The 120,661-nt window shown below is 34.0% G+C and overlaps 12 protein-coding genes and 1 long non-coding RNA gene across 22 annotated transcripts in view; 7 read left to right on the forward strand and 6 right to left on the reverse strand.

Moving 5' to 3' along the window:
• Window positions 1-1,347: 1,347 nt before the first annotated feature.
• Window positions 1,348-14,968, forward strand: LOC122720739 (delta-1-pyrroline-5-carboxylate synthase). Of its 3 annotated transcripts, none has more exons than XM_043947652.1 (6): window positions 1,349-1,983; window positions 6,200-6,533; window positions 9,871-10,518; window positions 12,268-13,085; window positions 13,338-13,628; window positions 14,427-14,968. In XM_043947652.1, the coding sequence occupies exons 1-6, from the start codon at window positions 1,885-1,887 to the stop codon at window positions 14,589-14,591; spliced, it is 2,355 nt and encodes a 784-aa protein (XP_043803587.1). In that variant the 5' UTR covers window positions 1,349-1,884; the 3' UTR covers window positions 14,592-14,968. The 3 variants fall into 3 exon arrangements, with proteins under 3 accessions (XP_043803589.1, XP_043803587.1, XP_043803588.1); XM_043947653.1 differs by having other exon boundaries at window positions 1,354-1,983; window positions 6,230-6,533; XM_043947654.1 differs by lacking the exon at window positions 6,200-6,533 and having other exon boundaries at window positions 1,348-1,983.
• Window positions 14,969-15,606: 638 nt separating this feature from the next.
• On the reverse strand, window positions 15,607-18,209 carry LOC122720740 (U4/U6 small nuclear ribonucleoprotein Prp4). Of its 2 annotated transcripts, none has more exons than XM_043947656.1 (5): window positions 18,044-18,209; window positions 17,006-17,560; window positions 16,542-16,919; window positions 16,256-16,469; window positions 15,607-16,185 (listed from the first exon to the last, which is right to left on the reverse strand). In XM_043947656.1, exons 2-5 carry the CDS (start codon window positions 17,529-17,531, stop codon window positions 15,726-15,728), a joined length of 1,578 nt encoding a protein of 525 aa, XP_043803591.1. In that variant the 5' UTR covers window positions 17,532-17,560; window positions 18,044-18,209; the 3' UTR covers window positions 15,607-15,725. The 2 variants fall into 2 exon arrangements, with proteins under 2 accessions (XP_043803591.1, XP_043803590.1); XM_043947655.1 differs by lacking the exon at window positions 18,044-18,209 and adding an exon at window positions 17,649-17,801.
• Window positions 18,210-18,987: 778 nt separating this feature from the next.
• LOC122720798 (histone H4) lies at window positions 18,988-19,299 on the reverse strand. The gene has a single exon (XM_043947773.1). The coding sequence runs from the start codon at window positions 19,297-19,299 to the stop codon at window positions 18,988-18,990; it is 312 nt and encodes a 103-aa protein (XP_043803708.1).
• A 163-nt stretch (window positions 19,300-19,462) lies between these two features.
• Window positions 19,463-20,072, forward strand: LOC122720742 (histone H3). The gene has a single exon (XM_043947658.1). The coding sequence runs from the start codon at window positions 19,544-19,546 to the stop codon at window positions 19,952-19,954; it is 411 nt and encodes a 136-aa protein (XP_043803593.1). The 5' UTR covers window positions 19,463-19,543; the 3' UTR covers window positions 19,955-20,072.
• Window positions 20,073-21,793: 1,721 nt separating this feature from the next.
• On the reverse strand, window positions 21,794-22,297 carry LOC122720744 (histone H2A-like). The gene has a single exon (XM_043947661.1). It carries the CDS (start codon window positions 22,278-22,280, stop codon window positions 21,906-21,908), a length of 375 nt encoding a protein of 124 aa, XP_043803596.1. The 5' UTR covers window positions 22,281-22,297; the 3' UTR covers window positions 21,794-21,905.
• Window positions 22,298-22,509: 212 nt separating this feature from the next.
• On the forward strand, window positions 22,510-23,071 carry LOC122720745 (histone H2B-like). The gene has a single exon (XM_043947662.1). The coding sequence runs from the start codon at window positions 22,546-22,548 to the stop codon at window positions 22,915-22,917; it is 372 nt and encodes a 123-aa protein (XP_043803597.1). The 5' UTR covers window positions 22,510-22,545; the 3' UTR covers window positions 22,918-23,071.
• Window positions 23,072-25,843: 2,772 nt separating this feature from the next.
• LOC122720741 (histone H1-like) lies at window positions 25,844-27,056 on the forward strand. Its single transcript, XM_043947657.1, has one exon. The coding sequence runs from the start codon at window positions 25,895-25,897 to the stop codon at window positions 26,567-26,569; it is 675 nt and encodes a 224-aa protein (XP_043803592.1). The 5' UTR covers window positions 25,844-25,894; the 3' UTR covers window positions 26,570-27,056.
• A 2,583-nt stretch (window positions 27,057-29,639) lies between these two features.
• Window positions 29,640-30,174, reverse strand: LOC122720743 (histone H3). The gene has a single exon (XM_043947659.1). It carries the CDS (start codon window positions 30,168-30,170, stop codon window positions 29,760-29,762), a length of 411 nt encoding a protein of 136 aa, XP_043803594.1. The 5' UTR covers window positions 30,171-30,174; the 3' UTR covers window positions 29,640-29,759.
• A 1,812-nt stretch (window positions 30,175-31,986) lies between these two features.
• LOC122720644 (histone H2A) lies at window positions 31,987-32,446 on the forward strand. The gene has a single exon (XM_043947446.1). The coding sequence runs from the start codon at window positions 31,997-31,999 to the stop codon at window positions 32,369-32,371; it is 375 nt and encodes a 124-aa protein (XP_043803381.1). The 5' UTR covers window positions 31,987-31,996; the 3' UTR covers window positions 32,372-32,446.
• Window positions 32,447-34,610: 2,164 nt separating this feature from the next.
• LOC122720771 (protein quiver) lies at window positions 34,611-47,662 on the forward strand. 2 transcript variants are annotated; one of them, XM_043947734.1, is made up of 6 exons: window positions 34,611-35,069; window positions 37,355-37,629; window positions 39,505-39,657; window positions 41,960-42,007; window positions 42,375-42,521; window positions 42,954-47,662. In XM_043947734.1, exons 3-6 carry the CDS (start codon window positions 39,633-39,635, stop codon window positions 43,208-43,210), a joined length of 477 nt encoding a protein of 158 aa, XP_043803669.1. In that variant the 5' UTR covers window positions 34,611-35,069; window positions 37,355-37,629; window positions 39,505-39,632; the 3' UTR covers window positions 43,211-47,662. The 2 variants fall into 2 exon arrangements, with proteins under 2 accessions (XP_043803669.1, XP_043803670.1); XM_043947735.1 differs by lacking the exon at window positions 37,355-37,629 and having other exon boundaries at window positions 34,612-35,069.
• A 2,052-nt stretch (window positions 47,663-49,714) lies between these two features.
• On the reverse strand, window positions 49,715-61,578 carry LOC122720769 (histidine decarboxylase). 5 transcript variants are annotated; one of them, XM_043947730.1, is made up of 17 exons: window positions 61,466-61,578; window positions 58,144-58,176; window positions 55,595-55,881; window positions 54,739-54,996; window positions 54,313-54,456; window positions 53,673-53,739; window positions 53,395-53,557; window positions 52,272-52,342; window positions 52,172-52,191; window positions 51,969-52,067; window positions 51,552-51,772; window positions 51,354-51,463; window positions 50,980-50,988; window positions 50,655-50,825; window positions 50,511-50,587; window positions 50,274-50,385; window positions 49,715-50,200 (listed from the first exon to the last, which is right to left on the reverse strand). In XM_043947730.1, exons 2-17 carry the CDS (start codon window positions 58,169-58,171, stop codon window positions 49,866-49,868), a joined length of 2,172 nt encoding a protein of 723 aa, XP_043803665.1. In that variant the 5' UTR covers window positions 58,172-58,176; window positions 61,466-61,578; the 3' UTR covers window positions 49,715-49,865. The 5 variants fall into 5 exon arrangements, with proteins under 5 accessions (XP_043803665.1, XP_043803664.1, XP_043803667.1 ...); XM_043947729.1 differs by lacking the exon at window positions 61,466-61,578 and adding an exon at window positions 58,571-58,738; XM_043947732.1 differs by lacking the exon at window positions 61,466-61,578 and adding an exon at window positions 58,571-58,738 and having other exon boundaries at window positions 58,144-58,284.
• Window positions 61,579-83,209: 21,631 nt separating this feature from the next.
• Window positions 83,210-86,053, reverse strand: LOC122720810. 2 transcript variants are annotated; one of them, XR_006347821.1, is made up of 3 exons: window positions 85,487-86,053; window positions 85,289-85,427; window positions 83,210-83,485 (listed from the first exon to the last, which is right to left on the reverse strand). It is a non-coding gene; the product is annotated as an uncharacterized LOC122720810 (long non-coding RNA). The 2 variants fall into 2 exon arrangements; XR_006347820.1 differs by having other exon boundaries at window positions 85,289-85,438.
• A 5,018-nt stretch (window positions 86,054-91,071) lies between these two features.
• Window positions 91,072-120,661, forward strand: part of LOC122720809 (probable nuclear hormone receptor HR3) — a 105,313-nt gene continuing 75,723 nt past the window's right edge. Inside the window, exon 1 of the mRNA XM_043947800.1 lies at window positions 91,072-92,360. Coding sequence (XP_043803735.1) covers window positions 92,201-92,360 — 160 coding nt within the window. The 5' untranslated portion in view covers window positions 91,072-92,200. The remainder of the gene's footprint in view (window positions 92,361-120,661) is intronic.

Genomic DNA, 120,661 nt, shown 5'->3' on the forward strand with positions numbered 1-120,661 from the left:
ATAAGAATAGAACGATATTGATACAACAAACATAAAATAAGATAAAAATTTTAAAGAGATAAAGCTTTCTTACGTTCCTATAGTACCACGCAATCATTCGTGACACACATTTTTAATACAATATAATTCTATTTTTTATTTCCTGAATTACTAAATAAGTATCCTTATTCTATGATCCTTTAGTTATCTTATGATTTCTGTAATCTTTCAAATTAAATTATTGCTATCCTAATTTTTTTCGAAAACTTAAAAACCTACAAATATTTTCGAAAACAAGAATTTTTCTTTTTCCAATCTAATTCTTTGTAATCGTATCATAAAATCTGTCAACATGTAACTTTAAAATAAAATCATTTTAAAACAGTATAGCTAATTTCATAGCTAATTTCATAATTTTATAATCTTTTTTTTACAATCTTTTCACTTTTTTCCATGCAATTATTCGCGATTATATATTATTCGATTCTCATAATTATGTCTATGTTGCCTTATATCTTATTTATAATATCAATTTTCTTCTGTCATGGAGGAAGAGGCAGCAACGACTATCTTTCATATCTAGCAGCGATATTTTTCATACGCATTTTCCAGAAAACGAACAACTTGACGTTTCATCCACTATTTAACGATACTGCGAAGCATACTTGAAAAATATTTTCTTATCTTCGTCTCTTCGTATTCCATCACGAAGATGTGCGCGAATATGAACATCCTGCATAATTGAAAAGGTGGATCAAGAACTTTTTCATACATCGGCCAACGTTTCTTTTGAATGACGCGATATTTTATCGTGAAAACACGATATCATTCATCTTAAAAGAACCAACTCTAATTTCTATAAATATATATAAATAATAATAATAAAATCGGTGGACGCGATGATAGCAGTATAACCTCAACGAGCCACGAGTTTCTATCAAATAGCGAATGCAAATAGACTATTTACCAAGGCCACGAAAACAAACGTCCAACTCGTGATCGATCTCTCTCCTTTCACACACGTGCACACAACAGATTCCCAATATTCATTTGTGGTAGAAATTACCGTATATACGAATCTATCGCACGCATACATAACGGAGCACAACGGACGGCCGAGTGGTGAAAAGAATGAGTCAAACGCAAGTTAGATAGCAATTCTGTTTGCTCAATTCACGGGTCAAAGTGCACCGATTCATGCTGCCAATGCTACTGCCATTGCTGTATATTACGCGATTTCTTTATGTATCTTAAAGAACACACAAAGAAATTGGATTCTGTGGCGTGACGTCGGTTGCACGAGGTTTTGGGGAATCGCATTTGAAATTGTCGCGATTTCCGGGGAAGGAAACATCTCCTCCCACTTTACGCTCGAATCACATTTTTGAGTGAGGATAGGCCTCTTAATCTTCGCTCTCGTGATAACGTCGACATCGTTTTCTGCCGCGATTTCGACTAGCAGCGAGTAGTAGTGCGTCGTTGACCATCGTGGCGACCGCTCTACCTCGCTACCGAGGTCTATGCTCGAATCCAATCCTCTTCTCCACTTCCTTCTCCGGCCTTCTTTCTTCTTTTCTCATCATCATCATCATCATCTCGAGATCCCTCCATAAAGAGAGGAGGTTAACGCTAAAAGAATTTCATCCAGGATCTTCTCTCTTCGCCTCCTCTCGATAGAATTTCCATCCCAAGATACCAATCTCTCGATCGATAATTAAATCCACGCTTCTCCTTCATTCTTCTTCCTATCTCGCTCTCTTCCCGTCCCTCTCCCCCAATTCCCTTCTTTGTCGAGAAAAGGACGCACGAGTAGTGATCGCGTGACGTTCGTTCGATTAGGAAATCGTAATAGTGTCGTGCTTGTGCAAAACGTAAGCAAGGAGGAAGGAAGTTCAAGAGGCAGCCATGTACGCGAGGTTGTTACTATTGAGATCCAGTAAACTTGGATGTTTTCCAAGGAGATTGGCTTCGTCCTCCTCGGGGCCGAGGGTGCCCGAACAAGCAGTACGTGCAATTTTTCTTATTTTTCGCCTTTCATTTCTTCCCAGAACCGATCGATCGATTTGACCTGGACCAGGCGATCCAGACGATTGGTTAACTCGTGCATCGCCGATTCAATTTTTAACACCCTCGGCCGTGCGTGTTTTTCAATTTCAACATTGTCCTCGATGGAGAAAAATTTTTGTCGAATATAATGTGTAATTATAACGAAACGATCAAATCTCGAAGAGTTGTTTGACGTGAATGAAACTTGAAGGCAGGAGATGTTTCTTCTGAAATTTTTTGTTTTTCTTTCTCTTTAAATTCTTGAGAGGAAAAAATATATAACAATGTTTGTGCAATTAAAACGATATGAAACAGACCTTGGACAAAATTTCAAAGAATAATTTAAAAACAATTTTTTCGAACAACATATTTACAGATACAGTTAATCATTATTTGATAAGTATTTCAATTGATGTTGACTTCATTTATTTGATCAAATAAAGAGAGAGAGAAAGAGAAAGACAGAGAGAGAAAAAGATAATATTTGGGAAAATAATAAATTGAAGACTTTATTATTTGAGGAAATAACGTTTATTTCTTAAATGAAAATTTGTTGTTGAAATAAATATTAAATTGTAATAATAATCGTATTAAAATATATAACAAACAATTATTTTTATCAAAATCAAATAAGAAATAAGACTGAATGATAAATAAATCATTTAATTTAATTGCTAATGCTTCTCGCGCGCGTGTATAATGAATTTCATAAAATATTTTAGAAATAGATCACTTCTCAATTAAGTTTAAAAACTTTAAAATAATATAATTTTAAAATAATACGAAATGTTTAAGTCTAATATAAATATAGTTTTGTAAAAGAATATAGTTTTCTAAACTGCTTCGTTATTTATATAATTTTCTCGTTAAATAACGTCAAGTAACAAAACTTTCCACTGCGTTATGTCACTCGACAATGATTTTCAGAACGAGATAATAACGAAAATTATTTATCGCATATAGATTTGAAACATGAACATAAATAATATCGCGTAGATGTCGCGTAACATGCATATATGTTGCTTCCGGCCGCATTTCGATAATTTTCTAACAACAAACAGCAACGAAAAGCGCGTTAAACGGGCTTTTAAATGCAAAATGCATCGTTCGATTTCAAAGATCGCCAGTTTAATTGGCTGTACCGTCATAAATGTAACAACAGCGTTATCACGAATACATAATACAAGTGATATCTCGCTTATACACATGCACAACACGCAATCACCGAATTATAAATATCGTTTATATTTGCACTCGTTGTATACGTTCGATCATCCCGTTCTTCCGTGCAACGTTTAGTCACGGCTGGAGAAAATAGATTCTTTTTATTATTCATTCGAATAGAAAAAATAGATATTTATATTTTTTTTTCTTCAAATAATAAAGAATTTTGCTAATAAATTTTTCTTTGAAGCAAATGTTATATATTAAAGAAATAAATTTCAAATAAATTTTAAATTATATTCAATTATAGAAATATGATTTGAAATAACTTTGATATTGTCATAATAAATTGAAAATTAGTATTATTGTACATAAAGTACTGAACTGAATAGAATACTCTTAGATACAAATAGTATTTGCTCATGATTTAAACATCAAGGCATCACAAGAATAATATCTTCAAATAATATCTGCTTATGAAAATATTTTGATTTTCTACATTTTAATATTTGTTAACAACTTATTTCAAAATTTGCTCATTATCTGTTTATACAATGGTATAATTACACAAATCGATCATAGAATAAATATTTTCTTGTCTCCGTGTTAAAATTTCTATTGATCGATTTATCGATTAATCGAAAAAAAGATTAAACAATTATCTCATATCTCGAGAATTGAAACAAAGAAAAGATTAAAAAAAAAACAATGTCAAGATCGATATTAAAACATTATTCTGAATCCATTCTAAAAAAAAATCACATCACTTCATTCTCTCACGACGAGCATCCAAGAGACGATGATAAGAATCAGACGTTTTATCAATCGTCATTTAATCACGATCCAGTCACGATACGAGCACCACGGTGACGAGAAATGATCATCGATAATTCGCATGATGTACGAATATTTCTGCATTATGGATAATATCGATCCCCACATCCTTTTATCTCGCATTCTTAGAATCGATGTATTTCTAGGTAGATCAACAGGTCAGATCACAAAATGATTCGAGAAAATTGTTACGTAGTTCTATCGATAAAAAAGAAAAAAGAAAAGAAAAGCAATAATTTCATTAGATCATCAAGACATCGTAATATCCAATTTTTAATCCATTCTATTCAACGATAGGATTAAAAATTGATCGTAGCTGCGAAACAAACTGCGAAACTTGGAAAGTAAAGATAAGAGAGACGGTACGGTATGATTTATAATACTTAATCAGCGATCCACAGCTTACGAAACCTACGATAGAATCTAGAACGGAATCGATAATGTGTCATTGAAAAATGATTCCCCGCAAGATCTTAAAGGGAGAGGAATTGCATAGCTTTAGGAGACGAGCGGAAATTGGGTCTAGGAACGAGGAAGACAGGAGAATGCACAGAGGACTAAAAATATAATGAAACGTGGCAAATTGCTGTCGCTGACAGATCAATTGTTTTTTCGAATGAATAATTCATTCGTCGCAATTCCGTCAATGATTAATGAAAAACAGGCATTAAACAGGAAACAAAATTGCACACTCATCTAAAATCGATTTTTAATTTTTCTTTTTTATTTTTTTTCCCCTCCCTCTTCTCTTTCTTTGTCTCTTATCGTTTCTTTCGTGTGCCATTGTGCTTCCAATAATTTTTTTGAATTCTTACAAAAATTCCCTTAACATTGAACTCGTAATAAACAGATCTGTTTTCTTTTTTTTTTCTTCTTCTTTTTTTTTCTATAATTGATAGATCTGGAAGTGGAAGTGGTTACACGTGTACGCATGAAAGTATGTCGAGTGGCAATCGAATAGAAATTGGCGGCCGGGAATTTTTCGATTCTCGATTAAAGTGTTATACATAAAGATAACATCCGAGAATTCGAACGATCGTAAAACACACACGATCATAGATATTACACTGATAATTCAATAAAAGCGATCAAAGGATCATCGAGTGATCTTTATGAGTTTCGCTCGATTGCATGTGGTAAAAAGCTAAGAATAAAATTAGTTTGACGCAACGATGAATTACATAAAGTGCACGTAAATTAACTTACCTTGAAAAGCTTAAAAGCGAAACATTCCGACCGGTTGTCGCCACGAACGTGGGAAAAAGTATAGAAATCGTTTCGAGACTTTTCATTTGCAAATGGAAAGATCCCTGTGCTTTACATTTTAATGACTGTCCTTGATGAATAACGTGTGTCTTGCGATACACAAATGTAATCCACGTATGTTTCAAAAAACGATACCCTCAAACAATTAATCCTTTCAAATTTTTCAGAGGCTGTGGAAAAAATTCTTTTTTATCAATCATTAATAATGAAGAAATATTTTTTTAAGATGTTTTTATAAAGGGGACATATTGCATTGAAATTTAATAATTTAATATAATAATCTAAATATATTTATTTAACCTATAAAGAGTCGTTTAAGAATCTATTATTCTTAAGTCGAATAAGAATCTATTATTCTTGATTCTTGGCAAGAGATTTAATAAGAATTATTATAACAAGTATATATACTATTTATATACATATTATATAAATATGCGTCGTATATACAAAGTTCCACTTAAATCAATCTATCTAAATATTTTGAATTGACTATATCGAAAATTAATCTCAATATCAAAACTTAGAAAAAGTCTCTTACATCAAATTTCCTTATTATTGTTTATTTCTTATTTTCAATATTTAGATAAATCGATTTAAATGGAATATTTGACATGCATGTACGTAAGTACCAATTTTTCGAATGAATAATTATGATTTACTCATTATCTCACTTATCTCTAAAGATTAACAATTAATTAAGTAATTATATCGTATACCCAACATGATTTAACATGAAAAGCTAAATTTTAAAACTTCGCACGTCTTCTTACGATACACAGAACTAAAATCAAATAAAAAATATAACACCAAACGTTATTAATTTAGAAAATTGAAGGAATTATTTCAAAAATTTCCCTATTCGCGCTTATCCCGTTTCGATCGAAACGATTTAATCGGTTAATTTTTGAAGAGTAGAGTGGACTCACGTAGAGAATTGCAGACGACAGAAGGGCCTCGAAAGGCAACGATGTTCAACGACCGCAGCCAGTTGAATTACACCAGACGTTTGGTGGTGAAATTGGGCAGCGCCGTTATCACGAGGGAGGACGAACACGGACTGGCACTGGGTCGGTTGGCGTCCATAGTCGAACAGGTAGCCGAGTGCCAAAACGGAGGTCGTGAATGTATTATGGTAACTAGCGGAGCGGTCGCATTCGGCAAACAGAAACTCGCCCAGGAACTGTTGATGTCCTTATCAATGAGGGAAACGCTGAGTCCTGGCGGCCACATGAGAAAACGCTCGGGTATAATTCCAAATATACACGTTAATTGTTTTTCCTTAGAGACGAAGCACTCGAAACCTTTGAAATCTCGAAACCAAAAATTTTCGAAAAATACTCCATAGTTTTCTTTTATTTTTAAAACTTTTGAAATCTAAACAAGTAGTAATTTAGAAAAATGTTGTGATATGGATTTACTTTTATTTAATATTAATAATAATCCTATTGAATTTGTTTTTATATTTTAAGCTGATTTTAATTAATATAAATTTATTATAATAGTTAATATATGGAAAAAAAATTGTTATTATTATGACTATAAATTTATAAAATAATTTTGAAGAATTTTTGAAATGAAAATTTGTTAAGATTTTTTTTTATTGACAAAATCTTTAGATGTATACCTATCAATTTTTAATATATACAGCTTAAAAAAATAAATAAATATTCTAAACGTTTCGAATTTCGAGAGTTTCAAAAATTTCGAAATCTTATAAAAATTCAGATTCAATTTTCACGAATCATATCTAATTTCGATCTATCTTTATTTTTTCTCATTCACATATATACTTATATACCTATATTATGAATTAATTATTACTTTCAAAAATAATAAAATTTGATATGAATTTCACACAAAATCAACTCGTTCACATTCAAAGTTTCCTCCGAATTTAATTAAAATAAATCTAGAAATTTATATAAATATATATAATAAAATAAGTCTGGAAATTTTTGAATTATAGAAAGAATCAAAGAACTTTACACATAATTCTCATTACAATAGCGAATAACAAATATTACGACGACAATGTTATCTACACTATGACCCGGATATCCGACAGTAATTCGACCCAAGACTCAATCCACCACGAATTTCATTGTTATCAGTGAAATATAAATTAGAATACACGATCCCCTCCGGTTATACTTTTTTTCACTCGTAATCCCGGTTCCTTTATACTTGGCGCGCTAATGAGTCTCGAGTAGGTACATATAACGAAAACGTATTCGAATTTACACGAACTTCGGAAGTCGTTCCCTTTGTATTTACATTTCTATATAATATTCTTCCCCCCATTAATTAATTATAATTACTGGAGCCGCCTGTAATGGTGATACGAAACGATGAGAAAAATAATTTCTCATTTTTGTTTTAATTGACTGCGGTGAATCGATCGACCGAATAATCCCAGCAAGTTATGACGATTAAATTGCCCGAGTATAAATCCTTTCCTCCGATGGAAAACGTACAATTTGCTTGATTGGTGAGAATCGCGGTTTTTACGGATGAACACGCTTGAATCATTTAATAAAAAAAAGAATTGTATAGTGAAATGAGTGAAATATTCTTATACTATTATTCAAAAATATTTGGATATTTATCTTGGGATACATTTTAATTTTAATGCAGAATATGTAATAGAATGATTATGATGATTTATCTTTCATGATTGGAAAATATATCATGTTTTTTTTTGTTTAAGGAATTGTATTTTTTCAAATTGTTCAATTTAGGTATAATTATTATTAATTATAAATTTATATAACAAGTATTATTTATAATATTTACAATATTTAATTAATAAATAAAAAAGATTTTTTTAAAATTGCATTCCTCATATGAATTTTTCGCTATTATTACATTACATTATTATGGTAATTGTTTACAAAAGATTGTTTACACTTTATCAATGACCTTGAAATATGTTGTCAACATTCTAAATAACTTTTTTTTATTAAGTATGTACATATAATCGTCGCTCGAACTTAGATATTTGCAAAAATATATTCGATATTGTATCTCTAATATTTAGAATATAAATTGGATGGATTCCATCAATCCTTCGAATCTATTTCGAAAATATTTCTCTATAGATTATACATCGAATAAAACAACATATAAAAATTTTTATATCTACGTATATTTCTATTGATATGAGATGATTAAAATTTAGTAACATTAAATCTCTCATTCATAAATATAAAAATAGATAAATCATATATTTAATTCTAATGTATACTTGTCTAATCTTCAATTTGTATGTCCTTTCGTAAAATTCCAATTATCTATTATCATCAATATATCCAAATATTTATGAACGATAGTGTACCTGTGAATTACACGAAACATTTTTCTAGGAAATTAAAAAAAAAAAAAACTAAGAAAAATTTTAAAAACCAATTAAACCATACCGCACAATTATTGTACGAAAGAACTTTGCGAATAAAAGGATGGTAAATAATCTACATTACCCTGGAGCAATCTTATTTTCTTTGTAGAGAACAAACGACTTGCAATATCTACCATAAGCAAGAAAATTCCGGTTACGTTAACCACGTACTAGTATACCACATAGAGGTATTTCCTTTTTCACGGGCATTCATATAGCATCGTTTGAAAGAGAAATCGATACAGGGACTCGTAAATTTCGTAGTACATACGAAATGTTAGACCTTCACGATAGAGGACGCGTCATAACGTTCCAGAAGTACTTCCGGTTATCCGGGGACTGCTCGGCAAGTTGACAATGTCCGGTTCTTCTATATGTAGGTTAAACTAACAACCGCAACCCGCCCAATTCTTTTACCGGCAATTCCTTCGAGATTCTATTTGCTCAGGAAAACATTCGTGGTAATTCTTGCTTTCGAGGAAAACAACAATCGAACGCGATAGACAGAAATTGCTGGGAAAATATAACCGTCTTTTTTTTCATGATTCCTTCATGAATTTGAACATTTGCGTCGATGTTTTTCTACCATTTCTTGTTGCCTAATACGTGAAGAATATATAGAAATTTTTGGTAAAGGAAACACATTATGGAATCGCAAAAATATAATAAATAAATACTTGAGTTGATGTGGTTAAGTTACATTTTGTTTTAATCATCTAATTATTCTAATGATTTGATTTTAATTGTTTCAATTATTCCTTCGCTTCGTTTTATTATTCTAATAATTTAATTTTAATTATTCTAACTATTGTAAATTGTAATTTTATAATAATAGAGGATTAAGATACTATTTTTATTTTTTGATGTAGAAATATTTATAATAATAAATAAAAGAATCAAACGAATGACTTTAGAAAATTTCTTCTTCTCTATTATTCGTAGTTGGTTCAAAATCAACTAACCGTTCTGTCATAAAAAATTACTAAAAACTTTTATCATTCATCTTCTTCCTTTATGTACATCAGTCCTTCAAAGAGAAAAATTGCTACTAACTTGAAACACGTTATCGATGAGCGCGGTCAATTGAATTTGGACGAGCTCCAAAAGGCCATAAGCAAAAACCATTCACTTAAAAATGCTGTTTGTTGTACACGATCAACAGTAATTTCGATCTAATGTTCACACAGGCACTCCTTTGGAACCTAGAGCAGCAGCTGCGGTGGGACAATCGGGTCTGATGTCGCTGTACGACGCCATGTTCGCCCAATATGGTGTGAAACTGGCCCAAGTGTTGGTCACCAAACCGGATTTCTACAACGAGGAGACCCGTAATAACTTGTTCAGCACCCTGAGCGAGTTGCTCAGCTTGAACATAGTCCCTATAATCAATACCAACGACGCGGTATCACCTCCGCCACACGTTGACGAGGAAGTCGCTGGAAGCGGCGGAAGAAGAGGAATTTCCATCAAGGACAATGATTCCTTGGCCGCCATGTTGGCCGCCGAGATTCAAGCGGACTTATTAATTTTGATGAGCGATGTAGATGGCATTTACAATCTTCCTCCTTGGCAAGATGGCGCCAAAATGCTGCATACGTTTAGCATGGATCTTAGAGACACGATCAAATTTGGGCAAAAATCGAAGGTCGGTACCGGTGGCATGGATGCGAAAGTTAATGCGGCGCTTTGGGCCCTTGATCGAGGTGTCTCCGTAGTAATTTGCAATGGAACTCAAGAAAAAGCTATAAAGAATATTTTATCTGGGAGAAAGATAGGTACTTTCTTTACACAGACGACCGAAATTTCCACGCCTGTAGAAGTTGTCGCCGAAGAAGGTAAGAAGGATTTTTATATTATAGCAAAACTTTCTTAAGTGTCTTAAATGTTTTAAGTGGATGGGTCTTTTAAATAGTGGGTTTCGACTTGTACATTGCAAATTCACAAGAGGATTACGAAGTTTTTCAGAGAATCGCTATTGTCATTTTTAATAAGTTTTGACACTCGTTTATTTTAATATTATTGCATTTCTGCATATTTTAAAGCGTTTAATTAATATATTGCTATTCCGCATTTTCTTTACCTTGTATCGGTAAAGGAGGGAAATCGACTGATTCAAATTATTTGAATATTAAAAAAGATTTAAAAAATATCCATTTGTGGAGTAAAAATAATAAGAAGTTATTTGAAAATATTCTATAAATATCGAATATAAAATTGCTTAAATAGTTTTATTTTCAATCCATGAGCCAATCTATGAGATCGATCTTTTTTTGTTTTTATTTAAAAAAAAAAAGTCGATCGAGATTATTGCGTTTGCACGCGGTAGTTTTTTTCGTAAAGGTATCGGTCAGTAGCGTCATTTTGTTCTACCGACCATAGCAATATAGGTCATCGATTATCGAAGGCAGAAATGAAACGGCTTACCGGCTGCTGTATCGTGGCCATTGTACAATTATCCGCGACACATACCGCGCTCTTCTAAGATATAGAAAAATGTCACGTTGTTCGTGTAAAGTATATTCAGTTAGAACAACTTTTGGTCAACATGGTTGGCCATTGAAAAAGTAAGTGAAAAGAAAAATAGTTAAATATTCTTTTAGGAGCTTCTTTGAATGAAAATATATTTCCATTCTCGTTACTACTTCGAGTAATTTTTATCAGAATCAGATTCCATTAAAACTTATTTGATATGTTCTTTACAGTTCGAAAGAAATCGATTGAATAGCCGATGCGTTACCAAGATTGTATTTCTTTCAAGAATAATTATATGTATCTAACAACCGTAATTTTTATTGCTTTATTGCATTGCAATAAAAGCTGTTTAAAAATAAATCTCAGAAAATATTAGTAGCAATATTTTTGATTTATTTATTTACTACTTATGATTTTAAATTCAAGTGTTCAGAATATAATTCAGATTTGATATTTAGAATTCAGGTATAAAAAATAATTAATATCCTAATAAATGACATTGGACACTTCGTTTCCAGGTCAAAACCTTTTAAGGTATAATTAATTCTAAATAATAGATACCGTTATAACGGTACCCTTTCTATTACCCTTCTTACCTAGAATAATTCTTTGCTCGGTTACAACCCTATTTTATGGTTGTACCTCTATTTATACAGTAACGGTATCTTACGGTATTTAACGGTATCTAGTTTTCTTAATAATATTACTCATTACTCAGCGAAAAATATTTCAAATAAAAGTTGAATAACGGTACATATAACAAATGGTATATATATTTATGTTATTAATTCTTTCAAATGTGTAAAAAATATATATTCCATTTAAAAAATTAAAGTTGAAATTCACGAAAGAATTAATAATACTTTTCTCAACGTTTATTTAATAAAAATTTTTTATGAAACATTTTTCATTGCGAGTAATGTTCAAAATACTCAAAATCAAAAGATATCTAATCTATAGATGTTACCTTCTACAATGATCTATCAATGATATCAATAATATTTTGTGACTGACTGATCGATTATTACGTGAGAAATATATTTGTAATATTCATAAAATCATCCTTTATAAAATACAAACTTGAATACATACATATAATTATATATTTTCAGCTCGAACTGGAAGTCGAATATTGCAAGCTCTTCGACCAGAGGAACGAGCAACCTGTATCAACGCGTTAGCTGATCTTCTCGAATCACGGCAAAAAGAAATATTGGAAGCTAACAGAAAGGATCTCGAGGCTGCGGAGAAAACTGGTCTGGCGAAAGCTTTACTTTCTCGTCTCTCGTTAACACCCGCCAAACTGAAATCTTTGAGCTCTGGTTTACGACAAATTGCCAATGATTCCTTAACGAACGTGGGTCGCGTGCTCAGAAGGACAAAATTGGCCGAGGGTCTGGAATTGAGACAAATAACTGTACCCATCGGTGTATTGTTAGTGATTTTTGAATCACGGCCCGATAGTTTACCTCAGGTAGCCGCATTAGCCATGTCCAGTGCCAATGGCCTCCTTCTAAAAGGAGGCAAAGAAGCGACAAACAGCAATAAATATTTAATGGAGTTGGTGAAGGAAGCGCTGGGCCCGGTTGGTGCTGCCAACGCGATATCTTTAATTTCGACCAGGGAGGACGTCGGTGATTTACTGTCGATGGGAAAACACATAGATCTCGTAATTCCTCGAGGTAGTTCAGACCTTGTTCGCAGCATTCAGGAACAATCGAAACACATTCCCGTATTGGGACACGCGGAAGGTATCTGTCACGTGTATGTGGATAGAGATGCGGATCTTGTTAAAGCTCTAAAGATCATCAGAGACTCGAAATGCGATTATCCTGCTGCTTGCAACGCTATGGAGACATTGCTTATTCACGAAAGTCATATGAAGAGTAGCTTTTTCAACGATGTGTGCAGTATGCTGCAAAAGGAAGGAGTGAGAAAATTAATGATGAGATATCGTTCCAGAGGCACGAATGTATAAATTCGATAATTTATATAGAAATGATCAAAGATCAAGAGTTAATATTTAATAATCATTTTATCATTGCAGTTTTAAATTAAGAATAAAAAAATAACATTCATTTCATTATTCGATAAGAGAATTTGACATTCGTATCTTTGATATAAAGGAAATAATAATTGGTATTGGAATGAATTGTTATTATTGTGTGTAATCATATTTTAGGTAAAAGTTAATTCCGGACCGAAACTGAGAAAACAATTAACATTCGGACCACCTGCTGCGAAAAGTATGAAGACCGAGTACGGCGCTCTTGAGTGTGCAATCGAGGTCGTATCAGACATCGAGGATGCAATAAATCATATTCACAAATATGGCAGTGGACATACGGATTGCATTGTTACCGAGAATAAAGAAAAAGCTACCTATTTCCAGAGAGAAGTGGACAGTGCGTGCGTTTTTCACAATGCCAGTACTCGATTCTCCGATGGTTATAGATTCGGTCTTGGTGCCGAGGTGAGTTAAAATTAGAAATGGATTGAGACACAAATTTTTCATTTCAGAAAACTCAAATCCAAAATTATCGAAACTCGAAATTCTTGAAACGTTTAATTTTTTTTTCTATCTATCTATTCTACACATATATATATATTCTATATCTATATATCTATATTCTATATCTATCAAGAATTAAAATGTTAATAAATTTTAATAAATTTTAATAAATAATAAGAAGTTTCAAGATTTGAGAAATCGAAATCTTTAGAAAGAATTTTAAAAAATTTTGATTTTACAAATTTTTTACTCGCAGAGAAAGAAATCGAAGAAGAGACTGAAATATTGCATACAAGATGGTTGACGCGTTGATATAATTAAGCCATAAATAATAAAAGTAAATTGTATTTATAAACGAGAGCATGTCATTATTGGAAGAACGAGGTTTTTTTATTTGAAAACAATTTTTACTTTAACACTTCTTGATAAGCAAGATAAGAATATTATTCCCGATAAGTTCAAGAAATGATAAATTATATTATAAAATGAGAAGACTCTAAAATGTCTAAATGTATGCACAGTAAAAAATATTTTTTCATTATGATGAAAAAATTTCCATGATCATTTTATGATATTTTTTATGATTTTAATTGATCTATAGCTGATGATATCTATACTCTTCTTGATGTCTTATTAAATAAAAAATAGCATTAATTATCAAACGAATTATAAATTCAAAGATCAATCAAAATATTTTCGAATACAGTTTTTCAATAAAAAAAATATAAATTTTTATATTATAATTTCTAATTACAACAGGTTGGAATTTCCACCGCACGAATTCACGCACGCGGTCCAGTGGGAGTGGATGGATTGTTGACTACAAAATGGGTATTGCAAGGTAATGGTCATGCAGCTGCAGATTTTGGAGAGGGTGGTGAGGTTTGGCTTCATCAATCTTTACCTCTCAATGAATCTGAATGAATTAAGTCGAAACAATCTATAGATATTGGAATCTTCGCTTTCGTGATTCGGAAGATTTTACATCGAGGAGAATCATCAAAAAAAAATCGTTCTATTTTCGATTGGATCGCAAAACGATTAAGATTATAGATCACAAATATCTTTTTCTTAACTTTTAATCACTCACCGTTCAAATACTTAAAAATAATTAGAAATTTAACTAAATAGAAATGCAAATGTGTAAGATTCCACAAAAAATAATGACATTTATCTTTCGCGAAGATTCTTTAATTCGATAAAAGAATCACACACGCGCACACAAATCATTATTAGTTTAATAATGTTTAATGTTATTAAATTAATTGAAACGAATAAAAATATGTCAATTATTTGTAGGATATAAATATTACATTTATTATGTGATTCTAGTTTTGTTTATAGAGTATTATTTGAAAAGGTACTGCCAGAAATGAAATTTTAGAAAAATATGTTCTACTATTCATCAAAACATAATTCTTTCCTATTTTTTAATAAACCAAAGAATGTTCTAAAACTTCAAGATAAATAAAAACAAAGTAATATGTATGATTAATTTAAAATTATACAAATATATCGTCGATAAATTTGTATTTGTATTCTAAATTTTATTGCATTGTAGTTTTTCTTTTTGATTATAAAAATATGAATAAAACCGTTCTTAAAGATTTGTTATAAATACAAGATGAGGTCTTATCGAAAGAAGAAACATTTAAATACTTGATTATTATGAAAATTTATCATCAAGTTTGTTAATAAAGTAAAAGTATAATTATGCTTATCACCAATGACGCAAAACTGCAATCGGACAGCAAACTTTTGAGTACAGAGTCCGATCACAATATTTACAAGAATAATTTCATGAATAGTTAAAGAATTCTCTTTCTTTGTTATTGTATAGTAAATATTTCTTATCGGAAACGATTAAATATATTATGGTAAAGCAATGTACAGTTTAAAAAAAAAGAGAAAAAGAAAGTCAATAAGATGAGTCACCTAATTAAAAGGAATATATGTTTATTATTATTTATATGTTTACTTTTCCTATAGTACAAAAATGCCTTCTTGAAATACATTTTTCTTTAATTAAAATTATATTTTTTATTCAATGAAGTCTTTTTACATATTTTCGGGTGCCCATAATTTAAATGTTCGATCGTATGAACTAGTCCCAATGAATCTATGATCGGGAGAAATATCGACAGACATAACTTTACCATCGTGACCTGGTAATGTTTTAAGTGGTTGCCAGGTCTTGTTCGACCATATTTTAGCAGTATTGTCATAAGATGCTGTGACTAGGTATTGTCCTTCTATCCTTTGATATTTTACATCTGATAAAAGGTTTGTATGTGCCGGTATTGTGTACACACAAGATCTTTTTCGTAAATCCCATATTTTACAAGTATTGTCTTCACTTGCTGTTGCTATATGAAATCCGTTTGGAGAAAAATCAATGCCAAAAATAGATTTTAAGTGGCCTTCCATAAACATAATGCACCGTCCTGTACGAAGATCCCATACTCGACCAAAAGAATCGTGACCACCTGTGGCACTTACACTGCCATCACCTTGAAAACTAGAAATCAACAAAAAATTGAACAATTGTCTTTCGTAAATATAATATATTATGATTTTAAATATTTTACCTAATACAATGTACAGCTCTAGCATGACCTTCCTGATGTAAGACTTCTGCTTGTTGTTCCAAATCCCAAAGTCTCCAAGATGCATCATAACAACATGTTCCAAGAAATCTACCAGATGGATGAAATGCTAATCTTGAAACTCTGTGTGGTTCATGTCCTTCAACTTCAGCTAGAGGTTCCTCTCCAAATCCACCACTCCATAATTTTACAGTTCCTATATATATTAAAAAAGAATTCTATTGTATTTCGTATTATAATTTTTTATGTAATAAGAAAGTCTACGTACCATCTGAAGCACAGGATGCCAATACACAAGTCTGTCCAGTTCTTTCTCCTACCACTTCTTCAATAATAGTAGCTTTTGGATGAAAAACAATGCAGCCAACATTACAAGTATGTCCTTTAAGTGTTCTTAACAAAGTACAGTCAGGTACAGACCATAATTTACATAAGCCTGACCATGAAGCTGTAGCAAGCACTTTGGAATTTGGACTGAATTGACAAAAAGAAATTGGTCTAGTATCTCCAATTTGAGAACAATAAATTGTTAATGCTTGCAATTTTTTCAAAAGTTCTTGACGACGTGCTGTACGTGTGGCTGTTGGCAATTCTAAATCCTGCCTTGCTTTGTCCAATCTAGCTTTTGCTCTAGGCAATGAATATGCTATCAAATAAATAAAAATATTACACATATATAAAATAAGATATGAAAAAAAATTTTAATATATTATAACAATATCTTATATTTACTAGCTATCCAAGAACGTGCTATTTGAAGAGATTCTGGTCCTTCATGATACCACGTTGTTTCTGTATCCCTTTCAATTGGATGAGAAGGTTTTTCCTCTTCTTCATGTTTTTTCTTAATTGCATCTTCACCTAAATTAGCTAATAATTCTCTTAATCTTGTCCTCCTATCTGCAGGACCTTCACCAAATAAGCAAATAGGCTCTCCTAATTGTCTTAAATTTCTTTTTACTTCTGAATCATCAGTAGATACATTGATTTGACGAGCTTTCTTTCTACGTTCAAATTCTTCTAAGAGAGCTTGTCTATCTTTGGACATTTCATCTTCCAATTCCATATATTCATTTGATATATGAATATTTGCCAATGTAACAACAGTGTTGACATTGTCTCCCAAAGTCGTGGTATCTTTTTCTTCTTCAGAGGATTCCGCCACAGCGGCCAATCTAGCACGCTCTGCTTCTTCAAGCGATCCATAATGAACAGTTTTTTGTTTCTTAACATAAACTAAATCTTCGTCATCTGACATTGTAAGCAATTATTTATTGTAACGATATGCTAAAAAAAAGAATATAGTATTAAAATATAATTTCTTAATCTTTTTAAATCAATTTTGAATATAATATCAAATTTGAACATAACCTACATCATAAAGAAAATATGTTTAACTCTGACAGTACAAATCGAGTTTATACAATATAAATCAGAAAAAAATTACATATAATAATAAATGCAAGGATTGTTGGAACTTATTAAATTAATTTCATTCATAAAGACTAATTTCATTTATTCATTATGATAAAACTATTTAACGTTATTACAAGTATTAGCTGTCAAATAAAGAACACTATTATTCAAATATTCAATAATCGATAATATTTTTCTTAATTTAAATCGACTTTTCTCGAGATATTGTTTAAATGATTAGAATTTATTCTATATTTTTAAATAAAAATATAAAAAATGATATACAAAATTATACAAATTTATATAAAATTCTAATGAATAAATTTATATATATTTAAAAATGTTCAACCTAACCTAAAATTTAGTTATATATGTTCTGATTGGTTAAAATTACAATCTATGAAAACTTTAGAAATAGTTATTTTAGGATAGTTATTTTATTAATCTTCAGCTTTCAATACTATCTACATCAATTCTAATTAATGTTTAATATGTAATAACAATAAATTAATATATGTAATAAATAACGACTATTCATTATAGCCACACCCAATACTACATAATAGAGATAAAAATATAACAAGATTATGTATCATAAAAAAATCATATATTATTGATAACATTCTTAGAAAACAAGATTACAGTTATTGTGTATATTAATTTTATGTAATAAAAAAAAATATTAATTGTAACTAACAATAATTCATTCATAAACAAAAAATGGCTAAATTATAAATGCTTTTATAATAAATTAAAAAAAACAAAATATAAAATAATTTTATATAAAATATATAAAATAATTTTATTCCAAAAATATAAAATATTTTAAGATGTATATTATACAAAGTAAAGATAATTTTATAAAAATGCTTTCATATAGTTCAGATCAATGTTTTAAATTCTCTTGTCTATTCATTTTTTATCATTTTATAAATCGTAATTCATACGATATTTAATATTTGGAATGCATTATGCGTCATTATTCTAAGAATAAGTTTATAAACCGAAATAATATTTAATATAATATATATTATTTATTAATGTTTAAACAAAAAAGATATATAAAAAAATATAGAATATAAGAATAATATTTATTGGTATCTTTGAATATAAGAAAAATATGAACATTGAAATAATAAAATTCATTCAAGTAAACCGACTTCATCGATTCACAAAAGATTATAATAATAAAGATGTAATAATAAACAATTTGAAATAGAGAGAATTCCATACATTTGAGAAATTTGATGGCCCTGAAAAGGGCCGTTTGTTCTGTAAATGCAGCGATGGAGCACCAATTAACCACCAAAACCGTAAAGGGTTCTTCCTTGACGCTTCAAAGCGTAAACTACATCCATGGCAGTTACAGTCTTCCTTTTGGCATGCTCAGTGTAAGTGACGGCATCTCGGATAACATTTTCCAAGAATACCTTCAGTACACCTCGTGTTTCTTCGTAGATCAATCCAGAAATACGCTTCACACCACCACGACGAGCAAGACGACGAATGGCTGGTTTGGTAATACCTTGGATGTTATCACGCAAAACCTTTCTATGACGCTTTGCTCCTCCCTTTCCCAAACCCTTTCCACCCTTTCCACGGCCAGTCATAATGAAACTTGATCAGTATAGCTCGATGAACAACAACTCAATGTCTGCCGAATGCTCGCTTGCACGCGCTTTTATGCCGACAGCAGAACAGTTTCCCCACCACTCGACGTTCGACCAATCAGAAGGTACGAACTGAGAATCGTACTCAATAAAAGGGGAAGCGTTCTATTGCTCGAACGCATTTTGTGTTTTATCTTCGTATCGAACGCATCTATGCAAGTTTTTAGTTTCGTTTAAAGAAATAATGGCTCGTACCAAACAAACCGCTCGTAAATCAACTGGTGGAAAGGCGCCACGTAAACAATTGGCTACTAAAGCTGCTCGTAAGAGTGCTCCTGCTACCGGTGGAGTGAAAAAACCTCATCGTTACAGGCCTGGAACTGTAGCGCTCCGTGAAATTCGACGATATCAAAAAAGCACCGAACTTCTAATTCGAAAATTACCATTCCAACGTTTGGTTCGTGAAATTGCTCAAGATTTCAAGACAGATTTAAGATTCCAGAGTTCTGCTGTCATGGCTCTTCAAGAAGCCAGCGAAGCTTATCTCGTTGGTTTATTTGAAGATACTAACCTGTGTGCAATTCACGCTAAACGTGTTACAATCATGCCGAAGGACATTCAGTTGGCTCGTCGTATTCGTGGAGAAAGAGCCTAATTGTAGCTTTTTAAAAACAAATCGGCCCTTTTTAGGGCCAAAATTTTTTCTAATGTGGCAACTCGATGTTCATTTTTTTATAGAAATGTATATATTTTATTTATTAAAAAAATTTCCTATATTATATAATCGATATATTTATATTAATTAATAAGTTTCAAATATTATTATTATTATTATTATTAAATATATAGAATCGAGAGTTAATAATCTTCGATTTTTATTTTTCATTGCAACAATTTTCTATAGGAAAACTTAGAATTCATGATTAGAGTTATGTATTATTCAAATACTTAGTGGTAGCTATAGACCTTCATTCCTGACAGAGAATATTTACGTGAGTTTTTTTTAGATACGATATTGAAGTCTTTGCTCTTACTCAATATTTAATGTTTATTTTCTTGTTATTTTTATTATATTTTAAAATTTTTTTTTACAGTTTTGTTATTTATCATAATAATTTTTTATAATATTAAAATTGTTGTAGTGAATTAGTATATTACTCAAATCTTCTGCAATTTTAGATACGTAACGTTCGTTCCCCCTACAAAGAAAAGAACATCTGTGTCGAACATCTGCTCCATGTTCTTTTATATACGAAACCAGACCTTCCATTGAATATTATATCCTATCCCTTCTTTTATTTTTATTCCTAGCTATCATAAAGTTCTTGAATTGTTAAATTGAACGTATAATTTTTAAAGTATAATTCTTATAAATCTTTAATAATGTTCATTAATGCAATAAAAGATTTTCAAAAATAAAAATAAAATTAAAATTTTAGAAAATATTTTATTCAATTTTTCTATTTCCTATAATCATCTATATTATCATGTTTAATATATTTATATTATATATAATTTATAATTTATTTTTATAAATTATAGTATATATTTTTTATAATCCTAAATTCTCTTACTGAAACAATACTGAAACAAAATGAATGAATTTATTTTTCAAAAAGTAAATGAAATAAATTTTAAAGATATATAGAACAATTAAATTTAAAACGAAAATTTATTAAAATAGTATAGAAATAAAAAATTATGAAATTATTTATGAAAAAGCAGCTATTGAATATTATAAATATTAAAATTTTTCAAAAAAATCATCGGTATTATGATCGGTATATGAAAGCGAGGATCATTTTTTATGAAATAATGATCAACGCGTAAAAAATAATAAAAATATTTAATATTATTTTATATTGCAATTTATGAATCTAATATTTTTTAGATATAAAAAACTAGTTTTAGATATAAAAGAAATTGCAAATATTATTTAATAAATTAGACAAAAAAGAAAGATGATAATATATTATATTATATACATATACATTATAATTATAATGTAAATATATGTATAATATAATATAAATATTACATTATATAACATATATTATATAATATATAATTATACATTGTAATACTTCTATATAAATATCATGTTATCGGATTTTATTTTGATAATTTATGATTGCTATGATTATATTAACTAAAATTTATAAAATGACTTATAATATAAAACATTATCAATTATATTTAATTTGACAAAAAATTTGTTTAACTAAACATAAATCGAAATATGGAATCAACGTTTTGTATTAGAAACTATTATATTCACAAAAAAATTTGGATAAGATTTTTTAAAAATATGATATGTATGATTTAAATTGTAGTCAATAATATAAAAATATAGACATGGCTTTTATTATATTAAAAATGATTTTATGAAACTTTCTATATCAGATCTTAATTTTTTGTTTTCGATAATTATCTTAAATATGTTCCTCTCTTTGAATAATATATCTTTAGATTATTTATAGTTCTCTATTCTTTATTTTTTTAGTATATAAGAATGTATTCTATTTAATTATGAATCAGATGAGAAATTCCTTTGTTTTAAAAAATTGTGGCCCTAAAAAGGGCCATTTATATCGATGTTTATATGGTTAAGCTTTTTTTTCAGTTTTCTTTGGCAATAAAACTGCTTGAATATTTGGTAAAACACCACCTTGAGCAATAGTTACTCCAGAAAGTAATTTATTTAATTCTTCATCATTACGGATAGCAAGTTGAAGATGACGAGGTATAATTCTGGTTTTTTTATTATCACGAGCAGCATTTCCCGCCAATTCCAACACTTCAGCAGCCAAATATTCCATAACGGCTGCTAAATACACTGGTGCTCCTGCACCGACACGTTCTGCGTAATTTCCTTTGCGAAGAAGTCTATGAATACGACCAACAGGGAATTGCAAACCAGCTCTGTTGGAACGAGATTTCGCCTTTCCCTTAGCTTTACCACCTTTACCTCGGCCAGACATGTTTTGCGTGAACTTAGAGTAAGAAGTACCACAAATGCACTCGAACAGACGTGAGAGAAATATGCCGCTTACAGGAAAAACGTATTCTTTATAAGCCAGCCGTTACGAACTCAAACCGACCAATGGCGCGCCAGCTCGCACGTGATTGGTGCGCTGCTGGTGCCACGTTTCAAGCTAAATAGCGCGCCTCCACTGCGTTCCGACATTCAGTCTTGAATTCTCACAACAGTCGAGTGCATTTCAAGTCTACGATCAAGTTGCGAAGATGCCACCTAAAGCAAGCGGAAAAGCTGTGAAGAAAGCTGGTAAAGCTCAGAAGAATATTAGCAAGTCTGATAAGAAAAAGAAGAGGAGGAGGAAGGAAAGTTATGCTATCTACATCTACAAGGTGTTGAAGCAAGTTCATCCTGATACTGGAATTTCCAGTAAAGCCATGAGCATCATGAACAGCTTTGTAAATGATGTTTTTGAGCGTATTGCGGCTGAAGCTTCACGTTTAGCACATTACAACAAGAGATCTACCATCACTTCTCGGGAAATCCAAACTGCTGTCAGACTTCTGTTGCCTGGTGAATTGGCTAAACACGCTGTTTCTGAGGGTACTAAAGCCGTCACCAAGTACACCAGTTCAAAATAAACGCTGCAGCGTCTTATAAATCATCGGCCCTTCTCAGGGCCAACAATATTCTCATAACGTTAAACAACTTGGTTATAACTCATTATTGAATATTTTTTAACCCGAATATTTTCCATTGAATCCTAAATAATAATGATAAAATGTGTTGAATAATTGAAAAATTATACTCTTATATGTATTGAAAATATCATTCGTAGAATATTTCAAAATTTAAATAGAATTATTTCATTCTAAAATAGTAGAGTACTTTATCATTTTGTAAATATAATAAAAATTAATAGAAAATATCTAAATCATTTTTCTAATTGTTTTCCGCGGTGTTTTGCAGTGCTTTGACTTGCGCAGTTCATATGAGGAACATTCGATGTCACGATCAATGATGTAAATTCGCTAAATACTTTAATTTCTAATATTTCATATATTTTTTACAAAGAATTCATAGAAATTACAAAAATAGATGAATAATCATTGAAAAACTTATAGAATAGTTGCCAAAAACATAAAAGCATTATATTTATTACAATTAATATAAATTTGATAATAATTCTTAGTATAACCTCCATTCCATCAAGTAAAATTTCAGGTTAGAATGCTAGATTTCGATTTATAATTAAAAAAAGAAAATTAAAAATTACTAGAAATATTAACTTTCTGTAAGTAGAATTTTATTTACTTACGAAAGAAAAGATTAGAATTGATTCTAAATTAATTGATTTAATTTAAAATCTATGAACTAATAACTCTATAATATTATTCATAAGTCATTTAATTATCCTCATATTAGTAATTGATGAAATACATAGCACAATGATAAATAGACAAAATAAAATTTTTCAAAATATATGTTACTTTTAAGTTATACAATATTACTTAGGGTTAATTTCACTATGATTTTGTATAAAAAAATTGTAATACATTTCTAGTTCATAAAAAATATTATTTATTAAAAAAATATATGTAATTTAAATTTGTTAGTTAATGTATGAAGTTTATTTAATATTGATACTTATTTTGAAATCCTATCATTGATGAACCATTATAATAATGGCTTCTGTATAGATGGTTCCACTGTCGTTTCTCAACATGAAATTTGATTGGTAGACAAGATTAAAGTTTATTCGTATACAATAAATATAACAATAAAAAATTATTAAATGATACAAGTTGTTTAAAAAATTATAAAATAAATTTATAATAACTTTTTAGTTATATTATTATTTATATTTTAAATTTTTAGCATTAAAAGTAGAAATTTCTTACGCCAGATGTCAGAACCTACGACTTTAGCGTGCCCTCCATGCTTAAATTTTTTGATGAACTAACAAATTGATATACAAAGAAAATTGTATAGAAAAATAATTCATAAATAAAAAAAAATAGCAAAAATATAAATATTTACATATTATACATGCTATTTAATGCTTAAATGAAATATTCAACTTAGAAATTGTATTATCTTTTTCTGAAGCACAGAATATAGAAGATTCTCTTCCTAATTCAACAAGCGAATCAATGATGACGTGTCCTGTAGTTTATACAACTCCCTCAAGTTCGGACTCTGATCGCAAACTTTTTTATCATGTTTTATAAATTGAATATTTATGAAAATTTGTCATTGTTCTAAATTATTTACTGTAGTATAATATTATTTTTTGAATTATATGTGTATATATTATCAAAACGCATTAATATTTTTTTTCAATTTTATATTACAATATTTCAATTTTATATTACAATATAAATAAATTTAAAAAAAGATCATTACATTTCAATATAAAATAATTACATGAAAGAAATTATACACTTTTTTGACTAAATTATTAACAATAAAAAATTATGTAGCTTCTTTATAATTTTAAGACTTATATTCTATATCATTAAATATAATATCTTATGATAGAAAAATAAAATTAAATGAAAAATATACTTTAACAAACTATTAATTAATATTATTAATTAATACTATTGTATAAGAATTAATATTTTTATAATAGAAGTGTTATAAAACACATACATATGATATAAAATTACCTACAAGTACTATTCTGAAAGGAAATATCATTCCCTGTTTATATAAAACTGTTATATTTTTATATAAAATTATAATTAAATTTTTCAATTCAAATTTAAATTATGATAATATGAATTAAAACATAAAATAAGCAATTTTATAAGAATATTTTTAAATTAGTACTTATAAGTGATATTCTGAATCACAGATTCCTTGTACATACTATCACGATCTCCATCAGAAAAAGAACAGCAAATAAAAACAATTAAATAAAAGTAAATGTCATCAAATCTCATTTGAGAATACTAAAAATATGAAAGATGTAATAAAAATTAATTCTAGATACATAAATGGAATATTTCACACATCCATGGGAATTGATATTAATCCAACGATAGAACATTCGTGGTTCATATTATACATCACTAAGCGATCGAATATCAAGTAAGTTTTTTAAGTATCCGTTGTAAGTTGAATACAAATGATTGAATATAAATTAGCAGCAGTCCTTTTTTTACAATTTTCTATATAAGTATCATGTCAATTTTCGCGTAAATGTTTAGATTTTTAACTTTTTCTACACGATGTTCTATCGCTTCGAAAAGACGGACTTCGTTGAACGGCGCAATATTTTGCTTTAACAGATAAATATACATAAAAATCAATAAGTATATAAAAGTGCACACACGTAGCTATATTTTTGCACAACGATTACTTATTAACACGTATGTAATTTAGAAAAACAAAGCACAAAAGTAAAGGTATATTTACCGCTTCTTCGCTGTCATGGAATCGCGGCATCCGACATATTGGGTAGGACTCTCTCCATGGTCCGCGCTTAAGAAAGAACACCGCTCACAGCCAAAGCTAACTACCATTAAAGCAAGAGCATCATTGTTGGTCTAGCTACCTCCAGGCACTTTGTATAAACTTTTTATCCGTTATTGTTGAAGTAATTCCACAAAAATGGAAGACAAAGCAAATTCTGGCAGTACTGCAGTCGAAGCTGCTGAAAATCCAACGGCTCCGGCGAAGAAACCATCAAAGAGCAAATCGAAGGCACAACGTGAGAAGGCATCTCATCCTCCAACCTCTGAGATGGTTAACGCTGCTATCAAGGAGTTAAAGGATCGCAAAGGATCGTCTTTGCAGGCGATAAAAAAATATATCGCCTCCACTTATAAAGTCGATGGGGAAAAATTTGCCCCGTTCATCAAAAGATATTTGAAATCCGCCGTGACATCTGGCACTGTGGTTCAAACAAAAGGCAAAGGAGCATCTGGATCTTTTAAGCTTTCTACCGGAAAGAATTCTGAGAGTTCGAAGACCAAGAAAGTTCCGCATCCAACAAAGAAATCTGTACCGAAAAAGACACAGTGGGTCGAAAAAAAGACTGTTTCTAAGAAAACTGCTCCCGCTAAGAAGCCAGCAACACCAAAGAAAGCTGCTGTCGAAAAGAAACCAGCACCAGCAAAAAAGAGCGCATCGAAGGTAGCTGCAGCAAAACCTAAAGCTGCTTCTGAGGCCAAAAGCATGTCGAAAGCTAAAAAGACTGCTAAGGCACCAGCAGCTAAAACCAGGACTCCTAAACCGAAGAAAGCTGCGGCACCAAAAACAGTCAAGTCACCAGCAAAAAAATAATTATTTTTAAATACTATCCACTACATCCAAATGGCCCTTTTCAGGGCCACTAAATCTTTTCATACGAGGAACAATCTCTATTTTTTATTTATTACGAACAAATTAATTATCACGAACTATTTTATACGAGAGTAACTTACTTCAGTTGGATTTAGTTTTAATTTGATTAACTTATTTATTTGAATATGATAAAGACACATCTAATTGAATGTGTTGATTATAATATAGTTTTGGAAAAATATTGTGTATATACATAAATTTTATTTTGCATTGCATGTTTATAAGATATATATTTCAAGTTACATTTAGAGTTTTATATAGAACTAGAAAAAAGTGGTGAATTTTAAACTACAATGTTTCTAGCCATGCTGTACATTGGAGATAGTGCTAGGGAATCTAACGGAGGAGTGCTGCACAACTGCTCCCCTACCTTAAGCTATCGACCGATTCCCGCCAAAATAGCAGATGTTGCATGGTTCACAGTACACATATGAAAAGAAAATATAAAGATAATTATTTTTTATATTAAAAATATTTTAATATTAATGTTATTTTCAAAATTTAATTAAAATTAAATATATAATTATATTAAAAATATTATGTTAAATTTTATTATGTTAAAAAATATTAATTTTTTATTTATAAATGAAAAATTTTTAATAATTGATAATTGAATGTTCTTAGAATTTTAATAATAATGATTAAATTTTATTGAATAATTTTTTTAAATAATTATCTCATTAGTAGATAATTATTTTTATAAAATATAAAAAGGCTTTTATATTTTATCTTTTATATTTGTCAGATTATATGATGAATGAAAAAATCAAAATGAAAGAAATCTAATACACTCTTTGAAATGTATTGTCTTTTCTAGTGCATATCATATCTAGGATTGGAAAGATTTATTACAGATATATATTTGAATTTGTCTATTATGATACATCATTTAAAAAAAAATATATATATATATATTATTAATATGGAATATATTTTGCACATTTATATAAACTTTTTGTTTGAATAATTTTATTCTTCGCTGTATTTTAATAAAATATAAAAATTCCATAAATTTTTTACATTTTAGGTAGGTAAATATTCATTAAAAATATAAATTTTTAAATAGTGATGTTTATATACAAAATAATAGACAGTTTTGTTATTTTCATATTTTTTATAAAAATGTAATATATTATATAAATTTGATATAAAAATATAATAAAAAATCAGCTTGTAATCTTATAAACAATAATTATGTATATAATATCATCAATATATTTATTCTTTTTATTTTCAGTGGTTGGTTGTTATAATAAGAGTAAAAAATGCCACAAAATGGATCGGGAACTCTTAAAAAATTAACGGTAAGTGAAGGAATCTTTCCTTCTATTATAGACATATAATGATATTATCTATATATTACAAAATATTTACTGCATTCATTGTTCAATAATTCATATCATTCGGAACTGTATTATGTTATATATGAAGTTATTTAGTTCGATTCTTTCATTAATTATTATAAATTTCTTTTGGTAATGAAATAAGAATCATATATTTTAAATCATTTACGTTCTCTAATATAGAATTGACTTTGAATGGAATGTGTATTGCTTTTATTACTATTACTAGCATGTATGTGTAGATTGATTCAATAAGCCCAGTATTAGGTTATAGTATGTTTTGAAGTTTGTAGTTTTGATGTATCAAGAATACTGTTACTATTTCTCTTTATACTTTGTCTTATTTTGTTTGTTTAGGTTAATTCAATGGTTTCCTTTTAATGTTTCCAAATATGAAAGTTTGTTGTGAATGATTTTTTTTTCTTATTTCAATGTCTTGAAAATTGTGAATGACTTGAAATAAAATGTATACTATATGATTAATATTATTAATCAGTAGTTGAATGTTTTATCAAATGTTGAATATTAAATGTTTAATGAAATATTTTTTCTTTGATTTCTTTTTTAAATGTTTTCATATAATATATTAAGAAATTTTTTTTAATATGAATTATATGTTATAATGTATAATATTTTAGAAATTAAATGTTAATAAAGCTTTATGAATTTTAAATTTAATGAATTTTTTGGGATTAGTAGAAAAAATTCCTATTGAATACTGTGGAAATTATATATACGAGTTTAATATATTATATTTATTATATTTATAGATCGTTTATTTTTTTATTATTATAATAATTTAATATATATACTAAATATATAATTTAAAATATATATTGAATTTATAATTTATTTTGAATGTATTTTTTATGAATTTTTGTTTTCCAATTGTTTGAATATAATATTTCTTTATATGTCTGAAGGAATTTTCAAATATCCTAAATTGTTTAACATCGATTATATTACTGTTGTAATTATCTATGTCATATAAGTGAAGATTGCTTTATTTTCCTGTATGTATTCAAACTTCTTTCCTATTATTATATTGTTTAGTAAATTGAAATGTGGTGATTCATTTAACCTCAAATTGTATAAAGAAAATATGCGACCATTCTCACTTCAAATATTTAAATGCTTAAAACTTTGTAATTTAATATGATTATTTAAAATACTTTGTTTAATATCGAACCAAGATAAAAAAAATATTTATATCATACAAAAACATCAATTTTTCAAAAATAAAAAAATGTTCATAATTCTGTCACTACAATAAATAAAATATTCTAAATTTCATATTTTATAATATTAAGAAGAAAAATTAACTTCTTTTTTGTATAATCTTTTCTTAGAAAATAAAGAATATTCTCGATTTATATCAATAATATATACAAATGTTTTGTGCAACAGGAAAAGATTTCGTATCTGAAAACATATACGAATATATTCTCTATCAAAAACCTATAAATATTATTATCTATATGAATTCTAAATCTTTTAATATTTTAAATCAGTAAAGCATTGTTTTTGCTATGAACAAAAATTGAAAATCGAATCGTAAAGATCGAATTATTCAAGTTGATCGTCTAATATTTATGTATTTATTCCTATTATTTCTATTTTATATATACTATATTTTATATTATATTATTTAAAGTATGGAATAGAAAAACAGAAAAATTTTAATACATCGATCAATTTTTAAGTATAAATAAGAACATAGAGTTGCCACATTAAATAAAATTTTGGCCCTAAAAAGGGCCGATTGTTTTTTTTCAAAAAATTGCAATTTAAGCTCTTTCTCCACGAATACGGCGAGCCAACTGAATATCTTTCGGCATGATCGTAACACGTTTGGCGTGAATTGCACACAGGTTGGTATCTTCAAATAAACCAACGAGATAAGCTTCGCTGGCTTCTTGAAGAGCCATGACAGCAGAGCTTTGGAATCTTAAATCTGTCTTGAAATCTTGAGCAATTTCACGAACCAAACGTTGGAATGGCAATTTTCGGATTAAAAGTTCGGTGCTTTTTTGATATCGTCGAATTTCACGAAGCGCTACAGTTCCAGGTCTATAACGATGAGGTTTCTTCACTCCACCGGTAGCAGGAGCACTCTTACGAGCAGCTTTAGTGGCCAATTGTTTACGTGGTGCCTTTCCACCAGTTGATTTACGAGCAGTTTGTTTGGTACGAGCCATTGTTTCTAATCGAAACTTCCAACGACGCGTTCAACGTAATTGTAAAACGTAAAATGCGCTCCAGCGCTCCTGTCTTCCACTTTTTATGCTATGCGATTCTCGGTTGGAAACTCCTGATTGGTTGAGTATATACTGGAGGGGGAAGAGTGTTACTGTTGATATGCAGAAATATAATATTGAAATCATGACTTTTTGATATAATTCAATGAATATTATTAAATAAATTTTATAATATAGAAATTATAATTGATCAATTTAAATAATTATTTATATTTATTTTGTATTAGCAATAATTTTAATAACAAGAAATATTTTATAATTAATTTTCAGAAGTTTTAAATTATTCAATTATTTTTTTTAATATAAAATTATAATTATCTAATATTATTAATTATTGTATATAGTATTATATAAGAAAATACGAAAAAATATTTAGTTGTTGCCAACATATAGAGAGGGGGAAGGGTGTACATCCGACTATTTGAATGTATTTGTGTTGTACTTTGCGACATCTATCGAGGAATCTTAGAAAGTTTCAAGTACGTTAAATTTATTGGATTGAAAAATTAAAATTTGATTTTCATATGTATATAAAGAAGAACTTTAATATCAAAAAGAATTATTTGAATTTTTTGAAAAATGATGAGGATTTTGTGTAAGTTTTCTACTAATTAATGCTATAATAACTCAAAATTTTTAAATTAAAATTTTTTTTTATTTTTCTTATTGAGTATATTAATTAAAATTAAGTAAAATTAAATATTTTATGAAAAAACAAAGAACTGAAGTCCTAATTTTCGAATTGGTTCTATTGACACTTAAATGGTTCATTTGACATTTAAAATTTGACACTCAAATTGGTTCATTTGACACTTAAAATAGCGAATATTGCAAAAAAAATTGTAGAAGTGACAATTATGAGATTTATTTTAAAAATAGATCTCTGCAAAAAAGCATATAAATAAAAAAATTGTACATATGACCAAAGAAACAGTCGAAAAAATTGAATATAATTTTTTGTATCATGTTCATTTTGAATATAATTATATTCACATTTTCAATGTCATTTTTTTATATTATTTTTTTATATTTTATATTTATTTCCAATATAATTTAAATAATTTAAATAATATATATAATTTAATGATTTTTATTTATATTAAATAATATGGATAATTTGAATAAATTATTATGAATTTTGATTATTTAAATTATTGATTATTACTATTATCTATTTATAAATTTGATTCTTTCAGCTCGATTATCGAAAAAAACGCTTATTTCAATATTTCTTTTCTTTTCTCAATTTGTCATTAAGTTTCTTTATTTTTATATCTATTCTAAGTTTGTTTTTTGATCGTAAGAACAAATATAAGAGCGAATAATTTTTGTAAGAAGAGATATGTCATATATTATGTTTTTAATTCTAAAAGCGAAAATGAATCTTATATCCAAAATATTTAATTTTCTTTTTTTATGATAAAAACTATTGTTTTCATTTCATAGATTGATTCAAATTTTCCAAAAGGAAATTTAAGTAAATTTTATAGACAGGTAGAAAGCTTACTGATGCTTCCAAGACATGTTATTATTAACTACCGAAATACGATTTATGTCGTGTCATAGCAGCAACAGTGAGTGTGTAGCAGCAGTGCACCAATCAGAGGCTGCTAACTGTAACGTGGCTCGTGATAGGTCGAGCGCTGCCCGCGTATAATACGTAAAAGGGAACGCATTGTGGCCTGTGCCATCACTTTTGGTTTGCAATTGAAAGGAGTATTTTCGTTGATTTTATAATATCGTTCAAATAATTTTGAGAAGCAAATATGTCTGGACGTGGAAAAGGTGGAAAAATTAAAGGAAAAGCAAAATCTCGATCGAATAGAGCGGGTTTGCAATTTCCTGTTGGCCGAATACATAGATTACTTCGTAAAGGCAACTACGCAGAACGTGTTGGTGCTGGTGCACCTGTTTACTTGGCAGCTGTTATGGAATATTTGGCTGCCGAAGTTTTAGAATTGGCTGGAAATGCAGCCAGAGATAATAAAAAGACTAGGATTATTCCACGGCATTTACAACTTGCTATCAGGAATGACGAGGAGCTGAATAAACTCTTATCTGGAGTTACAATTGCACAAGGTGGTGTTCTGCCTAATATTCAAGCAGTCTTATTGCCTAAAAAAACTGAGAAGAAAGCATAATTTTGCTTTTCATTCATTTAAAAATAACAAATCGGTCCTTCTCAGGACCATCAATTTTTATAACAAAGAACAATCTCGATAGAAACTATTATATACTGTATTTAGAAGGTATATACTGTATTGGTTAATTTAGATAACATAATCAGAACATCAGGAGGGTTAGGTGTAAGGTAAGTATAAGGTTAAGTATATATATTCATGACAATAATTGCAGATGAATTTCACAAATTGAGAAATAATTTTTATGATATATAAATATTAATTAATATATATAAATATAAATTAATATATAAATAATAATCGATATTATATACAATAATATGACAAATTAATATTTTGATACGTAGCATTATAAATCAGAATATATTACGTTTTGTAAAGTTATTACAAAGACAAAAATATAATTTTTTATATTTTTTATATTAAAAATTAAGATATATTATAATTTCGAAGTAAAAATCATAAAAATATGTTCAATTGATATGCTATATGATCATTTGTCAAGAACAAGAATGGATAAGAAGAGTAAATAGCCTGACAGATATAGAATAATTGACTGCCAACACCATCTCTTGAATGTTAAAAACATTTCTTTAAAGAAATTGATTCAATAGCTACGTGATTAAACAAAGTTATCAACAAAATTAAAAGAAAATAAGGATTTTCGAAAATACAGTTGGAATATACAAGTTAAGAATTATTATGAATTATTGTGAAAATTATTATTCAGATAAAATCGGTATAGACAAATTCACATACTAGATATATAGATAAGATAAGAATAGACCAATTAGATCTTATATTTAGTAATGACATACAAAACAGATTTTTTATTGCATAGAATATATTCATGTTGTGAAATACCATTCGTATAAAAAAATCAGACGTTTTGATATGCCCTCTAAGATTTAAAGTGATGAATTCAAGAATTCATTGATAGAATCGGATATATTTTAGAAATCTAAAGCTTGAAATTTTGTGAAAAACTTTATTTTATATAAAAAAAATATTTAAAGGGATTCGAATGTTAAGATCAAAATTTTGCGATAAATGTTTTATCGATGAGTAGTACAGAATTTATTATCTAATATATTTTTGTGCTTTATAATTCACATAGTTTAGGATTCTAGAGAATCTCATTATAAATTATACATTCACTTTTACCATTTTAAAGAATAAATTCAATTTATATAAGTACTTTTTATATATTCTATTTATCACTATCAATGATTATTATTATAATTGCCTATAGTACACTATTAGAATTTCGTTGTGTAGTAAAGCAGAATAAGTTAAGAATTGATAATTAACGCCATCTCTTGAATTTTAAAAGTAAGACAAATTAAAAATTTATAAACAACGCCATCTATCGAGTTTCAGAAGTACGATAAATTAAAAATTTATACCTAACGCCATCTCTCGAGTTTCAGAAGTACGACAAATTAAGAATTTATACCTAACGCCATCTCTCGAGTTTCAGAAGTACAATAAATTAAGAATTTATATCTAACGCCATCTCTCGAGTTTCAGAAGAACCATACATTAAGAATTTATAACTAGCGCCATCTCTCGAGTTTCAGAAGTATGATAAATTACGAATTTATCATACTAGCGCCATCTCTTGAGTTTTAGAAAAAAGATAAATTAAGAATTGATGATAATCAGCGTCATATCTTGATTGCTTTAGTTCATTTTTAAAAAAAACTTTAAAAAGATGTTATTGTCACTCACAAGATATCATTGAAGATCAATTCTTACTATCTCTATCTTTTTCTTAACTATCTTTGTTTATTGTGATTTATTTGCGGCATTCTGAAGATGGTGCTAATTTCAATATTTTTATCCTATCTTTGTCCTTCTCCCATTCTTTGCTTTCTCTATACTTGCTTTACAATTTATGCTCAAAAGATGGATTAACTGTATAAATTTATAATTAATCAATACATTACACTAGCAAATATTTGAATTATATCGGTAATATAAATATTCGTAGATAGATAGATTACAGCTAAATACTATATTCAATGAGGATTTTTAAAATATGTATAAATTTTCTAACTTTAATTAAAAATTAAAAGATATATTTAAAAGTAAAATACGAAGCTATAAAAACATATAAGATTCTATCTTCTCTTATTCGTATGTAATTTCGATATTTCGTGCACGTGCATGTTTCTTTAATGAAAATGAAAAACACTCGATGTTATTTTCCACAGCGCAAACGTGAAATGTCTCCTTCTCCTCCCCAACTTTTCTCCCTGTTTTCCACCGTCTCCGTGTATTTCTCATAGTACGTCCAACATACTCTTGCCGCAATGTAAGCATGAGGCAACGACTGCTGACCCGTCATATTGATCGACCTGGATCCGCACTTCGCCTCTATCCGATTGCGCGTTTCGGGTGGCGCTTCACAGACTGCGCCGCGACGCCTCGCGACGCTTAAACACGCTAGCATAGTCGCAACCACTGCACTTGTTTTTACACCGCATCGTCCTTCTTTACATGGAATCGTCCTCCGCCATGCTGGTGTTGCAGTGATCACATAAATCAACGAGAGTACGCATATTTATCGACGATAGTGACGGGTGGATCTGGTCGAAGGGAACCAGACCTTGGAAATTAGTGTTCCTCTAATCTTCGTCAAGTTTCCGGTTTCATTGAACGATTGAGTATTCCGGATTTTCTTCTCACGAATTGTGTACGTATTGATGAAAATTTAAAAACGATCTTATTGTTTATTCCATATTTTTATCAATGAATCGTTTCTCGATTCGTTTTCGTGATTGTTCATTAAAGGGGTTGATTCTGCTGTGTGGATATGTTTCAAGGATAGCTAATAATTTTAATGTGTGTATTGGAATTTTTATAATATCTGGAACATGTAGCGTTAAATTTGTGTAAGAATGTATAATATTAAAATCGTGAACATGCTAATTGTAACTTAATGATATTCTGATTTTTATCTGATCTTAAATTAATCTACTTGTTTTAAATAGTATTTCTGTTCTTTGTTCGTTTTATGCTCTGGCTCTTTTTTTTTTTTTTTTCATTGTTCGAGAAGGATTATAGAACTAATTGTTGCATCTCGAAATGGTATATTGCAATTTCGCACTTTATCATTCAGATTTTCTTAATTTTTATTCGAGAATAACGTGTTGATTTTTGTATTATTGTTGAGAAAATCTTTCATGTAATATTTTAATATAATTAGAAATATTATTTGATCACTAAAGTCTATTGAAATTAATAATAATCCGTTACTTTCACATTGCATAAACGTAGTAATGAATAAAATTGCTCGTGAAATAGGAAAATTTTATTTGTATTTATATTATATTATGATTTGTTATTAGTATCTTACCAAGAATTTATATTTTATATCTTATCTCGTAATTTTTATATTTAGTTTTTTCTTTAGTGTCATAAGTCAGATTTGTGAACTACGATAATTGATACCAAGAATTTCATTCATTAATATAGAGCAAATAATTTAATTACTTAATCAGTTGATTAATTGAATCTAGGAAAATATTTATGTAGAAAAAATGTTTATTTTATTATAAATAATAATTTTACTTTAATATAATGATATTTTCACTGTATTGTAGACATTAAAATCATTCAAAGAGAATAAAAACCTATAAAAATACAAGTTAAAGTCAGATTCAAAATTGTATTAGTAGAATTACCAGGAAACATTATCGTGATCTTTTTACTGCCAATATAAACATCTTTCTGAATTATTAATTTTTATTACAAAATTTGCGCGTAACAAAAATTCTAAATTCTCTTTGACTAATTAAAAAGTAAATTTCAAACAAATTATAATTTATTTACTAAAAAAAAAAAAAAAAAAAAATATTTAATTTTTTACTTAAATGCAGCATTTCTTTTATAAAATATCAATATTGAAAAATTAATAGAATTCGCACGTTATCTTGAGCAACAGGTGTCTAAATCTTGATCATTATTAATATCTTAATTCTTGTAAAAATAAAGTAATATTTATTCATATGTAAAATTATTTGATTTTTAAAGACTAATATAAGTTCGTAAAATTGAATTTAACATATATAAAACACGTTTAATTCATTCCATCAGCATCTTTTTTTGCATGAAATATTTATTGCGCGCTATGACGTATGTATGTATACATTTCTCACGAGAATTTTCCATTATGCATCTCATACATCAAGTGGCTATTTCATCTGTTATTACACAAACGTGTATTGCTTGATAGCAAGCCGTTTAACCAATCGTTATATATATATTTGTACTGCCTTCTGATTGATTAATTGTTTTATCACATATTCTCAGATTCGAAGTTTTATATAAAATTATATACCATCGTATGAAGTGTAAATTTATTTAGATTTATTGATACGTTTTTGAAAAAAGATTTTTTATTAGAATATTATATAAATATATTATTAATATAATATTATAAATATTATATTTTTATATTTTTATATTTTTCATTCAATTGAAAAAAGAATTAGAATTATTTTTCAATATTCCTCGAGAAATAATATAAATACATTTTATACATTTGATCGTTAAACTTAACTTTTTTATAAAAAAATTTCACATGAAAAAATTATGTTAACGAACGAATAAGAAAAAAATATTAAAAAAAAAAATATTAAACTTTTAAAATATTAAACTTCATCGAGGTAAATTAATTGTTAAAAATATTGAAACAATTCCTGGAAAAAGATCTATCAAACATAAATTATAAAAGATCTGTCCAACAAACGCGTATTTTAAACGTTTCGTTAAATTTGACATTCACATTGCATTTTCTTCATATCGTGTTCAATTAAAACAAATTGAATACTTCCGACTTGCAAAGTCATTTTCCTCCCTGTTAAATAATTACTACGTTTCCTGAAAACGAAAAACGAAGCCAGTTACGCGGCATGTGATTTAAGCCTCGATTTTTTCATTGAAGTCGAATCTTTTTTTCGTTTCAAATTATTTCAGGATTTTTTGCCCTGCTCGAATCCATCGCGGTGACACAAGGCGTTGCTCGAATGTGCCTGACAGGAAGATGAAACCGCGACATTGTGACGGAACACACGATCCAAACTGGGACGATCGTCCGTTCTCATAGCAGTCCGTCAATATCACAAATTCGAAATCACAATTCTCAGAATTTCTGAGAATTCTTCTCTTCTCTCTTAACCCCTTCGAAAATTTATCTTTTACACGATTACAAAGGACCAAAAAAAATCTACGATCGACGTATTATAACGAAGGTAAATCATCTTGCCGTAAATAAAAAAACCTTTCGTAGATTGCACGCACACGAATTATTCGCATTTTACTTTTCGTTGGAAAGATTTAGCTTCAATAATGATATAAATGAAGAATTTCTTGAGATTGTATGATAGAATATGTTGAAAAGCATGCATGGTAAATTAGAGGATGAGAATTTTTAACAGAGATAGATTTTATTAAATTTATTCTTAGTAGCTTTAGTAGCTTAATATTTTTCACATTCTTTATCGTAGAAAGATTATCGTTATTATTGTAAATTTTTATGCATTGAGAATTGAAATAATTATCCATAGATAATAGAACACGTTAAATTTACAATGATCTTTGCAAATAGAGAATAAAGAAATTCTTGAAATAAATAATTGGCGGGAAACCCTAACGTAGGATGAAAATAATTTTTTAATAGATTAGTCGCTTAATATAACTTTTATCGCATGATCGAATAACATAGTTGGCTTGCCAAATCGACATTAAAGAAAAGATGATGCACAAAGTATTTATTTTTGTTCTGGAACTGTTGATATTTGCAGATTTTTTAGAAAATCATATTATTATCTAGTTATTTATATAGAGATGTGCAAAATTTATTATTCAACAAACTATGTGCAAAGTACAAATTACAATCAGATATTTTACAGATCGTCTAAATTTCATAATGAAATTCAAACTATAATGATATTATTTATATATATATATATTAAAATAATAGAGTTAATTATGTTAAGTTAAATGCTTATTACGTATGCTATTCTCTTATTAATTTTTAAATTTGACAGATTTTAAATAATATCAAAAATAAGTAAAAAATAGGTAAGCTTATATACATTTATAAAACGAGAATATGTGATATTTTGTTGGCTCGATTATGTGCTGCAGTGTTATTTGCCGCAAGATTGCATGAAAGCCAGAATGTATTGACCCGAATATTACTTGTAATTAACAGCATGTGCCAAAAAGCATTTACATCCCCAATTTTTTGAATCGTTTGTTAAATTTGTTAAAATAATGAAATTTTGATAAATTAATATCATTTAAATTTATCAAAAATTATTTCTTCCTTACAAAAAAAAAACAGTATAAATAATAAATAATTACCATAATATTACTATTCCATAGCGTGTACGATCTTTTTTAGAAAATTTGATTCAATTTCTCATGCTTTTCCCTACCTAGTCATTTATTTCTACCACTAGTAATATTCAAAAGAGAAAATTCGAATTAAATCGGGACGTATTATTATTTTTTAAAACGATCATAAATTTTTGGGGTCGTTGTAGCGACATACTGTGCATATCATCAAAGACGATTATTAAATTTAAATCGTCTTGCTTTGAAACTTAATTTTCGATAATTTAATAAACTTCAATATTTTTGATAGCGTTCAATATAAATTTTTTATAAATGTATAATTTCAATCTAATATAATTTCCTATATCATTATTGATAATTCACGATATTTGCAAAATTGTATCCTCAGCTAAAACCAGAAATAAAATCGAGTATATAATTGATTATTATTTAATAATGAAAAATTTATTTCAACTTCACTTGCAATTTTTGTAATCAATAAATTTTTGTAATCAATAAATATCAAATTTATGAAATATTATCCTTAACTTAATTCCTCATCTATTTCTCATTATAAATTCAAATCACTTAAAGCCTTCATAAATTTACAGGGAAAATCTTAAACACATCCGACATATCGATTTTCTAAAATTGGCGATTCTATTACGCTTTCTTCTTTCCAATTATGCTACGTAATTAGAAGCAGTCAACCGATGTCAAACCGATAAATAAAACGAATAATAAAAAGTTTTTTCTCATTTTATCCTTTTTTTTTTCATTTTCAGTCGATCGCCTGACAGGCGAATGCAACTCCTTGAATTGTATCAAAAGCGAATTCTACCGTAGGGGTAAGATCGTGACACGGCATGAGGTTGTACAGGAAATAAGTGGGAGACTAAGTCACATTGGAAACATGTTGCCGAATTACTTGATAGGGGGTGAGTTTTCCTCAGAATTTTTTTTTTCTTCCCTATTTCTATACACCGATTTTTGTTTACCAATTGAAAAGAAACATCACACGTATCTCTTTCTTTGAATCGTATTCATTATTTATTGTTTCGCCGTGAAAAGAATCTCTCAGGCATATGTAATGGATATACATAAGCACGAATTATACAGAAACTACACGCACGAATTTAAGTGAAGATTTTGCATTACACAAGTTTTTCACACCGTTTTGTAATTAATGATTGTTAAATGTGTTTTTGAAAATTTATATATTTATTTATTGTGATAGATTAATACTTTGTTGTAGTTTATTGATTTCGTAAAAAGAAATCTTTTTTTTTTTCTGTTTCATCCGTTGAATATATTCATATTTTTGATTGATATTCGAAACTATGGAAAATATGGATATCCAAATAGTATATAATCTTATAATTGTATATCTATTAAATTGTAATAGAGCTATGTATACTTATTGTATTTATTATATTTATGCTAGTAAATTTAATCTTCGTTTAATTAACGCAGCATTTAATCGTAATCGCTTACTTCATTGGTATATTTATCGAATATTTTGAATACCTGGTAATTAATGTATATATGCGAAATATTTTTATCTCTTTATCTTACGGTTCAACTTAGAAATCTTTCCAATTTTTTTTTATTCGTAATTTTCCAATATAAGTAAATTAATAAAAAAGAAAAATATTTTAATATATTACGGTTTAATGAATTGGAATAAAAAAAGAAAAGGAAGGACGAAAAACGAAAGAAAGGAGAATATACAATAAAATTATTTGTCGCTTTATCCGGAAAATTCTGATCTGCTAGAATTTTCTTCTCAAAACAATATCAATGCCTGAATAGTTAGATACGAATGGAACGTGCTTTATCGATTGTTTTGGAGGCGATCAAGCGCACTACTCGGGGTGAGTGTGCAAACGACAAAAACAGAAGGAAACAAAAAATGTAGCGATAAAAAATAAAGCATAAATAAGGATGGACAGATACATTGTTGCGTATAAAAGTTTCACCCTCAAATTAAATTAAATTAAAATGTTACGAAATATTTGAGAAGCCTTAAAGTGTGAAATGTAAATCGTTAGAAATTAATTGAAATGAGATTTGAAATGAGAATGTAAAAAGTTTTCAGCTAAAATTTAAGGATTTTTGTTGAATTTAAAATTATTTTCTTTGAAGATTACTTTTATCCTCAACAATGTTAAAATAACTTCATGTTGTTCTCATAGATTATGTATATATATATAATATTATATTTTATATATATGTATATTATATTTATATACAGATTTATTTTTTTCTTCTTTTTTTAAAAAAACGATATTTTAGAATTAATTATATTAGTATTCACGCGTACGATCGCTGCCCCTGTGCACGAGGTACGTACCAGTTAGTTTCTAAAATTGATAAAAAAATGGTATAAGTTTCGATGAATGGTCATCGTTATTAATTACATACAATTTGATTAAACAAATTCTTACTCATAATTGAAATCAGAATACTGTTCTATTAGTAATAAAATGTGCATGAGAAAAATATTGTTAAATATTGTGTCATTAATAATTTATAATATGGAGAACCAAGAAAGTACGACACGTAAGTCGTAAGTTATTGACTTATTCCACTTTCGTATACGAGCGATGGTCGAATGTATTATATGTTTCAAAAATTAATGACCATTCTTTCTACATCGAAGCCTATCTTATAGTCCTTACATTTGACAGAAAATCAGATTTACTCGAAGAGCAGCATCGACTGATAATATGTACTACGTATTATAATTAACTAGTCAACTATTAGAATTCTTATTACTATTTCAGTTAAAATTTCGAGTATCGAGATATCTAGATATTTTAGCGAGATTTAAAACATCACACGATTAAAATCAAAACTTCAAAAGTGATTTTATAATTTCGAATAGAAATTTTTCTTCTTTTTTTTGTCACTTTCATATCAAACGATTAATTAATTATGAATATCAATAGAGATTCTACTATTTTAAGTCGTTCTACCGATCGATAAAATATTTAGATATCAAGATATTTAAGTGTCTGTAGTCACTACGTAAAATTTTTTTTTAGATGCAACCATAACGATGAATAGTCGTTGCAAATAGCGAAGATAGTAGCAAAAATAGGAAAAATAGCGGGTAGTTCTAGCAGTGTGCACTCTTCTTCTTTTTTTTTTCTTGTTCATGATTATCATTTCGTAGATATTTGCAGCCAAATACCATCGTTGTCATCGTCTAAAGCAGTGGCCAATGTTTCGTTTCAGCGGCAATTGTACTTGCGGTTGCCACCGTCTGTCGCGCGGAGTGCCAGAGTGAGTGATCAAACTCAATCAACTTCACTTCAGTGTTCTTGTTATTTGTCAATGTTGTTTCACCCAAGCTTGTTGTTGCTCTCAAGATTCGTTCACATCATTAATTTTTTCCTCTTTATTTTTTATTCATTTTTTTTTTAACAATTTAATTACGTATAAATTAATTTTCTGCTATTCATATTCGAGACAATTTTTTTCTGTCTTCTTTTTCTATGATTAAGAGAACGTAGTAGTTTCGAGAAAATTAATTTTATCATAGGATAATTAATTGATGCTCGAATATTTTTCCTATCTTTATCCCATTCGTAAATTTAAAAACTTAGTTTAAAAGATGAGCATAGCGTTTCATTGCGATTGTGTTTTACAGCTCGTTCTATTTATTGCTACGAATGCGACTCGTGGACGGATTTGAGATGCAAGGATCCTTTCAATTACACCGCACTTCCGAGGGATCAACCGCCTCTTATGACTTGCAATGGATGTTGCGTAAAAATGGTTCGCAACGCAAAGTCACGTAAGTGATTTTTCATACCATTATTTCTTGTAAGAAATAATTATTTTTCCATTTGAACAAATACGGCTAATATCAACTGTATATATTATATCTACGAGCTGACATCTCGAATTAAACGCATAGGTATAGAGGGAATGCAAAAATTAAAAAAAAATTGATTTAAAAATGCAATTCTTATAATTATTACATAGTATTCTCTTCATTATTTTTTTTTTTAATTTTATACATCTTATTGTTATTATTCAATTGCCCAACTAATTTAGAAATTTAGTTTAAAATTCAATCATTACTTTATTAATTCTCTCATCATCCTTTTTCTTAACTTTCAATTTAATTATTCATATATATATATATATATATATCACAGTTGTTACTTGCGTTAAAAATTTTTAACTGGAATAATTACTGACAATCCCTCGTCTCTGTTCGCAGCGTATGAGAGCGTGAGGCGGACCTGCACTTCGCAGCTACAGATAAACTTATTCATGGTGGATCACGTGTGCATGATGGAAAGTACCGGCACTGGTCACATGTGCTTCTGTGAGGAGGATATGTGCAATCGTGTCTCCTCGATCTCGTGTTCGAATCCCGCACTCCTGCTGATCCTGTCGACCATCCTTGTACTACGCTCGGTCATCTTAGGGGCCCCAGCTTGCTTTGTAGAACGTTGCAATGGTCACGTCGTATAACACTAATTTAACTCGATTCACCCGCCAGTGATTCCGATCATATCCTCCGTAGAATTTTAGTTTTAGCAGGCGACTAAAAACTCTGTTCGGGACGAGCGATAGATGTCCCTTTTCACATTCCTCGTCGTCCAAACGAAAATTCGTGTTTTTTTTTTCGTAGAAAGGAAGAGGATCTTGTCGTATCGTGATATTTGAACGATTCGACGTGACTTGAGGATCCTCTTCTTTTTTTTCTTCTTTTTCCTTTTCTTTTCGAAGATTATTTGCACCGTGCATCGCTCGTCCCGATTCCTTCTTCGGTGTAAACAGTAGCGAAAAATCTTGACCGTGTAGATAAATCATTCGTCGTTGTTCTCTCTGTCATTGTCACGATTTTACGCCTCCTCTTTTTTTTTTTTTTGGCTCCTTTTTAACGAGTAGAAAAAGTATTCGGTGAACGAGTATACGAAATCTATCATAGTGTTTTTTAGTATCGTCAAAAGATTGAAATTATCGACACGTAACGATGTAAATTATCATTGAATGATTCTTTTTAAATTCATTCACGGTAGAATGAAACAAAGATAGAGATGAAATTCTAACTGCCAAGAAGAAAATCGTGCATTATAGAGCCGCGTAAAAAAAAAAAAAAAAAGAAAAAAATTCTGACGCGTTTCTTTAAATCGTGATGCATTTTCCCCGCGACGATTTATTGATTATGAATTATTTTTCGACGAAGGTTTGCTGCATGTCCATTTAAGTATAATTATTTACGTTTACCTTCACTATTCGTTGATTGTTTTTATCCCTTCAAGTGAATCTGATGCATCTTAGATTAGAATTGAAAACTCTTCCCTTCTTCACTCCCTCAACTTCATTTATTCTTAAAAGTTTCGTTTCCTATGTTAGATCACAACAAACATCTTGACGATCGAATCGAGCTGCTCCTGATATGTGCGATAAAAATAGTTATAGTTCGTCGTGATATTTTTGGAATGTTTTTCATTTCAAAGTTCTCTCGCTGGCTTGCCGTTCTGTTCAATGTATCTGTTTCCATGTATCCGCAGATTCGTCACTTTCGATTTCGAGCGAGTGTGAAGAAAAAAAAAAGATACAGTAGGTACAGTGTTTGCAGCGTTGTTCGATCATTGCAAGATCATAGGAGTTTATTGTGTATATCAAATAGCTATATTTATCTCACACGTTTTACCGCTTCCCCATTGTGAGCACACCTTGCACTGGGAATGATGGACTTTTTCCAGACAGAATTGTTCAAGTGGCGAAGAATGAAACGAATTGTGACGCGGAGGGAAAGAAACAGACGCGATGAACGTCCGTATTTGCGAACAGACGTCGACGATGTTGGAGAATATTAAACTTTGGAAGGGAGGTTTCAAACGCGTTTCAAAAATTTAAAAAATTCCAAAATTTTGATAAGAAGAGTACGACAAATTGGAGATCCTTTTGTACAAGATTTCGATTCTCTTTTAAAGAGATGAGATGATGCTCTTTTAAAGAGTTTCTCTTTTAAACAGCTTTAATCATTCATTCAAATTTCTGGTACAAGTATGATCAACATTTTCGACGTTGTTTCTTATCATCACGTGTCACAATAATTCCTGCATTAAGGTTCTTCGTCACTGATTGCCCCTTTATGTGTTTATCCATTTGCCATTTCTTTTACGAGACATTGATGTTTTGCGCGCCGTGCATAAAAAATTAGCGAAACGGGAATGGCCCATGGAGCTTATAAGTAGATCACCACGATCTGGCCGCATGCCCATCTGAGAACAACATCGTGAGAAAAGCAACGACTGGAGCCGGCGAGGATCGACACCAGCAGATTTTTCGAGTTGTTCTACGTTTTTCCAGTTGTTGGAATCGAGCGCGTGTAACTTTCTCGATCAATACGTTTCTCGATCAAGTTTCGATTCAACATCTGTTCATTTTAACTATTCGAATATTTTTCATCTCGTCTCAACAATCTTTAATAAGTATTGCAATTATTATATCTACTTCTTATTTCGATATCTTAAAATCTCAACAAAGAATTGATATATTTTAATTTGATAACAGTTAAAGAAATCAAGATCGATTAATAATTGACTCAAGTGTTTTAATTCAATAATGACGAATTGATCGTGGAACGGCACACGCGCACGGTACGACACGGTAGTATTAGTGAGTTCTGCAACTACATATCTAACAAAAGCGTTTCCACACGTAGAAGGAAGAGAAGTTCGAGCATGGAACTGTAGCACTTTTCAGTAACAGTGTGGTTTGAAAGTCACGGCAGAGGAAACTTAAACGACAACCCCTCCCCATGGACGTGAAACCTTTGCTCAATCGAAATTGTCCAGACCTATCGTCGTCATGTATCGCCCCTCGCCCCTTATTTTCCTCTGTCCCGCGACTTTCGTGTCGCAACGCAGTAAAACACCTTGCATGACACTTGCATGAATCTGTTATTAGTGATTCTGCGAAAAATCTGGGTATCCCGTAGTCGTTGCTTCCAATAGGAAACAGACATTTCCAAACTCTCTTTCATTTTCGAGAAAATAATCATGAAAAATTAACAACGATATATATATATATATATATATAAATATATATGTCGAATATCAGAGATATATCAGAGATATCAGATTTGTCTGTATCCCCGACGAGGCCCGGCTCCGAAACAGAACAACCCTCTGTAACACAAAAACCTTCCACCCCGACGAATGCAACGCGAGGCAGATCGAACTAACGGAAAAAGCACAACGTGGGCCTTCAGCTTCGATCGTGCCACGCCATCGTTTTAATCGAATAAGCGGAAGTGAGGGGCGGCGCGCTTTCAGGCTTTCCGGAAGTCGGGTTGTAAAGGGTCCTTGTATCGCGCCATGACTCCATTATTATGCAGCGCACGCAGCGAAGAGCTCGATCGACGAAAAGAAAGACGACCAAGGACTCGTTCGATTTTTTCGAATCGAGATCAGCTTTAAGACCCACGCCAATCGTCCGAAAGGCGATTACGGTTACATATCTTGCTGTTTCCAGGATATGGCTGGCACGGCCAAGTTGAACGCGCATGTCCTCACAGAGAGGCTTCCTGTGTGTGAAGCCTCTTGCCAAACAAGCTTCGGTGCTTGCTTGAGTTAAAAGCGAGCTAACCGGTGTTTCTCTGGCAAGCCATGCGGCTCGTGTCGCGTCATTTGTTCATTGTCGCACGCGCGGCTGCGAGGCTACCTTCTCTACTCTCTATTATTCTCTATTCTCTACAATTTTTAATTTCACTTATGCGTTTCTCTTCTATCCGTCTGCCCCTTTTTATTTCCAGTTTGTCATTGCGCGACCGATCCACTAGCATCTTCTATGGATTGGAGCGAATATGGAAGATCGAAGATGATTGTGTTGAGAATGTGTAAGAATCTGGTAAGGGAGGTATTGGTCTGGTTGAAACGCAGAGAACCGTACCGATATATATTTTTCTTTCTTTCTGTGCGTAAAGAGAATTTCTTTTCTTTTCTCCTCCAATTTGAAACGAATTCTTTCCCCCTCTTCCCCAATCCGATTTTCTAATTTGATTTTCGTATTATCAAGATTAAAAAAAAAAAAAATGCGAAAGCATGATGAAGTAGAAAAGAATGCGACAGGCAGGAGAGGGGAGCAGCAATGACAACACTGACGTCAGCATGTGACACGAGTGAATCTCCATTTTTAAGTTTGGCCTCGCAGCTGGAAAGTATCCACGTAACGCTACCGATACAACTATATATACTACCATGCGAAGTAATGGCGGATGCGCTGAGCCGAATCTTAAACAGCTCGATCGAACTTGAACTGGATTCTAAATAATTAGAATTCTATTTTATTTAGACGAATGAAATAAATTTCTTTTCTTTTTTTTTTTTTTTCGTACAGTTTTTCTTTGTAACTTCTAACAATGAATACTTTTAACAATGTTTCAGAACGTCAGGCATCAGAGTTCCGTTCACCTCGATCGAGACTGTTTCAGTTTTCGGCAATGAGAACAAAAAAATGACACAATGGGATCGATACTTTTTTTTTTACCCGCCTGTTTACACGAAAAGCTAATAATCCAAGTGCTTGCATAAGAATCGAGGTGATATCATTTTATTCGATGTACACACACAAAAATTTGTCTCTGTTCAAAGATCGATGTGTTACGATTGCGCCAAGATAAGATGCCAATCTTATATATCACATACGCTCTGAAACACTTTTTATCTCGATGTTTTGATGATGAACATTGGCCATAAATTGAATGACGTATGATCAATATATATATATTTTACGATGCAAGTGTCAACAATCCTCCCTTATGTCTCTCCACGTGTATCGATGTGTATCGATTTTGTGATGATCGTTGCCCCGAAATGTTTATTTATTTTTTATTTTTTTCTTTATCACTTGTTGGCTCTTCGTTCATGTATCAGTTCAGTTGATTTTATTAAAAAAAAAAAGATTTGATATTATCTATTATTATTATTATTATTATTATTATTATTATATACGATGGCATGAAATGATGTTTCGATGGTAAAGTAGCGTTTTTCGATTATACTTTTTGGCACGTGATTTCGTTGTTCCCTAGTTAGCTCCATACGGACACGATATTTTTCGTTTCAAGCTCGTCGATTGTTGCCTTAACGCATATGAGTTTCTTATATTATTGTTGTTTCGAATGATAATAATAATGTTTATAAAGAGTGAAGAGATGAATATCTAGTTCATAAGTGAAATGGAATATTCGTTTATTTTTGTTGCTTGTATAACCTTTATATATATATATATATATATATTTTAATCGTGACGAGGATTGATTAATTAAGTTAGACATTATTAATATTGTTTTTAAACAAACGTAGATAATTAAGCGGATGATAAGCTTGTTTCGTTTGTTACATTTTCACAATGTGACAAAAGATTAACGTTCTTTTCTTTTTACAGAATAAAATGTACATTTAGAATTATCGTGAATTATCATCTTCTTAACGGGAAGATAGGAATCAGAAATCGCAGGTGATAGAGTGATACAATAAATTTTCTCGATGCACATATCGTTGCCCTTACGGAGTAATAGTAATATAATTTCTCGATGAATGAATAATTAAGAGAATTTAATCGAGAGTTGATTTTGATATAGCGTACATATATTTTAAACAATGTCAGTATTAGTAAAAAATTTTAACGATACGAAATACATCGAGCTTAGCAAAGAAGCTCATCATCTCATTTTCTCACTTTAAACGAGAGCGAAAATTAAATTACTTGCCCTAGCGTTTGTTAATTTTTTTACCAAATTTACGATAGCGGTTATCATGGGATAGCGTTAAGCAACGCTTAGCTATAAAACAATATGAGCCGCATTCGAGTCAGTATTTTCGAGCACGTAGTATTAAGTATTAAGAGATCCGTCTAATGGAAAGAAAATGATTAATGATGATTCTCGTAAAATCGAAATTAAGAGGGAAATTCAAATTGGAAAATAAAAAAAAAAAGAATTGGACTCATCATCATCGATTGTTTTTTAAACAGAAATATATTCCAATACGGGATATATTATAAATTTTCGCGTGATTCAAAAAAATGTGAAAAAAATTATATAGAGACGCGTAATGATATAGATATTTTTTTGAATATTTTAGAACAAAATGTTATTTATCCATGCGAGCTTTTTGAAACGCTGAACGAGTTAATCGAGAATGATGCGATATAGTAGATTGTTCCAGTTGTAGTTAAAGATTAATGAACAGTATATGGATCGTTACAAACGCCATAGAAGAAACGTGTTCAGAAATTAGAGGTGATAGAAAGTTGTAAGGGCATATTGTAATTTAACAATTGTTGATACGATTAAAAATGGTATATATATATGAGTCGCGATTTAATTGTTAAATGCGAGATATAATGCGAATATCAGATATCAAAACAAGCGATACTTTGTTGACGTGTCTCAATGAAGGAAAATATATATCTATGTGTATATATAAGCTTTTCTTTTCTCTTTATATTGTTTTATAGATAAGAAGAAAATTATTGATGTATTATATCAAAATGATATATTTTCCTCACGTGAATTAATTATTAAACGATGAAAGAATTTTTGCGAAGGGAAGGAATTGTTAAAAAAAAAAAAAAAAAAAAAAAAAGAATTAGACCGAGTTGCGCTCGTGATACGTTTTTCCAAAGATTGGAAATGAAAGTAAACTATGTGGCCTACTATTGGTCAGATTTGTTGTCATATCGTATCAGAAAATACAATAAAATTTATATATCACTTATTCTTTGTGTACTTGTTTTTTGTCCCTTTCGATTAAAAAATCTCTATCAAATTTTTCCTTTTATACACCATGACATGTCCTCGAATGTCCTCGAACTTGATTTATTTGAAGACGAAACTTTAAAGAAACAAAAAAAAAAAAAAAATACCATTCCTTTTTTCGATCTATTTTTACGTATAAAATCTTGATGAAAGAGTAAAAAGAGGAGAAGAAATGAAAGAAACATAGAAAAATAGGATTCAGACGGTAAATTCAGATTTATTATCGCGGTTGATTACTTTCTCTTCAACAATTGGTAGTGTTTAAATCTGAAGAATATAGAATTCCATTCGAATGAAGGAATGTACACACAGTCGCGATAACAGTTACGTTTTATTCGGCTAATTTCTTTATTCTTTATTTTTCATACAATGGCCGCATTTCCTGCAGACAGTCACGTTCTCTACGTTATCCCCTTTACAAAGATTCTCGCTTTGCATCATCGATAAATCGTCGGCGTACGAACGATGACCGATCGCGGCTATTGTTTCGCTCCTTGGCAGATTACCTTCTGTCGACAACATGGACGTAAGAGTATTCGAGCAGTCTTGAGAACCGATTTTCACGGAACCATTCACGGCGTAGTTCGAGCGAGACTTGGATGTTTGCCTTTTTAACGTTTTTTCCGTTTTCTCGGTAATATCCTCCAACTTTTGTTGGCCGGTTGAACGTTCATCGAGATCATCTGAAGCACATAAGAAGAGAGATTGTTAGAGACAATTGTTCTTTTGTAGGTTTTAATTATATATTGTACTTACCATTGCTGGATTGATTAGCATCGGATCTTGTTTCGGCGATTCCAACATCTTCGTCCTCTTGTAGTGGCAATTCAGTGGCCATTTCTATAGCTGGACGGCAACAAGCATAGCCCTAAAGTAATCGATAATTTGATATAGTTGATATAGTTGTAAAAAAAATTTTTTTCTTTTAAAAGTATATTAATTTTTATTAACGTAAAGCATTAAAGAAAAAAATATTTTATCTTATTTCATCACCTGTACGAGATCCATACGGGAATCCAGGGAGAATTGTTTTCCTGACATAAGTATTCCTCGAATTCGACGACGCATGGCTTCAGATCAGAATTAGAAGTTATCTATCATTCGAATTAAGGAAGAGAGATTGGATTTTATTTATACCTGGACTGTCTCTAGCTTCGAGTCGTAATTGGCCAAAAGCCTTCGTGCATTCCTCGAATATGTCCGCAGTATCGTATATTGCAGCAAAGCTGCCATTTACGATTTTCGGTGACATTGGGGAATTAGCCAATAACAAACTTGTACCAAAATTTTCATTCTTTTCTCGTGTGTCTGAAAATTAAAACTTTTAACTCAATAACATCGTATCGTAAATTTAACATTTGTACTCCTTTGTACTGCAATAATTGGAAAAATAAAAAAACATTAAGATATAAAATTAAAAACATGAAAATCAAATACGTGAGTATTTGGAAACTCGTCTTACCTGAGCTTTCTGCGTTCCAAAAATTATAGACATGCATTTTTATGAGAAAAGGGAGAGAGAGAGAGAGAGAAAGAGAGAAAAAACAAAACAAAGTGATTAGAAATAAAATTGCTTATTATTATTCTTATCAATTATTTAGCTTGTATAATTTTGAATAAAATGATACAAATACAAAAAAATAAATTTGTTTATACGCTTCAAAATCTAAAATACGTTTCAATTCTAGAACAACATTGTATCTTTAATAAAAAAAAAAAAAAATTTCTACTTGATACAATATATTAGAATGGCGTACAATATGCATGCACAATATTTATATCTACATTTTAAAAATCGAAGAAATTAATAAATCAATCTATTTCTTTCTTTGTTACCTGCAAGTGGAACTTTTGCCCGTACAGGTGAAATCGTGTCATCATCCAAAATTTCATTCGCTGTATTTCGTATCTCGGCCCAGTCTCTCAAGATATCCTCATTGGTCGTGCTAGGATCGAAGTTCAAGAATAAATTTTTTCAAAGGAAAATTTGTTTTCTTTATCGTACGATTTTCTATTAAAATCGTAGGCACTCACTTGGTCGAAGTGACGGTGAATCGAATTACGTATTTTCCATGCAAAGCAGCTGGAACGCAGTGCACTCGACCCCTCGAATTCATCTTCTTTAACAAACGTTCTGTCAAACTGTTCTCTCCTCGAAGGCGAAACACAACCAGCCCCAAATGCCTTGTTGCTGGAATCTCGAAGCGTGCGTCTGCCAAAACTAGGGCCTCGAATTTTTGTGCCAGTCTTACCCCCTGAAATTTATTATTGAATATTTGAAAGAAATTATAGAAGAATGAATTTAAAATATTGAAAATATTACTTATATTTAGCGACACGATATATTTTTAAAAATGGGATGGGAACGAACGAAAATCGAAGAAAGGGGCAATAGCAGGATATAATCACAATTTTTTTTTAAAACGCAGAAAGTTATGATGTAATAGAAACCTCGCGAATATGCTTCTGAAGGCCAGTGATTCCGTAATTTCTAATGACGAACCACAATTTCAATGCTCTGAATCTCTTTGACAATGGGATTTGCCAGTGCTAAAATTATAAATAAGAAATAATTTATATGTACATCGTATACATCATGAAATGATTTCATTAGTAAGACTGATAATATCTATCGAACTTATATGATTGTATACCATGTAATCAATAGCAAGACCTGTAAGTAGATAAAATATGTCTTATTTAATAGAATATCCCATTTGATTTAATACGTAATATCAAATGCGATTCTGTTACCTGAGTTTTCATGCTTCAAATACAATGGATCCACGTTAAACGTTCTGTGCAATGCTTGACTACTTTTCACCCTGTAAGGTTTGTTAGAAATTACATTAATTGTAAATTTTATTTCGTTTATAAAAATTATAAAGATAAATATTTTCTTGGAATCTCATTATTTCAAACGAAAAATTTATTATTGTACAATGCATACTACAGTTTTTGGTAAAGAATTAGAATCATTTATGATTTTCAATATTTTTCGTTTTTAATTTAAAATTTAATAATCATTTTTATTACTATTTTTATTGATTAAATAAAAAAAAATATATATATATATAAATATTAATAATTTATAATTTCTCTCATTGTTTTGATGAATTGTTTTATCATATTCTTCATTTTTGAAATAATTTTTCCAAGATATCCAGAATTTTTTTTCTTTAAATCAGTTAATGCGGTGATTAATGATGCGTTTTTAATTTTCAATTGGATTCATATTGAATTTATTGAGAGTATATTAAAAAATAATAAAATATAATATATCATAACGTATAAATTATTAATATATATGAAATACATAAATAATTGCAATTAAATTTCGTTCAAGTCTTTAAATTTTATTAAAAAATATTAAAAATTATGATTGGTTTTTACTTTTTGGTCAAGGATTATATTTTAGTTATTAATATTTTATATTATATGGCAATTTATTCGAATGTTTTTTGCACCGTTAAGCAATTATTTAGATATTAATTAGATTATTAGAAAAATTTTTCATAAGAATATTTATTATAAAACGATAAATTTTTTTCATTAATTGACCTTTGCACTATCAATTTTAACTCAAACATCAATTCCAAAGATTATAAATTATGGTAGGTCAGCCGAACGAATCGACGGAAATTGCAGGAAGAATGAAAAAACCCATTCTGCATCCGCAGTTCAATCTATAAAACGTGCTAACGACGACGAAAAACGATAATCTTTCGTGCTTATGAATTTATCTTTTCATCTATAATCATTTGCGAATTCATCAATTTCCATTCTTTTATCTTTTTCTTAATAGTTCTTTTTCTTTTTTTTCTTTTTTTTTTTAATAACAAATATAAATCGTCATGAGTTAAAATTTTCGACTCACCACATAGCGGTGCAGTCGAAATGCACCATCAGCCATTTGCTAGGATTGAACGCAATTGAATCGGCGTATTCTATTCCTTTAAGCCAACCACGGAATTCAGGGCACACGAATGCACTGCCTGCGTAAGCCGCATCCACGTGTAACCAAAGTCCGTTTTGTTCACCTGTTTTCAATTAAGCGAAACGATTATATATATATATCAGGTAAATTTCACTGATTCATTTTCTAAAAATTTTAAAATATCCGTACCAACTTGTACAATTTTTCATTTTACTTACACACTTGACCGACTTCTTTTAGATTATCGAAAGCGCACGCACCAGTTGTACCCAAAGTAGCGCAAACCTTGGTAAACGAACGAAACGAGCATTAAAATTCAATAATAAAGTTTTTCTAATTTTTAGCACAAATTTCGAATTTCGAATTTGTCCATCGAGTTTATTATAACTTTCGTCAATATCGAAAAAAATGTGAAAAAAATATCCGGATTGTCTTTAGCATCGTAATAAAATCTACTTTTCTTTGTATATTGGATTTATTGTCCAAATTGAAAAATAAAGGATTGGTCGTCGACGTCCTTAGGGGCCAACTAGGAAGAATACAATCCGCCTTGCTACGTCATGTCTACTTTATTTTTTACTGTAACTACTGTAGCCATTCAAGCAAGGTTAATTGACAGGTTGATTATTTTGTATTGTAATATCTCTCTAATGATGTTAATTCGTACGAGAGAAAGGTATAAGTATTTCTCCATGAATTATTTCTTTATATGATGTTGTATATACGTATCTAGTATTGATCTGATAAATTTTCAAATATATGTACCTATTATTAATACCAATTTATAGTAGATAGGTTTAAAAGAAATTCAATGCAATTTAACGATATTTGTACAAAATTTCTAAACAGAATACTCACAAAAAAGGGAAGTAAACCATCAGCTCTGTCTTGAGTTATTGCTTCCAATAATGTTTCCCCTCTCATACTCAGCTCGTCATCAGATTCGATGTATTTCATTCGAACCAGACCTATTAATCCAGCTTTCTCCACACTGGAATGAGCCTATAAAATTCAAATCAATTATCATATAATATTCGTTGAATTGTGGAATAAGAAAATTTAAATCGTTTTAATTAAAAAAAAAAAAAAAAAAAAAAAAAAAGAAAAGGAACTGTACAATCATAAATCTGTTCCAGAAATTAAAACGATGCTTAAATAACGAAAGAGATAAATAAGTAACGATCATGGGATGGAAGGATGAGTTATATTTGAATATCTCAGAAATGTATTCTTGGAATACTCTTAGGAAAATAAGTTCGTGCCGTTTAAAGAGAAAACATGTACCTGGTCGGAGCAATACGCGACAAGACGCGAATTAATCTCAGCTGGTAAACGATCTGGCTCGTTTTGTTGCACATCTCTAATGGCTCGAGTCCTTGCTGCTAGTAAGCAAACGAGAGTGGCTTCTGATGCGGTTGTTTGTATCACGCCACCGCCTCCCGATCCTCCTGGACGATGCAAGAATTCTTCTGGCAGCCCAATCATTTTACCGAGCCAGTTCATTACGATTGTCTCTAGCTCCGTGCACGCAGGGCTCGAAGCCTTTTAAAACACACGAATGCGAAAGATTCATGATTTCATGCAATGGAAAATTCATAGAATGTTGAAGCGTACGTTTAAATCCCATGTATTTCGTTTCTTTGTTATTAAAAAAAATGTGAAAAAATTGTTTAATGTTTTTTAATTGAAAAATTATAATTAGCATTTTTATTGTGGTTCCTTTTTTTTTTTTAAATGAAATTAATAATAATGTTCGTACATATCATCCAAATTTAGAGACATGTAATTAAAACTTCCTTCACCAAACGTTAACAATGGAAAGCTCGTATTAACGATACTAGACAAAATTTGAATAGCACGAACTTAGGTCATGATGAGTAAGGAAGTTTCTACATCTTAAAACGGTAGATCTATTATTTTCATCGTCGTGACAAGATCGTGACAATTCATTTTAACTTTCATCTTTTGCAACTACAGTTAGTTATTTAATCCATCCTCATTGAAAAGTATATTTCTAATTTAATGTCGATCAATAGATATAACATATACGACACAATTTAAAATCGACACGAGAGAAAGCGCGACAAAACTAAACCATTTCCCTCCACGTGATGCGTGATATTTGCATTATTGTTCTTACCCAAGTAAATCCAAGACAATTGATCGCGTCGGCCAGCATGTCGGCCAGCAGGCTTGCAGGTGAATTCAGGGCCGGGAAATAGGCGTGCATGTGGGGACTCTGCCAATGCGTCACCCCTGGCATGATGCACCTTTCGATGTCCGCGAATATGTCCTCCCAGGACTCGCCGTTCACAGGTGCCGAAGATGGCAGAATGTTTCTCAGATAACCTGGCGAAACCGCCGGATAAACGCGGCGGGATCGAATGTTCTCTAGATAATCGGCGATGTAGTCCACCATTTCTTTTCCTGACGATTCGAAATCGCGGGAGAAAATTACGGATTTCATATTTTACTTCAAATAAAATGATCATTTCACATTCATTTCGTTATTTTTTTTTATACTTTACACGAGAATAATACACGAGAAATAATTTTATTTCGTTTATATTCTACTTCATCATTTAAGTGAATTATTTTGAAATAATTTTTTATAGTTGGAAATTTGTATGAATAAAAAAAAAATTATTTAAAATAAATAAGAAAAAAGATAAACTGAATAATCTGAATTATTTTTTAAATAATTTATTTTAATAAATAAAATATTGTTTTAACATTGGAATCGATTGGGATTAATTTTTAGATTTAACAAAGTTTCGTTCGTGTATGGCTTCTATCTATCATTTTTGTTTCCTATTATTGAATGTTAAAGTAATATTTTATAATTTATGTTTTTATTATCAAACGTTAAGATAATATTTCTACAGAGATGTGTAATATTTAGTGAGATAAATATTTGAAATATTATACATTATCTTAGATTTTGTATTTAAATAAAATAATATTTTAAATATGGATGATTTTAAAAGTAATATATTTTCATTTTAATAATTTGAATCACAAAATAAAATATTTTATCTTGAATATTTAATATAAAAGACATGAATGCTTTCATCTTTTAATTTTATTTAAAGTTTTAAATTATCCTATATGTAATAACACATTTTTCGATTCATTTTTGAAAATTTAAAAGTTTTTATCGTTTAGATGTTGAAAAAAATTAAGAAATAATGAATTTTTAATGATTTTGAAAGATATTTATGATTTATGATTAAATTGAAGGTAGATTTTTTTGCACCGTTTTGAGAAACTGCATTATTATATAATGTAATTGAATGACGTAATTTTTTTATCTTAGCAATAATTCAAAAAGGTACTTAAAATATATAATGCTATTTTATTTAATAAAACTATGTTATTTGACACATTTTTGTTTTATCTTCTTTTTATCTGCGGCTATTCGTATATAAAAAAACTACAAAATTTTCATCTGTTGATGTGCTTTTTTGACGACATAAAATCAGTCCATCAAAGCTAAAGAATCTTTAAACTGAGATAATTGAATAAAAAGTCAAGAATCATAAGAATATTTAAAATAAGGAAAATAAATTATAATAAATAGAACACTTTAAGACAAAATCCAAATATTTTTAATATTTTTCAAATAAAATATTTCATTTTCAAAATTATACTTTTTTATTATATTTTAAAATATTATATTTTGTTAAAATGGTTTTCTATTAATTGTATGTTTATTATGAAAAACAGTATTTTAGCAAAATTAGAGAAACTATTTTTTAAAAATTATTTTTAAAATCATCAAGTGTTTTTTCCCCTTCAAAATATATCAAATTTTTTACAAATTCAAAGTTTTGTTATATTTCAAAGCGATTAAATAGTTTGAAAACTATCTTCAAGAAAGATCAATTATTAAGCCCGATGGAAAAACCGATTATCTTTGCTTTTCTTTATTTAGAGGAGTCTATCTTAAGTATATTGGGGAAAATATTTGTGCAGACGAATTCTTCCTCCTGAATAACATCTTTGTTTCACTCCAAATTGACGTACCACATCACAATAAGATTCGATTCTGTGTTATTTAACAATTTCTAAATCACATTTCAGTGTACAACAAATTCTTAATTATTTATTTAATCTTAAACGTGCAATCATTCGTCCAAAAAAAAAACCATACACTTGTTTCCTTGTTTTAAATTAAATTTTCTTCCAAATTTAGAATCGAAAATAGAATAGAAAATTTAGAATTGCAATAAAGATTCCCGTAAGCATCAATTTTATTGACCTTTGAAAGACGAAATAAACGAACATAGAGATCGATTTTTCTCACGAAATTGGATTTAAGGAAAAAGGGATGCCTTTGCCTAGGATTCAGAGATTTAGATTGTAAAGACTGCATCTGGCCCGTATTGGAAACAGTATCGTATCCATAAACTTCCCATAGACTCTCCCTTATGGTGATCCCTTTTTATTGGTATCGTTTTAATGCCTAGGAATCTATTCCATCACTCTATAAGTTGCTCGTTTCATGCACGTGTATTTACATACGTGACGAGATTATAAAATGTACAAATGTTTCTAAGAATCTAAAAATAGTTACAAGCAAAGATGCACAGCAATATGCAATAATTCATCAATCAATTCTTTGATGAGTGTGATAAATTTACGTATTATTTGGCATGCGTTATAATAAAAATAAAGTTTATTACTTACCATGTTTGCGATATTCTTCTAGATTCATATTATCTGCAACGAAATCAATTGCAACACTGTAATACACGTTTTCGTGAAATTAACACATTTCTGATTGGATCAATTGAGATCCAAGCATTTTTAACGTTTCATTCTCAAAATCTGTGCTTAAACCATAAAATTATAATTACAAATTTGAACAAAAAGAAATTATTTTTCATAATTAAAAAGATTTCATAATTTTCATTGCAAGATCTTTTATATTAAACCAATAATCTAGTCACGATCATTCATTTAACTTAAAAACTTAAAAACAATTAACTTAACTTAAAAACAAACAGTGAACGAGATAAAAGATTACTAAAAATCCTTCTCCCCTTTCCAAATAAATTTCGAATCAACACGAGAAATTTTGCACACACATTTTGGACGATTGATTCTCGCTCACCAGTTGATCTTCACAGAAGCCAAATTTCAAAATTTCGATGGCACCGTATCAGGCGCATGTGTCGATGTGTTTAATTAATTAATGATATCGAATGTCGGAAACGGGTAACTCGCGACTTGTTTCGCGGAAGCTTAGCCGTAACGATGCAGCGGATTTGAGTTGGGGTGCCGAGCAGATACGCTTATGCGTGTTGACCTAGCGTCAAACTTTAATGCTACGACAGGTACTTGGAGATAATTTGTACGGATTCATCATCGATCGCTTGTCACATGGGCCCAGAGCTTATTAGGCTAGTGTCACAAGGCTCCACGCGGCCTAGAACTACATACATCCTACGTTTTTCTGGATTTAATCATCCCACAAATGGGCTAGAAATAATGGCCAAAAGTCAAAATTTGTGCGGCAATTTTATGAGAATCATAAATTTTGAGATCGCTGATAATATAATCGAATTTGACACTAAAGGTTTGAGATAAAGGTAAATTCAATAGTGGAGATTTTATTGCGATCTGGAAATGGCACTTGTATTTCTTTTTTTTAAAAAAAAAATCACAATTTTTATGATAGAGTTAGTATTATTATTTATAAGAAATAATAATAATAATGAATAAGGTTCGCAATGAAAATACCTGATTTAGTATCTTTCAAATTTTTTTTTAATGGAAAAAATAACCAAAAATCAAATTTGATCAAAATTTTTTAGAAATTGGAAAGCATAGGTTTTTCAGGGCACTTGATAATAAAATTGAACATGATAGATTCAATATTGTACAGAATATTGACTCTTGTACTGTTTTTTTTTTAACAATAATAAATGAAGTTCACAAGTAATAAAAATATATGATTTTACATCTTTAAAATTCCTCATAACTTATTAAAATCGAAAGAAAAAAATATTTAAAATTTATATGATCTTTTTAGCAACAATCTAAATTTTCATATGGAACAAGTCTAATACTTATTTTTAATTATTTTTAATCATTTTTTTTAAAACCTTAATAAAATTTTTGTTAAATATTGTATAAATCTTGAATTATTTGTATATTAATAAATATTTATTTAAAAATATGAAAAAAAATACAAAATACATTTATTAATATAATGTAAAACTATAATTCAAATCTATATTTTAATAATCTACGAATATTTACAATAATTAATTGAATTTCTAAATTTTATATATACTTGATCATGCAATTATTGACAGTGTGAATATTTTGGATTTTGAAATTTTGAAATGTTGTCATTTAGCAAAATAAATTTTGTTAAAACATTAAATAAAAAAATATGAAATATTAAATTTAATATATAATAATAGTATAATTTTAAAATATTAAACTTTTTTAAAAAATTGACTTTTCCTCTTTTTAACCCATTACTAATTTTATACATTACGTATAATATTCTTCTATTACCTTTCTTACTATTCTCGGAAATTTTTATTATTATTATTTTTTTTTTCAATCCTATTGCGTGAGATGACTTATTAGTGCTTAGTGTTGGACATTAAATTGAATAAATTTAATATTTCTCAGAATCGTAAATGCTAGAATTACCTGTGCTATTTGAAAAATATAGAAATTCATTTTCTTTCTGTCATGGATTTTTTGATAATTAATTAACCGTTATCATTATATTTCTCCTGTATCGCAAAATATTACACATTATAATATTATGTTTGTTTTTTTTTCTCCTCTCTTATTTTTATAATCCATAAAGAATCAATTACGAATATTCTATTGAATTCTATTGAATCAAAAGAAATAGAAAAAAATGAAAAAAAAAAAAAGGAATCATACGCACGACAAATCTATCTAAAACAACACGTGCATTCTAAGTCAGTGTTCTTTAGTATTAAAGTCAAATGGACAGTCACTACTTAATCCTGTTTCGAGAAACAGAAGATCTCGCTCACGAGGAAATCCACTACTATTTCTATCTTCCAAGAAGTAGACTGAAAATTTAAGATGGCTGACTTGGCCGACTGATCTAAGAAGGTCAAATTAATCAATTAAATAATACACGAATTAAATAATACTTTTTAAAAAATATTATTTAATCATCTTTCTCATACGGCATATATATATATCAATATCGCGTCTATGGGATATGTTACTCGTTCAAGTATTGTCGACGATAGATTTTTTCGAAAGAAAGATGATGACTAAAAAAGTGCTAAGATCACGTTATCGCTCGGTGATTACACAGACGACGAAAATAAAAGATCGAGTTCGGTAAAGGTGTAAAATGGAAAATCGAACATCGACATCGTCGCGAGGATCTCGAGCTTAAGCCAGAATGACGCTCGACGATATTAAAAGCTCGTCCTTCCACCGTTTCCGTTTCCGACTTTTGTAATTTCCCGTAGCTTTCAGTATTCGTGCGATTCCGAAGGATTTATCAACGATGCGGACTGCTTATGCACGACACGAGCCGATTTGATGCCGATTCGCGATTCCATAGGCAGATAAAAATCGTACCATGATTCTCTCGCCCCAGCGATGGCTAAATCATTGGCGATACAGTAAACCGATGTATCCTTCTGAACAGTTTTTTGTGATTTTTAGAAAAATTTTATTTGATCCATGAAATTTTTAATCGATGCGATTAGGACACGAATAGTAAAGAATAAAGAAAAAAGTTTTTTGAATCATTGTTCATTCTTTCAAATTAATATATAACTTTTATTGTTTCTGTAATATGCAATTAACTTTATATAATTATTTCCAAAATTTCCTTTTAAAATTTTAAAGAAAAGAAGGGTAACTTTTACTTCGAAAATACTTTTATAATCTTTGATTAATTATAATTATAAAAATTATTCTTAAATTGAAAAAAAATTGCCAAGAAAATAGAAATTTTATCGTTATAAAATAATTTGCACGAGATTCTTACCTGTTGGGAAATTTCAGAGTCGCACAGGATGAAGGGGAGCAGCAAGAATCGGCGCGATCGAAAGAGGGTTGAAAGGACGAATTTTCCAGACAAATGTCTTCGAGAACACTTTTTATACGACACGAAAGATGGTATATGGGGCCCCGAAAAATAGATATACCCACGGTTGAGGAGAATCGGTGGAATGCAAGTCGCTCAACAAGTGGCCGCTTTTATATAGAGACGCGCTAAGTAACTAGCTGCTTTAGCGCAAGCGTAGCCGAAGACAAAACAAGAAACAATTTTAATGATTGCGATTTTAAAAAATCGCTATGATGAATGACTTTTTCAGAATCAAAATTTTCTCCAATTTTCTTGTTTTTTTCTTTCTTATTTGTTTTTCGAGAAATGCATTATTCCTAGAAGATAATTATCTGGTATGATGTAAAATCTTTTATAATGTAAAATTTTTTAATATACATATATAAATGGACATGTTTATTGATAAGAAGTCTTATCTAGAGATAAGGTTATACAGAATCATGTATCAGTTTGCAAAGATGGATATGTATATAAAAATATTAGGTATAATATTTAATTTTTTATTTTTAATTAATTTTTTCTAAGCATGTATCTTTTTTTTTTTTTTAGTTACTCTTATTCTAATTCTCAGAGATTCTTATTTCTTTTGGAATTATTCTAGTTTCTAATGCGATGATTAAAATCATGGATCTATCGTTCTTTTTAATTTCACAAATTCAATAGAAAAATTATTATTTTAGTTAATTGGTTGAGCGATTTTTTCGAAATTTTCATAAATGATATATAAAAATTAATGTATATGGAATCAGAAATAAAATTTTCATTATAACATAAAGTAAAGAATTTTCCTAAATAATATTTTTCTCTTAATTTAATTTTTATAAAAAAAAAAGTGAAAAAATATTTAAAAATCACTGTTGAATATACGCAATATTGGTTCCTCGAACAAAATTTTACCTATCATGTTTTATTTTATTTATTTTATATATTTTATGTATTTTTGTGACAGATATTTGTTTAAAATTCATATTTTATTTCAGTTTTTAATATAATTCAATTGGTAAGGAATAGTTTTAATTTCAAACGATGCACCGCTTGCATTTCTGCGTTATCAGCGGCTGATCAGGTAGATCTTACATCTACTTAAAAAACTTTCCTCGCACTGCATTACCGCGCTTTGCTTACTCGTGTTTAAATTCCATTTACCGCCCACTGACGGCACCAAGCTCTTCAAAATCTTTCAAATATTTATAACATACCCTTTTAATTATAAAAATTTAATTGTCAATGAACTTTTCCCATTTCTAATCATTTAATTATTTATTTACTCGATATAAATATATCTACATATCAATATTTTTATCCTAATTTTACTCGATTCCCCGAGTAGATATTAAAAATGTTATAACTCTAATCTCTCAGCGATTTTTCATAATCATGGATAATAATCGTATACACGCAACCAGCAGAGCATCGAAACTCACGATAATTACAAGACTGAAAACACCAATTAATTGTACATAGGATCACGATGTTATACATCTTGGTTACACTAATTTGCACCGATTCATTGAAACGTTTGTTAAAAATTTCCCGTAATCATTTATTTGCGTATAGGATCTCTAATTAATCCGAGTCTTAAAAAAAAACAGCTGAATTCGACCGCTAAATATTTGTTTAATAATTATTTATTTGATTAAATCGAAAATGCAAATAATCGAAATGCAGGTAATTTTTCCGATTATTATACATCGATTTTTAATATATCGAATAATCTAAAAAATTTAAAAGTACATTTATATATTACAATTCATTTCGTTCGATAAATTATTTAATTTTAAACGTCAATCAAGATTCATGCATATATTTTAAATTATCGTATCTTTAATGTATTTACTGAACATTTAAAATTTCAAAAATATGAATCGAAATGCATTTAGTTTATTTAATTATATTTATTTAATAAATCGTTTTAATTGAACATCAATTAATATTTACTCAGACGGGTATTAAACGATCATAATTTTTTTTTATATTGACTTTGACTTATTGAAAAATAAAATAAATTAATAATAATAAATTTCAAAGATACGGATTAATCTCGAAAATTAATATCGATATCTGTGATTTATTATTTTTACAGTCGACTTTAATAAATTTCATTTCAACAAGATGTACATAAATATATATATATATATCTCGATGCATTTATTTTTTATCACCAACACGATTTAATCGTGTTTCATTCAACGTTCACGTAAAATGTAAATTTGCTAACGTGTTCAGCGAGTTCGCGGCATGAAAATAACGCGAATAACTGGACAGGCAATCAAATATTTCTTAGGCCGTTCGATCGGTTACACGAGTGAATTTTCGACGCGCTGCCGCGTACACGCTTTGATTGCCGAACTCTGCTTGTTTATACGTAAACCTGTTATTTAACGTATATTGTTATACGTACTTACGCAGCGGAGGGCATTACCAGCGGAGTGCAATGTACCGTTGATTGCCGTGGGCGTCGTAATTTCCCTCTCACCCCTCGTCTCGTATCCCGCACCGTTCGAATATTATTCCTGATCGATTCGAAGAATCGAACTCATCAATAATATCGGCCCATGCCCGAAATTACACGTTGCAACATCACCCAGACGCGATTTCTCCTCTATCGTTGCAAATAGTTCGCTTTATATATATATCCATCCCATTTCGATCGTTCGAAATTTCTCCCACCAATTTCTCCAATTTTCACTCACCTTTGACACGAAAACGATACCGTGTACCTCTACGTATTATTTCAAATCATCTTTTTCCTAACAATTTTTATCCTAACTATTTTTTGCGAGGGAGAAAAGAAAAAAAGAAAAAAAAAGGAAAAGAAACATTCTTCGATCCGTGAATTTGAATATATTCAACGTAAAAGGGAAATCCATAACCTACATTTCACAGCTTGCCAATATCGTCATAAGTTATCCAGATTATCGCGTAGGAAAGCCAAAAGTTTCTCGAACAGGGAAGCGGAACCGATCCATCCACACGGTGCAGACAATCGTTCCACAGGACAGGATCTTCCTACGCTGGAGTCCAAGTGTCTCCAGGGAAAAATGCGTGATTCATCGCGATCAAAGAGCAGGACGACGACGACGACGACGACAACGACGGCTACGTCCCTCGCTAATAGAACAAAACGATCCCTCCACGTATTGACTGCTTTAATAGATAAGATTACCGGCACCGAGTACCGGTTTCTAGGGGCTATTGCTCGATAATACCGGTCCCCGGTGTTTCATAGAAATTCAAAAGGAACGAGACGAGACGCGAAAGAAGAGGTGGAAAGAAAGGAAAAGAAAATGATCGGCCGGGTACCAACCTCGATGGGGATAGCCATCGAATTACGAGTGTCCGTGAACCTCGGAGAAGGATGATTTTACGGAACGGTGGGGATGCTGTACCGCTATGTGGCAGTGTTACATCGTCCATTTCCCCTCTACCTGGCCACACACCATCATCCACGCTCTCCTCCCTCCCTCTCTTACATCATCGAGATCCCTCCCCAACCCGCTCTCTCACGACGACACGGCCTCTCTCGCAGTCGGGGGCACAACGGTTACGTTTTACCGTTGCAAGCCGTTCGTTTGCTCGCTCGCGCGGTATTCGTATAACCCGCGTCCGGTACCTCTATCCTATCGTACGCCCACATGCGTGATCGACCGCGCGCACACACTCACGCACACGCACACGCGCACACACGCGGCTAGAAAATGGAAAACATCGATGCGCAAGGATGGGGTGGACGCATGGAGTCCACCATGGAACAACCCCCTCGCTTCGCGCGCCATGTTTCGTTTTTTTTTTTTTGCTTCTTGCTCAAGTTTCGCTTATTTTGATTATTTGATTTTGAGGAGCTGTTTTTCTTCTTTTGGAGATATTTGTTGGTTAATTGGTGGCTAATGGAAATGGTAATGAGATAAGTTGAAGAAATGTTCCTCTATCTTTTCAATACGTTTATACATTTGGTGGAATATCTTTCAATATATTTTGAAAAATTATACAGTGAAATTGTCAGTAATTTGTGCAACTTGGGATCCTTTTTACTCTAAAAATTTGTATCACAAAGAATTAATAAGATGATTATTGTATTGCATATTTTGGCTTTCTTATTTCAATTTAATTCTTCTAATTTTCGTTGTTTCCATTGAATAATTTATAAAGCCTCGTATCGCTCATCATATTTCAATCTGATATTAAAACAATTAATTACAAAATTCTTTATCTTACAAGGAAATTCATTTATTTTGAATCTGATTTTAATGAAAATTTGTGAATAAAATGAATTATTCGTAAAGGAATTTATTTATTTTTCAATAAAAAATCTCCTTGAATACAATTGGAATCAAATTTTTATCATTTTTTGTTTTGTACAATACAATCTTTTCCTCTCTCTCTCTATCTCGTACGAAGTTACATTTAAGAAACGGAAATAGAATTGATATTCTAAGAGACGATTTCACCCCATCGATATCTTCTAATAAAAGTTTTGCAATTCATATATATATATATATATCTCTTAAATCAATTCTTAAATTTTCTTCTCTTCGCTCGCATAAATAATTTCCAGACCGTACATCCGAGATATTTTTCATTCTCAACTAAAATTTTGGATAATTTCCAACCTTCCATCCCCTATCTATTGAATTTCCAAAGTTTTCGCTTAATTGAAATTTCGAATTTCGCGTTCGTTTCAATGCCATTGGCTTTCACAACTTCGCTCGAAGTTCGGTTTATCGAATCGCATCACGACTTGCCGGTTGCAGTTTGCAACCGGTACTTTCATTCTGTTGCACGCCCACGTGCGCCATGCAGTTCGTAAACATGCAACCGGATTTTATGGAGAGGATTCAAAGCGTGGTAGGTAAGCCTACCAACATATTAAAATCGGATTATAAACAATCGCGAAAATAGGCGACCGCCAGATCCGGAAATTCTCTCCGGTTTGTTTTGATTTATCCGAAGGGATTTACGGTAAAACGAAAAATCCATCCTAATTCCTCACCACACTTCCTCAATCGTATCATAAACATGATAAGCCGCCACTTCATTAACGATAACTTTTTCCCTGGTTTATTTATCGACAGACGACGCGAATGAAGCGAAGCACGAAGAGATACGATCTCGATTATTCAAACGAGACAACTAATTGGAATAACGGGGCGAGAGTTATCATAACAAATAATACAATCGATCCTCGGAAATTGGTAATTAAGTAGCATCCTCGATCGAACGAATTCACCCTAATGAATTCAATTATTACGCACTTATCACCCGATTTCTATTCGCGACTTTGACGCGTGTTTAACGATTCCACTCGCGTCCCCCGAGATGCCATCGAGATGCCACGCTCTCTCGATCGATTAATTTATTAATGAACGAATGTAATAAATATGATCGAATAACCGCGCCTTTCCCTGGTGACAATTGATAGGAGGGAACGCGGAGTAAACGCGATTGACCAATAATCAGCGTTTAAATCGGAGGAATGGAGGTCAAGTTTAATCCCTCGCCTTACGATTTAAGACACGAGAGATGGAATGAATTTAATTTCGTTCGAAATCTTGATATATAAATCTCAAAAAATAATATTCCAAACGGATAAAAATACGTCTTTTGGAATTGCAGGATGTCCATCGATTTTACACATTTAAGAGGTATTACGAAGAAGGGGTTGAGCAGAGAGTTAGGTTAATCTCATCTGGGACTGGTAACTGAAATAAAAAGAAAGGAGGATATTTAATATATCGTATCCATGTAAGGATCTAAGTTATTGATCATCGATCAGTGAAATTAAGCATTGTGAGAAATATAAAAGAGATAATGGATGTAATACAAGGATCGTGTAAGAAACTCGAGATCGGTGTCCCGATATCAAAAATGTTATACGTGTACGAGGTTGGCAAACAATAGGGCGTCTATTTAAGCTACTCCTACGCCTATGTACGACGACGTGTATACACGAACGTTGACGCACCTGGACGCCATGGAGGTTAGCTCCCATTCGAAGAAAGATGAAGTGGCAATGGTTGTGGACCCACTTGTTGAAGTCTAGCCTCAGGGTTCTTGACTCTGGACCTGAAACTTGGAGGACGCGGAGGCAATTACGAATGCATACATAATGGCACTTACAGAGTTGGTGATGCAACCGTTAAGCCATCAGTGTCGAGGCATTTTTTTTAACGTGATGGATACTTAATGTAATTTTTGTGAAGTGGTCACTGCTTGCGGCCGTGTAACATGTATGCTTATAATGTATTAAGGTGTTTTGAGAAAAATGTAAATTGGACAAAATACAGACAGGTTAATTACTATTTTCGTGATAAGAAGTAATTGGAAAAAAATGGTCAAACATTGATTTGAATTTTTTATTCAGAGACAACAAGTGTTTCAATATTCATAATTCAATATATATATATATATATATAGACGTATATTACTTGGTGTTGACATACAAGAATACAATTTAATGGAACAGTTACAACATCTTTGTGTATATGAAACTTTGATCGTGTTATACTTACAATGAAATTGCTAAATAAATAGTTAAGATAAACGTCTCGAATAATAACAGCAGGATAAACGCGACAAACTATTATTTATCTCGTTTCCATCGCCTCACGCGTTAAATCGCTTTTATTCCCGTCCTACAATGGAACAATTACACTGCATCTAAAACACCACGAATCACTTTTTTTTTGGTCACGCTTGACTTGGCCCGACACGCTTCAACGATTGAAGAACGTTTCGACTAGTACGGTATTCCGATGTTTGGAATGTGTTATCATACATTGTATATCATCCTTTGCTCAATAACATCGACTAATTTCACGAAAGAAAAATATTATAATGCAACAACAATTACGTAACAATTTTTATATAAAAAAAAATTATAAGAATATAAGGAAGAACAAATTTTAAATTTATAATAAATGTAAACGAAACAAATAAGAAAATAAACAATATATTTAAAAAACGTCGATCGAGGAAAACTAACTCGTTATTCTTAACGATTCATATGGAAGAGTAGTAGAAAAGTAGTGCCTTTCGAATTACAATGTGAATAATCCTTCTTTATTTAAGTATTAAGTAGGCGAGGGAATCAGAGGCGACGAGAAGTCGGGCTGGAACCGGAAGGACGGACGCAGGAAGGAGCCAGAGTTTTCTCGCGGTGACCAAAATTCCATTTTCCAAGAAAATGATTCAATGTTGGAAAGTTTCTTCCTTCTAACCGCGACGAAATTATCTTTTCCGTGACAAATGGTAAAAACTGAGAAAATTGGAAAATCGACGTTACCACGGACGAGACAATGGATTTCGAGGGATCCCATCGGTATTTACGCAATTCTTTAAACCCAAGAACGCGCCGAGAATAGGAAAGTACCAATTATGGTGTGCTAGAACTTGGCTAGAACGTCTTTAACCGACAGGAAGTGAAACACGTCCCGTAACGTCGTTGAATAGAACTAAAATTTTACTCGCTTACGTTAACGAGAAGAAAAAGACGCTATATAGGATGTTCCGCGAACGATTTCGAATTGAAAGAAATTTTCAAAAGAAAGAAGAATTATGCAAAAAGGGAACGGCGATCCGACGATTCGGTTTAACACCAATATTTTGAAGGAAGCGTATCGAGGAAAGATAGAGGAGCGACCAAAATCATTTTTTGGACCGGAGGAATGGGACAGTAGCGTGTCGCCAGGCCGTTCTAACGAGGTTGCGCAGAGTTACGATCGATCGTAGCTTCCGGCTTGTTTCCTGCAATATCGTCGACGGTTGCGAGTTTATCGTAACCAAGATCGAAGATCGTGGATGCATGTGTATATATATATATATATATGTGTGTCTTGCGAAGTGATAAACGGCGACAACGATTGGAACAAAAAGTTTCCAACCTCGATAAATAAATTCTATGAAAATCTTTATAGCCTAACCTTTACCTGGATCCAGATATCGAAATCAAGGTGTCATCGCGGTCATAATATAAATTATTTTTACAAATTTATATACGCCTCGCACGTAAATCGACGATGAGAAAGATATTTCTTCAGAGATGAGATTTCACGTTTCGTTAAAATCCATAAAGAGACGATGATGACTGGCCGACACGTTCGGTTTCTAATTATACGTTTCCGTCGCGAGCGATAAATTTCCAAAAGAAAGAAAAACGACTTTCAACGAATACCTAACGGTCACGCGCCGTTACGGAATCGTATCTCCAGGTATATGTCGTGCAACGTGATCAATCGTGTCCAATTGATTTTCTGACATCTTTTTTTTCCCCCCGCGAGGGAAGAGAGGGCGCGAGAATCGGGAGGCGCAGCAAGCCTCCCCCTCTCCCCACCCCTCCCTTGTTAATCGGCCGCGATTCCGTTCGAGTCTATCGGTCTCGCGATTTTGCCGAAAATCGCTGAGCACCACGCTTCTATAACTAAATACCTGTAGCTCTCCCACTTTACGAGAGCCAGGCTAGCCTTGGGTTCGGCGCCAAAGACCGGCCCGAGGTCAATGACCATTGGAATATTCACGTTCGGCCGGCAGGCAGTCAGGCTTGGCCTCAGCGATTCCTCGACTCTTTGGATTATTGCAAATCTGCGGATTTGTTAAATATCTTTCCACATGGTTGTCGATTCGATCGAATTCGAAGTTTTAACAATGCGGTGAACCTTCGATTCGTCGATGTGTGTGTGTGTGTGTGTATGTATCGTATATATCGTATCGATATTAATGCTAACTTCCGGGATATAGTGACTCGCTTCCGGGATATCGGGATATATCCCTTTCAACGATTGAGAGATGTCTTGATAACTTGATTGGTGATTGAATCGATGATGGGTTAGAGGGATATATTATCTCGAATAAAGTCTACGTCTGGAATGCAGTTTTTATTTTTTATTTATTCCTGCTGATTACTCGTTTTATTTTTATATTTATTTATATAAATATTAATTTTTATTTATTGGTGAATTATTATTATTACTTATTATTAAAAAATTTATCTATTCACGATTGAAATATTTATTCAATTGAATTAAGATTAATGAATCGATGAATAGATTAAAAGAAATTTGAATCAACTTTTAAAAAATAAATTCTACTTCTTTTACATATTTTTATTTATTTTTGTTCGATCTTAAAAAAAAAGCTTCTAGACAATTATCGTGATACATTGATAATTCGATAGAATAAAAGTCATTTTAAATTAGACAGACAGATCGAAGGAAAATTATTTCAAACGCTAAGCTAATCTGGAATCGATACTATTTCCTTCATTTTCATTTAATATTTCATAAAAATTTAATCGTTATAAATATAACGATCCATCGAATATTTTCACAGAACATTTCCTCCTTTCTTTCATCGATCAAAAAAAAAAAGAAAGAAAAAAATCACTTTGAAGAAATCGCATCTCTTAGAAGATTAACAAAATAGATGCGAATAACGTTGAAAAACGAAAAAACCGTGGAACACACACGGAGAAAAGAAGAAAAAACCGGCGAGTGTACTTACGTTCTAATACGGCGTGCACGGTAGCAAGCAGCCGAGTCTTATTTAGATTAAAATCTGCGTGTCTCGTTCCATCTTTTTTCGCAGTGCATGATTTTGATACCGCTAAGATTCCTCACGCGGCTAATTGGCATTACGCGAACAATTCATTAGAGGGGGCGATGCACGCTAAGAATTAGTGGATTAATCAACTTGTGGCCTTCTTTAAGAAATATATATATATATATATACTCGTTTTGCAATAACTGTACCAACGAGGCGTTCACTCGAAAAATCCATCGTGGCTAGGCCTTTGAATTTTAATTCACCCGCGGAATCATTAAACCCCGCTCGACGCTTAATTAACCGGCCAACAGTCCAGTTAACAGTCCACCGATACGACCACCTCTGAACTGAAAACGGACTACTACTGAAACGATCGAGCGCACCTGCATTACAAATTGTAATAATAATCGTGGAATATCGAATATTCCACGATCGACCTGAGCGAAATCTTGCTTTTGATATCGAGGGTGCAATATTCCCTAAAATTATCGAAAGGAAGAAAGAAAGGAAAAAAAAAAAAAAGAAAAGAAACAAATCTGAACCGCGAATCACGAAGACGCGTTCCCTTTTCATTCGGTTGGCGCGGCCGAGGGGACGAAGGATTGCCGTGCAGGGATATCGCGAGGAAACGAAACAAGGAGAAGAAGAAGAAGAAGGGGAGGAATGCGAAGAGGGTGCCGTACGAATAACGGTGAACGGTGCAGCCGAGTGACGAGGCCGTCTCGCGGAAGAAGAAAGCTGTGCTCACCGTGAAGAAACGAGTGATCGGTGCTCTCGGGGATAAGTAAAAACCGGACGAAAGAGGCGAGAAGGAAGGCGAGCGTTGGTTGTCGGGCAGAGGAAGAAGAGGAGAAGGAAGAAAAAGTGATGGCCGAAGAAAAGGAAGAAGAACACACACACACACACACATACTCTGCCTCTGACTCTCCTCCAGAGTGGCGAGGGGGGGATGAAGAGAGACGACGATACCACTACGCGAAGAAGAGGTTCCGTCGCGGTGAAGTACAGGCACTTGGTAGGGGTACGAGAGAGAAGGTGGTGGAGGCGGAAGAGTCGCCACGATAGAGGGGAGGGGGTTGGTGGTAGTGGTAAGGGTACGAGGCACCGTGCGAGCACCTGTGGATCTCCGCGCCACGGTAGAGTCACTCACCGGCTACCACCACCGGACCACCGCCGAACCTTGGTTCACAGGTAGAGGACAAAGCGGGACACGGGCATTCGCGAGCTCGAGGGAACCAAAAATTTTCGTAACCGTAAATTACCGTAATTCCGTTTCTGTTTCATCTTGGATTAATAAATATCATCCGCTTGGCAACTTGAAGAGAAGAAGTATCAAGTACAAGAAGGAAGAATATAGAGGAAGTTCGATGATTTCGAGGAGGAAGAGAGTTTGAATCGCTATTGTATTTTCAAGTGGTACCTGGTTTGTTGATTAATCAGAGTAGGATCTGATGACAGAATTGGTTCTTCACGATCGTCGTTTCTGCGTGATAATACCGCCGATCCTGTCCGGATTTTTACACGCGTCGTTGACAGGCACCGTTCTCTACGTTCGTTCGTGATACTGTGATCGAGTACGTAACAGCAAGTTTTTGGTACCATTGTCGAAGCCGCCGCCGCCGCCGCCATTGTTGTGGATGATCAGCTTGGCGACCGGTCCAGCGTCTGCTAGGGGCGACGACGACCGCGACAACGGGTTTCTTTCGAAGGTGAAGATCTCTTCGTCACGAATCGTGATACCATTTTGATCGATAACAAGCGAAAAGGTGATATTCATTTTTTGGAAAATACAATCAGTGCAAGGATATCGAAACAAAGTGCTCGAGTAAACTAGGATTAATATCGATCTCTGTCAGACTACTTTTTTTCTCTCTGAAACACATTTCTCGCGAGTTGGAATTGAGAGTGGTGGGGAGAGATCTCGTTCAAAATATCGTTGTCAAAAAAGAAAAGAAAAAAAGGAAGAGAAGAGAAAGGGAAAATTGTACGCATGAATATAAGAGGAAACGTCGAGATCGGCGATCGATGGACAGGGATTTGTAGTGAACGTGCTTGACACTTGCGATTATTGCGCGGATGTGCGAAAACGACGACGCCTGGCGTCGTGATGCGTTGGAAGCGCGTCGTTTGACATTAGCCGACTACCGTGGACGACGTGTCGCGGTAAAAAAGGTGTAGGGGTGCGATTCAGTGTCGAAAACAGAGAAACACGAGGTTTTGTTGGATATTGTGATTGATCGGATCAGTGCAAAATAGTGGGAGAGAAAAACGAAACGAAACGTGTGAATCGGAGGTATATCGTTTTGGATATCAGGATATGTGATCTCGGACCAAGATGCCTAGCACCATAAGAGGTGAGTCGCACGAGCTTCCCATTTCGATGCATTGGCAAATGCCAATTTTACATTCCCTTCGAATCAATTCTCTATCTCGACGAAACTCCATTTATCCGAAAATTTCATTTTATTGGAACCAGCTCGAGCCGTTCGTTAATCCTTGCTTATTTGAAATATGATGAACTTCCATCGGAGAAATTATATTTGGAGGAATCGTTGGATCGTTTATTACGTAAATTGTTCGGATAAATGGAGTTTCGTTGCATCGTGTGCTTCTTCTCTTCGATTTCTTATGCATCATATCGAAATGGAATACGATATCGTGGTACGATATCCTTGGACGGAATTTTGATCTTTCGAATTCGGCGAACGGTGCGTCTAAAAAAAGAACGATCGATCTTTATTCCGCACAGTTTAGATCGAAATGTTCGTCACGCGGCTCGAGTAGCAAATACATTTGCACGGGGTAACAGTACGCGGTGTTGTGGCCACGATGGCAGGGTCACTCGAGGTCAGTAACACACTGACGATTAAACGGGAATTCAATTCTCTTACCTGTTTTTTAAACGGATCTACATACTTATAATCAATTATACGCGCAATTAAATCACAATTCGGTTAATTATCGGAATATTTTTAAATAAATTACAGTCTCTTAAAAAAGAAAAAAAAAAAAAAGAAAAAGAAAAAGAAAGAGAAATATTGATCTTTCCATCAAAACGTTCCGACGTTACGGCGATATTACAACGAGACGAGGAATAAAATAAGTAATTAATATTCGTAACGTTTGAATAATTTCTCGAAAAATATGGTTCGATCCGTTCGATTAAAATTGTAAATAAAAGTGGCATTTTTAATCGGACAAAGTTAAAAAACCTGCGCCAAGTATTGACCTACCAGAGAAATAAATACATATATTTGTGGAAGCTAACAGTACGCGGAGTTACGGTCGCGATAGCAGGGTCACTCGAGGTCAGTAACACACTGACAAGGAACGCGAGTCAGTCAGCGAGGCACGCTTCTGGTTCCTAGACTCGAGACCAGATCATTTTCTAGATCTTCTTTCCCAATTCACTCGTGCAATTCTAATTTAAAACCTGACCGATCATTTTACCGTTTGCCCATTTCCCACGCGTCAATTTCGATCTTCTCGCTCTTTAATACAGTTTTTAATCATTAAACGTTTCCAAGATCACTCGGACAGAACTCTCTCGCCTCACCGAAAGAAGGAAGAAAGGGAGCCAAGGGAAATCGAAAGTTGTAATTTTCCACGCGTCTCAACCTCGAGACTTCGCATCCCGTAATTTTTCCTCCCGCGAAGGATAAGTCCAGGCAGGAAGGATAACTAAGTTGGTTTGAAAAATTAAATCGTTCGGGATCTCCGTTCGACGCATGTACGAATTATTCAACGACCTTCGTGAACGCGTAACCGCGAGATCATCGACCCTACCGATCGATCCTACGCTCGAGGAAGTGCACGAGGAGCCAAGTATGACTTTTTAAAATCCTTCCTCTCGTTTCGAGATTCTCCCTTTCGATCCGAACAGAAGAAACAGGGAAAAAGTTCCTCCATTTCTCCTCCCTGGGAAATGGAGGAAAATAGGCGACGTGGGTGTAATTGGTAGGGGATTAAGAGCGAGAAGGAAAGAGGCGAGGGAAGAGAAAGGGAAAGAGAAAGAGGAGGAACGAGGGAAGCAGGTAAGAAAGCGAGATACTCTTCCTGTGACAGGTGGCAAAGACCTTGGTAAACGTAAGGGCGTTGCGATCGATTACCTAACCGGGCACGGCCGGGAATGGATTTTAGTTTGTGACGAGGGCCGGCGCCCACTGTCGTTTTTTCGAGCTAAGCGTCGACGAGGCTCGCCACTTGGGACACGAACAAAAGCTAAGGTCGTCGAACCCACGGCGGTGTACACGTACGGGGGCTTAACACGCGAGCCCGGTTCACGCACACCGGCCACCACCGGTGTATATGCCTCCTCTACGTGTGTACGCGCTCTCTCTCACGGGCCACCAGGTACTCTTTTCGTGGTACCCGCGATGCCACGACCGGCCAAGTCCGGATTCCGGTGACTAAAGCGCCTCCTCGCCCGCCCGCCCCGTCATTTACATAAACGCGGACCTGACGAACTGCTGGTACCTCGATGATATTGCTCGTCTTACCGCCGATTCCCGTGTTTACGCGTGTATATCTCAGACACGAGGATAAATTGTGCTGCGCTCGGCTCGATTGTTAACCCTATTGACGTGCACAGCTGATGATGAAATGGATGTTCGAAGTGGAAAAGTGAAGAATAAAATTTGTTAAAAAAAAATTTCTTTCGTTCCCCGAAAATTTAATCGATGTTTGTTGTAAAGGAGGCATAAGAAATTATTCATTTCGCTTATATAAGATATCTTCGTGGTCAAAGTATTCAACGGTACGGTTAACGATAGAAATTTTCCTCGAGATACGAAGGTATGCTTGCACGTGATGGGTCTATACATCACGTGGAAGCTCTGTTACGTGGAATACGGGTTTATGAATTCTCGTAAGATATTACGCAAGATACGTGAGCGAGCCTCCCGTGGCTCTTGACTTTGGGACCATCAATGGTATTCACGTACGCTGGATACACACGTCGATGGCTAGGCGGTTCGCCTCGAACGTGAACGAACTCATTTACGTAGACGTGAGTTACATCGTCGTGCAGGTAGGTCGGCTGGAATTCGAGTTCTGAATCCCAGAAGAAGAGGGAAGAATCGTTATTCCTTTTCTCCTAGCAATTATTATTAACTTCTCTTGATAATAATACTTACAACATATCGTTATATTCATTGAATCTTCAACAATTTCTCGCGTCAACAGCTTAGAGACAGTTAACAGGAATTTAGCTAGGTGTTGTTCTTATGCAAATAAGAGCTTGGCGACTTGGCCAGGGACAAAAAAAAAAGAAAAAAAGAAATCGATTGTGGAGAAACAGGAAGGCAGATAGTAGGCAATGAACCGAGGTTGTATAAGTCGTTGGGTGGTGGCTCTGCCCAAAATTACGTTCCGAGGTACCGTTATGGCAGGCCTCATGCGCGATCGTTCGTAAATGTCTCACATCGAATTTTAACTGTCCCCACCCTCCTCTGCGTAATCACGCATACAATAGTGTCATCGACGTGGGTGACGAAATTGTCACGGTACTTCGACTCAGCATTTTTTCTCAACTCCCACTCGAGAACAAGATATTCTTCAATCTTGCGTTAATAACTGTATATACCTTTTTCGTGAACAAATTTTCAAATTCATCCGAAAATTATGTCCGATATACGTTCATTTATCCATTTATATTCAATTTCTAAATTTTATTTTAACAAGGGAATGATATCCTGATTCTTTAATCGTTCAATTCCATGTCTCTAAATGCTAATTCTTTCCTCCAATTATCCATCTCGAAGAAATGTCATATTCGGTAGGAACATTCGTATTCGAGAGAAGTTTAATATCTCGATCGTAAAATCTGATCGTGAAAACAAAGACGTCTCAAAGTGTTCTCGCGCGGGGACATTCCACGGCGAGGAGACAAAGATCTGAGGCTTGCTGACGCGAGCTCGTTCCACGGCTCGATGCAAAACGCGAACTCAACGGTAATTTCGGTTTCGTGTCAGCGTAAAACGATCCACGCGATGAGCCCAATCATGGAAATCATGAGTCACAGCGGATTCCGTTGTTCCGAAAGAATCAATGCTTGGACGTGACTTTGATCTACGTGTTGTACAGAGATATACTTGATATGTGTATTTTACTTATACACACATTATATGTGAATTTGATAATCAATCAGTAATGCAATTATTATAATGATAAACAAAATCAAAATCTATTGCTAATCTATTTCTAACGAAGATAGATCGTATATTTAAATTGTGTTACGAAGTACGTTACGTATTAAAAGTGGATATTAATAAAAATACACGAGAATCGTGATATAGCATAAATTTCGAGAAAATTGATTGAAAATTAAATATTCGAGAGAAAGAATAATTTCCAAAAAAAAGAAAAAACTTCTTCTGCTCGAGCAAAAATTGACACCTTATGCACATATATGTATAACAACACACGTGACTCATGGGAACGATCATTTTTTTAACACGCATACCCCCGCATATCCGCGGCGAACGTGTGCGTCTACGCACAGGTAAACGTGTCTCTCCGCTTGCCTACCTATCTACCTACCTACCTACCTACCTACCTACCTAACTCGAAACCCGGCTTGCTCCTTCGTTCTCCAGTCATTGAACTCGAGGCTCGTTCAACCCACCAGCTGTTTCTTACTACTCCCCCTCTGTTCTCTTCCTACTCCCCCTACAATCTACTCCCCACTGTTCTTCCTGGCCGTGGACCATGCCTCTTCCGACACTTCTAGGTCTTAGGAGTCTCTCTCTCGATGCAGAGCCTCGACCGAGTGAAGGTAGTGGTAGGGTCTTTTCAAGGTTCTCCTTGAATATCGATTCGGTTAGGCAAGAGAAGGGGGGAGGGGTGGGGAGGGGGGAGGGGGGAGGGGAGGGAAGGTCGGGTTTTAGGTTCAACGATCTAACCTAGCTCGATCGATGTTAAACGTTTTTCGTTTTCTCGATCCTTTTTTNTTTCTTTTTTCTTTTTTTCAGGTGGATTCCATTCGAGAATTCGTTTAATCCGTTTGGAAAATATTCAGATGATTATTGGATGAAATTATTCTTTTTTCGTTGAGGAAAAGTGAAGATTTCTTTCATTTTCGAAGTTTGTCTCTGTTCACTTTTGATCCTTCGAGACTTATCTATTTTGTATTTACGTGTATGTGTATATACGTTTAATTCAAACATGACTTGAATCGAAAAGAGGCACAAATATATTGTAGGCTGTAAAGATTATAAGTATAAAATGGAAAACAACAATTACACATATTTAAGATTTTTATAAATTTTGTTGCAAAGTTAGGTATTAATTAAATTACCTGACAACTTATTCGTGAAAAAGTTAAACGAATTTTTTATCCTGCATAAGCAGAAGCTTAGACAGATTCGAAGTTATAAACACTTAGAAAAGAATGGGAGCAAATATCACGCTCTCTTTTTCTTTTTTCCTTCCCCCAAGTATTGCGTTTTGTCGTGAAATCGTCATACCATGATCGTGATTCACCTGACAAAAATAATCCGCTTACTCGGAGATTAAAACGCGGGTTTTTGAACCTGAGCAAGGGAAAGGTCTAACGCACAAGTTCAACGATCTAAACATGCGACGGTCGTTGAGTAGTTGAAGTTGAGATCGCTACACGTAGATCGCTACAACAGAATGTTAAAAGATTATTCTTTCCAATTCCACGACGTATCCACGCTTGGACTCGATTATTGGATCTCGACAATTATCCCCCACTTATTTACCCCTTTCCACCGTGGAAATAATTCATCTCTTTCCTTCTCTCTCTCTCTCTCTCTCTCGTACACCACCTAGTTCGAAGAGCTCGAACTATTCAACGGCCTTAAATCATCTCCGTTTTAACTATGCGGGAGACCCTGTTACGTGTGTGCATTTAATCTTGATAATCGTGGCTCACTTACGAAGGGTAGACACCGCGTTTTCAAGGTTTTCGCTCGGTATTAATTCAACTTCTCTCGGAGAGAAGATCGAGTGGGAGTTCATTGAACCGGGTCGTATGTATGTATGTATGTATGTACGTATGTACGTATGTATGTTGGCAACACACAACGTACGTTCGATGTTCTCCAGGATTTATTTGCCGTTCCTAGAGTAAACACCTCGCTTAATAAAATTATTGGCGAGGCGGCGAGGCAAATTTTCCTTCGATGCAAATATGATTCGCAATCACAGGGACGGACGGATGGATATAGGCAATTCCCTATGGAACGGCGCGAAAATCTTGGCTCGTGGCTTGGCTCGTAAATTTGAATCCAGTCGTGTCAGCTTGCCAAACGCGCAGAACTTGTACCACCGCCTCGAGAAGTTTTTACCAGGTGCATGCTTAAATCTCTTGGTCTGTAATGACATTTCGGGTTATTGAATTTCACACCTCGTCGATCGTGAGCGAGCGGAAAGGAAAATTTGTGGCGGTGTTTTTCTTCTTTTTCTTTTTCCTTTTTTTCTTCGACTTGCGTTCTGAAATGATCCTGCCGTGAGTAGGAATTGCCGGATGCTGTAACGTTTTCTAATTCAAAATTGATGCAACTTAATTGCGCGTCAACGAGGTAACGCGAGGTAATCGAGAACAAATCCGATTTCACCGGATCTGCTTACGCGTTTACGCACGAGATTTCGAAGAATATTCCAAACTGCAAATCTTTAATCTCGTCCTAGACGCGGCGATAGAAATTATCTGAAAAATAATTACATTCAATTTAATTATCAAACGATTGAATTGGTAATAATCTAATCTAAAAAAAACTTGATTAGTAACAAGAGAATTTTTATTAATTTATAACGAATCGTTTTATGAAAGAATATATTTATGAGAGGACAGATTTTAATTATTTACTAAAAAAATCTTTATACAGATAGCGCATGTCTTATTATTCGAAAACATTGTGAGATTAATCTTCGAATTCAATAGATTGTTAAACTATTTCTCTAAACTGTTTAACTCTGTTTAACTCTGAAATCACATAATTGAATCAAAATTAACTCGCTCTTCTCAATACATCCTACCTATTCAATTTCTATATACGTAAATAGATTATTTAAACTTAAATAAGAATATATCCCCTCCAATTATTTTCTTCTTCCATTCTTTACCTTCATTATTCATCCATTACCCACTTCGAGAAACTGAACACGTTCGAATCAACCAGATTGGTTCTCCTCGTTCATCCCAGGACACTTCCACGGATGCGATGGATCAGGAACCCAACAAAAAATCGTCTTCTTATCGGACACTTCTCGCCCGTTCTTCAATCCATCTTCACGATTTACTCGCGTTCCTCTTATTTCTTTCCCCCCCTCCCCTCCCCCCGGTTTAATCAACTTCACGAAGCGAAGTATTGGACGGGCCACCAAAAGAGCGAGGCGATCGCGAGCGAGCAAACGAGCGGATCGTCGTGTCGGCAGGTATTCGATAGCACCGCAAGGGTCGTCGACCGCAGGTGCTACACGCTCGCTCGCTCGAAGCCCGGCTTCGGCTTCGGCTTCGGCTTGTCCGTCCTCGCCACGGCCGAAACTCCAACGGCCCGCTGCCCTCTCTATCTCTCGTGGTGCTCGTAAAAAAATTTACAGTCACGTCGGCTTTTTCCCTACGCCCGTTTTTGTCCCACTATCCGTGGAACGGACAACGCCCGCCCGTAATTGGCCTAGGAATTCGCCGGCCAACCCTTGGAATTCTCTCTACGAAAGCAAGAGTAGAGAAGCTGTTCGTTAGAGTTTTTTGGAAACATAATTATTCATCTGAGAGAGAAAAGCGAGATAATTCTTTTTAATTCTCGCGTCGAGGGATGAAGGTATCTTTTGAGGTTGATACTTGATAATTTCTAATTTTTCTAGTGTGAGCTAGTCGTGAATGATAACAACTTGTATAAGAAATTCTCTTCAGGTTTCTTTTTTTAAGAAATGGAAATTTTTTTATCAGCTGTTTCTTATCGTTGTAAGATGTTCAAAATTGGCTTGAAACGAAGGGACGTTTTCAGGATTGTAATTTGAGTTTTCTTTAAAAAAATTATCAAAGTGAATGGAACAAATTAAATAACAATTAAATAACAAATTAAATAAATTTTTCAAAAAAAAGAAGGTTATTTTATCAACATATTTTAATCAACATATATAATAAATTACATATTATATTCAAAAAAAAAAGCGACTTACTTTCAGCACACTTAAATAACCAACACTTGCACAACAAGATTCAAACGGAATTTCTCCGTTTAATTTCCCTCCGTTTAAAAAGCAAATTCTCAAAACTTGTCACGTTCCTTGGAACAAAATCTAGGGCCCGTTCCACGAAGTCGGAAATCAAATGTTAGCCAATGACAAATCGACACGTTAGGCACACGGTATATACGGATATCATTAAGCCAACATCCTCCTCGACGCGAGGAGGACAGGAAGATCCGGCGGGATCCGTGATCCGCGGTGCGCCGGCCACGAAATTCACGAAATACATTGGTTTATAAAAGCCAATGCGAGCGAACAAAGGCGAATGTCCACGGGCAACGTCTAGCTATTGAAAGAGAGGCGAAAGCAGCGGGAACTTTTTTTTGAACAAGCAGCTTGGTCCCCTTGGCTCGATTCACCTCGACAAAGCTCGACCGCAGGACAATGACCCTCGGAGCCACCACGTGGCGAGTGATGTCTCTTCCCCGTCAAACCACCTTACCTGCCTGATTTAAACCAACCACCCGGCCGTGAACCTTTCAGTCTTCCTAGGGCCTCCACGCCTTTTTTACCTCCCCACGTCTTATTCCTCCTCCTAGCCCTCTCTGGTATTCCCGCGAGGGGAGGGGGATGATCGACACGCTCGACTCGCGACCGACCCGGTAGTCAACACGCATGGAATGGAATTGTTGCATTTGAGGCAGGTGCGAAGAGACTGGGTTAAGAGGGTGCCATTAACCGTCGCTCGTCTCTGTCTAATTGGATTTTAAATAGTATTAGTGTTAAATGATAACGAGAATAGAATTAAGATACGTATAATTAATTTTATTCAATATGTTCGTTTATGTTAGTTGTACAATTTAGGAATAATTTTTAATACAAATATTTTTACATTTAATACATTTTTTTTTAATAATACAAGGGATATTTTATTTTTATACAATTTTTTATTCAAGTTAGGAAGGATGGATGGAAGAAAAGTCACGTCGAAATCGATACGAGATAGTTTGTTTGTTTTCTTTTATTCAATTTTTATTCCATTTGCATTCAGATTGAGAATCAGGATATATCGTGTATATCGTTTTGGATTTTGGAAGAGTGTCACGTCAATGTAATATGGATATTTTCTTTTTGTTTAATATTTTTATTCAATTTGCATTCAGATTGAATGTATCGTTGTTTTGCGAAATAAAAATTGTTGGAATTCGAAACGATTTTTTTTTTTTTTTAACGGGGCAATATAAACACGATACGATAGAATATGAGGTAATACATCTGAAGAGAAAGGTCAGCGTTTTCTTTTAAAGAAAAGGCTATGAGAAGGAGGTGCAAATTAAGCTTTTTCAACCGCACATTGCACTTCCGTATCATGAATCAACAATAAGCTAAACGTTCCATTAACACGTGTCATCGACACGAAGCTCCGACTGTGTATTTGCATCGGCATGGTATTTAATTAGAGGATGAATGATCTATGAACGCTCACGTGCATCTTTTTTTGTCTCCAATTTTTTATTGATGTTCGTATTATTCGTATTGCTTATTTCATGTATAAGCGTTTTCAATCTTGATATCTTATTATCTTTATATTTTTATCTTTTATCATATGATGAGTACGAGATAAAATTATTGAATAGATTATCTTTTTCGTGAATTATTTAAAAGGGAACCAATATTGTTCATTTTTCTAGGAATTTTTACAAAAATTCTTGAAATCGATAGAATATATTAACAATTGATTAAATTTCAGTTTTCAAAATAAAAATGTATAATATATATTTATAGGATTGATTAATAAAAAAATACTTGAAACAAATCTTTTCTATGAGTAATAAATTATTATGAAATTATCGTTTATTATATTTGTTTTATCGAGAATAGAAATTGTATATATAATAAACAGATTCCAAAGAAAAGTGCACGTATACAATTACAATTTGGTTGATATTTGATGAATATTAAAAAATTATTAAACGTAAAGCAAGAATACATTTTATATTTTCACAATTGCCATTATTGTGGCTGTATAATTTTTAAAATTAAAAAAGTATATCGTCATCTTCAATTGTATCATTTGCAATTCAACAATTTATTTTAGAAAATATTACAAATACCTTTTCCATTCCATTCTTCCAAGCGTTCATAATTACAATTTGATCATCCATTATAATTATACCGAACTCCACCAACTAATTGATAACATCCTTACTTTATCCCCTCCAAGGTAATCCAACGCTCCATTTTCTAAACAAGATAGAATATAATTATCGAATAAATGAGAGACCACGTTGTGACGTGACATAACACGAGTTTAAACCCCGCTTCGAGAACGCTTATTTTGATTAATCACCCTGTCAGAAGCTTAGACACCCCAGAGGAAGGAATCCTCTCCGATCTCTGACCACCTAACTCCCCGGGTTGCCGCCTGTTCCCCCTATCGTTTTCTCCATCTACGTCAACAAGGTTGACGATCCTTGAGAGAAAAGATTATTAAGCGTGGCCGTGTTACGTGGACCTTCGGTAAATGGCCGCGATACGTGCAGCAAGGTGCAGTGACCGCAGATAGAAACACGTGGACTGTGCGTCGATGGCGAGGGATCGGTGTGGAAGGGAAGGAAAAGAAGGAAAGGGGTAGGGAGAGGAGTTTGGAAGGGCTGATGATTTCACGTGAAAGCAGTCATCGTATACGTGACGAAATAAACGTTGCCACTTATGAAATGCGCGCGTGACGCATTTCGTTTGATAGTTTCGTCGAAAGGAACGGTATTTCGGGGCAAGTTTCGCTGGCTAGTCGGTTTTTGCCGCGTACGTTTTGGAAATTGTACGTTTGTTATGCGTTATGCTTGTGCACGAGGAAGTATAATGTATAATAAAATTTTTCGAAGTTGGCAACAGAGGGACGGGACAAGTATCGATAACACCGTTGGTTTTGATAATAAACGACCGATGTCTTATCTCTAATATATAATTTGATTGAAATGTTTATTTTTCGACGCGTACGTAGTTCATTCTAATCTGACTGAAGGAAGAATATATGTTTATATAAACTTTAATAAACTTTTTTTTTAATTAAGAGTCTAGGTAGTTAAAACGTTTTCATGGGAATAAAATGAAAATAAACAAAGGATTTGCTGTATTTGGAAAAGGTATATGGAATGTATCAAGAAGACTGTAGTAGAATATTTTATGAATATTTAGATGAAACGTCCGTAAAATTGACGTATGAGTATTGTTACAATTTATACAGGTAGATTTATTTAAACGTAGAGCTCAACCTGAGATCGTTTAGCCCACTTTGCACATCTAAATTTACTGGTAACCTCTACAGACGTAATTATAACTTTACACATGCGTCTCTTATTTTAGAAACGTTTCAGCATGGAACAGCTGGATAATCATTTTCGATTCTTGTGTTCTTATTCTGAAAATGGCTGGAACCACTGTTCCGTTAATTGCGATTATTTTATAGCTTTGCTATTAAAAAAGCTCCAACTCTACTTAAATTAGGGCTAAAGAAATTGTCAGCTTAAAAAGAGAATTTTAAAATTATATTTTTCCAAAAGTGCTTCGACTGTTTTGAAATTTAGAAAAAGGAAGGATTAATCAAAATTAAAAGAGAAAAAAATTAACGAAAGGGGAAAAGATTAAAGGAGCATTTATGAATTTTTGGAATTCAATCAAATTTCGAAAACACAATAGCACTCAAAAATGAAAAGAGGGAAAAAAAAGCTAAGGGAACATTGTATCTTTCAATTTCAAAAACATAAAGACAATTCAAGAATAGGAAAAGAGAAAAAAAAAATATTTCATTTTCGAATTTTTAAACTTCAATTAAACCTCAAAAATTCGTTCGAAGATAAAAAAAAGAAAAAGGATTAAGAGAAGATCAAGATGCATCTTCAAATTTCTAAACTTCTTAACTTAAAAAGTTAAACTTAAACACTCTGGAAAAATAAAAAAAAAAAAGAAAAATGAAATTTCAAATAGGTAACAAAATAAGAAATTGGAAAAAAGAAAAAAGGATTAAGAAAAAAATTGTACACTTACAAATTTCGAAGAACGGGGCACGAAGCGTGCTCAGCCCGAGGGCAGAGTTTCCGTTTTCTCGTCTCCCTTCTCGCCGGTATCCTTTTTCTCCTAATCACGTGGCTTCTAGTGACGTAACAGCAAGGTCTTACGGTATCTCCTGGAACGGGCCTACATTACGTGAGTATCCCTACACGCGACCCGCACGTACGTACTTACTTGTATACCTGCGTAGAAGATCCGCTACACGTTGTTCGACTCGAACCAGCCAAGAATTCCTCTTCTCCCTCCCCTCTCTCTCTCTCTTTCTCCCGCCTTATCCCACTCCTTCCCTCCCCCTCGATCCGTGTTTCGCTTCGCGCGGCTCATTGAAGCGGTATACTAAAAACGATTAACGGTTCAAATCCCGATTCTCTCCCTCAATCTTCGATCGTTATTTCAATGCATGCCTGTGATTGTTCCTTAATTGTATGCAACGTTCTCGATACCTTGCCTCGATGCTGACTCGTCGCGTCTCATTCAAACCGGGAGAGAAGGGGGAGGAGGAAGGGGGGAGGGGGATCGTTGAACGATGACTAACCGTTTCCTCCCGTGATTGCTTCTCGTGTACGAATAAATTAGTAGCCGGGCTCGGCGTAATGAGAAAATCTTGGGCGAACAAAGGATTTGTAAAAGGATGCCTCGAAGCGTACCTCGTATGGTGTGTACTTATCGGATACAGTTTAAATTCCTTCCTTGGAACCAGGCGTTGGAAAATTCAATTCTTCGCTTTAACTGGAACGTATAACGTAGCTTATAAGTAGGTAGGAAGTTTATCTTTTCGTGAACATCAAAGTTCTCTCCTTTCGATTCGATACCCCTCTCTTTGCTAATAAATTTCCCAAATTTTTGTTCACCTTGATACCCGAAAGGTCAAACGTATCAATCGCACGATTCCTCCTTAGTTATTTTTCTCGAAAGCATCGATTCATCGTATCCTAAAAATAATATCCCATTCTATTTCTAAAAATTTTCTTCACCCAATCGCAAAATACGAGATGAAAACGTTTCCAGCAACGTTGCTCGATTGATGATTAAATCGCGACCAACGTCAACACGTTCAATCTTCACGATACTTCAGGATACTCTCTTTGATCATCTCATCTCGGATCAACGGTTTCGCGTTTCAATGCTACACAATCCAATCCAAAGATCGTGTGTGAATTAAAGTTTCCCTCGGTTCCCTCGACCTCGAGAGGAGGCACACCTCCTCGTCATCGCTCGATCATCGCCGGGGTCAACGAGGCGGCCGTTTTCCCTTGTTTCCCCGATCGGTATGCGCGGGTGCCCGATACCGACAGGTGAGCATCAACAGACGTATATACACGTATATATACGTTGTATATACGTATGTAAGATACAGTTAGGAGTACCGTTCTGAAAATGCAGCGGCTCGTGTCGGGCCCCGAGGAGAGCGAGGAGAGTGTTCGGAGAGACGGTTAGGGCCCCTCGCCTGCCGAGCGGCGCTTTAACTCAAACGGACACGGGCGGCGAGAGGCGGGGATCCAGTCGAAAGGTGTATAACGGTAGCGATAAATTCAATGGCGCGGAGAGACGATGAAACACGGAACACGAGTGTCGTTGCACGCGCGTTTACGTGCAAATAATTATAACCGGTGATGTATTGAAGGCCCCTTGGCTTGTTTCGAAATTGTCACGGAGGGGCCCCGTTCGATTCGAAATTCCTTCGATTGAGTTTCATCGAGAATGAAGATAAGTATTTGGGAACGAAATGACGAAAACAAGGATCGTTTTGTCTCGTCGTGTGATGTAACGAGCTGTTTAAATTTGTAAATGTAATTTTAGCCAAGTAAATTTAACCAAGCATGTAAAATATATAAATAATCTGTATGCTAATTAATCTTTTATTTTTAAATTATTAATTGAGTTCAAATTTAAATCAATAACATTTTGTGAAAAGATTAAGTTGAATGCATATGCAATGATTTATATGTTATTGTTTGACGAAGAAAGATAAGAAAGATCTCCGATTTTTCTTAATTTTTTTTATTTGTAACAGTGCAACTTCGGTTTCTACGAAAACCTAGGAAATAAATTGAGTTAATCTGTTATTTGTTGATTATTATTAATATATGTCGATAATTAATTGACTTTGCTTGATAATTTCATTGGAAGTTGAATTGTTTATGCACGAATTCTCATATTGGTTAAAAATTTCCGTGTTGGATTCGAAAATAGGATTTCTGTCAAAATGTCAAAAATATCGACCTAAATCGAACGAAAAAACGAGGGAGAAAAAAAGAAATCACCGAAGCCAAATATATATTATCGTATAATCAGCCTCACCTTAAAGGGACACGATTCTTCCTCTATCGACAATCCTTTCCTTCTCATCTTTTCCTTTTTTCGATCTTCATCTCATCCCCATACAACTTCCAAAATATTATTTTCCCACTCAAAGGACATAAAAGATCCGGCGAAAATTGCCCCGACCTACCATGAATGATTAAGAATTAAATAAACATATAAGATTAAGAATATAACCCTATCTGTTCGTTGGAACGGTCTATCTGACCGAGGAATACAGGCTGGTAACGGATCGAACGAATATACTAGCCAGAGCGCGCAGTGGTGGCGCGTGCGCGTATCATCCCTGAATCGCGTTGAACCAATGAAACTCAACCTCTTCCACTGGCCTCGGGGGATAGAACATTTCGATATATATTTCGGGTAATTTCCGTCCGCCGCGATGTGATCCCATAAAATCGATCGTGGAACACCGGGATGAGAAACGGGTGCGAGAGGGAAAAACGGGTGTCCAGCAAGTGACCGAGGATCGTGTCCGTTGTCCAGGGTATGTTGACGAGAGGGCACGATCATCAGCTACGAGGGAAAACTGTGCGTGGATCAGTGTTACCCGGGCGGGGTGGTGGTGGTGGTGGTGGTGGTGGTGGTGGTAGTAAACGGTGGCTCAACACTGGCCGCCATCTGCTGACGGTCGCTTTAAGCTCGAGCCACTGGTTCCCCGTGAAGTGCATAGCCGAAACGAGACGTTCGGCTCCGAAACGGCACAAGCACGAGCTTATTTTCGAAGGAATCGAGGGTGATCCCGTCCGTGACACTGTCGACGCGCGAACTTGCCGCGACGCGTGTTCCCGTACGTGTGTTGTTTCCGTGGTATCGTTGTGTGCTTCTTCCAGAATCGTATCAACGTATGAACGAGCGTTCAGGATGACGGAGACGACAATGACGTAAAGCCCACGAGGCCAAGTTGAGTGGAGAGATCCTGGTGGCGGCTCGACTCGTTTCCTCATCGTTCCAACATCATCATCCTCGCGGCCAAAATCTGTCCTGGGGCGAGATCTTCGACACGCTTCTCGTATCTTGAAAATCATGGGACTCGATCGCCAATCTTGATACCTTGGATCCGGACAAGGAATGATTGGACGATGATGGATCGAGGGAATATTATTCGAACGTACGGTTATGATTTTAACCAGTGATCAGTCGTGGAAATATTGAAGGGAAAAGCTAAGCTTGCTCGACGATTGAACTCTCGTTTCGGATTTGACACAACACAGATCTTATTTCGTGTCACCGTTTATTTTTTCTTCTCTTTTCTTTTCCCCTCTTCCCCAAAGACACCGAAATTGAAACTGAGAACGTGATATCGTTGATTCAACGTGACGATAATTCGTTTCGTGGGGCGTTGAGTGTGTCCGATGAAGGAAACCGATCGAAGGGTGGACAATCGGGACGAGGCGAAATGTGAAGGAACGGGAAACGCGGGTATCGAATTGTTTCGCTGCGTTGCACGACGTCGTGTTGAACGACGAGGCTGGTTGTTAACGGAATATCGACCGAAGACCGTAGCTACCGAATTAGTCGTGGCGAAGGTCGCGCATAAACGCGTGCAACCTCGTTCCTTGAGATTTGGATCACCCACCTCAAACAGTTCGATCTGTCTGTCCAATCTGTCCAACGATCTGTCATCAAATGTTGTATACATACAAACAATTACAAGCAAGCGGAACCCTCGCCAAATCGATCGACCAGCTATCGATAACACGGAATAACCAGTTCTGATCAATCGTGCAAAGTGTTTTTTCTATTTTTGTTTCTTTTATTTCTAAAAACTTGTGATTCAATTGTGTCTTGTATATACATGTATATATACATGTGTATATAAATATATATATATATATATATATATCCCTTTTTCCAGTGACGCATATATAATACGTTTTAAACGAGACTAAGAAGAAAAAAAGAAAAAAAAAAAAAAAGAAACTGACCTACAGACTCGTTCGTATGGGTCGATAATTAGTGTATCCAGATTAACGGGGCAGAGACATTGAAACTGAAAGTGCGAACTGGATGAAACTCCCTCGAAGAACAGTTCTCTGAACGAGACCTACTGACCTATCGACTGAGTGCCCCACCTCTCCCACCACCTCGCCGCGCATTTTTCTTTTCCATTTTCCTCTTCTGTTTCCTTTTTTTTCTTCTCTTTTTCTTTTATTTTCTTTCTCCCCTTTTTCCAACTCTTCGAACCAACTTACACCGTTTCGAAATTGCCGATACCAATTTCGAGTCGAAACAGGGAAATCGTCGTCGATCGGAGGACACCGACCGAGGTGGAGGAAGTGAAGTATTAGAAGGCAGGAGGGCGACGTGGCTGCGCGTACGAACGAGCGCGGGTGAATCGAAGAGAGTCGTTCTTTGAACGAGACCCACTGACCTATCGACTCGTCGCTCCACTCCTACCCTCCCCCTCCCTGCCCGTTTTTCTTTCCACGCCACCCTTGTTTCAGCTTTTCTACCGCCCTGCGTTTGTTGGCGTGCCGCGTCGGCCAATTCGTAATTCCATTTCGTGTCTTACCCCTGACAGGGGTAACGTTCGAGAGGGTCGATATTATATATATATATATATATACATACATAATATATATATATATACATACATACGTATATAATATAAACACACGCGTATATAAAGCGACAAACGAGTGCCTAAAAATATAATATTTTCAATTCGGTACTTCTGACTGATCGTAACTAATCGTAATTATTTAGAGAAACTCTCTCTAATTCCTTTTCATCTCTATTTTCAATTCTGTTTCCCTCTGTTTGGAAATTTTTTTACTTTCATTCGTTTTTCTTATTGTATAATAATAATAAGCTGTGTTATATATATATATATGTATTAATCTCGATTTTTTTTTCTTATTTTCTTCTAGTTTCGATTAAGCAAAATCGATTGAGGGTATCGATGATGATACAAGGTGAAGAGTGCCTAAAAATTTTATGCCTTTCTCGACTGATTATCTAATTGATTATACCGACACGCGATTATTTCGTACGTGAAATCGTTACTGCAATCCCGTTCTTCGCAAATTTTTATCTCATAACCCAATTATTTCCACTTTCCTTCCCCTCCCGTCTTATCGCGAAAGAGATCGTGAAACGGTCGAACTCTTCCTCATCGGAAAGTAACGAAGGTCGACAACGCTACCGCGATCGATACGATAAACAGTGCCTCGAGATTATTTCTCCTCTCTCGACTGATCGACGAAGAAACATATACATCGTTACCTCGTAAGCTTCCCTGATTTTTCGCCGTTTTTTCGCTTGGGCGTGTCCTATATATTTTCATCCGTTCCCTTTCGTTTTCAAAAGGGGACAAAGCAACACTCGAAAAAAGAAAAAGTGATCGAAAAAATATATATATATATATATATTCGACGATATTTCGAAGAAGAAGAAGAAAAGGAAGAAGAAAGGAACTCTTCTCTCCATCGTTCCATTCGAAATTTTGATCAAAACATTCCTTATCTCGAGATCCGAAAATCGAAGATCGAAAATCGTTAATTAACGGTCGAAATTTTTATCCAAAGACGTATCTCGACGTTATAACTCGAAGAGGTACTAAAAATCGATCGACGATGGTCTCTCCATGCCTTGCATCCTCGATGCATCGGCAACGGTCTCGCCATTGATTCGATCTCGCGAGCGGGAGTCAACCGTTCACCAACCTAATCGTCGAACTTTTACCGGGTCGACATCACGATCGATCGGATCACACGGTGCACACACGGAGTTGGCGGCCCTTGACAGTGCATCTTTAATCTCGTTCGCGGAAGAGATGGCATCCGGATCGCGATTCGAAGCCGTGCCAACGTCCACCGACGTGAAACGGAATTACGTGGCAACCTTCGAGGAATTTTCTCTTTGTAAGAGCGCGACGTGCTGGTTCAGGCCGTTGACAATAGTCTGATCGTAAAACGTGTGGGGTGGCGCGATAAGAGAGAGAGAGAGAGAGAGAGAGAGGGAAAGTGATCGGCAATAAGAAGGAATCAAAAGCGAAGGAATAAGAAACAAGCCAACCAAGATCGAGCGTATCCATGAAGAGGATAAACGAAAATAATAAAAGACATTTCCCGTGTAAAACGAGAAATATTATATCTCGAGATATATGAGAAATAGGAGAAAAAGAAAGAAGAAGAAGAAGAAGAAAAAAGAAGAGAGAGAGAGAGAGAAGAACATTGTGTGATCGAACGGTGTGAAAAAATTCGTTAATCGAGCAGAAAGAGGCGGTGTGCGCAGGTACGCGAGGCAGGGACAACAATTTTTCTACCTGCGGACCGATATCGAAAACGTGTCTGATCCGATTCGTCCGACATCTACTCGCCTCGTCGCGTCGAATCGTCGAGCCTCGGAGCGGAAACGGGGCAAAGTGTGACGACCGATCGCGTTCGAATCGCGTTTTTCATTTCCCCGAGCGGTGGAAAAAATGTCGCGGTTGTCGTTCATGGAGATTTGAAAAAAGAGGAAGAAGAAGAAGAAAAAAAAAAAAAAAAAGGAAAAAAAGAGACACGGTACCGTGAAATTGAAAAGGGGAGAAAGAGATAAAGAGAAAAAAAGAAAAGAAAAATGGCGGAAAGCGCGGCGAGCCCGGGTACCGTGCAGGTGGCCGCGAATAGCCCGCAGCAACAGCAGCAACAGTCGCAACAACAGCAACAAACGCAACAGAATCAACAACCGCCGGATATAAGCAGCTCGCAGTTGGCGTCTCCACCGATCACGGGCACAGGTACGAATAGGAAACGATCGAGATCATCCGGTAGGGATTATATTTAAGATATATGGGCATCTCTAATTAGATTCGCTTTCCACCGAATTTCAATCAATTTTTTTTGATTATCGATCGATATAATGCTCGTTTTTCGCATCTTTTTTTATTATTCTCTCTCTCTCTTTTTTGCTTTATTTACGCATTTTCAATTACGTGCAAATCGGCACGATGGCGTGGAAAACCGAGTATTATACCGACGTTCATTTTTTTAATCGAAAAATCTCTAATGGAATATGGCGATTTAAATGCTTATTCTTGTCGGATTACGATACGTGAAACATCATCGAAAAAGAAGGGAGCAGGATTGGCGATTTTTGGCAAATTTAACGAACGCAGCGAGTCAAAGATTATATCTCATCTCTGATTTATCTCAACTTGACCTTGGTCGATTTTTTTTTTTTTTCGTAAAGATATAGGATGCAACTTTATTGCTCGTGAGCATCGTTGAATTCGTCCTGATATGCGCGATAAAAATGGACCAATAAAAAAAAAAAAATCTATAATCTTCTCTACTGAAACTACTTTGACATGAAAAAAACTGTTTACCATCTCGATAGTTGTCGGATCATAAAAAAAAAAAAAAAAAGAAAATAANAAAAAAGAAAAGAAAAAAAAAGAAAAAAAAAGTTCAATAGAAGTTTTCTCTTCCTCGTTATCGCAAGTGTCAAGATCGTATTTTAATGATATTAAACACTTATTATGATGTATAAGCGAAAGTTTGGGATACTCTCGACATAACGATATCTGTATCGAGGGACCATTACGTGGCGCATAGCCAGCTGAAACGGATCAATGTCGGATGCGTAATGTTTCCCAGGGAATTCCTGCGATATCGCGTCACGTTTTAATTAACGAAATTAATTCCGATCTGGTCGAATGATCGCGGAGTAATTGATACCGGGGGTGAAGTGGGGGTGAGGCAGTTTCTCGTTCCGGTTACGTAAAATTTCAAATGGAAGAAATTCAATTTCGCAAATTCGCAATTAATTATGCTCGGAAATTACACGATCATAAGGTGTTGTTTAACCGATGGATAGATAGATTTTTGTTGCTGAATCATTTTTAAATTGAAAAAATGATACAACGGATTGATGGAAAGTTTTCATTCGGATATTTCGAACATTCAAACGTTGCTCAAATCTGTTGTGCGGTATTTTCTCTGTTAAACAAATAAAAAGAAAAGAAAAGAAGATTTTTGGAAAGATATATGAGAGATATATTCTTAACATTGTAAGTAATCAAATTTGAATTAAATTAATTGGCTAAAAATACATTAAATTATATAAATTAAGATAATATTCATTATCATATACATACATATGTATATATATATATGTTCATAAATATTAATTATTAATTTAGAAGATAATTATGCATATTAAAAGGAACGATTAACTTATTATATTTTTATATTGTGTAAAATTAACATAATCAAAATGTTTCTCTTTAAATGATAGCGAATCCATTAATTAGATAGGAATACAACTTACTCAATTTTTTATATTTTAATGCAAATCACGAGTAGAGCAGTTTTGAAAACGTGTGAAAAGAAATATCTTTCAAATTGGTATCTTTTATCTAATAAAAAATAAAAAACGATACAAATCTGTCTCTACCCTTACTCTCAATCTCTACGAAATCGATCCATTAGAATCCATTATAGTATTCTCTATGAATCAAAGCTTCAAAATTCAAAAAAAAAGAAAAATTTCTCTCTAATTAGTTAGCCTCTAATTCTTTCTAACAATTTCACGACAGAGACCTCTCTTTCAACGAATAAGAAAAAAGGAAAAAAACGACACAAATCTGCTCTTATTCTCAATCCTCAATCCGAAATGGATCACAAGGGTCCACGTGTAAATACTTACGTATAAATCAAAGCGACGAGGAGGATATAGACGGTTGTTCGCGTCGTTCGCGTAATGAAGGGCCATTACTCGTCGCGAGTTTGTATACACCGAGAGGGCCGATATGCCGCCGCTTTTCGTGCACGCTTCTCATCCCACGGCGGGTATACAGAGAAAGGGGAAGAAGGAGCGGTGCACGGAGGAGGGAAGGAGAGAGCGCGAGAGTCGCGTTAGCGGATCTGTCGGTCGAGTAACGGAACGCTTTCGAGTACCGCTAGCACCGGCTCTGACGCGGTTACCGGACACCGTTACCTCGGTTGATCCGCGAGTATACCCACCACGTGCTGTCTCACCGTTCTCTTTGAAGCACGCGGCGCGCTCGACTGGAAGGGAAACGGTTTGCGCCGCGAATTCGTCGAACCGTGGAAAAATTGCGATCCCCAAGGCGCGTACACCGAGGAGGATGCGAGATGGATTTATGCGAGGGTTACCGTGTTGACTGTTTCTTCTTGAAATACGTGTATACGTGTGCACGCGTAGCGACTTCTTATCCCGCGAACCGGCCAGTTCCGTTTACATTAGCGCTTGATTCATTGTTACGGGTTGTGGGTAACCGCCGTTGTATCGCGTAGTATCGCGGCCGATGCGTGGCTCGGTTTTTACGCTTTGCGTTTACATCGGGCAACGGTGAATCGGAGGGAGAATTATGGGGAGAATATTCCGCGGATATTTCCGTTTTCGGAAATTTAAATTTCGACTTTGAGGAATTTATATTGTTGCGTTTAGCATTGGATTTGTTTTTTTTTTAATCTAAATGAGAATTATGAATTATCTCTTGTTTCATCTTTGAAGAAGGATGCACTATTTTGAAAGCACTGTTATTCGTTTCATAAAAAAGGATAAGTTAGAAAAGTATTCTAGATTATAGAATGGAGCTTTCAAATTTAATGATATGATTCGAGATTAATATCTTATTCTCTCGACAGAAGCCAAGAATATAATTCTATTTTATAAAATGTATATAATTAAAGAAGAATACGTATTATTTTTTTAAAAAACTATACTAAAAACAAACGAACATTCGAATCAATATACAAAAGCATCGTATCAACCGATTCTCTCGAACCAATCTTAAATCCACCAATCTTATAAATAATCAGCCATTGTTTATCCGCCAGTCAACCCAATCGCTGACACGAAATATTACTTAACAGTACTCTCTGGTAGCGCTTTGACGGTCCTATGTTATCGTAATACACCTCTCTTTCCACGGCTCACACATCGAAACCCGGGTTTGGGAAGATAATGGAACCGGTTGGCGGCGATGGGTGCTAGAACCACAGTTAACCGATTCTTCAGCCGCTTGTTATTACGATATTATCCGAGCCATGCATTCAAGCTTTCGCGCGTTAAAAGCGCCGTTTTAATCGCCTTCCACCGACTAACTGCTTGTCGTCATGCACGCGTATTACGCGTAACGGAAAAAGGAAGCCTTGGAGTGCGCAGTTGTTGGCGCGAGGGCGCTCATCTCTCGGCTACTTGCGCGTTTCTCGCGTCGGGTCTAGAGGTTAGGAGGCCAGACGGTTCGCGGGCTCCGTGTCCGGTATCATGAGAAACTTTACGAGCCAATATTTGTCGTAATATTCGCCGTTCGTTAACCATTCATGGGCGTACAGGGGCGTATCGCTCGTAATATTTGCTCAACGCCGAATCCACGCGAGCAAGCCTTGTTAGCGGTTTGTACCGTTGTATTAACGACCTACCGCTCGTTGATTTTTACAAGCGCGCATTCCATCCTTGTGTGCCATTCGTTACGGCTTTCGAGGATTCGAGTCATACATGTAATATCAATTTTTTTGCAGTTTTAATTATTTTCGTTTTATCGTTCCTCGTGATATATATTTTTTTATATATATATATTTTTTATATATATTTTTTTTTGTTCGTTTTTGAAGGAAAACAACGGAGGGGAAAATTTTTTCGAGGGTAATATTTTTTCGGAGGCGTTTCCGTGAAAAATGTTATTTTTTTTCTTTCTTTTCAAATTCGAACGCGGAATTATTTTTATCCGTTGTTTCGCAAGTTGAAGCGCGATATTTACTATTTCTTTCTTTTTTTCTTTCTTTCTTTTCTGGGATCGGGAATGTTTTATTTTTCGTTGCCACAGGGTCAACGATTTGCTTGTTCGTCGTTTAACGGAATTAATAATTAATTCTTGTGAAATTATCTAAAGTGTCTCGCGTTTAATTATCACAGATTGGCTGTCGGTTATGTAAGAAAGGTGATTTCGTTTCAGGTAATGAATCATTTCACCTGGATTGACGTAGGTTAAGGTTTCTCCTGTGTTTTCTTTATCTTTATTGTGCGCTGCTTTCTACGCTGGCCTACCTGTAAATGCATCATGCTCAAATCGCCAAATACATCTCTCTGATCTACGGGTTACGAGGTCAGGTATTTTGCTATTTATCCCATGTGTTCCGTATATATTATTGATATACGATAATCGAGCAGTTGGCGTTTCTTTTTTTGTATTCTGGAGATTCTGTTTTTAGGAATTCAATTCGATATTTAATTATAAAACTATATTAATGGCCCATTGCATGTGAAATGATTGATTGTATAATCGTGTAAATTTATTTGGATACAAGTAGAAAGAAAATAATGTAGTAATAGATATTGTTATCTTTGAAATGATGCTTAAGAAACTCGATTTAATTTGAAATAGATAAAGTTTTTCGATAAAACTATACTAGTACTGAAAAATGAATCATATTGTTTGCAATGGTGAATAAATTTCATACCAGCATAATTATTTATACATTTCACACTACGTTTTAAATATTCCCTATGCCAAAAGAAAGGGAATATTTGATTCTGTTGTTTTCAAGCATTAAAATCCATGTGGTTCCAAAGGTCGAATTAACATCAATTTGTATGATTTAGCGCGATTAACGCTCAGTCGATAAATAGTCCCGCGGATTGTTTCAAAATGGAGGGACGAAGATGGATTTTACAAAGATTCACTTATTTTTATCGTGGAAAAGAATTTTTGCAGGATGAAGATACTGTGTAAATAAAATACCAAAGGGAACGAATTTCTTTTCATTATCCTTTTGAACAAAATGCGCAAAAATAATATCTTCCGTCATTTCTATAAATAATAGAAACAAATTTAGATATTATATTATTAATTTATTCAATTTTACAATAATTAATTCCTTTTTATACACACAGTTTTTACATATAGTCAGTTTTCAAAAAGAAATTACACGTATTGTATGAAAAACCTGATTTTAATGAAAATTTTTGTATATTCAGAATATAATGGATTATGTGTAGACCAATTTATTTTTTGTTCTTCAAATTTTTACCATTTTACACATTTTACACAATTTCAATTGGAAATATTTTTTATAATGGAATAATAGAATGTTAAATTTTAATATTTTGCTTTATCTTGCATTATATTTAAAAAAGAAAAATAATACTAAAACTTTAAATTTTGCCTGGAAATGATTAATAAAAATATATTGATTTATATATAATTATGGTTATATATATAATTATATGTAATTATGGTCCATTTTAATAACACGATTTATTAGTTAAATTCTCTTTTGGTGCACGAATATTTTTGCGACTCGGTATTAAAATTAAAATCGGAATCTAAATTAAATTTTTTCATTTAAGAATATTTACTTTATCGAATCGCGTCACGAGTTGTGATCCAACGTCACGAGGCGAGGAATTAAATATTCATGGAGCAGAGTTTTACATTTCTAAAATAGAAAAACCAAATTGTTATACTGATTGATGTTGTCGATTCGGGATTACATTACGAGATTACATCACGCATCCATGTGCACATTCCAACTTTAAGGGAGACTTGAAAACAACGTGTCCATCGTATTAATCACACACAAGTACATCTGCTGAGGGTCTGAGGATTACGAGGTCAGACATTTTGCCATTAATTGCTTGTATCCGCACACGTAACGAATTATCCACACGTATGAATGTGTATTCTACCGATGTTCGTTTATCGTTTCCTGACATCTATTATACACGGCGTTATAATATCATATGATAAAAATTAATAACAACGCGCATACTGTGATCGTGTAACACTCATCCAGTGAATTTTTGTTGGAAGCCCCTCGATCCTATCCCCTTTCTTTCGTCGATTCAATTAATTTCAGACAGATATCAGGTACACAAGGTTCTACGAAGGATAAATTATCTTCATTGAAACGATGCAATTAGTATTATCGAAGATACGGAAATAAATCGAGGGATAATCGATTAAAAAGTCCGGTGGATAATGAAACGTTATTGCATTTTAATTTGTGGTGATATATTATTTATAATCCTTGAAATTTCTCGTCGATCGATCAAAGAGTTTGAATTGCATTTATTTTTATTTGTTCTTTTCAACCGATTTGAAAATTTGAACTTCGATGAACTTTATGTTGGACGAAAATCGAATAATAAAGCTTGAACGGCGAAACTTCGACGACGAGGAAACATTTATGCCACCATTTTATTTCAAGGGTTGGTGCGCATTTCCTTCGGGACACATCAAACGAGCGGGCAAGTAGCACACGTCAAGCTATTCGAGCCTAGTTTGGTAAATAGACGTAAACGGATGGGAAGATACCGAGGAAGGAGGGGGAGAGGAAATTCTGACGAGGTAGAGTGCACTTTCGTGTATCGTGTGTCTGTTTACAATTCGGTTTACAATTCAATCGAGATATGCATTCTGAAAGGGTTTCCCTTTTCTTCGTAACATATCGTATCTCTCCCAAGAACGTTTAATCACGTTTAATTTGAATTTTTTCCCTGAGAATTTTTCCCCGCTTCAAAGAACGAAAAATATGACTCGTCACATTCCCCTTTGATGTTGCTTATTTTACACATTACGTATATTAACAAATGTTTCCCACGCGTTATTGACGAGGAGCCACGAAAAAGTATGCTTAAAAAACGTTTAAAATTTTTTAAGAAATATGCATCGTCGAATTTTTCCATTGCCACAACACCGCGTTAAATCACAATCCATCCTCGCGTAAGAAACGTCGAAACGAGATAACAACGATGGAACAAGAGTTTCTTCCGATGCATAGTGTAATTCACACTCCCCGCCAATTTAATTCCCTGCTTACGAGCGTCAGGTTTTGCGCACGAGATTCGTCTCGTTAACGAGCTTATACAGTGCTATGTAGGGTAAAAGTGCGTCCGACAGGGAAGCCCCGCTTCGAAGTACGACCGTGGCACGGTTTGGCCTCCCGTAGCGCGCTTAAAACCGACTGATACCTTGCATTCTAGCTATATGATGAAATTCCTCGTGATGACGTCACTACTTCCTCCCCTTTTTCCTCCGAACATTCTTATTCTCTTCCCCCCCCTCGTTTATAGAACGGCTGAAAGCTTTTTTATATATATATATATATATATGCGTCACACACAGGAATGTCGTGCCTCCTCCGTTGAATGACGGAGGAATATTGAGAATAAACGTACCGAATAACCGAGCGGCAAAGGGCACTTCGGGCGTTTCGTGCTCGAGCGCCGCCATTATGGTACCGATATGCGATATCCACTTGGTTCATACGGGATGTTTGCCGATTAATTCGATTTATTTGCTCTGATTTGGCGATGTTTGTGCTTAATATAGAGAAGGGGGAGGTATGAGACTTTTGAGATCACAATGAAGGATGCTATAATTCGAAGCTATCTTCCTTGAAGGGTTGATAGAATAAATATTATTCGTTTGATTATTTGGTTATAATACGATTGCGGTAATTCGATTGAAAGTTATTTGTTTACTCAATTAAGCTGCAAAAAATAATCGTGGTGCGTCTTTCTTCGAATGGGAGACTAATTTTATTTCTATATATATATATATATTTATACGGTATCGAAACTTTTCAAATCGTTCCAACAATTTTGGAATGTTTCAATTTCGCTTAAAGTGTTATTCGTTACTCGATTGAGAAACGAAATCTCGAATATATATCTTCGAGCGTGCGGTGTCTCGAGTGGTCGGACACCTCGATCGTACGGCACTGGCCTCGCTCACCCCTCTTCCCCAGGTTTTCAGAGTTGGAAGACCGCTCCCACCGGATCGTTCGTCCTTTTTCCCTCTCGCATGCCGGTTATCCTCGTTCTCGCGCATCGTATACACGTATTACGTGGCGCGGCAGTAGGCCAAGAGTTCGATGGCCTGCAGCCTTGCAAGGCCGGCCGCGCGCCATGCTACCGAATACCACGTCAGATGACGCTGCCAACGCTGCCATCATCGTGGGGCCAATCTTATGACGCCGACCGGCGTGCGGAGAACGGCACGTTGTATCGACCGGGCACGTTGATAACTCGCGTGAAGTTATCGTCGATGCTCAACTTTACCGACTAAGCTGCGTCTCGCCGGAGTGGCGCCATAGTCAACAGCCCCGTTTCGACCGTTCTATTGGTGGATACGGGAATTCCCGTAATTCGAATATGATTTTTGAAATTCGCGGGCCCACGTTTTACGAGATTTACGTATTATAGCAATTTTTTCTCGATTTTTCCTCCATTTCTTCGGTAAATTGGAGTAAGATAGAGAGTTTGAAAACGTTTGCGGAAACGTTTTTAATTTGTAGATAGATGAGTTTTGTTCGAATTGAAATATGATAATAGATCGTTAATATAATTAAATATTTGTTAGGTGAAGGATACATTATAGAATGTAAATTTAAGTGGCTCTGAAAAAAATGTGATGACAATGTTCCATTGGAACAAGCGTAATGTGTACGGTTACGCGGTTAGAAGATAGTTACGCCTTTGGTATATCGTAAACTAACTATTGTGACTTTCCCTCGATCGTTTACTCGGAGTATAAAACGCCTTATACGCTCAAGGACTCCCGAGTGGTTAACGATCCGAGACCTATTTTCCATTGGCTTATAAATCAGGGCAAAGTCCGATTAAACTCGTATCGAGCACGCCTATTTTGAGTTTAACGATTTTTATTAGAAGCGTAACGGATTGTCCGCATTTAGCTTCTTTTCAATTCCATTTTCCTGAATGATAAATTTTTCCGGCTCAAAGCTGACGCAGGTTACCGTGCATTCAATCGATTAGATAAATGATTATTCAATAAACCAAAGAACCCTAGGAGAACTCCGAGTCAAAAAAGTTCGTTTACTCGATATTCTTTTTCCCCTATATTGTTAATACGAACGAAACTCATCTAACCTATCTCCATTCATGCAAATTTTCGAATTTTGAAATTTTATACGCGATTAAATATAAACAATACTTTTTCTCATCCTAATCGCCCCTCAATACGCGTCTATTCCATTCCTTCTCACGCAAAAAACTAAACTAACGTTGCAACTCTGAAGTTTATCGAAACTGAATATCAGATTAAATTTAATTCTAAAATAAAAATAACCTCTAAAATATTAAATTACTATAATTCAAATCGTCATGGATCGCTTAAAAGATATCCAATAAACAAAAAAGAAGATAAAATTAGATTGACACCTATACGCGATATAATAAAACCGAAAACTTTTTAAAGAAAGTATTCAAAAATATTTCGAGATCCACTCTTATAATCGATCCGTTATTAAAAAAAAAAAAAAAAAAAAAAAAAAAAAAACTCCAGTAAAATTCTCCAGTGCTCCAGTTACCCCGACAAACCTTGCTCAAACAATCGACCTGCTACCATCCCACTCGCTAAAAAAAAAAAAAAAAAAAGGAAGAAACGGTAGGAAATCCTGTACAACGGATCTCGAGAGAGAAAAAGAGAGAGAGAGATGTTCATCGAGAGATGGTCTCTCCGTGGCCGATTCCGGTGAATCGTTGGAGCGGGATTGTTGGCTCTCGCGGCGTACCGAAGCGAAACGGGCGAGCGACGGTTGCAAGACGAAACTTCCGATTGCGACAGCCTATTGCCGACAACAATCGCTCCTTACGTTAGGAGCCGTGCACGGCCTCTCGGCCAGAGGCGAACAAACGGCAAAGAAACGAGAAGGCCTCGGCGATGCACGTTGATAGTTGCATGACGGTGCCTTTTAAAAAACTTCGTTTCACATCAACCGAGACGGGAACGCCGGCTCCACGGCACCGTGGAGGCACTCTCGCGGAGGCCTCCACCACGAGTGCCGCGCTGCCTCTTTCTTGTAAAAGACCGAGCTTCCGTTTTGTTCTTTGCCCGCGGTAACAAGGGGGCTGAGGGGGGTTGTAAATGAGCGCGTAATAATAGCTCGAAGCTGTGTTTGCGACGTGCGACCAAGTCTTTTCTTCGCACGAACGGGAACGGCAATGAAAGGAACGTTTCGACGGGAAAACGTTTCGTACGCGTTCGATGGGAACGATCGGTGCGGTATGCAAATAATATCTGTGGCGATTAGGCTTCCCTTTTTTTCTTTCCTCTCGAACTTCGATTAACCCCCAAGACGATCTTTTCCCCCCCTCCCCATCAAGGATTCTCCCCTTTTTAGGGAGGTTATTTTTAAAATTTATTGTAAACGAAAAGAAGAAGGGTTGAATATCCGTCCAAGAATTTCCTCCGTTACAGAATTGTTTTTTAATAATTCGAAACGTATCTGATGATTTTATTTTTTACTCGAAGAATTGTAACGGTATGTTTGTATCTTTCTTATAAGTAAATTTTTTAAAACGTTAAAGTTTAACTTTTTTTTAAAATCTTTTTGAGAAGTTTAGAAAGTTTACCGCGTAACGTTCTACAAAAGATTTTGAAGAACTTGTAGCCGGAATCGCGAAGATAATAAAGTTTGCTTTTTATTACTTTTTCGCTTGAATTTGTAATTAAGGAAATTAAAAAAATATATTTTGTAGATTTGTATCGGTTATATACATGTTGAAAATTTCGAAATCGGTTAACATTGCTACGAGCTATAATTAATTAAAAATAGCGAAAATCAGTAGTTTTTCAAAACTTTCGTAATAAATTTGCACATTTTTAATTTCGTATATGAGCCGATTTGAAAACTGATATAAATTTATAAAATCTTATATATTTTTCAAATATAGGCTCAAATAAAAAGGTTATAAAAAATAATCTCCACTATTTTCTTCGGGATTCTAACCAATTGCAATTTTTTCGAAAATTTTTCAAACTAATCCCTCTAACTTCTCAAAAAAATTCAAATTGTTTGATCCAATTTTTAAAGTTATTCCGTTTTAATTGATAAGCTTATATTTTTGTCCGCTATTTTATCTTGCTTGATATGATAAATATTCAAAAGTTAATTGTCCTCGACTACTTTATTCGTTATTAAAAATGTTACGTGGACATTTAATAAACTCCATCCTATTTAAACTCGATTATTTAAATAATAAAAATCACAATGAGCGTTGATTTACGAATATAAATTAAATATCGATGTAATATAATAAACGTAACGTAGAAGATTATTTTTAAAATTATACAGGACATTTTTATCTCGACGATCTTTTTTGTGTAAAATTGAAAATCAAATTGAAAAATGCAGCAAGATCAAGAATATCTGCCTGATGAATTCGTTCGATCGAATTTCTAAGCAGATGATGACAAAGAGAGCAAGATATTTTACAGCTTTCGATTTAAAAATTTAAACAATTTATTTTCTTGATATTTATTTTCCCTAGGTTAGGTTCAAAAATTGGAATTTTTCTTAGCGTCGAACAATAAGAAGCTGATAATCATAATAAATGACTAGGAAAGATACAATTTGCAATTGTCGGAGTAAAAAATTACTGTTTACCATGATGTTAAATAAATCATAATAAGATTCGCTGGCTCGTTAACTTGCAAGAATTTGAACAACTCCTGAACGTATTCTGAACGAAAATTATCAAAATTTAATTTCGCCAAAATTATATAATAACCGCTGCTAATAGCTATTCAATCTTTTTTTAATATCATATACACGTAATCATCTAATCTTTTCTCTTTTCGTATTTTTCAGGTAAGTTTTCTTGCGCTCCGATTTGGTTGTTCACACACAAGAACTCCTTTTCTCCGGTGAGTACTTTCACGGAATCAACGAAAACAACACCGATACATCTCGTTAAAGTTTTCCCCCTTTGGTGGTGTGTCGTCGTCGACGCTTTGCATCCTAGCCCGCACGGATAAAAATGTATAATTCAGGGGAGCGGATAAACAGCGGTGTTACCAGTGATCGAAGTCACCTGGCAGTCCGGTCACGAATTTATTTCACAACTATGTAACTTTCCTAACGCTTGGAACAGAGTAGCAAAACGCGAAGGATTGCGATCCCCGGGATTTATTTGGAATCCAAACATGCGTACAATGATGGCTGATCGTCGCGTTGTTGTAACAATGTCTTAGTTAACTTGGAACGGAACACGGCTCGCATTTCTCGTGTGAAAATATTCTTTCACTCCTAGGAGAAATTTACCCGAGGTTAAATTTGGAATTTCATTTTTTTCCATTTCGAAAATATAAACATAGCGAAATAAAAGGGAAACTTTGGATTGAATTTATGTAAGGTAGAAAATAAATAATAAATTCACGTGGACGCATTAACCGTGCACGATACATATATAATGATACAACATCGTAAAAAGCTTGAAAAGAAGTGCCGATTACCTGTGAAACGGCTTCGATAAAAGGAAAAAAAGAAAAAAGAAAAAAAAATAAAAAGATACGTGTTGCAAACGTGTGTGTCTCGGGTTACGAAATCCGAGTGTAAAGTCCAGCTTTACACATGGCGAGAAAGGAAGAGGAAAATGGGCAGATAACAAGAAAACACATAATGACAAAATCTTTGTTGAAACGTGACTGAAAAACCATCTCCATCCATGGGAACGAGAGAGAGAAAGAGAGGGGGGGGGGGGGAGGAAAAAGTCAAAAATAGAAAGAACAATAACGGAGTGGAAGAAGGAGGAAAAGTTGAAATTTCGCATCGAGTCGCGTATTGCATGCCAGTGCACGCACGCGTACAACCAATGCGAGGTATACTCTCACTGTCCTCGGGGACGTTGCTCGAGGACGAGGATAAATTTTTCCTCTTCGCGCCGGTATCAATGATTTCCCCTCCACGGCTCAAGAAGCCGGTGGTCTTTGCGCTCCGTGTTCGCGAATCATTAAATGTATTACATAATACATCTCTCAAATTATTATCCCGCTTATTTTCTGCGGGCAGCGTTCTGCGATGGCCTATTCAAACGATCCAGTTGGGCAAATTCATTAAGGGATTAATTCAGAGATTTTTTTTGCTATTTTTCGCTTGGCTTCCCTCTTTTTTTTTTTTTTTTTAATATTTCACGTCATCATATCGTACGTTTTTAAGTACGAAGTTGTTTTATAGAGGTTAGTTATGAGACTTCTTGGAAGAAAAATTTTAAATTATGTTGAATTCACGTTCGATTAAAAGCGATGGAAAAAAAATATTCGATCGAATTTAATTAATTTTTCTTGGATCAGTCAATGGGGAATGTCGCGTGTAAATGAGTTCGTGCCATTCCATTAGAGTAATTCCCTTTTGGATCTCTCTCTTTCTCTCTCTATCTGCGAAGAGGTTGTTTGTATTCGGAATTTCGAAACTGGGGAATGAAAAAGATTTCCTTGTTTCAATTACTTATTTGTTTATTCAATTTTTTGTATTCCTCTTTATTCATATCTTTCGAAAAGAGGAATTAAAAAGATCGAGAAATTAAAATTCAAAATTTACCACCACTTCTGCACCATCGTATCATCTTTCCAAACGATACAAATTTTTCCATTAATTATTTTATATCCACTTCGTGGATACGTGTATAATATATTATATTCGAAACTCGGGTTATTTGGATTAACGTCCAATTATTTGGAATAACGTTTAATAAATAAATATAACGAGGTGTAAAATATCGAGATATCGAGAAATGAAATTAATCTGAGACGCGTATTGTCGACCGTCTTGCGCAAAATCCACGTGTATAACGTCCTCGTGTGTATAAATCGTCGGTAATTTCGGTTTTATGGCGGGCAGTTGCGCGCAGCCGCGTTGCGAAGCGAATGGAGCGCGCGCAAATCAAAAGACATCACGTTGTCAATTGTAACTTATGCTAAATTGGCAGCATCGGTTTGATGGTTTACACGAGCCCGAGGCATCGCCCGCGGGCATAAAAGCAACGCGCGGAGAAAGATCGGGGAACGATAAAATGCAAGCACGCCGTATTAAAAGGTTTGCGCAACGCAATCGGTGATCGTGCCATATAAGGCTGGCAAAAAAAATCTCGCCTCTGTGTTAGATCGTGAAAAAAAAAAAAAGAGAAAAAAAAAAGAAGGAACGCGTAACCGAGCGTTCACGAATTGAAGAGATGTTAAACAATTTTGTTTGTATCTATTTCTTTTTCTTTTTCTTCTCATTTGTCTCATAATCGTTTCGAATGAATTAAATAACACCGAATATTGAAAATAAATTTTTTTTTTCGTCAAAATTCGAGGAATGAGAATAAAATTACTCGTGAACCAAGGATTGGAGTATTCATATACAAATTTTTTTTTTCAAACGCACAAGTTTCTTTCAATATATATATATATATATATATATATTTTTTTTTTTTCTTTAATTCTTCTGTAAAATATCATTGATCACAAATATGAATAATGGATAATTGGCTACAATGTTGCGTATTATGAATATGTATATTGATAGAAATATTCCACTGATGAAACAAGAATATATTAAAGTGGAGAAAAATCCATCCGCCATTCAAATCTCGTAATAAAAAATTCTCACAATAATTCAAATCTATTCAACTTCAATTCCCACGATATTTTCCAAACGGCGAAACTAAGAGACAGCTGAATAATGTATCAGCTGATATAACGGAACTGGCGAAAAAAAAAAAAAAAGAAAAAAAAACACTTCATATCTATTTATGGAACAACACAGCTCTCCGGCGGTGACTAATACGTGGACGAGTTGCAAGTTTGCGAATAGCTCAATTAGATCGTTCTACATTGTGCGGCCGGTTCTCTATACGCATCGTGAACATTACACTTCGCGAACTCTATGCGTAGCAAAGCACTCGTCGTTTGCAACAGGTTCTTTTTTCCTTGGGCAAAAAATCGGCGGAAAAAAATATATATATACACAAGATGCAATCGCGCATTATAAGCTAAATTTTACGCAACGAGGACAACTGTGATGTGTGATCCGCATAATTAGGTTTCACGAGTTGCACCGGTGCCACGTTGCAACGTTATAAAAAAAATAAAAAAAAAAATAAAAAAAAAGAAAAAAAGTTAATTCGAGAAAGGCGGCGTATTATCATAAATCGTTATCATTGCGAAATGTGCGCTATAGGATAGGAGCAAGTTCGCCATGTCGTAAAAAAAAATCATGTAAAAAAAAAAATGGAACGATTAATCGAGAAGATTGACGAATTTCAACCGTTCGATTGACGAAATCACTATGATGCGTATTTATAAATTTATACGCGAATCCAAACGAAGATTGCTATTAATAAGTTTACGAATAAATATCTAAAAGGCGAGGAAATACTACATCTAACTTCTAACTAAGAAAGTTAGCATACGTTACATAATCGGATATTTTGAAAACAAAAGAACAAGTTTGTCGATCGAAGTTCACCTGAATGCTTAAAGTTTTTATTGAAAATAGGTCCCATATATTTAAAAATCTCTCCTATTTACGTATTAATGCGTTATCGATTATTATCGACGGTATCGATATCTTATCGACAAGTTGTCGATAATCGTTAGTACCGCCCCTGGGACGGCACGAGCGGGGGGGGATGGGGAAGGAAGAAAAAGGACTTGGTGTAAAATCGCGTATTCCATTCTCATTCCGCCCATTCGGTGGACTTGGCCTGTCAAAAGAATATCGATTCGCTCGAGTTTAACGGCAAACAAGAGTTCTAATGCTCGTATTCGGTGTATCAAGGAACGGCTGAGAGTTTCCAGCCCCCGGGACAATCGATACACTCGAATTCGGTAACAAACCCCGGTATGTTTGAATTCGATATCGAGCAGAATCGATTCATTCAAATTCAAAGTAAACAAATTCGTTGGGAGAGCTGATGCACTTAAAGCTTGACGAGTGAAGATCGATGGGGCCGGATCGAGGAACAAACCGGACAATTGTTCGCTCGATTCGTTTCGAAAATCGGATCAAATTATATACATATCAATTTTCAAATTTCTCTGAAAACCTAACACTTTTACTTTAATGATTATTTATCGAGCTTATTTATTAATATTTGTTTTATAATTTCTTTTCGTTCTTCCCTATTCTTCAAATAGATACGACATAATCACACGATCAGACGTTTACGAAATATGAATATGGAAAATGTAATTATTATTCGATCGGAGGATAATCTAATCGAGATCTATCTGGTGATATAATATAATGAAATTTGGAATCTTAAATTTGGAATAATAAATGGAATGATAATGAGATTTATCTGCATGTCAGATTATTCTAGATAGAAATTACAAAACCGAAATAGACTTTCCTTTACAATTATCACGTCAAATCAATAATATCAATATTGTTTATGCCCAAAAATTTATATATTGTTACAAAAATCTGAATAATTAATACTAATGTTAATAATTTTTTTTCAAAATAGATATATAATCCTCTTGAAAATTTTTCTCCACCTTATTCTTTTCACCTCGAATACGAGTAGAATAAAACACGGATTATAAATCCGAAATTCAAAAGCGGCCTTCCTTCGTGGACGCACGAACATCAGCCGTCGAGAAAAAAATTACAAATAAGAATGGAGTAATCGATTCGTATATTCACCCGCGGGTCCGCCAATGGCGGTCTTAACGCCGGTGAAGGCGCGAAGGGAGAAAACCATCTGTCAAGTTAGTCGTCGCTTTCCCCGCCTGCGGCACCCGAATCGTTTCCGGGCCCGGACCCGGGCCCACAACCTCGTCGCCCCCTTTTCTTCTTCTTCTTCTTCTTCTTCTTCTTCTTTTTCTTCTTCGTTTTTTCCTCCCCTCCTTCACCGCTTCTTCTCGTTCCATGTTGCTCGCTTTGGCCGGTTGCCGAACAAGAGCCGATACGAGTCCACGTCGGTTGTTGCGCAACTCGCAAAAACTCGCAGCATCTTACCCTCACGCATTTCGTGAGGGCAAGTTTATGGAAGAGTTTTCTGAGAATTTATTGAGAATCGTTGAACTAATTTTATGAGAATAATTTAATGAGAAATTAATTTTTGGGATAAAGTTGAAAAAGAATATTTACGTAAATATTATGTTATATCTGTTTTTTTCTTTTCTTAATGATGAAGAATTGGAATTTGTAAGTTTGTTTTATTGAATATTGTATCGAAGCTTGTACTTTATTACTATTGTATATTGTAGGTAAGACTTTTATCTATGATTAAGTACTCTCTGTAATATATTTTTACCAAGTTTGCCTTTCTCGAAACGAACTGGTGTACCACGAAAAAGAGCCACGTTACGTGAGGATAGTTACGTAATAGTTAATACGTTTTATTCGAGCGCGTAACGACCGATTATATGATAATTGCACGTTGTCCGATTACCCTTCGATAGGTAGCCGTATCGCAATTACCGCGAAAATAATATCTTGCACGAATTGTGCCACGATGATGTTTCTGATCTCGTCATTATCATCAAACGAAATCCGACCGTGCATTCGCATCGATTGATCAACGACGATTTTTTTATTCTGGTCCATAAAAAAAAAAAAGAAAAAGAAACTGCAAACAAAAAAAAAAACGAAAGAATCAACGGTGGAGAGGAAATTCGAGAAAACCTTTCTAGCTCTAGATATCTTCAACCCCAGTCCATCCTCGTGTCCCGAAACCACCCTTAAATGGAACGAGCCGCGCGCTTTTCGCTTTATAAACCGCCTTCATCGCGGCGGAAATTTGCGTTTCAGCGGGGCTTGAAAGCGTATAAAACAGAGGAACGTGGACGAGGGAAGGGCAACAGTCGAATTCTCTGACTCTGGTGCAGGTCGCGTGCATATATCGAGTGGGCGACGTTTTAGCATCGGCGACGATCCTCCCCGGCGAGGAGAGACCAGAAGCGGCGACAGAGCAAGATAGGAACGGGTGAAAGAGGAGTGGACGAGAGAGGGATGGACAGAGGGTGGGAGGAAAAGGGAAAGAAAGAGAGAGACCCAGATTTCATTTTCGTTGATGAGCTTGGCACCGGTCCAACTCGGACTAAATATATACTCCCTTTCTCTTCCTCTCTTTCCATCTCTTGCTTCACTCCTCCCTCCCCGCCCCTGCTTCACTGCACCTTTTCTTTCTCATTTTTACCGGGCTATCGCCTATATGCAACCAGGAAACTGTGGATCGTGAACGAGTCGCGTGCTAAATATCGTCTTTAATATTAATTTCAAATTTACAAGATTATTATTACGCATTATTATTATTCATTCAGTGGCGCGAATACAGAAAAAATTCTCGGATTCATAAAAGGCCAGAACCCTCAAAATTCCCTAGAAATAGAAACACGAGGGTAAAGAGATCATACTGAAACTAAAGATACCATAAATATCGAACGAGAAAGAGAGAAGAAAAGAAGGATAAGGTGAGCAGGAAAACTTTGCAAAAAAAAAAAAAAAAGGAAAAAGAAAAGAAAGAAATATGGCGTATACAAGGGAAAGTCGAAAGATCGGAGAGGCTGCTTTCCTCGTGAGAAGCAAGAATTGACCGGGCCTCGAAGAGAGCGAGGAGCCAAGGCCTGGGGATCGAACCCGCGTTCGTCGCAACTTAATTTACGACCGTGGTCGCTGTAAATTTCACCTCGCGCCTCGTAACAGTGCCGAAACGGCGCAATGAACCCGCCTGTTCACGAGAAAGCTGCCTACGACAATGTCTCGATTCATTTCGCAGGAACAGGTACCGTAGCTTACGAATGGCAATGAATTTCAGAGAGCGATGAGAAGACTTTCGTTTATGGTCCCTTGTGAACAGATGAAAAATCTCGTGAATTTAATTAAACGAACGGACAAATCGAATTTCGATAAACAATAACCGATAAGCTGCACGCGCGATGAATAAAAAAATGATAATAAAATTTTGCCCGACTATTATTCCAGTTTGAAATCACGAAACATATATATATATACACATTATGATAATAAGCGAAAAATAATAATGCGTTGGTAAAAATTTCTGGTTCCAAAAAAATCGCGATGAAGTCACCGGATTAATACATAATACTTTCACGAGTAAGCCGATCACGAGATCCTGTTTCTACCGTGCAAACAATCCGAATCTCTTCGAGCATACGTATCGATTATTGGTTCGTACGAAATACATTTTTATCTATCTCCTCTTCTCGTGCGTCTCTTCTTTTTAAAGAGGAGCCAAGTAAAAATTTCTCTCAAAATCGATACGCGAAACCATTCCATAAACCGCGTTTCAAAGTTATTCGAATTCTTCTTCACCGAGAAAATAACTCGAAGACGCAGCTGTTTCAAAAAAATTGGATTTGTCGCGTACGCGTATCGATTGCCATCCCTCGAAGCTTGCAAGCTTCCTTTGTAATAAAATTTTCGACGAGAGGACGTCCTCGTCCCTCGCTACGAGAATCGTGGAACGACAGCGACCGATTGCACGATCTTTCGCCGAGCAATTCCAACGAGGAGAGCTGCTCGTTTTCGGGTGACGACAGGAATTTCAATGGGCATAGTCATATATCGGCGGGTGACGCGGCTAACGGTACATCCCTGCACGCTTTCAATGGTCTACCAACCTACCTACCTACCTACCTACGTACCTATATATCGCTCATTCTCATAGCGCCTAGGCCCGCATCGATCGCGTCCATATGCATAACGCGTACATACATATATACACGTATATATACCTATCGATCGCTTCGTTTCGTCGCTCTGTCTCGCTCCGACACGTGTCCCTTCGCGTCTATCCGTCCTTTTCCGCGCTCCGCCGGTTGCACACCGCCAGGCGTGCTCTCTCTCGAACACGAGAAAAGACGGAAAGTGCACTCTCCTCTTCTCTCCTCCCTCAACGGTCCAAGCCTTTGGCAACGCGAGACTTCTTCGCTCCTCTCGATCATACTTTCGCCTCTCCTCTCTTTCCCTTTCTATTAATTTTTCGTCGTTTTTTTCCCTACCTATTCTCCTTCTTCCCCCCCCAAAGGTTTTCTTTTCCTTTCTTCCCTCCCAAAGCGGTACTGCTTTGACTACACTCTTGGCTGATTAACGTGTAACGAGCGAGGAATTACGAGACGTGAAACGAGGAGAGAGAGAGATAAAGAGAGAGAGAGCCTCTTCCGTTTGTCGAAGTTGGGAGATCCAACGTCGAAAAGCTTCGGAAGCTACTATAATTGTTCTCAGGGATTTTTCTTTCTTTCTTTTTTTTTTTTTTTCTTTCGAGTCGATCGTGTCGCGGCTTCGGCTATGTTTTAGTTGATTGAAAGGGGCGTTGCTCTTTGTGCGACCGAGCCGTTTCCTTCCAGCCATTTTTCGATGACAGTTTGCTGCTCCTTTTCGCCTATGCTCTTTTCCATTCGGATCCATCATCTATAAGTCTATTGTACACAGATTGTGAAACGTATTGTAAAAATTTAAACTTTTCGAATAAATAATCGTATCATAGGAAATTTCTCAAATCTTTCTTCATTTTTTCATAATTTTCATCTCCTCTCTTCTCTCCAGAGAGTGAAACGGACCTCCTTGAAGTGATAATTTCCGATCTTCCATTTGCTTAATTGATCCTACGACGAGTGCACGTATCCATTAGCCGACTGATTGGTTTTCTGTGGACAGTGAGGAACGTTGGAGCCGCGGGTCATTGACAGTGACCGCGTGTGAATAACTGTAATCCGTCGTTTCACCGCGCACCGGGTAGAACCGGTAAACAGGCACACGCGTCAGGGTCTCCGACCAAATTCGTTCGTTTCCACGATAGCTCTAGGCCGGCTATCTCTATACAAGAGCGACAGAGAGAAAGAATTAAGCAATCTCTTCACGCACGCACATACACGCGCGCACACAGCCGGAAGTGTGGAACTTTCTAACCGATTTATATAAGTCGAATCGACGTTATCATCGCTGATAATCGGCACTTCACGACACAACCGATCAACCGTGGATTTTTTAGTTATTCAATCTATCTATGAGATAGCTCCGTACTACGATTCTCCCTCTGCGTATCGCCTTCATATCATCTCATAAATTTCGGATTATCTGCCGATGAATCGATAACAGACCGCTTAAATGAAGCTTTCAATTTTTCTCGCAAGGAATAACCTTTGCGTTTCGATATCCGATAATTCGAATATTATCCTGCTCATATAATTTCTTAAAATACAAGTGAAAACGAAATTAAATTATCCACCATTGAAAGAATATTATCGAAATATTAACGAAATTTTACAAGCGATCGTCGTGTAAATAGGTTATTTCACCAAAAAACGGAACTTTCGCGTAAATGTAAATTCGCGTTTTGGAAAAACAATATCGAAGAAAAGAACGAAATCCCGCTATTCCATACACACGTGTTATAGACACGTTTCTTCCTTTCGAACGATACACACAACGATCAGAACAGTGTGAGCGCAATAGAGTTGTAGAGAGGAGAAGAGGTTCACAATAAACGCGTCCCCTCCTCCGTTTTCCGCGTGGCGGAAAATCTTTCGTTGTTATTGAAAAAAATCATCGACGAAAAACGATACGTCGTTTCCAGAGGCGCGATGACTCGAGGATATCTTCTTTTTTTTCCCTCCCTTTCTCGAACTTTTTCTTCGCTCATTCATCTCGATCTCGCTAAGGTAACCTTACCGGTTCATCTCGGTAGTCTCTTTGCCTTCGCAATAATAGGAATCCTCTTCTCGATCCAGCATCCGATCGAATACAGATCGAGCCGTCTTCCCACGTACCTGTATACGCCCGAAATTTTAGTATAATGCGCTAAACGACAATGAGATCGACAGAAGGATGGGGGGAGGACCTAACGGTACGATATCGAGTGTCGATCCTGTTCAGGATGATCGAACAAACTGTTATTCGATTCTAATTTTCATAGCATGGCATTGTATATATATATATAAAATTGAACAAAGGTAACGGTATTTGGAATATTGTATTTTAGATTAAGATGAATAAAAAAATTATTGGACAGATTTGAGAAGAAATTACACATGAAACTAATATTTCAAGTTTGATTATTATTAAAAAACATGAATGATTTGATTCGAGAAAAATGATTCAAAGCAAAGAATTTTATAATTTGGGGATAATTTAATTGATAATTTAATTTGGAATAATATTTTATTTTAAAATTGAAATCTTCTTTGTAAGATTAAAAAGTAAATATTTGTTAAAACTACTTATTCCTTGAAATACGATGAAATAATGAAATACGAAAACACAATAAGGAATTTTAATATTAGATAAATATTGTTTTTCACTTCTCGGTCAAAATTTATTCTCCATTACGACATAATCAACTAGTTTCTCGTCAAAATCTTCATTAAATACAGCTTACAGTTAATTATTTTGTTTGTAAGTTGGTTAATCGATGTCTCCTTATCATTTATTAATCTGAATAACATAGGTGTTGGAATGTTTTATATTCAAATTATTTTGAATTATCGTCATTTTCAGTATTCTGAATTAGCATTGAAACAAAAAAATCTCGTGTTACATTTTATATTCTCGGAATAATTTTGCAAAATTCATACGATACCGTGAAAATTAAGATTCAAATGAGTAGATTAAATGATTTACTTTAACGTTTTAAGTTACATATTTTAACTATGATTTCAACTGGTTGAATATTTGCTGAAAAATTTTTGACATTTCCTCTACAAATTAAAATATTAAAATTACAATTTTTAAATTCCATTAGTTAACAGGTCATTCCCTCTTATTCTTTACGATATTATAAATTAGATAACGTTAGTAGGTTTTTAGATATTCCAAATGTGCCTCGTTTGTTTTACAATTCTCTCGATAGAGAATTGTAAAGCTACTCTAAAGTATTAACAATAATTAATAATAAAAGAATTTACAGTTATTTATCCGTTTACGTCTATCTATTTACAATTGTAGTGCATTAACAAATACTCATAAGAGAATAATTGTGGAATAATTGTAGAAAATTAACACTAAAGATATAACTCTATTTTATATTTTAAATCTATATTAAAAACACATTTAAATGTTCGGTTTGAGTAACAAAGATTTTTATGAAACACAAAAATCCATAATTTTTTTAATCCTTTTATCAAATCTAAACTCTGTAAATTGAATTGTTACCAGAGAGTATCGTTAGTATTTTTTCGTCGTTATCATTTCTTTTTTTTATTTTTTGATTTATCTATAATGTTTTATTCTTGCACACTTTTTATCTTAATTATTTTCAATAATTATTTTTACATAACTTTTAACTTTTACATGTTATTTCACTATTTCTTTAATGGTTTATAATTTACTTACGTTTAAGACTATTACAACGTAACACGATACGAACTGTTTATGGTTAAATATATCTCCCTTCCTTTATTTTCTTTAAGAAATTTTCCAAAAAAAAAAATCTATCATTGCTCCCAATAAAATTATCACACACGGAAGAATAGTTTGACGAACGTCAAACCGGGAATAAAGAAAATCAGAATATACGTAAATAAAATTAATGGAAGCTCGTTTCTTAACCACGATAAGAAATAAAGAAGTAAAATATGCTTTTAAAACGTCGAGTCTAGGTGGGACAGAGAGTGTAGGGTCAAAGGAAGGGAGTCAAGGAGTAAAACGTAAAACGCGAAGTATAAGAGGCAGAGGTAGAAGAGACTTAAAAGAACTTAAAAAAAAGTTCGTAAGAAATAAAGTGCAAGTGGAGAATATATAGACATCAGAGTTTCGTTCGATGTTCACGATTCATATATATATATATATATAAAACTCTAACTTACTTTTAAATTGGACGCTCTTTTACAAAATTTCAACATATAAAATACGTATTACAATTTTACAAGACATCCCAGATCCAATATTTACCTCCTTATTCCACGATTCTTTAATTTATTCGACTCAATTGGCTGGAATAAAACTTTGGTTTTCCTTGAATCTTCCGGTATGATTCACAGCGTTTAAGCAACAGTCATTTTATGAAGTTATGACGCTAGCACCAGAAACGTAACCTACGAGCAATAGAGAATTTCGTCGCCATCTTCGAGGAAAAGTTAAAATGTTTTTTAAGTCGATCCATCGAGGCGATAATGACCGCGAAGGACAATGAAGAAATGTAATATCTAGAAATTGAACGTTGTCACGGCTACTTTCTATTATTGCAAAGTTCCAAGACGCGATCGTGCAACATCTCGACAACAGCCCCACGCCTTTGCCACGCCGCTTTTCTGCTACAGATGTCACATGATACCTCGGGACTCCCCCCGGTCCGAAATAACGTTGAATTTATAGCGGTACTGTCCATCACGTGTACAGTGTGTTTGGAGAGATACACTGTTGTTTATTGCTACTGGATGTATTTATATTTTTGAATAAAAACATTTTTATAGGGATGAGGCTGCGGCCGGAAATTCGAGAACGGTTACATTTATATGTATTGTTATATTGTTATCGATTTTGCTCTTTTTCGAACTGTGCGTTCAAAAAACTCACGGTGAGTGGAATAGGGAGGGGGATAAATAATTGATGATTCCCTTTGGGAAATTCGATGGAATATTTTTAAAATAAAATACAAAAAAAAAAAAAAAATAAAATAAAATAAAATAAAATAAAATAAAACGCAATAGTCTAGATTGGATTTTGTTTTTCAAAAAAGATGAAATATGGAATGGAATTTTATCGTATTTTATCCATATAATTGTCACTGTTTAAAAAAAAAAAACCGGTTTTATCGTTTAAATTAACACAAAATAGAACTACTTCCGATACATTATCTGTAAAGATACTAATTTATTCCGAGCAAATGAACGATTCTACGTGTTCATTGCGCAGTAAAATCGACGGAAAAGCTGAGAAACGTTTAAACCCGCAAAACCAAACGCCCAACTTTTCCTTTTTCCCAACTAACTCTACACACACACACACACGCGCACAATCCTTTCATCTTCGTCCTTATCGATACTTAACGCACACCCCATTTACCAATACTCGACCCACAAACGAAACAAAAACGGGGGAGACGCAACAAACCATCGAATCCATCCAAAAGAGCCTTCGAGAAGAAAAAAGGAGAGAAGAGGGAAGAAAGAAAAACCGCTAGAAAGAAAGGAAAAAAAGGAAAAGGAAACGCAACGAAGAATGAAGCAACGAAGATCCTGTTTCCCCCGTTTCCTTTTATCCCGGGCGTTTCAGTATTCACGAAGGCACCTTGCGAATCTTTCATCGCCTGAACGAACTGCACTGAAGGAACAGGTACCGTTCCGCGTTATGTTCGACGGGCGTAAAAGAAACGGCCGGCTCGTCACTTCTTTGCATTCTCGTCGGCCCGGTTCCGCGTTCGCGAGTTAATTCAAATCGGCCGGCCCCCTCTTTGTATTCGACGCAGCCTCTGGACTCCTGATTAGCGTTAACGGTGCTGGTACGCACGGTATATACCTTACAGTGCGTACGATGAGGTACGCAACGCCTACCTGAGGCGTCATCCCTTACCGATCGATCCTCCGAAGATCGATCGACGGAGTGCGTGCGCCGCCCTCCGAGGAAAACAACAACATTCGCGAAATTTCTGGAGAATTTAAATTGGAACTCGGTTGAGGGTTGAGGGAGGAAGGGATGGACTGATCGGGGTGGAAGTTGTTGCTCGTTTCGTCGTACTTGGGATTCGGCCGAGGGTGCTAAGTAAATATTTTTGGGATGAAAAGTTGAGTTTGAGTGGAAAAATTTGGTGCTGTTTAATTTTGCATTGTGGTAGGTTTGGTATCTTAAGTAGAGAAATTAGAATCGTTTGTGAATTGTGAAAGTTGTTGCTTGTGATCAGAGTGATAGGATATAGGAGAGCAATTTTTTTTTTTTTCGGATGGATTTCGATCGTTTTCCCTCTGATTAAACTTCTTCGTATGAAATGACATTAGAGGGACGTTTGGTCGAGGAGTGTGAACGCGTGGACTTAGGCCAACGTGTGTCTACTGAGGAAACGTTATAATTGTGTCGGTGTAGAGGGAAAGAGAAAGAGAAAGAGAAAAAAGGGTGAAACGCTGTCTACCCTTCTATGGTTGCATTTACAGCGAGCCGTAGGACATTTGCATTTGCGGCTGGAAGCCTTGGGCTCTTCCACTTTCTACCGTCATTTTTCAGCTCTCTTTCTTCCGTATTAAAGAGTCAATGTCTCCACAAAAAAAAAGAAGAGAGCGAGAGAAAGAAGAAAGAAAGAAAGAAAGAAAGAAAGAAAGAAAGAAAGAAAGAAGGAAGGAAGGAAGGAAAGAAAGAAGCGTTTATACTCGTCCGAAGTTAACTTCATGCTAAATTATAATTCTGGAAAAGTATGACCGAGGTATGTCCTCGTTGCACGCTACGCCAAGCAATTTTATTCGCTCCCTCTTTTTCCCCCGCACCTCCCTCCTCCTGTCTGCCATTTTCTAGAGGGGCGAACTTGTATAATATTCAAGCTGGAACTTTTCTATTTATCGTACATTCGTCCATCGTAATTGAGGCTGCCTTTTCGTCCCGATCGAACTTCTGAAGAGGAACTTCTTGCATCGTAGCCGAGTAATTTGCGAATCGAGAGAAGAAATTTCATTCTCTCATCGGCCCTCGATACCAATGGAAACTTTGTGAAAATTCAATTTTCCCGCGGAAGATCGCGAGGAATTCTTATTTAAGGAAACACGATAAAGATCCCTTTAAATCTTTTTTTTATTGGACGAGTTTAACGCGTCCCCCTTTCCCTTGGTGGAAAAGCGTGATACCAATCGATCTTATCTAAGTCTGAAAGTTTTATCGGTTTCAATGCGAAACAAATAATGGTAACGAAGAAGCGAGGGTGAGTGACCTATCCTAACGTGACCCTGTTTCGCTTTCCTTTTCTCTCAATGCATCGTACCACGATCTCTGGCCGAGCCTCTTCATGGTTTCCTGCTTCTTTCCTCCCTTTTTCAACGGGTTTCTCCTTTCACGCGCGAGCTTCCCTTCCTTTAACTTCATTCGTTTCCCGCGAATGGGCGAATTTTCTTTCGTTTTCTCTTTTTTTCTTTTCTTGTTTTCCCTTTCCTCTCGTTTTGTTCGAAATTTCGCTAATCCTCCACTCCACATTGAAAAATTCACTCTTCCACTTCTTTTATTAATATCAATGTTTCACTGCCTGCTTCGGGGGATGAGAGATCCTCCCCTCCGCGATGGAAAATGGCGCGTTTCTTTGCGATGAATCGTTGATTTCGTGTGACGAGTTTAAGTTTAAGCGAATGAATGAATTTTAATGTAAACCGGAGGGAAAGTTTTTATTTTGACGAATGACGCTTTTAGGTGAGATTTAATGACATCGTGGTAAATCGAGGATACTTTTCAAAAAAAATCGGAACCCGTTAAACGGAAGATATTACGCGTAATAATAAAATTGTTAAATTTGAAAAGAAAAATAAAAAATATGTATATATAAAAATATAAATAAAATATAAAATATCTCGTCATTCGTGAATAACGTTCCACGTTAAACTACTTATATATCTCAGTTTCCTTTTTCTTTTATTTTTCTGTTCTTCGACACGCGCATCCCCTGTACAAGTTTCCATACTCGTATATTTCTTTTCGATTTGATCTGATATCGCTTCACTTGTTTCCCTTTAAACATGCATCCTATCTCTAAAGCTTCTTTCGTGCTCGAGGATATATATATATGTACATATACAGGAAGAATTTTTTACAGGATAAACTGCAAAATTCCTTAACCGATAATCCCTTCCTTTTCCTTTTATTAACAGCAGTGAAGAAGATAAAGAAGTTGTTTTTATCTCTTCCTGGTGTCCTCGTACTTCTCTCGCTACATTCCTCGCACAAGACTTCGCGATGTTCAAGGGTTATAAATTAAACGCTCGTCGCGAGAGCAAATTAATTTCCCTTCCGGAAATCCTCAGGAGCAGGGGACAAGTTCCGGATCTCGAGCGTCGACAGCTTCTTACCTCGTGTCATCATCGTGATGACGAAAACGTAATGAGAGGCAAACGTTGAAGAGAAGGCAAAAAAAAAAAAAAAGGAAAGGAGAAGAAGAAGAAGAAGAAGAAGTAGGAAAAAAAAAGAAAATAAGAGAAGAAGACCAACCAACCAACCTCAACCTGCTTCTCTTCCCCCTTTGAGAATCCTCCCTTTCTTTTGTGACCGCACAGTACTTTATATTTACGGGCACGGCGAAAAGCATCTCGTTTCTTCGTACACTTTGTCGATGCTTCCCTCGTTCACCCCCTCCTTTTTTTTTTTTTTTTTTTTTTTTTTTAAGCTCTTTTGAACTCCTAAGTATCCACAC

Source organism: Apis laboriosa, unplaced genomic scaffold (genome assembly GCF_014066325.1).
Source record: "Apis laboriosa isolate Shangri-la unplaced genomic scaffold, ASM1406632v1 scaffold1321_cov151, whole genome shotgun sequence".
Classification (NCBI taxonomy): Eukaryota; Metazoa; Arthropoda; class Insecta; order Hymenoptera; family Apidae; genus Apis; species Apis laboriosa.

Excerpts from the sequence above, each read along its gene's own strand:
- LOC122720739 (XM_043947652.1), top strand. The coding sequence starts at position 1,885 with ATGTACGCGAGGTTGTTACTATTGAGATCCAGTAAACTTGGATGTTTT. Across the intron at positions 1,984-6,199 it reads CGAGGGTGCCCGAACAAGCA|AGTAGAGTGGACTCACGTAG; the intron begins GTACGTGCAATT and ends TAATTTTTGAAG. Across the intron at positions 10,519-12,267 it reads AGAAGTTGTCGCCGAAGAAG|CTCGAACTGGAAGTCGAATA; the intron begins GTAAGAAGGATT and ends ATATATTTTCAG.
- LOC122720740 (XM_043947656.1), bottom strand. The coding sequence starts at position 17,531 with ATGTCAGATGACGAAGATTTAGTTTATGTTAAGAAACAAAAAACTGTT. Across the intron at positions 16,920-17,005 it reads AGCACGTTCTTGGATAGCTA|CATATTCATTGCCTAGAGCA; the intron begins GTAAATATAAGA and ends TTTATTTGATAG. Across the intron at positions 16,470-16,541 it reads GGCATCCTGTGCTTCAGATG|GAACTGTAAAATTATGGAGT; the intron begins GTACGTAGACTT and ends TAATATATATAG.
- LOC122720798 (XM_043947773.1), bottom strand. The coding sequence starts at position 19,299 with ATGACTGGCCGTGGAAAGGGTGGAAAGGGTTTGGGAAAGGGAGGAGCA.
- LOC122720742 (XM_043947658.1), top strand. The coding sequence starts at position 19,544 with ATGGCTCGTACCAAACAAACCGCTCGTAAATCAACTGGTGGAAAGGCG.
- LOC122720744 (XM_043947661.1), bottom strand. The coding sequence starts at position 22,280 with ATGTCTGGCCGAGGTAAAGGTGGTAAAGCTAAGGGAAAGGCGAAATCT.
- LOC122720745 (XM_043947662.1), top strand. The coding sequence starts at position 22,546 with ATGCCACCTAAAGCAAGCGGAAAAGCTGTGAAGAAAGCTGGTAAAGCT.
- LOC122720741 (XM_043947657.1), top strand. The coding sequence starts at position 25,895 with ATGGAAGACAAAGCAAATTCTGGCAGTACTGCAGTCGAAGCTGCTGAA.
- LOC122720743 (XM_043947659.1), bottom strand. The coding sequence starts at position 30,170 with ATGGCTCGTACCAAACAAACTGCTCGTAAATCAACTGGTGGAAAGGCA.
- LOC122720644 (XM_043947446.1), top strand. The coding sequence starts at position 31,997 with ATGTCTGGACGTGGAAAAGGTGGAAAAATTAAAGGAAAAGCAAAATCT.
- LOC122720771 (XM_043947734.1), top strand. The coding sequence starts at position 39,633 with ATGTTGCCGAATTACTTGATAGGGG. Across the intron at positions 39,658-41,959 it reads GCCGAATTACTTGATAGGGG|CGGCAATTGTACTTGCGGTT; the intron begins GTGAGTTTTCCT and ends GTTTCGTTTCAG. Across the intron at positions 42,522-42,953 it reads GGTTCGCAACGCAAAGTCAC|CGTATGAGAGCGTGAGGCGG; the intron begins GTAAGTGATTTT and ends CTCTGTTCGCAG.
- LOC122720769 (XM_043947730.1), bottom strand. The coding sequence starts at position 58,171 with ATGAATCTAGAAGAATATCGCAAACATG. Across the intron at positions 55,882-58,143 it reads AGAAGAATATCGCAAACATG|GAAAAGAAATGGTGGACTAC; the intron begins GTAAGTAATAAA and ends TCGAATCGTCAG. Across the intron at positions 50,201-50,273 it reads TGCTAATCAATCCAGCAATG|ATGATCTCGATGAACGTTCA; the intron begins GTAAGTACAATA and ends TATGTGCTTCAG.